The 144,179-nt window shown below is 37.2% G+C and overlaps 1 protein-coding gene and 1 long non-coding RNA gene across 3 annotated transcripts; both read left to right on the top strand.

The window, feature by feature from the left end:
• Window positions 1-26,255: 26,255 nt before the first annotated feature.
• Window positions 26,256-140,061, top strand: RERG (RAS like estrogen regulated growth inhibitor). 2 transcript variants are annotated; one of them, XM_070269978.1, is made up of 5 exons: window positions 26,256-26,415; window positions 29,895-30,061; window positions 128,172-128,228; window positions 136,676-136,749; window positions 138,319-140,061. In XM_070269978.1, the coding sequence occupies exons 2-5, from the start codon at window positions 30,001-30,003 to the stop codon at window positions 138,724-138,726; spliced, it is 600 nt and encodes a 199-aa protein (XP_070126079.1). In that variant the 5' UTR covers window positions 26,256-26,415; window positions 29,895-30,000; the 3' UTR covers window positions 138,727-140,061. The 2 variants fall into 2 exon arrangements, with proteins under 2 accessions (XP_070126079.1, XP_014596205.1); XM_014740719.3 differs by having other exon boundaries at window positions 26,265-26,415; window positions 29,887-30,061.
• On the top strand, window positions 54,183-57,349 carry LOC138924661 (uncharacterized). The gene is made up of 2 exons (XR_011439706.1): window positions 54,183-55,697; window positions 56,847-57,349. It is a non-coding gene; the product is annotated as an uncharacterized lncRNA (long non-coding RNA).
• Window positions 140,062-144,179: the final 4,118 nt, after the last annotated feature.

Below are 144,179 nucleotides of genomic sequence, written 5' to 3'. Positions count from 1 at the left end.
CTACAAAAGACTCCAAATAACCAAAGCAATCTTGAGAAAGAAGAATAAAGCTGGAGGCATCACATTCCCTGATTTCAAACTATACTACAAAGGTATCATAAATAAAACAGCATGGTACTGGCATAAAAACAGACACACAGATCAATGGAACAGAATATAGAGCCCAGAAAGAAACCCATGTATATATGATCCATTAATTTATGACAAAGGAGCCAGGAATATACAATGAGCAAAGGACAGTCTCTTTAATAATTGATGTTAAGTAAACAGGACAGCCACATATAAAAGAATGAAAGTAGACCACTATCTTATACCATACATATTAATTAAGTCAAAATGGATTCAAGACTTGAATGTAAGACGTAAAACCATAAAACTCCTAGAAGACAATACAGGCAGAAAGCTCCTTGACATCAGTCTTGGCAATGATTTTTTTGGACTTGACACCAAAAGCAAAGGCAAACAAAATAAAAAATAAGTGGAGCTACATCAAAATAAAAAGCTTCTGCACAACGAAGGAAACCATCAACAAAACAAAAAGACAACCTACTGAATGGGAGAAAATATTTGCAAATCATATATTCGCTAAAGGGTTAATATCCAAAATATATAAAGAGCTCATATAACTCAATAACAAAAAGCAATCCAATTAGAAAATGGGCAGAGGCTCTAAACAGATATTTTTTTTCAAAGAATACATACGGATGGCCAACAGGTACATGAAAAGATGCTCAACATCCCTAATCATCAGAGAAATGCAAATCAAAACCACAATGAGATATCATTTCACACCTGTTAGAATGGCTATTATCAAAAAGAGAAGCAATAACAAATGCTGGCGAGGATGTGGAGAAAAGGGAATCCTTGTGCCCTGCTGGTGGGAATGTAAATTGGCGCAACCACTATGGAAAACAGTGTGGAGTTTCCTCAAAAATATTAAAAATAGAACTACCATATGATCCAGCAACTTCACTTATGGGTATTTATACAAAGAAAATGAAAACATTAACTGAAAAAGATATATGCACCCCCACGTTCATTGCAACTTTGAAAATGAAAAAGACATTATAAAGAAGACATGGGAATAACCTAGGTGTCTACTGACTGATGAACGGATAAAGAAAATGTGGCATATATATATATACACAATGGAATATTATTCAGCCATAAAAAATGAAATCTTGCAATTTGTGACAACATGGATGGACCCTGACAGCATTATGATAAGTGCAATAAATCAGGCAGAGAGAGACAAATACCATATGACCTCACTTCTATGTGGAATCTTAAAAAAAACAGAAAAAGCCAAGATCATATATACAGAGAACAGATTGGCGGTTGCCAGAGGTGGAGGGTGGGGGATGCACCAAATGGGTGAAGGGAGTTAAAAGGCACAAATTTCTCCTTATAATATAAATACGTCCTGGGGATGTAATATATAGCTTGGTGGCTATAGTTAATAATACTACATTGCATATTTGAAAGTTGCTAAGAGAGTCGATCTTAAAAATTCTCATCACCAGAAACAAATTCTCTAAGTACGTACAGTGATGGATGTTAACGAGACTTATTGTGGCGATCATTCACAATATATACAAATATTGAATCATTATATTGTACATCTGAAACTAATGTAAGGTTGTATGTCAATTATACCTCAATTAAAAATATGTATGTAAAAAAAAAAGTGACTGAAAACTTAGAGAATCAGGCTGAGATACTGCCCAGGAAGATGCTACCTAGCAGCAAACAGTGGCTCAGAAACTATTGGAAAAAGAAAAACTTGCTTTATATTTATAATGTACAGGTTCAGACACCTTAATAATATGGTTACATGGCCAATCACTGTGGCCGCTTGTTGAAAGACTGAGAAAGGGCAATCATAGACGTGGAGAGACAAGTTAAGGCACTATTTCAGTGTGGTCTGCATGAAAGATGATTGTGCCCTGGACAAGATTATAACAATAGTTATGAATCGGTGGAATGAGTTTGTATATTTTGCAGATAGAATCGACAGGACTTGCTAAATACTAGATGGGCATGGAGAAGGGACGGGAGGGATCCCTCTTGGTTTTCCAGCTTGAGAAAGTGGGTGGATGATGCAGCCTTGTCAGGAGGTTGGAAAGGCTGAGGAAGAATCAGGTCAGCGTTGAGCGGGGCTGCAATCAAGTCTTGGACCTGCTAAGTTAGAGATACCAACAAAGTATCTAAACGTGGATGTCAAGTGTTCAGCTAGATATTAAATTCTAGAGCTCAGAGGTCTTCACCTGTGGGTATAACATAAAACTGCAACCTTATCTGGAAGGAACTGCAGGTAGTAGTTTGAAAGTAGAAAGCAGCTTTATACTTCCCCCAACGTGTCTTTTTAACTCCTTTCTGTTAAATTGTTCTTTTTCTCTCCCTGAATGGAGACATCTCATGTTTTTTCAGGTCAGCATCAGACAACATAAAAATCCATTATATTTTCAAACTATTGAAGCTCCAGATACTCATCCAATTTGAAATCTCTTCTCTCCCCTAGCTGTCCCATATTTGGACTCTGAGCCTCACAGCGGGGCATGCCTTCAACTCTCCAGTAGCCTATGATTGTTCTGGGTCTCTGTGGGATCCCAAGGGGCTTGGGGGACAGAGGAGAAATAACTGGTATGACTGAAATGTGGCATCGGTGCCCTCAGGGTGGGGCGGAAGTGAACAGCTGGTACACTCTGAGACAGTTCCTGCAAAGGTCACCTCACCCCTGGCAGGAAGACATCCTGAGAAGGATTTGTTTCAAGACAGCTCATAAAGTCCACATTTGACAACTGGAAAACATCAATCTTTATCCTGAGTCTATGAGCTTACAGCTCACCCTACCACAACCTTCTTTTCTCTGTCTCTGGAGCTCTTGTCCTTCAAGGGGGTCTCATACTAGTCTTTGCACGTTTCAAAACTTGTTTGCTGAACTCTAAATGGTCCTTACAAATCCTGACTCACGTATTTTAAATGACAGGGGAGTAGCCCCAACCTCAGGGCTGGGTGGAGAACATGGGGAGAAATGTATACACACTGACAATTTCCTCCAAAGAAATCCCTCCTATTGACCACTGCAAGCTCCCAGTGGATCTATGGATAGGTTCTGAAGGCCGACAACTGGCCAGTGCTGGTCGTGCTATTCCATAATCCCTCAGCTCAACCTCCCTGCATGGTTTAGCATCTTCTCTAGGAGGTGGAGGTCCTTGTATCATATTGTGTTGTTATCAGTCTTTGGGGCCCCTGCACAGCGATCACGGTGTCATGTAAATATAGGCATCATCTGCACAGAGATATCACTTAAACTATAGGACGGCCTGAAAAAATTTAGAAAGAGAGAGAAAAAATAGAGGGGCCCTTCTAAGGGCTCCAAGGAGCTCCAACATTCAGAGGTAAGTTAGAGTAGGAACTTGCAAGGAGTTTAGGAGAGAATGACTACAGAGATGAGGAGAAAAAGAGATGGTGCTATCCAACATGTTGAAGAGTAAAAGGCCAAGTGTTATTGCATAGATCCTTCTCTACCAGAGATGATGTTTGGTTTTGTTCCTGTTGTTCCTTGACAGACATAAGTCCATTAGTTAATGTTGAGAAGTACTGTAATTTATAACAAGATTAAAAGCATTGGCAAACCAAAATATCATGAAATGACCTTTTCAATAGAAGTAAATTGCTTTTAATTCGTTTGGTCAGTAACAAAGTCTAAACAATGGAAAGCACCAAGGAGCCCATTTCAGTTTTAAAGCTTTTTGGGGCAAGGAGGAGAATTTAAATAAAAAGCAAAAATAAAAACAAAAACAAAAAACCAACCAACCAAACAAAAAACTATTAGGAAAGCAGCAAGTATTCATTTTCACTCTCATCTCTAAATACTAGAACATAACCACTGGCTCTTTCATTTGGTTTAAATAGTTGACATTTGAGCTGAGACTTCCATTTCTAGGCTAAAGTAGAATAAGTATATTGTATACAGACATTTTTTACTGTCCAAATACAATTAAAATGAATAATCTTAAAAAATGTTTGGCATGAGTGAATACAGAAATGAATTAAAGAACATGTGTAATATGTACCATACCCCAAACAAAATGAAAAGTTTGAGAATGCATGGAGAGCCAAATTAATATTTCTCCATTTGCACTCCAAACAGGATTTCATGTTCTAAGGAATGTGGTATAAATTATCCTAATATAGCCTATGCTCTACAAAGCTTTTAATCATAAATTTTGTTTTGATTTTATAGTTCAAATTATTTGAGCTTATAGTGGAGACAACTATTGTATATATAATTTTAAAGGGAGATTTAGCTGTTAAGATTAAGGATTAATTTCTACATTTGTTTAGTTGCATTCTCTCTCTAAAATCATAGTCTCAAAACTAAGACAAAAGGACTTGAACAATATTTTATTCATCACTGGAACAACAATTATTGCCTGTGAAGCCATTTGGACTGAAAGATAGTTCTTAGCATTTTCTAAACTCTAGTAAACAAATTTAAACATTGGAATCTAGAAATTTTAACTAATGCATCAACTCTTTTTTAATGAATAGTCATAATTAGGATTTTGCCTAGTCGAATGAGGCTTTCTGGCGCAAAGATCTGCTTTCTTTACCATGTAAAGTAGTAATTATTTCCATTCGAGGTTATTTTTAAGTTGTTTGCACCTGCTTTCATGTTTGTGAAAATCAGTTTTGGCCACAGAAAAGCGTGACCTAACTAGATAGCTGGCATAAAAATCACTAATGATTTGTTCCGATAAACATGAACAGAAAAAAGTGATTCCTGTTTTCTTTAAAATCCCTAATTGTAGAAATTCACATTTAAAACTTCCTTATCCTTTGTTCTCAGATCACTCATTTGCCAACCATACATCATGGTTTATTTCTGCAGATTTTCTACATGTGTGCTGCACTGGGACCAATCATCCAGAAAGGTTGGCTAGACTTTCAGTCTCGGCAGAGTAGATCCAGGCACAAGTGGTAAATTTGAGGAGGGTTTGCTTGGTGCTGAGTCAACCTGGATGGTTCAATTGCCAGGAAATGGGGAAGCAAAACCACGTCAAAGAGTTATTTATTGGCAATGGGACCAGGGTCAATGTCCCCTAAAGTTGCCAGGAGACACTACAGTTTCAAGTCAAAGGGAGTCAGGAACAGTATATTGCAGGCTCCCATAGCAGCCAAAAGAGCGTGGGTGGAAGGTCAGCACTAAGGAGTTCTCTCCAGGAGAGCTCTCAAAGGAGTTCTCTTTGAGAAAGAGCAGTGATTCTCAAAGGGTTATGGTATCTTCTGTTTACTTTTGGTAGTTTTAGATAAAGTTTTAAATTTCCATAGGTAATTACATGGGCATAACAAAATACTCAAAAGGTATAAATGGGTATATCATGAAGGGTAATTACCTCTCCAAGCCTTCAGTTCCCTTCCCCCGAAGAAACCACTGTACAAGCAGCCTGTGTCCTCCTTTCAGAGAAAGTCTCTGTATGCATGAGTACACATGCATGTGCCTAAAGACAAATTTAAAATAGACAGATTGTATCATATTGGTTTGCTCTTTCTTTTCCATGTAACAACATGGGTTGGAAGTCATTCCTTATCAGTACATAAAGAGGTTATTCCTTTTAATGGCTTCTGCTGTCTTCTAATTCTAGTAGTTGGAGGCTGCCAGCTTAACTTTATTTCATCAAACTCATTTCTCTTAAAGAATCTTTGCCTTAAATCTAAGTTAAAATGTATGCATTAAGCATCTACAAAAGTGTCTGGCATGGTACAGGATCTTCCACTTCTCATTATGTGGCATTGAGGAAGTTACTCAATTTCTCTAAACCTCAGTTTTCTCAGCTACATGATGGGGATACTATCAACCTGGCTGATAAGGCCAGCATGGCTGGCTGTCTATCAAATGTGTGCTCTCTCTTTCAGAGTATAGATCTTCCTCACTTACTATGGGGTTACATCTCCATAAGCCCCATCGTAAGTTGAAAATATTGTAAGTTCAAAATGCGTTTAATACACTTAACCTGCCAAGCATCATAGTTTAGCCTAGGATAACTTAAACATGCTCAGAACACTTACATTAGCCTACAGTTGGGCAAAATCATCTAATACAAAACTTATTTTATAATAAGGTGTCGAATATCTCATGTAATTTATTGACTACTGTACTGAGAGTGAAAAACAGAATGTGTGGATGGGTACAGAACGGTTGTAAGGGTATTGGTTGTTTACCCTTGTTGATTATGGGGCTGGCAGGGAGCTGCCACTCACTGCTGCTGTCCAGCATCATGAGAGAGTATCGTACTGCATATCACTAGCCCAGGAAAAGATCAAAATTTAGAATTCGAAGTATAGTTTCTACTGAATGTGTATCACTTTTGGATTATCATAAAGTCTAAACATTGTGAGTCGAAGCTTCGGTAAGTTGGGACCGTCTGTAGAGAGCTATTTCTGAGAAGAGGTTGTCCAGCCAGGACTGCGTTTCCCAGCTTCCTTTATATCTAGTGTTACCATGGAACTGAATGTTGCCAGTACAAGTTGAGAAGAAATAGGAATATGTGTCAATTCAAGGCCAGGGCAATTAAAACTGTAACTATACACTAAATCATATCACTGGGGTAAAGATTAAATTAAATAACATTAGGAAAATATTTAAGGCATAGTAGTGTTAGGTAATAGCATCTATTATTATTAATATTGTAACCCATATATGGCTCTCCATGTTTTGCCTGTCCCAACTTTAATACTTGGTCATGTGCTCCAGAGTCAAATGCACTTCACAGAAGCATCACGAAGCAATGAAAATTTTAACTGAGGGAAATAAAAGAGCGAATTTACTTGCAGACCTCATAGTAAACAACTTAATAATAATCTTCATTAGATTTTTTTTCTCTGAGTGATTCCATAGACACCAGTCAATACATATCTTTCTGTCTTGATGTTTTATGCATAAATCTCTAAATTTTTCTCTATTATCCCAACAAATTCATATTCCACCCAGAACTTAAATACTCAGGATAACTGGACCTACCCTCCTTAAAAGGCAATTTATCAATAATCCGTTGTTACTCAACTTGCTTTTTGAGTTTCAGCTCTTAGCGGATCATATTACTAAAATATTCACCTAATAGAAGTGATTCTTTACCTAGAAGGGGATTTTTCTGCTAAGAAAAACAAGATCCCGGCCTCCCCCCAATTTCATTGGAATTACAAAGGGATTTCTCCTGTGACTCCTAGTTGTCTCCAGGAGATGTTTTCTATTAGGAAATACTCTCCTCTCTCAGACTAGAGAACATAGCCCCAGTGAAGGCTCTCAAGGGAAGCCTTGAGTTACCCCCTTAAAGGCAGCATCTGCCAGGCAGCCTAACTTCTGTGCCAATACGGTCCTTTTGATATTCACTCTGACCTTTGCTTGTGACTCTGTCTTGGCTACTTTTTACCTTCTTCTATGAATACAGCTTATGGACTCTTCCCCTGCATATGCTGAATTTGGTCCCAAGAACACATTCCTTTTGCCTTTCCTGCCTTAGGAGATTCCACCGATGTATTCTTCCTCATGTTCACCTCTCCAGACTTCCATACTAGAATTCAGCCTCAGAGCCTACCCATTTCACTGAACCTCTGGAATACTTGACTTCAATCCCTGCCCCTTGAACATCACCAGCCACCTTTATGTGTAGTTGATGAGTCTTGATTCTTTCAGCAAATTTACCACCCAACTAATAGCCAATGTATCTGGATCTATGTTGTGGAACACAAAAGGCAAGTGGAAAGATATACACTATATCTGTGACTCATCCAGTGCAAGTGTGAAGAAAACTCCTTGAAATTGTTTCATAAGAATCAAAACTTGTTTAATAACTGTCTTCCCAACATACTATAAATTCTATAGGAAATGAACTATGTCTGAATTATTCCTGGAAGAATCCTCAGAATACTTGGGTTATTAGGGCCTCAATAATGATTGCTAAATAAATAAATGATATAGATAACCTAGAAGTAAAAGATCAAATGCTCAAATATATAATTTACAAAACAAAACCCATATTCTGTATTTAAGAAAATATAACTAAGTAGTATCTGATAATTACTAACTGGAAATTTAGATAAGATATTCTTTGAACCTCACTTTCCTTATCGCAAAAATGAAGCTAATGGTAGAGTGAAAGAAATTAGAACATCATAAAAGTGCTGTCTGAATGTTAGAGATTTTTGTTTTTACTCATTTTGTCAATATGAGGTTACTAATCTTGTTGTTACAGTCTGATATGAATCACCTGGAAGTCTATTGCACTATAACAAAAGGAATGTGTTTCAGTGACAACTTTATAGGAGTTCATTTCCTGGCTTGCTGTCCTTGACTTGCTGGACACAAGAGGCAAATCACTTATATCCTTATTTTAATCTTTAAAATGACAATAATGTGTATCTCCCTCCCAGTTAGGTTGCATATATTAATTCAAGTGCTTCTAATTACTGTGTATCAGTTCACCTATTCTAAGATTTTTCTTGTCTGTGGAGCAAGAGAGTGTCCATGGTTAAAAGAAACAGGTTAATTATTTTGATGTAATTGTTATCTATGTTTCAGATTTTAAGCCTGCTGTTTTAGATCAAAATGTAGAAACAAACAACTGTTAAAAACTATAGTTTATCTGATGCAGAGATGAAAACTCAGAATTAAATAGTTTCATATTCTGTTCTTGTTTTTTTAGGATATGCTTTTTGGTGAGGTTGATTGGTCCTAAGCTAACATTTGTTGCCAATCTTCCTCTTTTTGTTTTTTTTCTCCCCAAAGCCCCAGTACATAGTTGTGTATGCTTTTGTAAGTCCTTCAAGTTAATCTATGTGGGATGCCACCACAGCATAGCTTGATGAGTGGTGTGTGGGTCCATACCTAGGATCTGAACCAGTGAACCCCAGGCCCTCGAAGAGGAGCGTGCAAACTTCACCACCATATCACTGGGCTGGCCCCCTGTGCTTTGTTCTTGCTGTTAACAAATCCTTGCTATTAATCCCACAAATAACTATTCCCTAATCTAAAAATAACATATGTATGTTGTCACAATATATTTAAAGCAGAATCTTGTAAAGCAGCAAGTCATGATTTTTATCTATATAAGGTATGCCTGAGGATACTTCCAGAATTTAATAAGCGGCTCTAAAGTGAAGGTCATCTCACTATAAAGTGAAGGTTTAGATCAGTAATGGGCAATGTCTTCCAGGAAGCACTCAAACCTCAGGCCCTTCTTATCCCAGCAAGGTTGCTAGAGAAGTTCACATCAGAGGAGCGCCTCCCTCTCCAGGACAGCGGCAGCTTTGTGGAAAAGGGACCCCCTAGTCTCCTGAGACTAAAGGTTGTTCCTTCCGGAATGCTTCTAGGTAATGGAGAATGATGAAAGCCAAATTCTCAGAAGTGTTTCTGGAAAGCTGGAGATCCAGAAACATAGCTATGTGAGAGCTGGAGGCAGAAAACTAGGCAGAAGCTTTGGACAAAGTCCAAGGGCATCGGAATCCCTGACTCCAACACAGGGGAGGAGGGTGGGCACCTCAACTCTGAGCTTATCTGCAGGACACGCAATTCTCATACTGTCCACAGACTTAATGATTATTTACTATGTGCGGAGATTTTCTTAAATATGTCAGTAATCCCATGTGAATAGTCCTTCCCCATAAAAAAGGGATGCTTAGTGAAATATGCCACAGAAGGTCACCAATTTTGAAATTGGCATCCCAGGCTTTATGCCATGGAGTGACCACAACAAGGCTCCTACTCATGCAAGCAGCACTGAGGTGTCCCATGGAAAACTGGGGAATAAGGGAAATAATTTTACCTTCTGGGAGTTAAACTAGTAAAATCTTCACTGGTAAAATAATGGATATGAGAAGAAATCAATAGATTTTCCATAATTGGATGATGGAAGGATTTTGAAAAGTATTTTATCTCCAAACTGGGTGTGGAATTTTGCTTGTAATTTAGTATCAAGCTGCCTAATCAAATTCATTGTATCCTCTCCAGGAAAAGGAAGAAAAGAGAGTAAAGAAGAGGAAAACAGAAGTCAGATCTTCTTTTCTGGGTATATGGTGGATTTTAGATATACAGAGAAATCCCTCCCATTGCATAGCACAACTGGTACATATTTCTCAATTTAATAACAAAATAATGTAAAAACATAACTACAAATTAAAAAGAATGAAGTACAATTTGCCATGACCTATTCCAGATGAAATGCTCTTTCGTGCCAATTTTATATTATTTAGAGTCCTAGAGAATATTACTTTGCTCTCCAGATATACAAGAAAGAGGGTGATCTGAATGGGGAACATAAAGTTTCTGGTCACAGGAAATAGATGTTTACCATGGAAATTTAATAGTTGTCTGATGTATGTACTTCAATCTCATTAAATTGGAGAAACGCAAGCCAGCTGAGCTCAAGCAATTCTAAGAACTGAAGCCTGAAAGTCAGACCATGGTTTACTATAAAGTCAGAAGGTATTGCTATCGTATCAGGCCTCTTTCTAAGCAGGTAACTAGAGTTCTTTTGGTAACACCCCCACCTCATTGCCCCTCCTCTTTTGTTTATTTTTTTATTTTTTTTATTATTTTTTTAAAAATTGGCACCTGGGCTAACAACTGTTGCCAATCTTTCTTTCTTTCTTTTTTTTTTCTGCTTTATCTCCCCAATGTATATCATTATAATTTGATTTCTTTGTAGATTACATCATGTTCACCACCCAAAGACTGATTACATCCATCACCACACACATGTGCCTGATCATCCTTTTCCCCCTCCTTTCTCCCCCCTTCCCCTCTGGTAACACCAATCCAACCTCTGTCTCTATGTGATTGTTTGTTGTTGTTTTTATCTTCTATTTATGAGTGAGATCATACAGTATTTGACTTTCTTCCTCTGACTTATCTCGCTTAGCATGATACTCTCAAGGTCCATCCATGTTGTCACAGATGGCAAGATTTCATCTTTTTTATGGCTGAGTAGTATTTCACTGTGTATATATACCAGATCTTCTTTATCCATTCACCCCTTGATTGGGCAATAGGTTGCTTCCAAGTCTTGGCTATTGTGAATAATGCTGCAATGAACATAGGAGTGCACGTATCTTTATGCATTCATGTTTTCATGTTCTTTGGATACATACCCAGCAGTGAAATAGCTGGATTGTATGGTAGTTCTATTATTAAGTTTTTGAAGAATTTCCATACTGTTTTCTACAGTGGCTGCACCAGTTTGCACTCCCACCATCAGTGTATGAGAGTTCCCTTTTCTCCATATCCTCTCCAACACTTGTTATTTCTTTTTTGTTAATATAGCCATTCTGATGGGGGCATGAGGTGATATCTCACTGTAGTTTTGATTTGCATTTCCCTAATAATTAGTGATGTTGAACAACTTTTCATGTGTCTGTATATCTTCCTGGGAGAAATGTCTGTTCAAATATTTTGCCCATTTTTTAACTTGGTTGCTAGTTTTTTTGCTGTTGAAATGTATGAGTTCTTTATATATTTTGGATATTAACCCCCTATCAGATTTATGCTTTGCAAATATCTTCTCCCAATTGTTAGGTTGTCTTTTCATTTTGTTGATGCATTCCTTTGCTGTGCAGAAGCTTTTTAGTTTGACGTAGTCCCATTTGTTTATTTTTTCTGTTGTCTCCCTTAGCTAGTCAACACATTATTTGAAAATATGCTGCTAAGACTGATGTCAAAGAGCATACTGCCTATGTTTTCTTCTAGAAGTTTTATGGTTTCAGGACTTACATTCAATTCTCTAATCCATTTTGAGTTAAATTCCTGTATGGTGTAAGATAATGGTCTACTTTCATTCTCTGCATGTGGCTGTGTGGTTTTCCCAACACCATCTATTGAAGAGACTTTTCTTTCTCTGTTGTATGTTTTTGCTCGCTTGTCAAGAATTAGCTGCACATATACGTGTGGGTTTATTTCTGGGATCTCAATTCTGTTCGATTGATTTATGTGTCTGTTTTTGTGCCAGTACCATGCTGTTTTGATTACTATAACTTTGTAGTATATTTTGAAATCAGGGAGTGTGACGCCTCCAGATTTATTCTTTTTTCTTAGGATTCCTTTGGCTATTCGGGGTCTCTTGTTGTTCCATATAAATTTTAGGATTCTTTGTTCCATTTCTTTGAAAAATGTCATTGGAACTTTGATAGGGATTGCATTGAATCTGTAGATTGCTTTAGGAAGTATGGACATTTTAACTTTCATTCTTCCAATCCAAGAGCATGAAATATCTTTCCACTTCTTTGTGTCTTTCTCTATTTCTTTCAACAGTGTTCTATAGTTTCAGTGTACAGGTCTTTCATTTCTTTGGTTAAATTTATTCCTGGGTATTTTATCCTTTTTGTTACAATTGTAAATGAGATTGTAGTCTTAATTTTTCTTTCTGCTACTTCATTGTTAGTGTATAGAAATGCAATTGAGTTTTCTATGTTGATTTTTATCCTGCAACTTTATTCATTTATTATTTCTAAAAGGAACCATTGGCCTTAAATGACCAGATGTACTTAGTAGATATATATAGAACATTCCATCCAAAAACCACAGAATACACATTCTTTTCTAATGCACATGAAACATTCTCCAGGATAGATCACATATTAGGCCACAAAACAAGTCTCAACAAATTTAAGGAGATTGAAATAATACCAAGCATCTTTTCTGACTACAACAGTATGAAACTAGAGATCAACTACAGGAAGAAAACTGGAAAAGCCACAAATACATGGAGGTTAAACAAAATGCCACTGAACAACTATTGCATCAAAGGAGAAATCAAAAAATACTTGGAGACCAATGAAAATGAAAATACAACATGCCCAAATTTATGGGATACAGCAAAAGTGGTTCTAAGAGGCAAGTTTATAGCAATACCTCAACAAACTAGAAAAATCTCAAATAAACAATATACACTGTACCTAAAGGAACTGGGGAAAAAAAAGAACAAACAAAGCCCAAAATCAGTAGAAGGAAGGAAATAATGAAAATCAGAGCAGAAATCAAGGAAATAGAGACTAAAAAAACAATAGAAAAAATCAATGAAACTAAAAGCTTGTTCTTTGAAAATATAAACAAAATTGAAAAACTTTTAGCTAGACTCACCAAGAAAAAAGAGAGAAGGCTCAAATAAATAAAATCAGAAATGAAAGAGGAGAAATCATAACAGACACCTCAGAAATGCAAAAGATTAGAATACTACAAAAAGCTGTACACCAACAAATTGGATAATCTAGAAGAAATGGATAAATTCTTAGAATCATACAACCTGCCAAAACTGAATCAAGAAGAAATAGAGAATTTGAATAGACCAATCACTAGTAAGGAGATCCAAACAGTAATCAAAAATCTCCCCCAAGATAAAAGTCCAGGACCAGATGGCTTCCCTAGCGAATTCTACCAAGCATTCAAAGAAGACTTAATACCTATCCTTCTCAAACTCTTCCAAAAAATTGAAGAGGAGGGGGAGCTTCCTAACTCAATCTACGAAGCTAACGTTATCCTGGTATCAAAACCAGACAAGGACAACACAAAAAAAGAAAATTATAGGCCAATATCACTGATGAACATCCACGCAAAAATCCTCAACAAAATACTAGCAAATAGAATGCAACAACACATTAAAATGATCATACACCATGATCAAGTGGGATTTATTCCAGGGATGAGGGAATGGTTCAACATTTGCAAATCAATCAATGTGATGCACCACATTAACAAAATGAAGAATAAAAATCATATGATCATCTCAATAGATGCAAAGAAAGCATTTGACAAGATACAGCATTCATTTATGATAAAAACTCTGAATAAAATGGGTATAGAAGGAAAATACATCAACAGAATAAAGGACCTGTATGACAAAACTTCAGCTAATATCATACTCAATAGAGAAAAGCTGAAAGCTATCCCTTGAAGCAAAGGAACTAGACAAGGATGCCCACTCACACCTCTCTTATTTAACATAGTATTGGAAGTCCTAGCCAGAGCAATCAGGCAAGAAAAAGAAATAAAACAGATTCAAATTGGAAAGGAAGAAGTGAAACTGTCACTATTTGCATATGACATGATTTTACATATAGAAAACCTTAAAGAATCTGCCAAAAAACTTTTAGAAATAATAAGGGAGTATGGTAAAGTTGCAGGATATAAAATCAACATACAAAAATCAGTTGTATTTCTATACACTAAGAACAAAACAGCTGAAAGAGAAATTAAGAATACAATCCCATTTATAATTTCAATGAAAATAATAAAATATCTAGGAGTAAATTTAACCAAAGAGCTGAAAGATCTGTACACTGAAACTATAGAACACTACTGAAAGAAAGTGAGAAATACACAAAGAAATGGAAAGATATTCTATACTCTTGGGTGGAAAGAACGAACATGGTTAAAATGTCCATACTTCCTAAAGCAATTTACAGATTCAAAGCAATCTCTTTCAAAGTTACAACGACATTTTTCACAGAAATAGAACAAAGAATCCTAAAATTTATATGGAACAACAAAAGACCATGAATAGGCAAAGGAATCCTGAGAAAAAAGAATAAATCTGGAGGCATCACACTCCCTGATTTCAAAATATATTGAACAAAGCTGTAGTAATCAAAACAGCATGGTAACTGGCACAAAAACAGACACAAAGATGAGTGGAACAGAATTGAGATCCCAGAAATAAACTCACACATCTAGAGATAATTTTTTACATCAGAAAGGTTTACCTGGGGGATGGCCCCGGGGCCGAGTGGTTAAGTTCGTGTGCTCCGCTTCGGAGGCCCAGGGTTTTGCAGGTTTGGATCCTAGGTGCAGACACGGCCCCAGTCGTGGGGCCATGCTGATGTGGCATCCCACATGCCACAACTGGAGGGACCCACAGCTAAAGATACACAACTACGTACCGGGGGGGCTTTGGGGAGAAAAAGGAAAAATAAAATCTTTCTTTTTTTAAAAAAAAGAGAGGTTTACCTGCATGGCAGGGCAAACATTTGTTTACCAAACATTTGCTCTTCCAATCTGCCAGTGAATTGTCTTCCTCCCCTTTGAAGGCCCAGACCCCTACCCCCTTCTCCTTAGCTCAGGATGGTATATAAGCCTCCATTTCCTGTCTGTCGGGCAGGCTCTAATGTCTTTGAGGGACTCCCATATGTACAAAATTAAATTTGTTTTTTTTCTCCTGTTAATCTGTCTTATTGCAATTCAATTATTAGAGCAACCGAAGAATCTAGAAGGGAAGAAGAGAAAAGTTTTCCTCCCCTTCAGGTCTCAACTTCTCTAGGGTTCATAAAGAGCTAGATGACAAGAAAAGGCTTCCAGTTTACATTCAAAATCTGCCCATGGAATATTGGATGACATAAAGCCACCTCTATTAATCCCTGCCTGATTCCATTGCTTTGCCCCCCTACTACCGGCTTATCAAGGTTGGGAACCTTGCTGTCATCGTTTGAGATTTCAATTCTAGTCCACTTCCCAATCTATTGGAATTTAGCACACTGTGCCCTTGAAGCAACTCCCCCATCTCACAACAGAGACACTGGTTTTAAGTTCGGGCAGTTAGTCCAGACTTTCTCATTCCTCATGGTGCTTCCTCTCAAGAGCCTGATTATCCTTACTAGCCTTTGCAGCTGGTAGCCTCAGTGAGGTCACTGCAACCCATCAGTCAGGCTTAATAACTTGGAACTTCAAAAAGAATGAGTCTACTTCATAATGCCATTCTTCCCTGAAGGCCCCATTTGCATCTATTTTCAATTCATGGATACAAAGAGCTATGCAGGAAGGAGGATCTTTTAGGTTCCCTCTTGACAGTAACTAAATCTCAGGCTGTTGATAAGCAAAAACAAACTTCACAACAAACAAATACATAAACCAACTCCTCCCCTTATAGTGTTTCCCTAAAACAATGCTTTGGTTTCTTGCTACATAATCCAAAAGGCCTCTCAAGTAATTCATCCTGGAACAGAGGGAATCTGCCCCACTGATGTCTCCACTCCTAGAAACAGAAAATGATGAGAAACTTTAAATGTTATCTCCAGCTTCTACCCCTCCAAAAAATAGTTGAGTTCTGATCGCCATCCAGAACCCTATTTCATAACTTACCTAATGCAATCCTCACAAGAACTATATAAAACAAGCGTTATTATCCTCATCGTATGGGTATAACAACCTACAGTTCAGACACACAGCTATTAAGTGGCAAAACCTGGATTCCAACCTAAGCTGTTCCTGATCTTCTCTATGATGCTGATGCCTCAATTAACCCCTGGTAGGAATTAATTTTTCAAAGTGCTTCTCTTACCCAGCCAGGAGCTAAGAGAATGAGACATCAGACAGGTACATTAGATAGAGGTACAAAGTGAGGGAAAGGGCACAAATGGAGATGAGTCATGCAGGTTTTCCACCTGAAGAACACAGACTCAAGGTGTCATTGTAGCTGAGAATATGGTGGGCTTGGGCATCTAGGAGGAGGTGCAAAAGAGGATGAAATTCCTAAATAAGCAACTGTCAGACAGATGTATTTATTTATTCAGCTCCTACCAGCTTTTTCTATTGCTTGTCTCCTGGTCCAAGATTCTTGCTTCTGTATTTTGACTTTAATAATACCTGCCTCTGTCCCACTTTCATTGGACCACTCCCTAGGCTTTACCATCTACATGTTTTCACCTTGGCTTGTCCCACCAGGTCTATGTAACCCCAATCCTTGCCAAGGTTCTCTGATTGGGGTAGGAAATCAGTTAACAACAGACACATATGTCCATAGCTCTTTGTAGAATGCTGTAAGGCTAAATTCATGCTATAATATAAGAGCTTCTCTTCAGGTGTCCATCCCTAGTCTCTCCCACAAGCCAGGATCAGCATACTCGAAACCCTCTAAATATCTAATTTGTCCTTTCTTGCTGTGCATTCATCAGACTACACAATACACAACAACACAAATTTTTTTATATGTTAAAAATGTTTTAAACTAGTTTTGATAACAGGTCTTCTTACTTGGTTTGCAGAATCTTTTTTCCCCCCAAATCCCCCCAGTACATAGTTGTATATTTTAGTTGTGGGTCCTTCTAGTTGTGTGTGTGTTTTTTTGTTATTTCTATTTATTTATTTATTTTTTTGCAGAATCTTAACCAGGGTCTACCTAGTCTAGATCTTCTGAAGAGGTTCTTTAATTCGAGCCTTTGTGATGAAAACAAAAATATATAATCTGAGAAAGACCATCCTTTGTTGTGAACTCAGGAATAACTACATACATTTGCACATATTGCACAATGGTATTTTGACACTACTTTCCAATTCATCCTTGGTAGGGAAATAACAAAACCCTTAGTTTTTGGCAGATTGGCTGTGAGAAGCAGCTCTCTGCTCCTCGGTTCCAGATTATTTTATTACAGAATCCAGATTCTGTTGATGTTTTTCTGTCAGTCTCAGGTGAGTCTTTCCTGTTCTCAGCTGTGACAATCACTTCTTTGCATCCGAATTAAAGAATTCTCAATTCCTGTATTAGTTACAAGTTTACTTCAATTATAGATCTTTAAGCTCCTAAAATGTAAAGGAAATTGCTTTCTTCCAAGGGTTTTGGCAAACACCTAGAAATAACTTTTTATTTATTTGTTTGTTTTTCCCACTTCTGAAATTCTGAGCTCTGTGTATATTAAAAAGCAAAGTTTAAATTTTGGTGTTTGCTTTTCAGTAAGCTCCAGCAGTAATATCTCCTGATAATTATCATTAGCTAAAGAAAAAAAGAGAGAAAGGCAAAGTATGTGTGAAATGTAGAAAAGAGTACCTTCAGCAAGGCAAGCTAAAGGTGACTGCGTTGGCATCAGGCTTTTATAAAAATGAGCCCCTTGTGCAGTCAGCCCTGTGGTAGCACTAATGTGTCAGGGCCCAGCAGGACTGACAGCAGCATGGCTCCTGTCCCCAGTCCCAGAGTTTGACATAAATGACAGCATCCTTCAATTTACTTTCACGCCTTTCTGTCATCACTCTTCATGAGCAAGCTGGCTAAAATATTATTCACAACCACTGGAGAAAAATGTATATCTTGGCCACATTCATGTAAGAGATATAACTTTGTAGAGTTCAACCATTTATTCAATTTTGCACTGCTAATTTTGTTGCAGATGGACCAATTTTCCTTGACAAGCTTTTCCAACCATCCCCAGAATACATGTATTAGCTTTATGTTTTATTTTTTAAAGGACAATATAATTTTTATTTTCTAATTAATGCAATACATATATCTTTATTATAAGATAAACTAAATAAACTAAAACAGCAGAAATAATTCTACCAGCCGCTTTATCTATCAACAGTAAAGCTAAATACCTCCCCAGATGTAACTGCTTTCATTTGTTTGCTTTATATCCTTCATACATCTCCTACAAAATCATGTGTATTTGTGTGTGTGTTCACATAGAAATTCTAGTGGTTGGCTTTTTACATAAATGATATCATATTTTGTGTATTGCACCTTATTTTTGTGTTGAAAATATTTTTATGTCAGTATACATGGATTTTTTGCAGTTTTAAAAGATGATGGATAATATTTCTTATTTTAAAATGTATTCTTTACATGGTCAAATAAATAAATTGTATTTGGTACATAGTTCCTTAATACCATGACACAGTTGGAATCACTGAGGCACATACACAGATAGTGACATGAAAAGATCTCTCAAGTATAGTGAGAAAAAGAACAATTTGTAGATTATAATTCAATGTAAAAAATTTTTCTTAAAAGATGTTTTTGGGTGTCTGTGTTCATGTTTGAATACATTAAAATGGTGGAAGAATATATCCTAAACTGTTAAAGTGGTTGGTTTTATGTAAGTGTTGACCTTAGCTTTTGGCATTAGTGTGAGCTTTCATCCTTATCAATGTCTTATATTAAGTATTTTAGATAGAATTTTGGAGATACCTAGCCATGGACAGGTACCAGATAAAATATTAAACCAGAAATTACTATATATTTATTTTATGCATAATTATCCACAGATTATACATACACTTTCTTCTATTCTACTTACTTTGTTCAACAAGAATGAAAATAGAGCTCCATCTCAATGCCAGGCACTGTGCTAAAAGCTATGGAAAATGGTGAATAAAATTGCAATATTTTTCACCTTCTGCAGTCTTCCCTGAGTGAGCTCCCTATGTGAACACGTTGGTGGCTGTTACTAAACTTTAGAATTTCTAGTGGCTGGTGAAATATTTTTACACCTTCAACCTCTACTCACCCACTTTCCTACTTCACTATTTTCTCATTCTAGTCCACAGTAATAATATCAACTGGATTCACACAATTACCATTTCGTTTAAGAATGGTTTCTTCTTTCAATCCTGTATAGGAGACAGAACAGCTAGGAAAATGACCCTGGTGAATATGGTTTCTTAACATTTTTTTAACCACAGATCATATGTCTGCTTATTATCCTAGTTTGTGAATTTTAAAAAATTTTCCAGTTAAGAACTGTTTTCATGAATCATTAAGGCAAAGTTAGAAAGTGAAAAACCATGTGGACTTTCCTACATAAATAAATTTAGCTTTTCACATTGACTCTGGTAGGGTGATTTTTATTATTAATGTGTTATATCAGGTCCCATAAATTGTCAGAATTTGTGAATGTGTTTCTAATTTCCTGCTGGTTTATTGGGTAAAGATCATCTGATATCATCTGAACAGTATTAACTTCCAATAAAGTCTTTCACTATTCCTTTTGAATTTATTAATTTCTTCAACAAGCTTATATAACTACAGAGGTTAATATATTGCATTCACTGTGAACAGATAGTGTGTCTCTCTGTCTTGCAAACTACTCCTTACTCAGAAATAAGTAAAGGCAAAAGCAATAAGAACTCAACAAGAATTCCAATTCTACTAAGACAATTTAATCTCCAGTGATCTGGAAAAATAGTTTAAATAGAGACAGACTCTCGAAAACTAAATTTAGTTCAGGGTTTATGGTTCAAAAATCCGCTCAATTAGAAACTTGCTTTTGTAGCCACATATGGACATTCACTATCTTCTCCTTTCCCTAATAAAGGGGGATGTAATTACAACAACCCTGCCCACCGTGGCAGAGAGGGGGATTCAGGGTGAGACTCCTATGCAAAAGAGATACAGAATACTAGCCATAGCTTACTTTTCTCTAAACATGCTCATTCCTGATATTCTTGTCATCATGCTCAGAATAACATCGGCTGTAGAACTGAGAATGGGAAAGAAGAATGGAGGGAATCAACCTGGGTTAAGGCAGGGAAATCTTACTAAGAGAGATGAACTGAGCTGTGTTATAAAAGCAGTGGAGCATAATAATTAAGAACATGGGCTTTGGCTGACTTCAGGTGTGTAACAGTATGAAATGACGCTCAACTGTAGAACTGCCCATTCCCTTTTATTAGTGTTTGCAAGGCATATCTTTTTCCATTTTCTTTATTCAGTCTATGTGTGTCTTTCTATTTAAGGTGTATTTTTTGTAACAAAAAAAATATAGTCATATCATTTTAATCCAAACTGACAAGTTTTGTCTTTTAATTGGAGTGTATAACACATTTACATTTAATGTAATTACTGAGATAGTTGGATTTAAGTCTGTTATCTCATTATTTGCTGCCAATTTGTACCATCTATTTGTTCCTTTATTCCTCCTTTCCTGCCTCCTTTTGTATTAATGAGGTGTTTCATTTAATTTTATCTTCTCTATTACTACACTTTTGGATTCTTTTAGTGTTTTCCTAGAAATTGCAAAAAGCATCCTTAAATTATTAGTCTATCTTAAATTAGTAATTTTACCATATCTCAAAGTATGGAAGAAACTTGTAACAGCCTAATTTCATTTATACTCTCCCATCTGTTTCTTATTATCATATATTTTACTTGCAGATATTTTCTATCCCCACAGGACATCTCAATGTTTTTAGTTTTTATTGGTCAATATTCATTTATTTTTACCTATATAGTTACCCTATCTGAAGTAGCTGATTGCTACTTGAATTTTTTTACTTCCACCTGGAATCATTTGCCTTTTTTAGAAAATTTTTCTGCTGGCAATGAACTCTCTTAAATTTTGTTTGTCCAAGAATCATTTATTTTGGTAAATACAGAATTCTAGTTTGGCACTTTAAAGATGTCATTCCATTGTCTTATGTTTTTGTTAGTTTATGTTCAAAGGTTACTGCTTATTCTTATTGTTTTTTTCCTTATGAATAATGTATCTTTTTTGTTTTCCTGGATGCTCTTAATATTCTCTCTGTACCTTGGTTTTCAGTGAATTGACTGTCATATGCCTAGGTGTAGTGTTCTTTTTATTTATCATGCTTAGGATTTATGGAGCTTCTTGATTTGGAGGATTACTATCTTTCATCAGATTTACAGAATTCTCAGCCATTATTTCTTCAGCTATTGCTTGTATCTCATTCTTCCTTTTTTTCTCTCTCTCTAGGACTCCAATTACATGTGTGTTAGACCATGTTCTACATTTCTCATGCTCTGTTTTGGTTTTTCCATTCTTTTTTTTTTCCTCTGTGATTCATTCTAGATATTTTCTAATGGTATATCTTCGAATCTTAATCCTGTCTTCTGATCTTTCCATCTGCTGTTAAACACATCAAATGAGTTCTTAATTTCAGGTATTATATTTTATAATTTTAAAGGGTTTTTTGATAATTTTCATAGGTTCTTTTTCTCTGTTAAAATACACAAGTAGATAAAAATCTGATAAATATTTTGTATTTTTATCTATTTTTGTCCATAATTTCCTCTACTGGTTTTAGCACAATAATCCTAGAAATTTTGAAGTCCTTGTCTACTTAATCCAATATCTGAGTCATCTGTTGGTCTACTTTCATCAACGTTTATCTCTTTATTATTGGTAGTTTTTTCAGGCTTCTTGTCTATCTAGTAATTTTTATTGTATATGTTATAAACTGAATGTTGTGCCCCTGCAAAAATCATATGTTGAAGCCTTAACTCCAAGGTGACTGTATTTGGAGATAGGGCCTTTACAGAAGTCATTAAGGTTAAATGAGGTCATAAGGGTGGGGCCCTGACCTCATAGGATTAGTGTCTTTGTACGAAGAGATACTAAAGAGCTCTTATCATCTCTCTGCAGGTGCAAAGAAGAGGTCATATGAATGAAATGACAGCCACCTACAAGCCAAGAGGAGAGCCCTCAGAATGAAACCTGCTTTGCCAGAACCCTGATCTTGGAATTCCCAGCTTTCAGAACTGTGAGAAATAAATTTCTGTTGTTTAAGTTACCCAGGCTGTGGTATTTCGTTATGGCAGCCCAAGCAGACTAATACAGTATGCTTGACATTATAGATGATAGTTATAGAGGCTCTGGATTATGTTATCTTTCTCAACATTGTTGAGTTTTATTTTGGCAGGCCGTTAATTTCCTGGTGGATTAGCCTGGCCCTGTCGAGGCCTCATTTTAGTCTCTGTTCAGGGGAGGAAGTGGATTTCAGATTTGCCGTTACTCCTTGATCATTGCCCTGTCTCCTAAAGCCTGGTCCTCACTCCTAGAATATGGCCTTTTGGAGGTCTCAGTCAAACGCCCAGGATGTCCACACAGTTCTTTGAACTCTGGCTGGGCTCAACTCCAGTGTCTCTCCGAGGATTCTGAGACTTCGAGGACTCTAGCTTGCAGACCCCGGGCAGCTGTTCTTTTACTAGGTCTCCCAGAGATGCACCAGAAAATATGCAGCCCAGGAAATGGCCAAGGTTCCAGGAGCATTTCTATGTAAATATCTGGAGTTTTCACTCTGTGGCTATCCTCTCATTTTAACTTCTGAACCCAGCTGCATTAGTAGCTCTGAACTCTCATCTCTTATTATTGTCTGGGCTCCACTTTCATGGACCAAGACCTTTAAAATGCCCCCAAGGAGAAAATTTGGGTGAATGTGGGGCTAAACCCAGTGCATTTCCTCTGTCGGGGATTGCTGCCCTGCCTTGGGTGTCTTGCAGGGCTTCCAAACAGCTATTTTGTATATTTGGCATATTTTGGCCAGCTTTTAGAGTTGTTCCTAGCCAGAGGGAAAGTCCAATCATGGCCAAAATCAGACTGCCTTTGCCTAATATCTAATTAAATAAACAATAAGAATAATAAAATATCCCCCCAGCTCCAAGTCAAAAAGTAATCATTAGCAGCCACACATCGAGAAATGGGGTATGATATCTTGCCAGTAAGAAGTCAAATGATATTGACTAAAATAAATATATGGTTAAATATAAATATATAAATAGCCATATAAATATAAATATATGGTTAAACATAATGAATTCAAATCTGAGTTTACGTAATAAATTTAACTTTAGAGAGACTATTGGATAAAATACCTTGTGAAGTGAGCAAACATCTAAAGTTTAGCCATCTTTTACAGTTCACTTTAATTTATTTATCTTCTGCTTGACTATTTTTTAATTAAAAATAGCATTTACTTATTTATTAAAAATGGTATGATAGCTTGCAGCCCAGCCCGGTGGTGCAGTGGTTAAGGTCGCAAGTTTCGCTTCGGCTTCCCAGGCTCGGATCTCGGGTGCAGACCTAGGCACTGCTTGTCAAGCCCTACTGTGGCAGGTGTCCCATATATAAAGTAGAGGAAGATGGGCACAGATGTTAGCTCAGGGCCAGTCTTCCTCAGCCAAAAGAGGAGGATTGGTGGCAAATGTTAGCTAAATCTTCCTCAAAAAATAATAAATAGATAAAAATAATATGATAGCACTTAGCATAATTATACACCATTTAACATACCTATTGATTCATCTATGTTCTACAACGTCTGGAATGATGGTTTTATTATAATAACAATGGTTATTTCCGGATAGCGTGATTTTGGGGTGATTTTCTACTTCTTTGTATTTTTTCTACTACTTGAATTATTTACAGTGAACACTATTAGCAACTACAGACACACACACACACAAAATTCCAGTTTTTAATGTGTTTGGGGTTATACTGATTCTTCATCTACTAGTTTTGTGTTAGAAGTTTTGGCTTAAGCCTGAAACCAGGCTAAGAGACTGGAGTATGACAGGATCTCTTTCCAGGAAAATTGATGCCCAGCAGGTAACTCGCGTGTCACTGTAAGTGCAAAGTGTCCTCTGTCCTTCCTACTGACCCATGAAGCAGGTGGCATAGGGCAGACTGGCTCCTTTTTGCTGCTCTTGGGACAAAGGAAACACTCCCATTGAATATAGGATGTATCCAGAAGCCCTAGCACAATGGGGGTGAGGCTCTGATATAGCTACTGCATCTCTCTCGGTATATAGCACGTCAAGAACTGCAGGTGTGCATGCAAATGCTTCCCTAGTTGAGAGAGGGGTGCCGGCCTAAATGGGCTAAGTAGGAAAACGGAGAGAAACAGATTCTGTAGACAAGATCCCAAATAACTGCCACAAAAGGGGACTGGCTTGGAAGTGGGCATTTCAACTTAGGTCTATGTAAATAGGATATATATATACACACACATATATACACACACACACATATATATATATATATATATATATATATATATACATATTCATAGATATTTTTATTCAAACCATCCATGAACACAGGATTTGCTAGGGAAAGGAGGTAACATGGGAGATCTGAACATCTTAATGCCCTAAAATTCAATAAAACTGGATTTCTCTAAAACTCTATATAATCAACCTTGGCAAGTCTTTCCACATCCCAGGCTTCAAAGACTTCTTGCATGTTGAGACACTAAATCTCTTCCCCAGACCTCTTTCCTGAGCTTCAGACCCATATGTTCAACTTCCTACTGGCTATTCTATCCCAAATTCAGCACATAAAAAAAATACCCTATCACAATTTGTTCTTTCTCTTCATTCATTCAATGACTGCGTTTTTTAATACCCACCATGTGTCAGGAATGATGGTAGAGGCTGGAAATACAGAGATACATATGCTATATCCCTACATTCAGGAAGTTCAGATTTAATAGAGAAGATTGAGAAATAAAAATGAGTACAAGGCAAACACGATGATAGATCAGGGTGCCATCCGACATAGAACCGAATCATGTAATCCAGGTGTATGTCGGGGAAAGGAGATAGATTAGCGATGAGGAAAGTCATAGAGGATAAAACGTTTGACCTTTCCCAAAGACTTAGCACAGCGATTCCTGCACAGCTGGGCATTTCCTACCTCTGCCACACATCTAGCTACTGCATTTAGCCTGGCCCACGACTGAGGCTGCAGTGGCTCCCCAGGTCAGCACTGGCCCTGGAAACTGCCTCCCTGGTTACATCTCGTCCATCAGGGACACACTCACTGCAGACTGTCACTCAGCCCTAGCCCCTGTCTGCTCTATATTGCAATGGTTTTCTGAAGGTCACCTGGTATCTTGGTGAGAAGCCCCTGGTTTTGAAAGAAAAAAAAATAGTATAGGTATTTCCCACTCCTTTGATCAGAAGTGTCATAATCTTTGGGAAATCATTTAACCTCTCTGAAACTCAGTTCCTCATCTGTGAAAGGCTAATCATTATAATAAGAGTGCTTACCTCAAGGGAGGGTGTAAATATAAAACGAGATGAGAGACGAAAGCAGGTCTCACACAGCACCAATGTTAAGCATCTTTGTTAGGTTTTGAGGATGATGGAGCATGACTTCGATTCAAATATTTAAATGCTGATCTTGTAGGGAGAATGTGAGGCTTTTGGAACTCTCTCAAATATCTAACTATAAATTTCAATTGAACTTAATGTTTATGTCTCTCCTAGCATCTCTCAGCTTCCAGTCCGACCTGGGTTTCATTCCAACCATTTATTAGCTTTGGACAACTTATCTTCTCTTTCAGTTTTCTCTTGAGTATTATGGGGATAATTAAACACACCTCAAAAGGCATGTTGTGAGGATCATCTGAAGTAAGGAGTAAAAAGCACCATGTAGTGATGCTTTCACATGCAAGGTTTTAACCAAGGAAAGAGGTCTTTATGCGAGAACGTAGAGGCCGGGAACAGAGCAAGAGAAAAGGGAAGCCTGTCTCTCGGGTGCGACACCGAGAAGGCACATATTCCAGGCTCTTCTGGAGGAGAGGCAACATCGCTGGAGGAGCCGGGCCCGGGCCCCAGTAGGGGGCGCCGTAGCGCCGCACTGCAGCATCCTGGCGGCGGAGCGCAGCCGCCAGGGCCGGGCTGAGCTCGCGTCCTGCGGCAGTCCCTCGGCCGCTAGTCGGAGCGAGCGTGAGCGAGGACACCCCCGCCGGGCCGCCCCCACTTGCTGCGGGCACTGCAGCTCCCACCGCGACTGCAGCCCAGCGACTCGGAAACGCAGCGTGCTCCCTGGGCTGCGCAGCGTGGGAGGGTTTAGCGGTCCCGGGGGACTGGTTCCGAACTTGCAGGGGACCGCGGCTCTCCCGGGCCTGGAGAGTGTGAACAGGTGAGTGTCACGCACGTGCCCAGGTGGCTCTTTCAGGATGACTTCCTGCAGAGCCTTCCGAGCCCCTGAACGCTCGGCCTCTGGGTCAGTCCTCCTGGTCCCTGGGTCCTCCCAGGGCAGCTTTGGGGTTCGCTGAGAGGGAAGTATGAGCGCCCGCGCCCGGAGCTTGACAGCGTCCTCGGAGCTGAGACCGAGAATGCCCTTTTGACTTAGGCTGCATCTGCTCCCTAGGTGGAGGGCAAGTGACCTGCAGTCCACAATGGACTTGTTTGTTTACCATTCCAGGATACCTGTTGCTTTCAGAGCAACGTACAGCCGGAGGTCTTGTACAGTTACCCTCGTCACTGGGGATGCTACGTTGTGATAAGATGAGGAAGAATTCCTGGTAATGAGACAAGGAAAACTTGATTTCAGAGCTAGAGAAGGGGCGGCCCAAAAAGAATCTCATTCCCACGACCAGACTAGATTCTTCACTTCCTAAACAGCTGCACTTTATTTTGATGAGACCATAAATACAGAAGTTAGAAAAAATATTCCCTTATAAAGATGCTTGCTACCCCCACCCAAGAGAAAGATTGAAAGCATGGACCTTGATAAGTATAATAGTGTTGGGGATGATTTATTATGAACAAAAGCTTTCTTTAAATAAATTGAAAAAATCAGGTTATTAGTGATCTAAATGTCATAAGACTAACAGATTGTAAACTCGAAGGTAGCCGCTTTTTTGTTTGTATATGCTTAGCATAAGTGTAGAATGAATCCAGGAATGCATTAACAGTAACGCAGGATTTGGAAGGTGTGTTCTTTGTTTCTTCTTCTTTCTTAGCTTTATTTTAGTTCCTTTATGTTTAGAAAAAATAAAAATCACTGCACCGTCAATCTCTTAAATTTCTAGGTGTGATTTTAGCTTTAGGAGTAATAGGAACTCAGAAGTTTTTGTCCTGATAAAGCACTGTCTATACAAAAAGTGAATGTCAGCTTCTAGACCCAGGCAGAATATTTCTGCACAACAACATTAAAACAAATGTTTTCTTAGATCCATCTTATGGAATGTCTCACATTATGAATTATTTTGAACATCAGAAATTTGGCAACAGGTCACTTATTAAGACAATTTACATATTTTTCTTTCTTTGTCAAATGTAACTTTGCACATTTTCATGTGAGAAATAAAATGTTGAAGGATATGTGTCAGTTTTGTGTCTTCCTTTAAGTGATTTTTCTAAATATAACATGAGATTGACAATAACTCACTGTATCATTAGGTTGTAAATGAAAAAACTAACCCACACAATTTTTCTTTCTTGTGTGAAATTCCTATGCCTCTGAGGCCATTTGGGAATTACTGAAATATTTGACTTAAATGTTTTTTAAAAATCACATTTGATAACTACTTTCATGAAGCATAAATCAGATACTAAATTACTTGGATTTTATGAGCATGGGAATGGACAGTTTTACATGAAATAACAAATTATTGTTTATATAAGCTCTAGACACCTGCATGTTCTATGTTTCAAAGAAATTCTTGCCATTCTAATTTAGAATTTATATAGTTAATATATTTTCATATATTATGCTTCTATGATGAAGCACTGAACCTTAAACAGAGGCCTTTTCTTAATGAATGCATATAAAATGACAAGTAAGGAAATCCTTTTATCTTCAGCCAAATTATGGGACTGAACAAATTGCAGATGTTAAAGCTTCTGGTTTTTGTACTATTAATGATTACTAAGAAGTTTTTTCATTATTGGAGATGAAGTAAACAATAGCTCATGTTAATGTTGACCTTTTCATCCTTCAGAGGAAGCTCTGGCACTTTGGAAATCAGCAAATACGAAATTGGTTAGGTACAGGTCCATGACTTAGGTGCATAATGAAAGAACAATGACATGCTAATGTCTTTGTAGAAATACTTTTTCAGAAAGATTTTTTAACTTTTCTTTCACTTGAGAGGCTCTTTTTGAAAATGTGTAGATGACAAAATGCTGGCAGGAGCAGTTTACACGTTTAGATCACAGCTTTGTGTTTCAAAAATATCTTTATAGACTGGAAAAATGGATGAAATGAAGACCGATGTGGTTTAGTTAGAGCAGGATAAAAGTCAAATCTTGTATTGAGGTTTCAAACGTTGATTGCAGAAGTGCAGAATGGAAGAGTCTGCAGTTCATGTGAAGCACATGAGCCGTAATAGGAGTGGCTGTGCTATAATGTGACCACAGTACCTGGGTAAAGAATAGGGAAAATCTCATTGAACTTTGGCTGGCTCAGTTCGTCAGGTCACAACTCAAGTGGTGAATGTAGTGGCTGCCATGTTTTTCGAGTGATTAAATTGGAAAGGGCCAGAGGAGAGAGCTGCATGTGGTGAAGAGAGAAGGTGAGGGTCAAAAATCATAAACAAGAACATACGTCCCATGAAGAACAAGGGAAGATGCTTGGCCTCGTTTTCCTAGAAAGTAGAGCCTAGGATGGGGCAAAGCTTCCTAAGAGCTGCTAGGTTACCGGAAGGCTTCTGAGTGAAAGAAAAGAAAAATCTGACTTAATGTCGTCGTCCCCGCCTCCCCCACTTTCCCCGCTGTACCTGGATGTGGTAAATTCAACACAGGATGATTGTTGGATGATTGTTTCATCATGAAGAAGGATTCTTGAGTTGGCTGGAGGATTCCATTGGTTAACCCCAAGGCTCTTTCCAGCTTCACATTTCCATGGTACTAAGAACTAGGTGTCATTCCTAAATAAATAAAATCTGCTTACGTTGTATGTAATATAATTTCCCAAATGTTAGGACAATGCTATAAACTAATTTACTCGAGCTTGTCCTAGAAAAGGGATCAAAAGTCATGGCATGGCATTTGACTTTTGTGTACCCGACCGTTGTGCCTAGAAAAATATAAAAATATATAATCTAGACCTTATATATCAATTCCTAGAACATGCGTATTTGTTGCATGACTTGATCATGTGATCTAGTGTGAGCTAAGATGAAATTTAACCTTGAAATGAAAATTCAATCGTGTTTCACTGGGGTTGATAAATATGAATGTGTATTATTCAGTTCAAAAGGAAATAAAGAGTTCTAAATTGACTCTCCCCATCACGTGTGTTTGTCTATTGAATGTTTACAGACACATGGTAAATACATGTTTTCACATACTATAAAGTATGTGTTATCAATTACTGACAAAAAAATGCCTTCATAAAAAATTCTTTGAGGAAGTACTTTATAAAATTCTATTGTATGTGAAAATGCCTATGTTTTAGAACAAAACAGATCTAAGTTTAAGTCCTGGATCTATCATTTGTTAGATGAATAGTTTACAGTAAATTGCTGTAGCTTTCTCACAAGATTGTGAAGATCAAAATGAAAAATAGTGATTAAGTAATGTTGGCTGGCATGTAAGAGATGCTGAATAAATATTAATTCTTTTCTCCAGTCACTGATGAATTCCCAAATCTCTTTTGTTTAAGGATTGCAGACTCTTCCAAGATTTACAATGATATGGTGAATTCGAAGGCTGGGGCCAAGATAATTTTCTCAGCTCTTTAGTTTGAACAACAGTGAGTTGTCTACCAACACCCGGCATGGCTAAAAGTGCAGAGGTCAAACTGGCAATATTTGGGAGAGCAGGTGTGGGCAAGTCAGGTAAGTGTTTTGTTGTAGTTGTGTGTGTATGTGTGCGCGTGCACGCGTGTGTATCTTTGTTGTTGCCTCCTGGGATTGGGCGGGTGGGTAATTGGCATTTCTCATATTCTCATGTGTTGCTCTTTTAGGTGGTCTCTTTCTCTTTATCTAGAACTTTCGTTTTGCATAACTAAGTTTTATAGACTCTTTTGCTTATTTATGATAAAGGAGCTCTGCTGATAATACACAAGGCAATAGATAGATCATAGGTCTTGGTATTCTGAGAAAGGATATTAAACAAACCTCCAAAGAAATCGGAATGTAGAAATTAAAAAATATATTTGCTCTTTTTTTCTATATGAGATCCTGAGGGGTCAATTTTATGTCTCATTCATCTTGATATTCTCAATAATCTGCCCAATGTCAAGCATGTGTTGGGTGCTTATTGAATGAACATGTCTTTATAAGAAACAGAATTGCATTATTGCCCAACACTTCTAAAATTGAGGAGTGAAAACTTAGTGTGCAAGACCTCAAGCAAGACAGCTGTTGCCAATACCTCTGGGGTGAATTTAAATGGTTAAATTGTGGCTCACATAAGTAATTCAGAGGCTGTTTTTCCCCCGCACCTGAGAAAATCTTTGCAGACCTTTAAGATTAAGGGTGAGATGTTGGAAGTGAAAATGTATCTAATCCAATTTGAAAATATATCTTAGGTTTTATAATTAAAGAATGCTAAAGTAGATGTTGGTAAAATGTCAGAGCCACATGGTTTCAGATAATGTTGCTTTGATCTCTTGGTGGAGGAAAGACCTATAATTGACTTTGTACACTGAGCTTTGGGTTCTCAGGAAAGGACTCAAATAGATATCTAGGAGGTGTATGTTTGTAGAGTGAAACCCATGGAGATCATCCAATACAACGAGTAATCCACATAATCTTAAACAAGCACGCATGAGCAGCTTTTAATTCTGTGACCAACCTCTCTCTCCTAATCTGCTCTGTGGTTTAATTTCAGGAGTAAGTCTTCCCTATTCTAAGTCTTTTTTTTTTTCTTTTAATTTTCTCAAGAGTCCTCTTTTTCACTGTCACCTTTTCCTTCTCTTTGCTGTTTGTTCTTGCCTCTGGCAGAAACCAAGCCTAGAAAACAGATAGTTGGCAAGGCTAAGAAACTGCCCGCCTTCACAAGATTGAAGATTTAAACTCCTCCCCATTAATGTCCTCAGTGTTTCCTGATGGCGTGAGAACCTAATTTCTGTAGCTGGTGGAAAGATCTGGAGAATGAGGAAACTGTTCCAGTGAGTGGAGGATGAAGGCAAGGGAGTGTGTGGGAAAGCCGGTGCTGGCAACAATAGCCTGTCTAAGTCCCTCGTGAATGAAGGGTCTAGGCCTGGGGCTGGCTGTTTAGTATTCATTCATTCAAAACTTACCACAGGCAATAAAGGAAGGGGATTTTTTTAACCTTATATCATTTACTAAAATAAACTCCACATGGTTTGAAAAGTTAAACATAAAATTAAAAATTCAGTTGGGAGAACCACTTAGCTGTATGTATATCCATACCTTTCTCCCCTGTGCTATCTCAGAGCAGGCTGTGTGCCTCCTCCTCTCAAGGCTGATCCATCAGCTTGAGCTTAGACCCCAGTTCCCTTTGTCTCCCCCCAAATTGTTTCAATTATTCCTCTCATTCTCTACTGACAGTTTTCCCTTAAGCCTTTCTTTGTCCACTGCTCTTTTTCTTTTTTCCAAGTTTAGTGAATATGAGCTCTGCTGTACTATCTTAATTTTTTTTTTTTTAACTCCCATTCATTGCTTCAAACATGGCAATTTTCCATTGTAATCATGCTCCTGACACTACTTTTGCTATCAATAACCAACAAACTGAATGAACATTTCCCAGTTCAGGCCTTCTTAGAACTCTTTTTATCATTCAACACGACCACTTATTCTTTCCTGAAGCTCCTTCCTTCCCAGGCTCCTGTGATATCACACTTCTTGGCTTGCCTGCTATCTCTCCATTGCTCCCAACCAGCTACCTTCATGGGCTACTCTAGATCAGCCAACTTCTCAAAACCTGGGGCTCCCAGGGTTCTACATACCATCCTCTGTCTTCTCACTCCGTACACTCTCCCTGGGGGTGATTCTTCACATCCAGAGCTGAAGATAACACCTGCACATGGAGTCCAAATTCTGCTGACCTTGGTTTTGTTTCGTGTAAAATGCAGACATTGAACCTGTTTACTAAGGTGCTTTCCAACTCTAAAATCTTATGATTTTTGATTAATGAATCCTCTTTGAACTGGTTTCTCTATCTACCTTACGTACATTCTACCATTTGTGTTTGTTTTCATTTAGGTGAAAATGACAATGATAAACTACATGCCTTTAAACAATTGCCTTTTTGTCTGTCATCCATACACAGACAATGTTTTCCTATTTCAACATTAGACTGTTTTCCTAAGACCTTGTAACCACACCTCACATTTAAAAAGTAGTACTAGTTTGCCTTTTGCGTGGGAGACAATTCAGAGACCTTTTCCCACTTTCAGGGGGAAATGTTTTCCATGAAAATAACCACAGAGTACTTCACATCCCCCAACTTTGAAGCCAGACTGTAGCAATATCAAATTCATGTTTATTCTAATTCTTTGTTAACATGGATATATGATGTCTCTGCCTAGTCATTGTGCTGTATGTTCACCTTCCTATTCTACAGATTGTATCAGTCTTATAAGTAACTTTTGTTTTTGAAAATCTACAAGAAATTATACCTACTGGAATGCAACTGCAGCTCTTTGCTTATTCATATGCCTCCCGAAAATGGTCATGATCTTGCCATGGGCTCAAACACCCAGCAGGGCAAGCGTTCCTAGAGGAGCCAGTCTGAGATCTAGGAGTGGTGGAAACAGAGCATCGCTGATTTGCCTGTGAAGCAATTGAACAGAAGCAATTCAAATCTTACTTGTCCCACTGACTTTTCCCAACAGTAAATACCAAATTGGGATTTGGGGTGAAAAAGACCATATTGTCTGTTTGCTAATAGAGAGCAGTAAAGCCTGGGGGTAAGGGCACGAGCTCTGGATTTGCACAGTTAGGTTTGACTCCCAATTCTACACTTTGTTAGCTGTCTGAACTTGGCAACTTATAAGTTACTTATCTTCTCAACTTCCTCAATTATAAAAAAGGCTATAATAGTGCCTATCTCAAAGAGTTGTGGTTGAGATTGAATGATTTATTAATGTAAGTTTTTAGAGCAGCACCTGACACATAGTAGGTGTGCAAGTATTAACTTATGTTATTATAACTTTTCAAGGTATGCTCATTTCGATTTGAGTGCTCTAGTGAAAACATACATTCAAAGATATATTTACATTCAATTGAGTATTTTGGTTTTCGGAATGCTTGTAAGACAAAAATTCTGTGTCGCTACTCTGCACACCCTGAACACACAAACACACACTTTCTATCTCTCTCTCTTTCTCTTAAATCCAAAGTCTGGTTAATATCAATTACAGCTTGACAAGTAATGATCATAACAATACTTCTCATGGCTTATATCTTGGAAATCTTGGAAAAACGGCCAGAAATATGTTAGTGTCATCAATAAATTAACACCCTTAAATTTGAAAGTGCTTCTGGTATGTGGTAGATGGCTCCCTAAGCCCAGGTAAAAGATAGGCTCTCTATGTTAAAAACAGAATTTAACATTAACCAGAACTTTCTGGTTGACAGGTTGACCATAGAAGTGTCAGCACAGGCAAAGTTTAATAACGTGCTAGTTACTGAAGAGCACTGATAAAACATGTGAGGTGTTTGTGTGTATATATATATATAGCAGTATTTACATGGTCTTTGAAATTCAGAGGATTCTTCTTCCTTCTGTCTAATTTTACCTTGCGGTTCTGTCTTCAAGCAAGCTTGCTTGCTGGCTTAGGAAGCTTGCTGGCTCAGCATGGTTAGCACTGTGGTGATGCTGTGAGGTGTAGAGCCAGGATTTCCCAGCTCATTCCATCATCTCCTGCCCCAGCAGGGTAAACATTTACCGTCACTGGCTGATGTAGAGCATTAATAACATGGCATGTAGGTCATAAATTTCCTTACTTGTGTGCATCAGCCTGTAATTTGACAGGCTCCAAGTAATTAAAGCAATAAGACCTGCCATAAAACCCAGAATGCACACCATATTTATTTAAATATTTCCTGAATTCATATTACTCAAACTTGTAGTAAGCGTGGGAGGGGCTGAGAGAACAACAACTGAAATTTTAGATTTAGTTTCACAGTTGACATTCTCATTTTAGAATGGAAATATTGTGTGCCATAGTGAAATGTGTTTCTTGAAACTTAATTGAATAATGCTATCCTCTGATTCAAAAGCCAATTGATGCATTCATCCGTGACGGCTTAAGTTCATAGACTCAGATTGTTGGGCCATAAATTGGGTGCCAAATACAAACAAGCTTTGATATTTTTCACCTTGGTGCAAAGAGCAGTGATGTATTTCTTCTCCTTTTTCTTGTTCTTCTTTGCTTCCTTGCCCCCCCCAATATAAAAAGTTTTGAAAAGCTTTTTTCATTTTATTTTCAAGTGGGACAGGGACAATTCTGATTTTAAATGTGACTTTTCCAATGAGCTCAAATACTGCTTTAACATAGACATGTACTTTATCACTGGAATATGTTTGTGAGACCTCATATACATTAAATAAAAACAACATTTATCAATAGCATCTTGGGTAGGTCAGTTTCCTTATGCTGTGGAACTAACCTTTATGTTTTAGAGTTTTTTCTCTACTTTAGTAACTGTGCATCAGTTTGTTGCCTTCACTTATGCTTAATGACGTAGTATGATGCTGCTTGAACATTCTTTTCAAAGTACTTCTAAAAGAAGAGGAGAAAGATTAGGGGATTTGCGGCTTGAAAGCATCTCATTGTAATCACGTAATTATTTTTGCATGCTTTATTAATAATGTAAAGTATATGCAAATTTTAATATAAATCTATGATATATCTATGTTTGTTTGAATATAAAAATGACTTCCCCCAAAAATCAGTGACTAAAACGGAATTTTCAGGGAGATACAGCAAGTTGATCTGTGGCTTCAGTAAGTTTTCACCTAGGCTTCAGGTCCAGTTTCAGGACCACACGTATGGGAAAGAGCCTCGGCTGTGCACATCACATGACTCTGAGCACTGACAACAGTTGTCCACCTCACTCACTTTTTACCAACTTATGGTCTCAATCAGCTCTTCAAATTCTTGGTCATTTTTTTCCTAAGATTATATAAATCTTAGTGGTAAATTTTCTTTAAAAAGTTGTCCAGGTAAGTAGAGGAACATATTGTGTTTCAGGTGGGTGCAGAATTTCCACACTTCCCAGAAACAAGTGTGTGTGTGTGTGTGTGCGCGCACGCGCGTGTGTGCATGTGCATATGTGTTTCAGAAGAAGCCTTTCCTAGATGGTTGTTGTTATTGACGAATTACCAGAAATGAGGCCCATTGGTTCTTTGTGTAGTTGGTGGTTAGAGGAATAATTGCTTTTTAAAGAATTGGGCCAAAGGGAGGAAGGTGGCATTGAGACAAGTTTGGATGGGGCTAGAAAAATAGCTGTTCTGTTGTCATAAAATATGGTGATATAGTTACCTGTGGCTTCCAAGCATTTATACCTTCCTTTATCTACAAAGATGGAAAAGCAAAATGAGGCAAGCAGCCCAGCTGAGTTGCTTTTCATTTGTTTCTTCCACCCCAAGAGGAATAAAAGGGTGTTTTCAAATTGCAGGTGTATACCTATGGGTATGTATAAAAGTCAGACCTCTGTGCAAGGCATACGTCATGATGACCTTTTTGCATGCCCAGGAAGTAAAGCAAAGATGAGGAATGATGCTTATGAGGGCTTAGAAAAAGAAAAGAAAATGAAAGAAAGGAAAGGAAAGGAAAAATTAAAATAATCAAAATCAGTTGTTTATTGGTGGATAGTTAAACATTTTGTAGGTTGGCAATGACCAATTCTTAGCTTTTCTCTTAAGAAAAATATAATTAGGGAGGAAACAATACTGGAAAATAAAACAAAATAAAATCAAGAACTGTATTTCAAGGCCAAAAGAACATATCTTTGTCCCTCCTTTTTTCTATTGGAATATATTATTAAAATTCAATTGCCCTTTATTTTTAACTGACGGCTAATTTATTCATTGAAATATTTTCCTGTAGTTAATTATCAGTCATCAATCAGTCTCATTTTGATCTTGACATGTTTTCTTGGCAGCTGACAAGGACTGTTTGAGGGAAGGGAGTGAAGAAAATTGCAAATAGTCCTTATAATTCCCCTTTTTATTCCTGGTATTTCTCCAACTTATGGGTTTGGGGAAATCAGCCAAATTTTCAAGGTGGTACCAGCCTTGAAGCCAAAATTCCATTGCAAACGCATCTCTGTTGCCACAGCTGCCTTTGAAAATTGCTGTGGTTTCAGAAAAACAGCCATAATTTCTTCCCTCCCATTAAAAATGAAAGTAGTTATATTATAAAGAAAAGACCATCTGAAACAGGTAATTTCAGCATGGAATTAGCAAATATGTTAAGTTCATATATATATGTTAGAGAGATATATAAGAGAGATCCTTCTGTAGATGACCTAGGTTATTGGTTCCACAGCCAAGTCTAGAATCCCTGTTTATGACTCTGTGAAGGCTTTTGCAACTTTGCTACTAAACGTTTTCATTTTGTTATCACTCTGTTCTTTTCCACATCCTTTCAAACACCTTATATTAGGAAATGAGATGATTATTAGAATTTTATGCTATGAACCTTGTAAAACTGATTGAGTTTTGTTTTTATAAAAAATTTTCGGTAACGATAAATAACCAGTACATAGCAAAGCTCCCAAACCTGGAACACTGGGTGTGTTGTCAATCAATACAGCCAAGATTCTCGGCAACCTGTGTATAAAGAAAGTTCCCCCGTAACACACTATTACATTTTTTGTAGCTTTGGATCAGGTGTAAAGCTTTGGATCATCTTCTGCTAAAGAATAAATTTCGCATTGTTGTCAAAAGACTATATGTTGTGCTATGTCCTGTCACTATGATCTAATAAAGAAAAAAGCACCCAACTGAACTGAATGAAAGGATTGGGGTTAGAACTCCAGCTTCATCCCATCCATGTGTCTTTTTGTTCATCTGTGAAATGATACATTCATTTGCTTTTTTTTCTTTTACAGTGATGCGGGTATGATAGGCTTTCACGGAACTTTGAAAAATTGCAAGTGTGATACAAATATGGTCTTAATACTGTTGTGCTCTTATAATTGAAATCTACGCAGTTCTTCTCCTGTGTTCCTTAACGTTTGTGCTTGGAGAAGCAGTGTGGTGAGTTCTCTTGCTGCCCATCACTGGAGGCTAGAGGAACACACTCAGCCCAGCAGTCGGCTAGTAGTGGTCCTCCACTGAGTACATAACGTTACAGAATATCCAAAGGTCGTAGATTCTATGTTGTAGGAATTTGCACTTTCAAATACGTGAAATGAATAGACATTGAGTCAGAATTTTTTCGTGATAACTGTGTAAGGGGGTCAAGAGAGGAGCATAGTTTAGGAAAATGATTTAGTCTTATGCCATATTGGAGAAGAAAGCATGGCATCTTGTAGAATTTATTGATAATCAACTCTTATCCTTATTAAAAATTAAAGCTTTAAAACATTTAAATATTTTGATAGGTTTCACAAATAATATATATGTATCTATATATTTCCCTATAACCTTAAAATATGTTTTTATTCATTCTTTCAGTTATTCATTTAACAGGTATCTAATGAGCACCAGCTTTGTGTTCTAGAATAGCTAGCCTGGTACCTTGTACATAGTACAGGATTCATGTACATTCCAAAAGGCAGAACAGTAGCTATTTCTGCTCATCGCTATATCCCCAGAGCCTGACATAGTATTTTATGCAGACTAGAATCTCAGTAAAATGAATAAACTGAGTTAAACTGTGTGGTGTGTACATACTTTATAATTTTATTAAGGGCATATATTTTAAATGCTCTCCTTATTATGACCAAAGTGATCTCCTTGCTTGCACTTGAATATCTCCTGTGACAAGAACTCAACATGGCTGGAAGTAGACCATTCCATCCTTGGACAACTGTATCAGTCACAGTCCTCCAGAGAAACAGAACCAATAGGACACAGACACACACAGACACACACACACACATTTTTTTGTTTACTTATTTATTTTGAGGAATTTTCTTCCTTGATTGTGGGGGCCTGGCAAGACTGAAATCTATAAAGCAAGCTGGCAGGCTGGAAACTCGGGCAGGATTTAATATTTCAATCTTTAGGCAGAATTTCTTTAACTCTGGGAAACATCAGTTTTTTCACTAAAGGCGTTTTAGTAATTGGGTGAGATCCACCCGAGTTATTAAAGCTAATCTCCCTTTCTTAAGATCAACTGATCGTAGATGTTAACCCTATTTGCAAATACCTTCTCTGAAACCCCTACGTTAAGGTCTGGTTAAATAACTAGGTACTGTAGCCCAGCCAAATTGACAGATACAGCTCTCACAGCAATGCTTCCTGTTTGTTTCTTGACCCTCATTGGAACCAAAGGCTGTTCATGAGCTTCTACTCATTGACTTTAAATTTAACCCCTTAGAGTTTCATAGAGTACCTTAAATCCTCTTCCTTGTGAGAGCCCTTAACATGTCTGAAGATAGCTGGCATGCCTTGACCCACGCCTGAGTTTTCTCTTCCATAGTCTAGTTACTCATAGTTGCTTCATTTACCCCACACAGGTCATGGTTTCTAGTCACAGCACCGTCCTCACTGTTCTACTTCACCCAGGCGCTACATAAAATGTGGCAAATTGATGCAGACATTGCAGATGTGGGATGCGCAGGCCGGATCAGAGCACAACTATGGTTTTGCTTCTTGGTACTTTGCTTCTGCTAAGGCTTCCTAAGGTCACTGTTGTTTTCAGGTGACAGTTTTGGGTCATGGGGAGTTTACAGCCAATGAAGTCCTTTTTTTTTTTTTAAATATATGCTCTTGCTGAGTCATATCTTTCCAAACCTATACCTGAGTGTGTGTATGTTTAACCAAGGTGTGGAAGTTTATTTTTATCCTCTTAAATACTGTTTTGTTAGGTTTAATCTATTCCTCTGGCCTGTCAGGAGCCTTTTGGATCCAGAATATTTATCATTCCTCCCACTTTCTGTCATTTAGAAATATGTTGGTTTTGGAACATTATAGGGCCTTGATGCTCCTATTGAATCACAGAATTTTCCACTTTGCTATTATTTAGCTCATTGAAATGACGAAGAATCCCAGTGAGTTTTTTGGGTAATTTACAGCTAGTAAAGAAAAGCAAAGGTCTTTGGCTCTTGGTGTGGAGACATTAACACCATATCACGTTACTTCCATGTTCATTAAATAAGTTCTGTTTAGATTTGCCATAAAAAGGGTGATCTGGGAGGAAGCCTTACAGTTATAATCTCTTGTTTAATATTTTATTTAACATTTCTTGTTTCTATCTCACATTCTTGTCTTAGGACTCAAGGTACATTGCTATATAAAGTGCATAACAGTGATCAAATTTTATTGGTCCAAATATTTATTCTGTACAAAAAGTCATTTTCCAGAGACTCATTCCAATATATGTTATGTATACTTCTGTACTAAAATGGCTGAATTTATGTGATTTGGAACTGCTACTGCAAATCAGAGCTGAATGAGGGAATCGGTTTCCTTCAATGTGTTATATTGACAATATCAACCTTAGCATGCCTCAGAATCACTTGGAGAGCTTGTTAAAATATGCTTCAGGACCCCCTTCCGAGAGGTTCTGATTCAGTAGGGCTGTAGTAGGGCCAGAGAATTTGTATTTCTAACAGGTTCCCAGTTGATGCTGATGCTGCTAGTTTGGGTACTGCATTTTATGTTAAGTGTGGCGAATACTCAATTTCCATTTGAAATAGGTGTTTTCAGCTTTGAGAAAGCATGTAGCTTTTTGTGAGCTGCATGTAGTAAACCTTGACTTGCCAGGCACTGTCATGAGTACTGGGGATACAGTGGTAAATAAAACAGGCAAGCTCTCTGCCTTCATGAAGCTAACATTCTAGTGGGAGTAGACTAATGAGCCAAAAAGTACTCTATTGAGCAGATCAAATGTGAGACTTTTCTGTGGTTCCTTAAGACTAGAATTTTGCATTCGCATCATAGTAGGGTAAGTTTTGTTTAAAAAAAAAAATGTAAGCCTCAGCAACTGTGACATGCTGAGCTTTGGTTTTAAGATGATAACTTGAGCTGTTTGGCAATCGTGGGGGTGGTTGGAGTAAATTGTTCTGTTAAGTGTTTGAGAGTTAAACACAGTTTAGGACCATGGTACCAAATTTTCTACTGAGAGAAGCTAAGTAGACCACAGAGGAATTAAAACCATAAGCTTGAGCATATTAACATCATGCTTCATCAAGTTAAGGTTAATGTAGAATCAAATTAAGGTAAGACAGTTGTTCTTTTCCCGTCATTTGGAAAAAATGATTTTAAATTGCTCTTTGACAGTGGCATTTGTGAAACTTACGCAATGGTTGTGTAGACAGAATAGTATTGGGAAAAATTCATAAATTTCACTGTTTTGGGGAGAAAGATAGCATCTTTTTCTCAATGATACATTTCCTGGTTGGGTTTTTTTAGTATTTTAAAAGGTTTTCTTTTGTTTTATGCCATTGGGCAGTAATTTAAGAGGTGAAGTCAAAAAATAAAAAAATAAAGATAAAAAATTGTGAATATTTATTGTCTGAAAAGTATTTGACTTCTTTTTGCATTAAGAACCCCATAAATTACAACTGAACCTAACAACTGAGCCAGCTTCCCAGTCATTTGGCAACAAATGTTGAGTTAGAAGTTTTAAAGGAAGACTCAACTGTGCACAGTAGGATGAGTAATGGTTATCTGTTCCAATGCCTGGGACTATTTTTCCATTCAAATATTTCATATCTTGAATCTATTTTTCTAGCAGTGTTCCAAAAGAGGTGAAATTAGGAGCACGGTAACTATACATGTAAATCTTTGAGTCCCAAAATTTAACCCATGATTTCTTATGTCTCCCACTTATCAGTTTACAAATATTTATGAAATTCCTCCTGTGTTCCCAACTCTTCCACCCTCTCCATCCTCCCACCATTTGCTAAATAAAATGTCAGTATTTTTGGAGGAAATCAGGAGAACTATATGATTGTCCTCGTCTTCAGAGGTCTTCGTGTTTTGTTGGGCGTGTGTGACTTCCAGTTAGAAATCAGCTAGTGATAGTTTGTGTTCCAGCAGAATGATTAATTTTTTTCAAATTTTTATTTTGAAATATTTTTTAAAAATTGTCAGAGCTGCAAAAACAGTACAGAGTTCTTGCGTAGCCCTCGCCTAGCTTCCCCCAATGCTAACATCTTACATAACCACAATATATTATCAAAACCAGGAAGTTGACATGGATACAGTGCCAATTGTATGTCATGGATACAACTAAGCTATATAACGTACAATGATTTTTGACTCAATTCAGACTCAAGGCATATTTGAAGAGACATTTGGGGAGGGAAACAGAAGGAGAGTCTTCAAGAAAGGATAGAGCTCATCATGAGTTTTCAAAATGTGAAATGTGATAAGCTACTTATTGTCAGAAATTTATATGTGGAGGCATGTGCAATGCAGCATTTTAGATCATACATAAGACAATGTTCTAACAGTTTAGTTCAGACCATAAATGCCACAGGAATCAATGAGAGGAAGAGAAATCAGTGGGAAATACTTGGGGAGGCCTTGAGGGAGGCAGCAAGACTAAAATACTGTAAGTTCAGTGGGATTTTTATTTGAGGAGTAGAACAACTTTCCCTCTTGTTTCTTATCTTTCAAAATCATGGTGCTTTCTCTACCAATTCACATATGTCATTAATGTTGGAATTAAAAGGCAGAAAAGGACAACCAAGTGATAAAAGAAAGAGATAGGAACTAAATGATGGCTAGGAAGGAAGAAGAGCTTTGGGGATGTTGCTGATTCAGCCACAGAAAAGGTCCTTTTAAAGCTTCCCAGGGCTAGATCATCAGTCCTCATTTCCCTTCAGTGGCAGGAGTGTGGGTTTGAAGTCCAGTCCAATAGACCGTTTATTAATTGTGCGCGTGGTCGGCTTATGTAACTTTCATACACCCAACTTTCCTCTTCAGTAAACTGCGGGTGATAATAACCGTCTTATATTAGGGCTGTCGTGTACCAAAACCAAATGAGATATAATAATAATTAGCAATCATAATAATTAGCTAATGCTCATAGCATTTCCTATAAGCCAACCACTGATATAGGACTTGACACGTGTGAACTCGTGTAATCATCACAGCTACTCTATGAACTTGGCGCTATTGTTATGCCTTCTGTATAGATGAGGAGCTTGAGGTCCAGAGGAGTAAGGAAGTCACTTGCCCAGGGTCTTATAGATAGTGGCTGGATTCCGGGTGGAGCTGGAATTCAAACCCAGCCAGTTTGTCTCCTGTGCCTGTGCTTTTATTCACAATACTCTGAAAATTTCTAACAAAATGCCATGTGCAATTGTAGGTGCTCAACAAATGTTTTTTTCCCCTCTGCCTCTCTTGTTTTCTCTCCATTGTTATTTAGGAAAATTCATTTAGATTAATCCATATTTATGAAAAGTACTTTCTTCCCTTGAACCATTATTTGAGAAAAATGAGGACCCAGAACAGAGAAAACTGTAATTAAGCTCCTAAGAGATCTTATAGCCTTTTATTACATTTTTATTCAACTCAGTTTTAAAATAGTATTTCTATTACAAACTCTGCCTATGATTTCATGCGGAAACCTCTTATTTGGCTTTTGAGGCCTAGCAGTATGCGAAGACGGTAAGGGAGGAGGTTGAAAATTGTAAAAGAAAGAGGGCAGAGCTTAGCGTTTAATCTGTGAAAAATGCGAAGTGTGTTAAATATCTTTAGTGGAAAGGGAGGATACATTAATAATTTGACCTGGAAGAGCCCCAAAAGCAAAACTCAGAAGCTTTGTAAAAACGTAAAAGTCCTAGCATGTCAACATTAAGGAAAATAAATAGTCAAGTCAAAAATTTTAAGTGATTGTATGTGTTAACAGATATTGGATTGCAGAGATTTTCTTCATTATTTATCACAATAGGAGGGTATTTTTTTCCTCGCTAAAAGACAAGATGTTCTTGTGAACCAAGTGTCTGGAAGAATCAGGCTCCTACACAGGGCAAAATGCCAGAAGGCTTCAAACATTTTATGAGGGCAGATTGGGTAGGATTGGATCCCATCAGATAACTAGAGATCTTTTAACTGCTATGAATAATTCATGATTAATTATTGCTGGAGACTTCTAGGTCAATAAATATTTTTAAAGATTATGATACTTCTTATAAATGCAAGGGACCACTATCATCATTGTTGATGATTGGTTTTGATGCCATAATTTGTTATTCAGAATTACATTATGGTGGTGCTATTTTGGATGAATAATTGGCATAAACAACCTTGATGGAAAAATGGAGGCTTTACATATAGTGTCCCCAGGTCATTTTTTCAGATTCCGTAAAAAGGAGGTTTTGTTCAGCACAAATTAAGAAACCCCTCAAACCAACCATCACAAGAAACATGAGCTTTTGTAAATGTGTTTTATTTAAGGTATCACGAAACAAGACTATTTATTATCTTTTATTTATGCAGCGTGGCATTGCCATAGTTAGTAAGTAAACACTTTTATCTTACTTGGTCACCTACAGCATATTCATTATAGTCTACCAATGCCTTTGTCTGCCTGCTCCGCCAACTGTATTGTAAGTCCTGTGCACCTTGCGCCAAGTTCCAGTATCATTCACAATATTGATAGGATTTATTTCTAACATGTTCTGGTTTGAATGACCCAAAATATACTGTAGAATCATTTTGTTATAGTGAAAAGGTTTCACTTTATTGAGGAAGAAATGCAAACAAAAAGAAAGAAATTGCCAAGGAATATCAAGTTCTTTTTTTTTTTTCACTGAGGAAGATTTGCCCTAAGCTAATATCTGTGCCAATCTTCCTCTGTTTTGTATGCGGGTCACTGCCACAACATGGCCACCAATGAGTGGTGTAGGTCCACAGCTGGGAACCGAACCCAGGCTGCCAAAGCAGAGCACACTGAACTTAACCATTAGGCCATGGGGCCAGCCCCAAGTTCACTTTAATCTTCGAATACTTTTTCTGTAAAGATGCCTCAATAAAGGTAGAAACAAAACAATTTCTTAAACCCCACATTTTAAAGATACTGGATTAGCAGTTAGATTAAGTTGGATAATTTTCAAACTTCCACTTGTATTTGATGAATGCATATATGTGAGAGTCTGTGTGCGTGTGTATGTGGTATATGTGTCGACTGAGTGCTGCTTCAGAAAATCAGAACCTAAGTCCAGTATAAATAGTAGTATTTTCTATATTTTAGACATGTGGAAAATTTTAAGATACTCATAAGCTTAATATTTAGTCTCTATTTAGTCTCACGTTTAGCTTTTTTCTCCATATGTGACAAACACTAGTCTAGAATATAGGAATATAAGAAAAACATATGACTGGCTCCTACCCCAGGAGTGGATAGTTGCAGTCAGAATGGGAAGATTAAAATGGCACACAGTAGACATATGGGACATGCAGAAAAAACACAAAACATTCATGGTCTTTTCAGTAAAAATGCCTCAGAATACCATCGCCAAATGGAAACATTTGATAAAATGTGTAAACTATAGAAAAAACAACAATTGAATTATTTCAAAACATTTGCATTGGGAAAAGGCCACCTCATGTTGCCAGCCAGAGCCTCACCCATACCTGATTTATGTGAGGTAGATAATGACATTTGGGACTTTTGAGCTGATGAGATTTAGATGAGATTTTGGACTTTGAGGAGATACTGTAATGGGTTGAAGAGTGTTGAGGACTTTAAGATGGCGTGGATATATTTGCAAGTGGAATTCCCTTTAAGGGCCAGAGAGAGGAATGTGATGGACAGAATAATGACCCCAAAGATATCCATGTCCTGATCTCCAGAACCTGCAAATATGTTACCTTACATGGCAAAAGAGACTTTGCAGATGTGAGTGAAGTTATGAACCTTGAGATGAGGAGATTCTTCTAGATTACCCAAGTGAGACCAGCCAAATCACATGATTTCCTAACATTGAAGAACATTTCCAGGCTGAGGTCAGAGGCAAAGGTCAGAGGCTGAGGTCAGAGGCAAAGGTCAGAGGCTGAGGTCAGGAAAAATGTGACTAAGAAGCAATGGTCATAGAGACATAATGTTGCTGGCTTTGAGGATAGAGGAGGGAGACCATTAGCCAAGAATCGTGGGTGGACTCTGGAAGGTGGAGGAAGCAGGGAAATGGATTCTCCCCTGGAACCTCCAGGGAGGCCCTGAGGACCTGTGTCAGACTTCTATCCTACAGCAATGTAATAGGCTAAATTTGTGTTGTTTCAGGGCACTAAATTTGTGATAATTTGAATTCTTCTGCGTGAAACTTGAGTGTGGCTCTCAGAAACTTTGATTTCATACAGTAAGAGATTGCTGAGAGTCAATATGCTCTTCAGAGAATAAGTCTCTGAATCTGTGCATACATTTGCCCCCTTACCCTGAAGTTCAAGACAGCCTAAGAAAACTCAGGAATGGAGTCCAAATAAGAATTAGGGGAGACCAAATGGATGGAGATTACCAATATCCTGAAGGATGATGGCTTGTCAATTTCAAAGTTTAGGGGATCACACTGAGTGATCCCTTGAGAGAGGTGTGGTCTGAGTGGACTTGAGTCCTGCACTTCTCTTGTTAAAGAAGGTGGGGTGCCTTTGAGAACTGTCTGCACAGGAGAGGAGGCTACTAACAGTAGGTCAGACCATATGGATTTATCAGTGGAAGCATCCTCACCAAGAGAGAAGATGGGAAAATAGTCATTAAAGAAAATGGAACCGGAGGTTATGAACTAAAGAGAATTGAGACATCAGACGTGAAGTGGCCAAGCCAAGTGACATCCTCGTGGACAAAGCAGTTTGTGATCTTTAGGCATCTTTGCTTACTATGGGCCCTGGATAACCTGGCCATTCTGAAGGCAGAGATCTAAAGGAAGCAAGCTGGTGACATAGGATAAAAGACCGAGGCTCCTTGATAAAGGGAGCTCCGTATCTGAGTCCGGCTAAATGGTGCCCCCAGGTAATGCAGGGCAGTCTGCCCTTCTTTCTTTCTGCCCTCCCTGCCCCCATGCACACATATACTGAAGACAGGTGGGCTGCAGGCCTCTGTTCTGCCTCAGTCTGTATAGTCAGGAATTTATAAGGTTCAGGGCTCACATTCCTAAAATGACTTAAATTAGCTTCTTGGTTTAAGAGCCCATAAACAGCACATAGTAAAAATAGTTTACATAACATCAGGCACTTTACAAAGTATTTTATTTATAATATTTCATTTAATAGCTCACCACAACACAGTGAATTAGATCTTGATATAATTTCTATCTTACCGATGAGGAAATTGAGGCTGAGAGAGGTTTAACAACTTGCTGAAAACATACATGCAATAAATGGCAGAGCTAGAACTTGAACCCAGGTGTGCTGATTCCAAATGCTAGCTCTTTTCAGTTTTAGGCCCTGTTCAAACTGTTCCACTTGAGAATAGTCCAGTCTCAGCAATTCAGGAGTTATCAGTCACGGACTGCAAATATCTCTCAATTGTTTCACATTTAACTATTTGTGATTTATGAGATTCTCACTGGTCTCCCAAAGAGGCTGCATTTTATGATACCTGCTAATGATAATAATTTTACAGACCAGAAGCCAGACTTCTTGGATTCAAATCCTGGCTGCACTGCTTCCTGACTGCTCTAGAAATGTATGTTACAGAATGCAGGCATTTTTGTGTGTTTCAATCGGTGCAATAGCCCCAGCACCCAGACTAGTGTTTGACACATTGTAGGTGCTCGATAAATATTTGGAGAATAAAAGCCTGCCTCAGTTTTCATTGTAAGTATTAAGTGGAATAATCCATGAACATACTTAGAACAGTGCCTCACAATTAGTAAATACTCAGACAGTGCTAGCAATTGTTATGATACATGAGACTGACACCTTTGATCTGTGATTGAACAGGCCTGTGGTCCCTTGAGATGCCAGCCATGAGGAGGTTTGGTTCTTTTATGATTAGAACCTTTCTCCCTGGTTCCTGTACTTTCTCTCTTCTCTTCTCTTTCTCACCTAGGACTGTTTTGTTTCAGTGGCAGCAATGATGAAGGATTAGACAGTATTTTTTAAATATAAACTGTGCTATGAATGCTTAAGAACAGCCTCTCCTCTCCAGTATAATTATGTATAAAATACTTTTCTCTGAATGAATTACTGACAGTAATTGGGGAATCGCCACTTCTAAAGGTCTTTAAAAACAATTTCTCATTCCAGAGAGGTGGTACGAGTTTTGTTTTTAGTGTAAACTAAATGCTCACCAATCATCCAAAGCTTTCCCTTCACTCGTGTGTTGACTTGAGTTGACTCTCAGCATATTGTTGGTGCAAGGTCCACAGTCTTGGAAGCAGAGGAGACCTCACTGACCTTTACACCAGGCTTTAAACTTGAACACAGTTGCTAAGATGAAGCCCAAGCTTGGGGTTGCATCTGTTTGGGAAATACTTCCTCAGGGGAAAAGAACAATGAAGACAAGTTGTCATTTTCTAGCATGTTTATGCCAGCCTTGTAATGAGCTGATAATGTTAATTATCTCTGTCCAGGAAGCCAGGGTCATCGCTTCAGTCAGAAAAGCTCTGTCTGGGTAGAATGAAATGTTCTTCTTTTTTCCATAAATAAACAAAAGCTCTACATCCACACCATTTTGCTGGGATGGGCGGTGTGCTCATTCCCACATATCTCTATGCCTGGGCTGCTTTTTCATTTAACTTAAGATGCATTCTGTTCAACAAATCATTGACTAGACATCACTCATGCAGAGTTTAGTAAAGAAGTCGGGGGTGTGCCTTTGAGAATTGTCTGCGTAGGAGAGAATGCTACTAACAGTAGGTCAAACCATATGGATTTATCAGTGGAAGCATCCTCACTAAGAAAGAAGATGGGATAATGGGGATCAAAGAAAATAGAACCAGAGGTTATGAACTAAAGAGAACTGAGGCACCAGAGGTGGAGTGGCCAGGCCAAGTGACCTTGTGGACAAAGCAGTTTGTAACCTTAAGCATCATTGGTTACTGTGGGCCCTGGATGACCTGGGCCATCTAGGTCACTCATGGAAACTTGTAGAGGAATAACTATCCCTTTCTCAGATTTTAAATGTCCTGAAAGGAGGAGGGAAGTAGGTAGTCAAAGATCATACACTCAGCTTTGGGGGTGTTGCTTTGGGCCACGCATGCAGCCCATGGAGCATTATGGGTAGGTGGCTATGTCCCTTCCACTTGCTTGTCCATTCAGCTTGTAAATATCTCAAGAGACACAAAACACAAAACTATCCAGCTGAGTGACTCTTCACCTTAAGTTACATCCAATTTAAACCGTGATTTTGGGACAGTAGCATAGGATGAGAATTGAAGCTAGGAGCCTTCTGGGGAGGAGGATGACGTATTAATAGTGTGTTTATCATCAGTGATGCAACTTCTAGGTATTTGCTTGCCTCCATTTGGAGCCATATGGCAGCCAACACTGATTTCCTGCCACCTCCCTGAACTGATTTTCTATTGACCTCAGTTCAATATGAGAAAAATAAATGCTGGCAGATATGGGTAATTGACTAAACCAACATTTAAAAAACAAACAGACAAACCAACCCACAGCCAAGCTTGCTAAGCATTAACAAGGTCAGTGGAGAGTTTTCGTGGCATTTGGGGCAGTGCCACTTGTGTACAATGTGGGAAGGAGAGGTGAGGTGGTCCTATAGAGTTTGCATCTCCTTCCATTTCTGCCCACCTCAGGCTCATTCTCAGCCATGTTGGACCTTCCCCAAAGCAACACTCCTGAGGCAGTGAGGGAACCTCCTCAATTCTGCCACCATCTCTAGGTGGGTAATTAGAATCTTTCCATTGCAGCCATTATTTGTTCCTTAGCCGTGACTATAATTATGTTCAGAATGGCTTTACTGGAGTCACTTTGCAAGCATTAATATGGTAAGCGCTCTAGCTTTCTAGGTATTACCTTAAACTTTTCCACAAGGGGTATGCTGGAAGATAATATATGTAGATGTTTTAAAAACAAAACAAAAACTCTCTCAACTTCTGATGGATGTAAAGGGGTGAATCCTTGACATAAGTTACCACATGCCATCTGGCAACCTGGAAATTGGTCTCACAGAGGTAATGGATATTGAGATGGTTGTGGAAATCATACCTAGAGAACCCAACACCATCAATTAGATTTTCTCTGTGGGTTTCATCAAATTCTCAGCAGTCAGACCATCAAGCCAGTATCCTGCAGCAACCAGAGGGTGAATAATGGACATAGCAAGAGATCGTGCTGTTGTTAACAGAATTGCTTTTTAACCGATAAAGCAAAATGGAACTCCTTTCTTGGCAACTGTGAACTGGACATCAATGTTAAGCATTCCTGGAAGAGATGGGCTCCAGGCTTTTAAACAACACCAAGACTATATATACAGTGCATGAATCTGAGATAATGGAATGCAAGTAAACGAGTGAGGCATTCCTAGTACAGATTTCACTGCATACCAGCCTTTTCCGGAAATCAAGCTGCTGCTTCTTTTTTTTTCTTAATTAAAAACATTCTGTCTAATAAAACCTATTTCAAAAGCATGGGTTCTGAGGGGAGAATGTAGGCATTTGGGACCTGGGAAGCAGCAGATAATATGTGAGAGAGTAAGAAAAGACTGTTTCAAGAGATCAGTTTCTCGTGACTTCTGAATGATCGTTTATTATCATACGTAAATGTCTTTTGCCTTTCTCCCTTAGCAGCAGGCCTGGAATGTGCTGCTGAAGGAAGTCAGTGTTTGTTATTTAGAGTTCAGCCTGGATCCTGTGAATGCGTGTCATGCAAGCGTAGATGTCCTCCAGCTGCACACTCTCTCCTTTCACCCTTCAGCATATGATTTAGCATAATCCCCTGAAGGTTCTCAAAACAGGGAAATAATCTTAAATCCTTGAACAGAGTTTGTGAGTCATTGTTTTGATTGTTCTTGTAAAGGTACTTACTTTTTATCCTGCTGGCAAAGTGAAATCTCAGACTCAAATCCTTTTTGGGGGAGGGGTGGGAAAGTAGAGAATAAGAAGCAAGCCTCCTTTTTGTAGTATAATAATGACCTGAATCATTTGCCTACCACTAAAATTTGGGAACATGAGAATGCATGCAGGAGAAATAATAGCCAAGTCTTCTTAGGCAGATTTGTCTCATTTGCAATGATATTTATCATTTCCCTTACTTACAAATATCTTTCCATCCAAACCAGACCAGAGTCAAATGTCAGATGATCAGGATTGTCTCCCAGCTCTAAATTCAGCACTCTCTCCACTATATGGTATTGTTATGTGTCCATTATTATGTCATGGACCCATATGGGTTTCTAAGACTGTGATTTTAAGTTTGTCTTTCTTTGAGGGAAACAGGAGAGAGGACTCCAGTATGGGGAGCACGAGAATGGGCGTAGAGTTAAGACCATCACAGTGTTCAGAGAGGCAGGTATAATTCTCCAAAAGAAGGAACCAGAATTCCTTGGGGAAGTGATTGAGTGCAGGGCTGGGGCAGGCAAATGAAAGATGAGCATGGAACATCTTCTGGTGCCAGAAAGTAAAGAAGTACTGAAAAATAAGAGAGGATGGAGGTGTGGCTACCAACCTGAAAGGGCTCCCTATGGCCCAAGTTGGAACGATGTGAGCAAAATAAATGATGTAAATCCAATAACTGTATTGATTATAACCCAAGGGAGAAAATGAATATCCTTGAGTCCCTACTGATATAAAAAATAAGGGAAGAAATAAACAGGAAGAAATGACAAGTATTTCTTATAGAACAATTCCAATTTATAAATATAGAATGAATGAGGGAAATAGAACATCAGAACTCCTTAGTAATAAATGCCACAGGCAGCCATTGATGGAGTTAATGGGTAAAATGCAGGATATTTGTATAATATCAAAGTATCTCTCCAAAAATAAACATTTATTAATTACAGAGGGAAAAATAGTAACTTTACAGGGAAGAAATCCGGCAGATACCACCTTACCCAAGTACTAAAGTTTAGCATCACTAGGAATAAAGCATATTGACGTGGTGATGTGATGCACTGAGAAGGACTCATGACCTCTGTGGCATTCTTTCCATAAGGCACCACATCAGTCTAATCATGAATTAACATCAGACAATCCCAAATCGAAGGACATTCTACAAGATAGCTGGCCAATGTTCTTTAAAAGTGTCAAGGTCAAAAAAGATGAGGAAAGAAAACTGTCACAGATTGGAAGAGACTAAGGAGACATGACAATCAAATACAACACGGGGATCCTGGATTGTATCCTGGAAGTGGAAAAAAAAGGATGCTACTGGAAAAACTAGTGAAATACAAATAAAATCTGTAGTTTAGTTAATAGCATTATATCCACTTTTATTTCTTAGTTTTGATCATTGCGTTGTGGTTATATAAGATATTAACATTAAATGAAAGTGATTGAAGGGTATATGGAACTCTCTTTACTATTTTTACAACTATTTTGTAAGTCTAAAATTATCTCAAAATAAGAAGTTACTGCATAGGTGATATTTAGTTATCTCTCTCTGCTTTTCAGCACTGGAAAATGAATGAGCGTAAGACATCTGGGACAGTGGCAAGATAGTTGCTTACAATAAAGCTTGGCATTTGTTCCTCCAACAGCTATTCAGCAGCCACAAGGTTGAACGCTGTGTTAGTTTCAGGGATTTAGCAGCTAACAAGCCAGACAGAGCCTGACAAAGCAATAAGTGCCAGGGAAAAGGAAATGCATGGTTCTATGGAAAAACATAGAAGCAACACTTAACTTAGGCTTAGGGGATCAGACATCATAGAGCTGAAGATGAGTATGGATTGGATTAGCCAAGTCAGGACTGGGTGCAGTGGTGGTGGGGGGGAGGCGTGTTCAGGATTGGGTGGAAGTAGGGATATGTTTCAGGAATAAGAAACTGCATAGCAAGAGTGGAGACAAGAGAAAACATGGAAAAACAAGGAAATAGTTAACTTGGCTGCATCATGGAGTTCCAGGGGAGTAAGAAAGGTAAGAGAAACCAGATCATGTTAAAAAGTTTGTAACTTAACCTGTGAAGGGCAGCTAGTAAAGAGCTCTAATCAGGGAGTGATGCTATCAGATTTATATTTGAGAAAAATTACTGGGGCTTCCCTGTGAGGAATAGATTATACAGGGGGAGGGAGAGGAGGGAGAGGAAGAGGAAGACCAATTAGGATAGTCCCCCTCAAGGGATGGCAATGGCCTTGACACAATGGCAAGTGCTTTAAAGAGAAAGGGGACAGGTTTAAGAGGTTTTAGGATGTTAGTGCTTGATGGTATAAGGGTGGTGAGGGAGAGAGAGTATTTACTGTTAAGAATGTTCAGTTCTACATCTAGAATCTGTGAGTCATTTCTTAGTCTATGCGTAGATCCATGCTGTCATGTATGGCAGTGGCCTGTGACTCAAACCTGATTGTCTGGAGAGGTATGATGATGCTTATGTGGGTATGACAGATGCAACTTAAGTGGACCCCTAATGAGTTACATCCCTTTCTCCTGAGTTTAGGCAGAAACTGTAATTTGCTTCTAATGAATAGAAAATGGCAAGGGTGATGGAATGTCACTTTTGTGAGTAAGTTACATTATATAAGACTCTATCTTAGCAGAGTGGAGCAAGGCCCTTGCTGGCCTTGAATGAGTAAGGTGCCATGTTGTGAGAAGGCTACATGGCAAGGAATTATGAGTAACCTCTAGGAGCTGAGGGTGGCCTGTGGCCGACAACCAGCAAAAGAGTGAACCTTAGTCCTACAATGTGAGCAAGTGAGTTCTACCAACAACCTGAAGAGGCTTGGAAGTTGACCTTTCCCAAGACAAGCCTCTGATGAGACCTCAGTTCCAACTGACACCTTATTTACAGCCTAGAGAGATCCTGAGAAGCATGATGAGACACCTGACACAAGAAACTATAAGATAATAAAGGGTGTTTTGAGCCACTAAGTTTGTGGTGATTTGTTATGCAGCCACAGAAAATGAATATGCTTGCTCCAGATGCCTTTGTTCCTTTTATGCATTTCCTTTCTTTAGCCCTGTCCATTATCTGGTCTTAAATCAGGGATCTTTCTTCTTGCTTTTATCTATCCTTATGTTTTCAGCTATTTAACCTGGTTGTTCCAAATATCAAAAACTCTCTTTGGCTTTAGTACCAGAACTGGATTAACTTACAAATTAAGGGACATCTTACAACCTGTGAACAACCTTAGAACTTTGATGTGTCCAATACCCGTTACCAGTGACATTTGCTTTGAGGTATTAGAGCACCCCAAAGGTCCTCTCACTGTTTAAACCCTGAGGACCCACTGTAGATCCAGGCTGGCTTCCCATGTTCTCCTATGCCCCTTACCAGAGGCCCTGTGGACCTAAGGTGCTTTCAGGCTTTACTTAAACTACCATCAACTGCTTTAATTCTTGTAGTTCTTTGAACCTCTCTAAGCTCATCCCTAACCTGGACTCTATATGGTGTACCCTCAACTCCTCCCTGTCTTACTGTTACTGAGAAAAGTGACATTTTAAATTACTCCTAGGAAATAGATAGATGATTATAAAAATAGCATGTTTGGGGATGTACAGAGTCTAAGAAACCATACAGATGTCTTAATGTCAAGTTCCCTGGTTTATTTCTTTGCTGAGATAGGTGATAACTAGGAGATTATGGCTTCCTACCTTTTCCATGAAGTTTTGAGGATGGGATTCACCAAGCTCTCCACTTCTTAGCCCTCACTTGTAGTGACGGTCATGCAAATTCCTCTCCCAGAAATCCCTTCTTCCTAACACTCTAGCTGTAGAACCGTTTATTCACCACCTACTGTATGCCAGTCACTGTCTCAGGCTCTGGGACTGTAGTAATAAAGAAAATAGTTAAAAACAATGGAATTTGTATTTTAAGGTGAAGGGCTATAACAAGAAAACAAATATTTACCAGGCACATTATGTCAGATGAGGATAGCTGTAATGGTAAAACATAAAGATGGGAATAGAGACAGAGTGTTGAGGTTCCAGTTTTAAACAGAGTAGTCAAAGAAGATTTCAATGAGAAGAGTGCATCTAAGCAAAGACCTGAAGAAAGTGAGGGGGTGGGTCATGCGGTTATCTGAATAAAGAGCCTTCTAAGGGAAGGGAACAGCAAGTACAAAGGTCTTATGTCTGCAAGGACACCAAGGAAGAAGGCCAGTCTAGGTGGAGAGGAGAGAGTAGAGTGCAGTGGAGTGGAGTGGAGGAAAGGAAAGAGGTCAGAGAGATTCTTGGGGGAAAACATATAGGTTCTTAGAGGTCACTGTAAAGACTTTGACTTTTAGTGGAATGAGATGAAAAGCAATGGGAATATTTTAAGCAGGGGCGTGACATAATATGGCTTACATTTTAATGGTACTACTTTTCTATACTAGGAATACAAGATGCTATGTGTTTGGGGAGGAGAGATTGAAAACAAAGGTAGGAACAGAGAGACCAGTTAGGAGGCTATTTCCATAATCTAGGTAGAACAGGGCAAATATAGAACATTTCCATCACCACAGAAAGTCCTGCTTGACTTATTGGGAAGAGGGACAATGTGGGGTACCTTAGCTTCCTTTGATGACTGATGTCAAGAGATCAAGGGATCTCTCTCTTTACTCTGAGAGAACATGGGAGTCTGGGGTGTTCTCTTAACTCCTGCCAATGGAGAATGGAAAGCCATGGAAGCGATAATAGTTTCCACCTTCTCTCAAGTAGAACATTATTTCTGTCTAAGAATTATAATTTTGGCTGGAAAAGCCCTTTTAAGGAAGAGCAAATAAAATCTTATTATTAAGCACGAATTTTAATATGGTATTGGTATAAGCACATATTATGTGCACCCATTATGTACTAAATAGAATTTAAATGATATCTCATTTTTATTTTCACACTAAGTCTGTAAAATATATTGTATCTCCATTTTTTTTGGTAAAGCCAAAGTTCAGAGAAGATGAATGATATGCTCAGAGTTAGTGTTGGAGCAAGAACTAATCCCAAAAATGATACCTCTTTCATTGATACACTTTCTATTGCCTCCTTTTGGGCATTTCTTCATGCGTGATGATCAAAGAAGACTGTTAATAGATTAGAAATCTTTGTATATGTGTTTCTGAAACTTCCTTAATGTATCTGTAGAGACACTGTGACCTTCTCCAAGTAACAGTGGTTACCCACGCTTGGATCTTTGAGCAGAGTGTGCTTTCTTATCCTTTGTCAAAAGCCTATTCTATTAACCATGAAAGATAAACATCTCTTCACCAAGAAGGCATTCAAGCTGACCATGTGAGAGAAAGAAAACACTGGTGGGAATGCATGAACATTGGATTGGGTGAGAGTGAGGGACAGAAGTTACGTTCTTGACTTTGCCACTAATTAACCTTGTGACCTTGTGCAAGTAAGTAATTCATCTTTCTGGGTATTTATTCCTCATCCTTAAAATAAGACTACTGCCTGTCTAAGAACCCATGCTAGCTCTGGGGCTCTATAACCCGGCTTGATGTCCTCTCTCCTTATTTACTCTGGTGGGAAGAAATTTTCTAGGTGTTTGTATCTTCGGTGTTTATTTCTTATTATAATAAAGTCCTACTTCAATGTAATTCTCCTAGTGCAACTCAAAAAAAGTTCTCAAAGTATTTAGTTTTGCTATTAAAAATAGCCAAAAATTGGGAGGTAAACATGATGTAATCCACACAGAAATCGAAATATAATGATGTACACCTGAAGTTTATATCATGTTATAAACCAATGTTACCTCAATTTAAAAAAACTAAAAACCTGAGTTCAAAAGTAGGCCAATTTTAATATGTGATATAATGAATTCTTATAAAATGAGAAAAATAGATAATTATGAAAACCGTGTAACAACATGGAAAATGTTAAGAAAAAATAAGACAAACACTAATTGAATCTAATTTATATTTACAGCTATATAAAAATTATGTGCTCAAATGAAAATAAATCAGAAGATTACAAATAAAAACGAAACCATTTAAAAAAAATAGCCAAATGACCAAGAAGCAGCAGTAAATGTGTATGGCCTTAATTCCCATTTGTACCTAATGTTGTCAAACTTAAGAGCTATCAGTGTTATGGTTTGTCACTGAAGCAGGAGAAAATTAGTGCTAAGACCTCAGACCTAAAGAACTTTCTGGCTGCCAGTCAAATTGTATGTAAATTTTGTATTAATATATTAATATTTAGCATTTAGTTGTGCTAAATACTGCATTTGTTCTCAGGTACACTGTAAGCTTTGCTCTCTGAAAAGATTATGAATCATCATTGTACCTGAATCCTATTTGTTGACTTGAATGCTGGTTCTACCTCCTCTTGAAAGCTCAATCTTTATGAAATCTATTCTTCCTCCCTTCCCACCTCCTCAAAAATTATCTTGGTCGTAACTCCCAGTTTAGCCTGGGGTAGTGGAAAAGTTTTATCCATAGTTAAGAGACTTGAATAGTGAGGGATGAACTAGACAGTCTAATTATCTCTGTAGGAATCTTAATTGAAACCAAACTATCCCCTGTGTTAATTTTTCTTTTAATAGGAAGAAAAAGAAGAAAGCAAACCAAACACCCAAGCCCTCCTCTGTTGTCTGCTTAATAGTGAAGTTAACAAGAGGCTTTTCCTGGGTATTATTCATTGACTGGGATCATTTTGGCTGTCCCCAGGGCCATCAACTCCTCCCAGCTGCTCCATTAATCTCTGGGAAATCCCCAGTGCTGAAACTGTCACTGTATAATTAAATGCTTTGTTATTTTCTGCATGGTCCTGGACTTTGGCAGCTTATTTTCATTAACAGCTGAGGCTGTTCTTTGTCACTTATTCCATATGGCTGTGAAGAAGTAGCCTTCAAATCTTTCCTCCTTTTTATTTCTTCGTCTTCTGCATCAAGCGTTTTCCTCCTCCTCCTCTTCTTTTTTCTCCTCCTCCTTCCTCTCTCCTTCTTCTTTCTCATTTCTTTGACTCAAAGGCAGATTATCTAAATAATGTATCAGATTGATATCAACTATTTGTTATTTTTCCTTTTTTTTTTTTGCTGAGGAAGATTCACCCTGAGCTAACATCTGTGCCAATCTTCCTCTATTTTGTATGTGAGTTGTTGCCACAGCACGGCCACGAACAAGTGGTGTAGGTCCATGCCCAGGATGCTGAACCCAGGCCTCTGAAGCAAAGTGCACTGAACTTAACCACTAGGCAATGGGGCCAGCCCCTAGTTTTACTTCTAACCTCTTCCTACTCAGAAGAAGATTTAAAACTTTAGAATGAAATGTGCATTGCTTTTTAATTTTTTCCTCAAAAGTTAATCATTGGCTTGAGCCCGTGATCCAGCAAACATCCAGAAAATATGGATTGCTATAAAAGCTGACTAGGGAAAAATTAATCACATTTCTTGATGTTGTCATCATGCTGGTAATTTCTTAATTGTAGTCTCAAGGACCATACCCTGATAATACAGGAAGGTATTTTAAAATCATTATTTTTCCCCAGAAAGTTCAACCTCAGAATTTTCCCTTGAGATTCCCTATTTTTGCTCAAAAATGCTGCGATTGCTTCATACAGGTTGGAGAGGTTTCTTGACACTAAGTGACGTGTCTTCCCCTGGGGAAGGTAGTGGCAGCCCAGAAGAGGTAGGGCAGTGAGGGGCACTAAGAGCAGGTGGTCACTGAATGGGATTGTAGTTGAAGTCCCTAAGGGGCTTCCCTACCCATTTCTTCATCCCGTGTCCGTTGGTTCACAGCCTTTGGGTGCACAGTAGAATGAGGTGGGGAAGCTTTAAAAATCTTGATTTCTAGGCCACACCCAAGACCCATGTGAGAGGCAATTGTTATGGGGAAAGAGCATTAATTTAGTAACTCCAAAGAAGAAATTGCTGAGAAGTGGCTAAGAGTTCCACAGGTATAAGTTTGGCAGCTGCCTAGCGATCTCATTTTCTCCTAGAAGGGAGGCAGTATAGCGGAGCAGGTAATGCGTGGGCTCTGGAGTATGACCTACATAAGAACTGATGCTGCTGCCTACAAACCTGGAGCAAGACTCTTGACCTCCCTGAGCCTCAGTTCTCTCATTGGTAAATGGGAATAATTATACCTAGTCTATATGTTTGCCATGAAGTTTAATAAGAAAACACTTATAAAGTGTGCAGAGAATGTGCAGCACTTCTTAAGCCCCCAGAAATTCATTCAGGTGTTGTTTAGTATGATGACTCTCCTCCACATGTCACTTCTGCTCCATGCTCTCTTTTCTCCCATAACCTCACAGGATGTGGTCCGTTATTCACAGTTCTCTTTCACGCCTCTGTAGTTTTCTACACGTTTTTCATTCTAACCACAAGAAGCTATCCCCTTTGACAGTTTACTTGCCAAACTAATACTTATACTTCAAGGCTTAGCTCGGTTTCTACCTGTGAAACTTAAGTTCTAATCAGACTTAGTACTCCTTTCATAACTTTCCTCCTGAACTTTGTACTTGCCTTGAAAAGGGCAAAAAGTATGATGATGGTTTGAAGTCCCATCTGTCTTCTCACTAGATTCTAGTTATTAAGGGCAGGAGTTCAATTCTTTTGTGTCCCAATGCCTAGCACAATAACCAGCACAGAGTAAGTGTTCAATATATATTTTTCAAATAAATGAACAAAGGGTTCTTTTAATATATTTTTCAAAAAAAGGTTGGAGTTGCCCAGAACACTATCAGGAGTCAGAAAGGAGAGGAAGGCACTGAGAACTAGTCTTCCAAAGGTGGAGATTACCTAGTAGTCAGAAAAAAGAAGCTTGGGAGATGAAAAGAGGACGGTCGAATGCCATTAGCCTGTCAAGGAAAAGTGTTTTGATTGCTTATGGAGAGTTCAAATTTAATTAATTAAACTGAATTGAATTCAAAGTTCCTAAGGAGCTTCCATACCCATGTTGCTTCCCTTGTTCCCTGACTCTCAACCTGTGGGTGCACATAGGAATTACTTGTGCTTTTAAAAAACCTTAGGCAACATCCTAGACCAAGCATGAGCATTTTTTAAAGTTCTGCTAGTGACTTCAGTGAGAAGCCAAGGTTGAGAGCCATTGCCCAGCACAGAACCTAGCTTAGTTCCTTGCTCACATTAGAGGCTCAAAATCTGTTTTCTAATTGCATAACTGAACCTTTCACTCATTACCCGACTCCCTCTTCATAGCCAAGAATGAGAGCAAATAGCAGTGTTTTCCAAATACTGAATTAATCAGCTCTACAAGTCTTCAAAACAGACAGGAGCAACTAATTTGTAGCTTTAGGGAATGAGTCTTTGTTCTGACTATTTTTTGTATGCTCATCTTTGCTGTCAAACTAATATATTATGTTCTTTGAGTGGTAACACAACTCTGAAACTATTGTGCATAAAATGGCATTTCAGGGAGGAAAACAGAGTAATGGGGCCTCTATTTCTGCCAATTGATCATTCAGGTATCTTGTCACCCTTACCAAAGCAAACAGATGATTCGCCCGTGTAGACACTGACTGTTCAGCACGTAAAGGCTGCTAAGCATTCCCCAAAACTGTTGCTCTGAACTTAATTGCTGGTGTCAGTGTAGAATTGCACAGCATCATATGGTAAAGGGAAGAATCCATGAGGATCAAGATAACCTTCGCTCCTAGAAGCCAGAGAATGTTTATTGCACATTTGAGGATAGGAGGTGAAAGAAGAAAGGAGATGCGGGGGAGAACCATTTTTAATTCTGACTTGCCTTACCATTTCAGAAGTCAAGGAATACTAACTTCCAACTAAATTTCAGAGCCTATGGATTCATGTTGAAACATGAAATGCCAATATGCTGCTGATTGCTTCTGGAACACTTGCATGCCATAGAGAGAAACATTTAAAAGCTCCTCTTTCATCAGTATTCTTTGAGGGGGTGGAAAGGATGGTCCTTATAGATTGGCAAAGATGAATATTATTAGGCTGATTGACTTTTCATTGTTCAGAAGTGCATTACGGTAGAAGAAGCAGTTTAACTCTTTAATCTCCAAAGATATTTAAGGTAATATCTTGAACCTTTTGTGGCTAAGACCCAATATTATAAAGATTGATGATGCTTGTATTAGTTTTCTGTTGCTGCATAGCAAATTACCACGCATTTAGTGACTTAACACAATACCTACTTATTATCTCACAGTTTTCATGGGCCAGTAGCCCGGGATCATCTTAGGTGGGTCTCAGCTAAGGGTCTCAATGCAAGTGTCAGCTGGGGTGCATTCTCATCTAGAGAATTGACCAGGGAAAAATCTGCTTCCAAGCTCATTTAGGATTTTGACAGAATTCATTTCTTTGCAGCTGTATGCCTGAGGTCCCTGTTTTCTTGTTGACTGTCAAACAGGGACCTCTCTCAGCTCTGAAGGTGTCAGTTCTTTGCCACGTGGCCTTCTCATAACATGGCAGCTTGCCTCTTCAAAGAAGTAAGGGAATCCCTCTCATTCCAGTCTGATGTAACATAACATAATTACGGGAGTGACATCTCATCACTTTGCCATATTCTATTGGTTAAAAGCCAGGTATAGGTTCCACACTCAAGAAGAGTTGTGAGGGGAGGCGTGTACACAAAGTTGTGATGAATTGCTGTGACCCTAGGGTATGTGTTCACCACAGTATTCTAAATAGGCATTTTGCTAAAGTTGTTAATTTATTAGAACCAACTCTGTAAAGGTGGCATCGTGTGGAGTAAAAGAAAGAGCATTGGGATTAATGTGCTCTGCAATTATATGGCTCCATGGCCTTAGACTAGTTACTTAAGCTTTGACACTCAGCTTATCTCCAGTAAAATGGGAACAACTAACATTACTATAAAGAGTTGTAAATATAAAATTACATATGTATTTGAAAGTTCTTGTAAGTTGTTTAATAAATCTTAGTTTCCATTAACTAGAGTGATCAATAGAGATTGTTTTAATATGTCTTGCCCTTAAAAACCCAAGATCAAGTCACCAAGACTAAAGCCTTCTTTATTTAACTCAATTTCTGGAATTTTATCTGTAACTTAGCTGGAAATAGTACTTTATTTTCTCTGGCAAATATGAACTCCTTTACACAAGATCAGCCTCCAGTTAAATCTCCCGGGGCCAGATCATATAGAGGGAAAATAATCAGACAGAGGTACCTTAATTATCATAGGCTTTTTCCCTGCCTACAAAAAAAGATGAAAGAGGCACATTTTTTAACATGAAGAGATAATGAAGATCTTAGAATATCAAGCTGTAGGTCACAGAATTTCATCCCATCCTGTTCCTTTTGGAGAAGTTGATTGAGGTTTGGGTTGCTAAAGGACACTATTTTAGGAATGTAGACCATCTCTCAAGAGCAAAGAAACTAAATAGTTTGTCTTCTATATTCCGGTTATATATTGAAACATTGAAGCATTTGGGTTCAATTTATGTGTATCTGGCAATTGTGGCAATCCACATAAGATCTAATGTTTTGGGGAAAAAATATTATATAAACTTAGCCATCAGAAAAAAAATCATGGGCATACACTCTTCACTGAGACCTTGTCCACTTAGCAATGAAGGAAACTTTGGGGGAATCACAGGGAGGCTGTTATTGCAGGGTTTAATCTGTGTTTGACAAATTACTGGAACTGCTTTTCTGTCACTTTCCATCAGAGCCTTATATAAGGTTAAGGGAAAATAAAATTACATGTTAAACAGAGTGTCTTTTTTTGTGCCTGCACCCTCTCTTTCTTGTGGTACTTCGAGTCATGCCGTCTAAGAGAGACGTTATAAGTACCTCAGTTCATATTCTGAAAGAACTCTTGAGAGTTGGCCCTCTTAAGAAGTAAGAAGTACAGGAAAATCCCGCATTTGCCCCCAAACTGACTTGGTGAGATGCATTTTTCACAATTCACCTCTGACTGCTTTTATGACACATCTTCTGTCATTATGATTTGCTGTCACTGGATGCTATTAAATTCATCAGTTCAAACGCATTCTGTTCCCCGGTTTATGGCTTGTAATAATGATCTGGATCTCGGCACATTCCTGATAAATTAGGTCCGGATGATCACGTAGCATGCATGGGGAAGAAGGTTTAGTGGATTAAAAAATTTCAGACATTCTGGTTTATTGTATCTTCTCTATAAAAAATTTACATCTGTGATATTCCTTTTTTTTTTTTAAAAGCAAGTGAGAGTTTAGAAAAGCAAATGACATCCATTTGAGGGTCAATAAGACCATCTTCCTGGAAAACTAGTCCTATTGGCAAAGGAACGCCTTTCCCTTTTGTTTGCAATTGGCTCATTTGTATTAACTACCTGTCACTATTGTACTACTATGTTATTCACATTGTAGAAAATATATAAAAGTAGAAATTTTTAAAAGATGAAATTAAAATTAATAGAAACAGAAGTTTGAATATTTGCTTCCTGCATCCCTTTGGAGACTACGGGCATGGATGAGGAAATGGACTAAAAGGCATTATGTTATCACTCATTTCTTCCCTTCTCCCTTTTGTGCTCACTATCAGGTTCTGACTCATGAGTGTCATTGAGTTTGATGTGTGTCTGTTGGTTGCAGGAACTGGAGAGTGATAGCAGTGTAGAGTGGGTTTCCATAAATTCACTTCACACATTTTACTTTTAGAAAAGTTACTTGGCTTCCTACAAAAATTTAATCAGGAAACAGAGACATTAAGTGTTTGCTTCCAGGCTCCTCATTATACTCTTCATAGAAGATGAAGAGATACATAGTTCTGATAAAAGTGGGCGTTGTTCCCATCTGGGTTCCTGGCAGGCTAACGCTAAAATGTGGGAGCTTAGGGTGAATCAGCTGAGCTTCTGCTTTCTACACTATTCATGGGCCTGTTGTAAGAGCTGTGCTTTTTATGGATTTAGAATAAACTGTCATAACATCGGTTTTCATAAATAATATATGAAGGCCAGTTATTTAAAGAAAAGAAAATATCTTAATAGCTTTCTAATTTTTTAACACCTCAGAATGACAGATTGTAGAATAAACATGCTATAGGCCTAAAACTGTACATAACATCAGGAAAATATTCTTCCTGGGTTAGAAATTATACACCTGAACTAGAAGTTTGGATCGAATGCCATAATTTATGCCTTCACTGGTTTTCTTTCACTAAAAATTGAGATCGATGCCTATATTTCTTGACTGCCAAAAAGACTTTTCTTTATCGGTATGTATTTAAGAAAGATGATGCAAATTACTGAGTTGCAAAAATGGCATAGAATGAGTATGCCATTACATATATAAACTTGTATATGAAATTATTTTTATTAAGCACTGACTTTTTAAAATTCTATGCTAAATAGATTAATCAGTTTTAATACTCTAGTGCTTTCTTGATCAAAGATTATGTTATGTTCTCCTGCCTGTCTCACAGGTTTATGTTAAAATTTAAATGATATCATGGCTGAAAAGACATTTCCTAAGCCATTAAAGATATGATAATGAATTATTATGATTACATTCTGTATGATTACATATTTTTATATTATTCTTAGATTTCATCTTATTATTATTACACTCATTGCAATTTAGGTCTTCTGTTCCACATATCATCTTCCATCCCACTTTTTCATAATGTTTGGACAGGAATCTCCCATTAATACCTTCTTAATGAGATAATGTCTGCAAAAATATTTTGAGATCATCAGGAAGTGAAAGATCATTATTGTTAAGTCAGAATGTAAAGATGAACAGTTTATATCACTTGATGTCATTCTAGAATCAACATGTATATGTAGAAAGCACATGTTTTGCAATGTAGCAGTTGGCTCATCTTTCCTATAACTGTGTATTTTTAATGCCTTTAGATGAAGAAAGAAGAACGTGCCCTTTATGATGTGATCTTATATCTCTGAGTCAATATTTGTTTATTTTTTAACCTCTGAAACTCTTATTAGCCAACAGTTATCCTTTGGTCTCCTTATGTTGAAGACTGGGAAGGAATTACTTGGTGTGGATAGATAGTTCTTTTAGCAAGAAGCCAGGAGACCCCTTTCAAGCTTAATCTGCCAGTTATTTTCTTCTTCTGAGATAAAATTGTCTCATGAACTGTAATTTAATTCTTCAAAGTACAAAAGGCAAAATGATTGAATTTCCTGATAGCTCCTGCCAGTGGTCATAATGACCACTCTGGTTCCAGAGTTTACTTTGCGAATAGCAAAGCCGTTCGGCCACACCTTTGAGATGACCTCACAGGGCATTTTCCACCTGCCTGTCTGTGTGACATCACTTGTCACCTTTTCTCCATTCTCTGCTCTCTCGTCACTGACATAAGCTTAGATGGCCACCCCAGCAGGCTTTATCATTTCCTTTCTTCCGATATGGGGTGGAGAGTAGGTTCATCCAGACATAATAATAAAATCTAACATTTATTGAGCTCTTCTGATATTCAAGGAATTGTTCTAAACACTTTGTGTATATGAATTAGTTTCTTAACAACCCCGTGAAATAGCCAACATTATCCCTGCTTACAGATGGGGAAATTGAGGAGAAGAGGTTAAGTGAGTGGCCAGGATTTGAAGCCTAGCAGCCCTGGCTGCCAACACCCTACACTGTGTCCTTATAATAACTCATTGCTTACTCTTTAAGTCTGGAAAGCCCAGCTATTAGCAATCTTGATGAATGGGGTATCTGTGAACACAAACAAGGAAGCAAACCTCATGCCAGCTTTTGAATTGGATGTGGAATTTCATAAAAGTATTCCAGCTTAATATTTCACATATTGTTTGGATTATTAAGATTTTTCAGGATGAAGAAGATTAGCTTGCTGGCTGTTGGGTTCCTGGGTTAAATCCACATGACTCAGGCATTATGGGACTCGCTCAGGGCCTCCTCTGTCCTGGGAGGGTTGAGGGTTTTATTTGGACTGCTACATGTGTGCTGGTTCTAAATGAAACCAGAGTCTCAGATGCAGAAGGTGAACCAAAAACAGATTTTCAAAGCTATTGATGTCTGTGTTCAGTTTCTTCCTGGCTAAAGGACGTTTCCCAAAGGGAAGAGAAAAAGTGGAAAAAATGAGTGTCTGGATGCAATAGAATTGTCACTATTCATCATTTGTACATGTTAGAAGAATTGAGACTGAGAACATGTGAAATATCTTTATAACTCATGGTCTGCCTAACATCTAGAAGCAACCTGGCTGTGTGGTCTTATTCCTCAGTTTGGATAAAGAATACTGGAAAATTCTGCTTTCCGCTCACAAAGCTGGGAGCCCCTCCATCTGCCCCTTACCACCTCAGAAGGGGAAGATACATCCCCATGGAGTCAGGAGTGAGGTTTCCATCCTGAGTGAGGCTGACAGATCCGCCTCAGAGATTTCGTAGTCAGGAGTGCAAGGGACAGATCGGGGTTCAGAATCCCCGAGTTCCTAGCAGATAGGAGGGCTCCACATCATTCCTATTGACTTGAACCGTTGTGAGTTCAGGCTCAAAGCCTGTGCCTCCAGTTAGAGGGTGCCATGGATGATTTATTAGGTTTTCCTGAAGGCCGTAGATTTTGCATTTGAACATTCTTGGCCCCAGTCTTCAGAGCTACTGCTTGCAGGAAGCTCGGCTCTCGGGCCTGTGCAGAGAGGCAGGGCCTCTCCTTATGCCAGAGCCAGAGCCAGTAGCTCAGGCCTCTCCACTCAGGGCTCCAGCTCTTCCACTTCTTAATCCATGACAAGAAGGAGTGGTTTGAAGGCTCTTGAGGGACTGAATGGCCCAGGGCAGGGGCTCCCAGGACCCACAATGGATGAACCTTGTGGTTTCTTTCCACCCTGGAAATAGGGCTCCATCTTTTCTTGTTTTTTTTTTTTTTTTAATATTGTCATATTCTTTTTTTTTTTTTTGAAGGTATACAGTTTTTCGTGAGGAAGATTGGCCCTGAGCTAACATCTGTTGCCAATCTTCCTCTCTTTTTTTTTCTCTCCTCAAAGCCCCAGTACATAGTTATATATCCTAGTTGTAAGTCATTCTAGTTCTTCTATGTGGGATGCCACCACAGCGTGGCTTGATGAGCCATGTGTAGGTCCATGCCTAGGATCCGGACCAGTGAACCCTGGACCAATGAAACGGGAGCACACAAACCTAACCACTTGGCCGCAGGGCCGGCCCCAGGGCTCCATCTTTATTTTTGGTTTTATAATTCAAACCTTTGTTCACTTCCTGTGTGAGCCCTTTGCAGTAAAATTCCAAGGTCTCAAGTGCTTGTGGAATAATATTCCTCTCTGTTTGAAAAGACAATATTACGTTATATTTCTCGACTTTCCCGTTTAGGAAAAGCTAAACTTCTAGCTAAGGAATTCTGTTATCCTATCTTTTTTTCTTTCATTTTCTTCCACTGGAAACCTCTCCAAATCGGTTCATATGTGTGAATGTCATCTCTTCTTCCTCTGTCTTCTCAAAACCACTAAACTCAACCCACCTGCTTTTCATTATGACTTTGGCCTGGCCACTGACCCTGATGATCTGGGTCCAAGCTTATGAAGTGCTGTTCTATGTGCTTCATGCAAAGTCCAGACACAAACTTTTGGAGCTCCCACTGTGCAGTGGATAAGCTGCAATAAAGCATGACTATAACTGGAGCTGCCCACACTATATCCCCTAGTGTCTCATTTTGCTTTCTCTGTTGATTGGTAATTTTCTCCATGAAAAGCAGTGAATCACTCTGTTGTGGCTTTCAGGGATGGCAATTGGAATAAGAAAACCCATAGACATTTTCTCACGTCTCTTAATGCCTTGATATTTTTGGATGTTACGTGGCAGCAAGCAAATGTTTCCAAACAATTTTTTGGAGAAAGATGCAACCTAATGTGGAAGATAATGCATTCAGGGGAATAAGCCAGATACTTCAAAAAATTTTAGTGGAAATTCAGAAAATTTATACATTTAATTGCAGCACTGTGGGCAGAAGACTGCTTTTGAGCAGGTATAGAACTCTCATTTGGACTTGAACAGTGATTGACGGCAGAGATCTAAATGCAGTTCTACAGTTCAATTTCGATAGATGAAAGCAGTGCAGAGTCCTAGCTTTTAGCCTTTCTCCAAACTGCATTGGCTTTTGAGACCTTTTGTTCCAAATTGCCTTTGAGATTGCAAAAAGTTATGGCTGATCACGTAAAGAGAAAATCACTGCTGTCTTTTAAAGCAATTGTATTAATTAAAGGACAATAGAGGGGTTTAACTTGGTCCCAGGATAGCTAAGAAGTAGCCACTCTGCACCCGCCCAACACACACATACACATACATTCCTAACACCCATTCTTCCCCACCCCCCATAAGCACACACTCTCTCTTGCTCTCTCCCTTCCCTTCCTTCTTTCTTTTACTTCTACATTTCTGATGTCCAAAGTCTTCACATAACTGGGCCACAGGGAAACAACTGTGTTTTAGGCAATACATCAGCAAGAGAAGTAATATTATAATTTCAACTCAAATTCTTAGTAATTAATTAAGTTTTACTGTACACATTCACTTCTTATAACTGAGATAAAAGAGTTGACCTCATTTTTAACACAGCTATCACTCCAGAAAAGAAAGCAGCTATTTGTTGATAGGGCTAACATTTTCAGGAAAGCATATTTTTTTCACAGTTCTAATGGGATGGTCCCTTTATGGAATCTCCATGTAAACTTGAGGAACTTGGAGAATGTTGCTGTGCACATGTCCAGGATGAATGTCTTGGAGGTTTGTAGGAGTCAAACTTTCCTTTCAATACAGTCCTTTAATTTATGTTTATGATTTGGTCCTCACGACAGGTATCATTATCCGTATTTTACAGATGAGGAAATTGAGGGTCAAATGTAATAACTAACTTGTATAAAGTCACACAGTTAGTTAGTAAAAGATGAACCTGGAACTTGAATCTAGGCCTCTATGAATCCAAAGCACATTCTCTCCCCAAATAAAACACTAGTCTATAAAATTAATGAAACAAACAAACAGACAGACATTGTGTTGAGTGTCTTTCTTGATACTGTATTGATCATTTCTGATACTTTAATTTTGCAGAGTATAGATCAAGTCCATTCATTAGTGCCAAGGTCCCAGTCTTTATATTTTTACTAGAGATCCAAAGAAATATACAAAAGAAATATTGCAGAAAACCTAATGATGTCAGTTTAAGTGGAGTGAGAAGTCAGGATGTTTCAGTTAGAAGAATGATTGAAATGAATAAGAAGAATGTAGTTAGCCATTTCTAGAGAGCTGCTCTTGGATTTATTTCGTTATAGAATCAAGTTCGTAATACGTAGTCAAAAGGAGAGAACTGCAGGGTATTCCTCCATTATACCATTTAGCTTCCGCCTTTCCTACTCCACTTCAGCAGTGAAAACATGAAATCTGTTCCTTCACTCATCCAGGGAAGGATTTTAACCTATTTGGGAAAAAAGCTAAAAAGGGCAGATCTGGGGATTATAGCATTTAAATATCTAAATTATGCTTCCAAATCCCTTGTTCTATGTGCTCTGTGCTTCTGGTTAATACTACAAACAGCAAGGTGTAATATCATGGTTATAAGCAGCAAAAATAATTTAATAAATGATACAAGTTGAAAAGAAAGAGATGGAATGAGAGAGAACACAATTTTAGTCTTTCACTTTGTCTCTTCTTCATTCCTGATGTCCTTCATAGGCTCTATCTCTCCAAATATTTTCTTGGGCTTCGCTCTAGATTTTAATGTGTAACCTAGGTGTTTATAAGATAGAAGCTTGATAACAAATGTTTCTTTAAGCTCACAGCATAGGTTTCTTCAATTCTAAAATATACTGTGATCATTTTTGCTGCCTTTCATGTTCAAACATGGAGCCATTGCACTTAGAAATATTCTTTGAAGTATTCTGTTAAGCAGTGCTATGAATTTCAGAAAAAACTCATAAATAAATTACTAACTTATAGAGGGAGAATTTTTACGTATGAGTTTTAAAGTTTTTAAGAAATTAGAAGTTACCATGCCAACATATATTCTTAAATTTATTTGAAAGTAAACAAAGGATTATGCACACCTGTATATCATTTAGATATAGAAAATTGAGTGAGGATATTTTCAATAAAATCAACCATTTTCATACATTATGATAACATTTTAATAAGATGTCAGAAAGGTTTAGTGGCCAAATAAATTTGTTTACCCTTTTTGCATTCTTGGTATTTAGGGGGTGTATGTGTATGTTTGTGTGTGTGTGTGTGTGTGTGTGTGTGTGTGGTTAGTTAATGGTAATGAGTTCTTTTATTGAAAGATCAAATATTAGAAAGGTATTCTAAGGTAATGCATTTCCCAATGGAAGAAGAAATCTTAACATTAATCTAGTTTCTTTTGAAAAAATTAAGATATCTTTAAAGAATAATAAAATAACAGGTTAAATTTTGTGTGTGCTGGTAATTAAATCTTTATAATCATGAAAGATAGATGGATTTTTTTTCTTTTTTCATTGTTTTCTAAAGTCTTCACAGACATTGTGGTGTGCAGTTGGGAAAATGTTTTTCAGCAGACCAGTCTTCTGGTCATTTTAAAATTCCAATGTACCCAAGTACCTGACCTCCAATAGAGAAAAACTAACATTTCGGCATTTATTTTTACAATTTTCATTATCCAGTGTCCTACTTTAATCTGATATGAATCTGTGTAGATTCACATACTCAAACAGGTTTGTACACTGATAAACAACAGCAATATAAGCATAATACCTATTACAGGGGAGATGGAAAAGCCTTCCTATGTTCTGCAAAGGTCTGATCACATAGGACTATTGTGTTCTGTTCTGGGTACCAATGGTAAAAAAGGCGTAACCAAAATAGGGAGAAATAAAGGAGATAGAATCTCTTTTATAATATGAGGAACTATGTGATATGAGGAAGGGGCTGGAAAAAAGTAGGAAAATTTAGGTTTCTGCCACATGTCATAAATTCATGAATGTTGAACTAAAATATATAATCACTTAAGTAAATTAAATGACAATAAAGATCAAGAATCATTGCTAATATATGAAAAATTTCAATCAAATTCCATTTCCCTTTAAGAATAAATAATGGTCAGGGACTTCTGGAATGGCAGAATGAGAACCTCTGTAAATTCACTCCTCCATAGTAATAATGAAAACACTGGCAAAATCATCAAAATCAACTTTTTAAAACTCTAGAAATTAACCAAAGTTTTATAACAATCTGAAAGGAGTTTATTCAGGAAAAACTACTGAACTTCATTAAGAACTATAGAGTTTGTGGCATTTTGACTTGATCTACTGTTAGCACTCTTTTCCCAGCTCTCTGGTAGCCTTGAAAACCAGCAGCCTCACAACCATGGTAGCTATAGAAAATGGCAGCCTTGCAATCCTGGAGGGGCAGGCAGATCAGGTGTGGAGCTCCACAAAAAGTTCTACCTGCACAGCATTGTCACTATTTGACTTATCTCACAGCCTCTGGAAAAAAACCCATTTAGGGTGTTGTTGTTATTTGATCTGACACAGAACACCTGCTGGAGGAAAAGCCCTATCCCCAGGGCATTTGTCAAAAAAATTAGTGGTGATTATTTAATATCACAGACAAATACGAGCCTGACCAGAAACTTAAAAGTAAGACAAGGGAAATGTGATGTCCATAGAGGGTTTTGAAACTGTAACATATGCCTGGGGATCTAGAAGGCTGTGCTTATGTACAAGCCTGTATGCCTACCCAGGAAAGACCTGAGGGGGACCCAGTCTCTCATCTTTGGCTGATCTTGAAGCTCTGCAAGCAGAAAATAAAGTATAAGGCGGAGTTGTAAACTGCCTGAGCATTGAAATCATGCCCCAACACTCACACAGAGTCTGACAGCAAAGGTTGGAAGTCTTTTTTTTTTCCCAAGATATTTAAAGAAAATTCTGACCAATCATAGCTCATTAATACCTTAACTCAACAGAGACTTCAGCAGTTACACACTACAGAGAATACAAACTTTACAAGATTGATTCAGGAAAGTTACAAAACAAACAAGCAGCAGCAGCAGCAATAGCAAGAAAATAGCAACAACAACAACAGCAAACTTGGTTGGGAAAGGGTGATTTAATTCCAGAGTTTCCACATTATATTATTTAAAATGTCCGGTTTTCAACAAAAAATTATGAGACGTACAAAGTAATAAAGTATCATCCATTCACAGGAAAAAAAGCAGTCAATAGAAACTATCCCTGTGGGATCCCAGGTCATGGATTTGCTAGACAAAGATGACTTGGCATCAACTTTTAAAAATATGTTCCATGAACTAAAGGAAAATATTAGAATTAAGGGGAAAGAATTAAAGAAAAGTATGACAATGATGTCTCACCAAATAGAGAATATGAGTAAAGAGATAGACATTATAGGTGAAGAACCAAATAGAAATTCTGGTTGTTAAGTTATAAAAACTAAAATGAAAAATCACTAGCAGGTTCCAACAGCAGAGTTTAGCTGGCAGAAGAAACAATCAGTGAACTTGAATATAGATCAATTGAGATTATCTGGTGTAAGGAACAGAAAGGAAAAAGAAAGAAGAAAAATAAACAGAGCTTTAGAGACCTATGGGACACCATTAAGAATACTAATATATATATAATGGGAATCCCAGAGTAGAAGAGAGAAAGAAGCTGAAAGATTATTTGGAGAAATAATGGCCAAAGTCTCCCCAAATTTGATTTTTTTAAAAAAGTCATTAATCTACATATCCAAGAAGCTCAGAACTCCAAGTAGGAAAAACTCAAGGAGATCCACACCTATGCATATCATAGCCAAACTTTAAAAAGACAAAGACAAAGAGAGAATCTTGAAGGCAGCAAGAGAAAAATTATCCATCATATAGAATGACTCCTCAATAAGAGTAACAACTGACTTTTCATCAGAAACCAGGGAGGCCAGAAGACAGTGGAAAGACAACCAAAGTGTTGAAAGAAAAAACTGTCAACTGAGAATTCAATATTCAGCAAAACTATGCTTTCAAAATGAAGAGGTTAAGACACTCTCCAAAAAACAGAAGCTGAGAGAATTTGTCTCTAATGTATCTGCCTTACAAGACATACTAAAGGAACTCCTTCAGGCAGAATTGAAAAGACACAAGGCAGTACTTGACTCTACATGAAGAAATAAAGAGCATCAATAAAGGTAACTGCATAGATAAATATAAAAGGAAATATAAAAGTATCTTTTTAATAAAAGGCATCCAGCTTTGAAAGGAAGGAGCAAAACAATCTCTATTTACATACAGCATTATCATGTATATAGAAAATCCTAGGGAATTCACTAAAAAACTATTAGAAATAATAACTTCATCAAGGTTTCAGAATACAAAATCAATTTACAAAAATTTGTTATATTTCTATACACTAACAATTAACAATTCAAAAATGAAATAAAGAAAATTCCATTTACAATAGCATAAAAAGAATAAAATGCTTAGTTTTAAATTTCACAAAATAAGTGCCATACTGTACTCTGAAAACTATGAAACATTACTGAAAGAACTTAAAGCATACTGAAGTAAGTGGAAATTCAACCCAGGTTTGTATGTTGGAAGAATTACTATTGCTAAGATGTCAAGATGTCAGTGTTCTCCAAATTGTTCTACAGATTCAGTGCAATGCCTATTAAAATTCATCTGGTGTTTTTGCTGAAATTCATAAGTTGATCCTAAAATTAATATGGAAATTCAATGGATCTAGAGTAGCTAAACAATCTTGATAAAGAAGAATAAAGTTGGAGACTTATACCCCCTGATTTCAAAACTTACTACAAAACTACAATAATCAAGACAGTGGGCTACTGGAATAAGCATAGAAATACAGATCAATGGAATAGAATTGACAGCCCAAAAATAAACTCATATTTATGACCAGTTGATTTTTGAAAGAAGTACCAAGACAATTCAATGGAGAAAGAACAGTCTTTCCAACAAATGGTTCTGGGAGAACTGAATATCCAGATATTAAAAGAATGAATTTGGTCCTGTACCACACACTATATAAAAAATTTAACTCAAAATGGATCAAAAATCTAAATATAAGAGCTAAAACTTATAATTCTTAGAAGAGAAAAGAAAAACTAGGAGTAAGTATGACTTTGGATTAAGCAGTTGTTTGTTAGATATGATATGTAAACCAAGTGACAAAAGAAAAAATATATAAATTTGACTTCATAAAAATTAAAAACTTTTTGTGCATCAAAGCACATTATTAAGAAAATGAAAGAACAACTCACAGAATGTAAGAAATTACATTCAAATCAAATATCTGATAAGGGATTTGTATTCAGAATTTATAAAGAAAATTTACCCTAAATGATAAAAAGATGAATACCCCAGTTTTATAAATGGACAAAGGGTTTGAATGGACATTTTTCCATAGAAGCTATACAATGAACAATAAACACATAAAGAGATGCTCATCATTAGCCATTAGAGAAATGCAAATCAAAACCCCAATGAGATATCACTTTGTAGCCACTAGGATGGCTATAATGACAAATATAGACAATGATATAGACAAAGACAATGTTGACAAGGATGTAGAAAAATTCAGACTCTCAAACAATGCTGATAGGAATGGAAAATGATGTCGCCATTTTGGGAAAAAAAAGTGGCAGTTCCTCAAAATGTTAAACCTAGAATTACTATATGTCCAAGCACTTCTCCTTCTAGATAAATACCCATCCAAGAGAAAGAAAAGTTATGTCTACGCAGAATCTTGTACATGGATATTTATAGCAGCATTATTCATAATAGCCCCAAAATGAAAGCAACCCAAATGTCCATAACTGTTGAATGGATAAACAAAATGAAATATCCATATAGTGGAATATTTTCAGCAATAAAAAGGAATGAGTACTCATACATGCTGTAACATGGATGAACCTTGAAAACGTTATGTTAAGTGAAAGAAACCAGGTACAAAAGATCACATAATGCATCATACCATTTATATGAAATTTCGACAATAGGCAAATCTGTAGATACAGAAAGATTAATGGTTGCCTAGGGCTGGGAGTGGGTGAGATGGGATGGAGAGTGACTGCTAATGGGTATGAGGTTTCTCTTTGGGTGATTAAAATATTCCAAAATTAGACTGTGTTGATGCTTGTCCAACTCTGTGAATGCACTAAAAATCATTGTATACTTCAGGTGGGTGAATTTTGTGGTAGGTTAATTATATCTCTTGGGTAAAGCTGTTTTTAAAAAGCTATTATGTAGCTTAAAAAAGAATAAACAAAAAGTATTAGGTCTTCAACATGTTAAAATACTTTATTTCATGAAAATAAGACTACATATCATAATTATATTAATTATTAGCATAATTTTAATTATTAGGATGTTTAACGAATAACCCCTATTATTTTAGGTGGGTTGCGCTCTTTGAATGCATTACTGTTCTTTTCCGTGGAACTACATCACTTACAAAATACTCATTTAGATAAGCTCAAGGAAACTGAATAATTTAACTTTATTGAAATTCTAAGACCTTTTCAGGTTAATTTAAAACTCGTTTCAAAATAATTCAATAACAATATAAAATTAAAAGAGAGAACAATTGCTCTGTAAGTTTGAGTATTAGATATTTACTAGGACTCATCACTCTTAAACACATTCTCACTAAAGTGTGCCTTTACTGTGTTCCTGCCCCACTGAGAATCCTTCAATGCTCCTCTTCTCCCCTGTGCTTCTCTGCTGGCCATGCTGGATCTTCCACAGTCTAACTGCAGTCCACAGGCCAGCTGCTGTTCTTACGTAAACCCTGTAAATCCTTTGAATTATTTGGTCTCTAAACCCACTGGGCATTCATTAATCATTTATTCCATTAGTCTTTCAATTAAAATGTTTGTTCAATGTCTACTATGTTTCATAAGTACTCTAAGCTCAAAGTCTTGATATATGGGGAGAAATCAGAAGACCACAAGATAGAGTAAAAATTAATGGTATTAATTAATTCCTACATATGCAGCAAGGAGGGTAAAAGTCAGCTCCAATCACCAGCGCTGACTACAGCTTCCCAGACAGGTGGATGCACGCATCCCAAAGCAAGATGGTGGATCACACTGCAGCGATCCAGTGCTAAACCAGAGAGACCCGAAAATCATCATTCATGTTACTGCAGTGATAAAGCCAATAACTACATCAATTAAAGTCTCTGTGTTGGTAAATCAAAGAGAATAATAACCTATGAATATAGCTGAGATTTTCTAAAGCTTTCTTAAATTGTCTGCAGAGCTTTATGCTCCTAGTTAGGTAGTAAGAAAGAAAGATAATTTCTACTTCCCCTGGTTGTTAGGAAAGTGATTTAGATTTTTAAAAAGTGGTTGTTTAGAATCATTTTCTCCTTGGGAAGCTAAATAGTTAGGAGCCAGAATGTAAGGGAAAGCGATGGTATCTTCAGTAAGAGCTGAAAATGTCATCTCGACCCAGGGTACCTTAACACTGCAGAATTCTGCAGGCTCCCTCATAATGTGGCTGCCCATCATATGTTCTACAAAATATGTTTGCTCAGAACAAAGGTCTGTGACTAAAAGTGGAACCAGAGTCTAGCCTTCAGACCACCATATTGTACTCAGAGATTGGAAGCCGTTGGCCCCTGCATGTCTGTAAAATGCACTTGATAGCAATGATCCTGAAGACTGCAACCCCAGAAAACGTGCCTTAAAAAATTATGAATATTTCTTTTTTAAAATAGACTTTATTTTTTAGAGCAGTTTTAGGTTCACAGCTAAATTGAGTGGATAGTACAGAGTTCCCATATAAACTCCTGCCCCACTACGGCCTCCCCAATTCTCAAAATCCCCCACCAGATTGGTACATTTGTTACAATCGATGAACCTGCATTGACACATCATTGTCAGCTAAGACCGTAGTTTACATTAGGGTTCACTCTTTTAATATTTGTTTTTAAGTAATTTAGAATATTAATTTTGTTTAAATAAAATTGCATTTTTATGTTAATGTGGTCCTAAATCTTATCATCATTTGAGTAGTTCAGCTATGAGTGCCCTTTCTATGTATGTATTTCTCATTTACTTTAAATTTGGTGAGATTTGCAACAATTAAAAATACAAAACACTTTGCAAGCTGGGCCTTAACATCTGGTCTCCCCAGAATTCCTGCATTGTAGATCCTGATACACACACTCTCACACACACATTTAAGTGGATGAGGTGTTGATGGGTCCTTGTTTCATTGCCTGTGTGGTGTCCGGCTTCTGTTAATGTTCCCATCTCCTGCTCTCCATAAGAACTGTGGGTTAATCATTGAAAGGCAAAGTTTAGTACAGGCCAGGAATTAATGTCACATGAATGCCTGGCTAGAAACTCATAAAAATAAGACTCTGTGTACATTTGAGAGGGAGCCCTTTATAGCTAGAAGGAACACTACAGATCTGTCTTTATAGGTTGGTTCTTATAGAACCTGTCTTGAGGTGAAACCGTTTAACCCTCACCACTTCAAACCTTGTAGGCTTAAGTTTGGGTTTATGGCTCATTTCACTGGCAAACCAGAGGTAACTCCCATTCTCTTGTTTTGTTTCCCTGCCTTGGGATTTGTAAATCAAAACAAACCTTTTGTTTGTAAATCACATCAAACCTTTTATTCCCCAAAGTCATTAAAATATGTTATTCTTATATGAAGAAGAAAGTTTTAGGATATCAGCAGAACACATCCTTTGGTTGGCCATCTGTCTGTCCATCTGAATGTCCATCCATCATCTATCCATCTATCTATCCATCTGTCAACCTACCAACTATCTGCCTACCTGTATGTTTATTTATTTAAGGCTGGTTTCCCAGAAAAGAAGCTTCTTGGAGATGGAAAGACTGTGAACTTTGTGAGAGTGCTCGGTTCTTCCTCTTACTGTGTGCTTGGGAAGACCATAACAATTTGCCTCGTTGTTTCCTCATCTGTAAATTGTGGGAAATTTGGTTTTAAAGATTAAGAGAGCTCATGTATTTGGAAGTGACTTGATCACCTACACTGCAGCAGAGAAATGATAGCATTGTGGTGGAGGTGCATGGGTGTAGAGCCATCATCATGAGTCTCCAAGTGGAGCTAGCAGCACATATTTGAGAAACTGCTCCCTGGGAGCAGTAGCGCAGCCTGTGGATGCAGAGTACGGTGAACTAACAATCCATCACTGAGAAGACACTGTGCCCACAACACGACAGCAAGAAGGAGAGCTTGCCTTTTTAAAGCTTAACAGTTTCCAAAGTGTTCTCACTCATGTTATCTCATTTTTATTTTGATCATCAAAACAACCCTCTGAAGTAGTCCAGGCACAGATTATTGGCCCCATTTTACAATTGAAAATGTCTGGGGAGTCAAGGGCTTCCTGGAGGTTCTGGAACCAGTGAGCCTTAAAACTGGTTGGAGGTTGAGTCCATTCAGGAGCATCAGAACAGCACGCTCTCACTGCCTGATTGCTCAGTTGCTTACAGGGCAAGCAGAGTGAGCAAGGGCAGAGGCTGGACCGTGCTTACACGTCACTTCTGGTTTGTGATGGATGATTGAAGCTACAGGGCACACATTGACCTCGTTAATATCAAACATGAAATAGCACATAAGTCAGGAAAATGTAATCTTTTTAGGAAAGTATGGAACTGTCCATGTTTCTGTGATGATGGGACGTACAATTAAAGTGGAGCCTTTGGAGCTCCGAGTGTGACAACAGAGAGACTAAGAACTTAATTGGTTTATTCGATGAGAAGCGATATTAAGTCAGACTTGCAGGTATAATGAAGGGAAAAACTGAGGGCTAAAATGGGCTGTACCTTCTCTTGGGCCATAATTTCTAATTATTATTCAACTTTCAAAGGACAAGTTGTAAATCTGTGTTGCCCATCTGAGAGCCTTTGCCTTGACTTGGGCAAAGAACCAATTAAAACTTTATTCACTTTTATAGCCAGAAGGGGGAAAAAAAGGTTAAACAAATAAAAAGATATCAGTTGATTTTGTATCTTTATAAAAATGTTAAACAGAAAAGTCTACGCAAAAAGAATGTTTATTTGGATGTAATTTATATAACAAGATGATCTATTTTTAAAGTTTTTACCCATTACCCACCTTTTTTTTCTTTTGGTAAGGAAGATTGGCCCTGAGTTAACATCTGTGCCAGTCTTCCTCCATTTTATGTGGGATGCCGCCACAGTGTGGCCTGACAAGTGGTGCTAGGTCTACGCCCGGGATCTGAACCCGTGAACCCCAGGCCACCAAACCTGAGTGCACAAATTTAACCACTGCACCACCAGGCTGGCCCCCCATTACCCATCTTTTTAAAAGCATGTTTTTCTATTCCAGTTTCCATCAGGTCGAACTCATGAAATTGCTTGCTTTTGAGCCTCATTTAAAGAGTTATTTCAGATACTAACATACACAATGGCTCCTGCAGAACAGTGATTCTCAGTGTATGGTCCTCAGACCACCAGTGTCACATCATCTTGGAAATGCAAGTCCTCAGGCCCCACCCCTGACCTAACAAATCAAAAACTCTGGAGTTGGGGTACAGGGATCTCTGTGTTATGAGCCCTCCAGGTGAATCTGATGATTCTGAACTTTGAAAATGACTGCCCCAGAAGAGTCAGGTGTTGTTGTGGGGATGGGGTGGGTTTCTTCCACTGCAGATCCTGAATCCCCTCTGATTTCACTATGGAACAATCAGGAAGGGTGACTATAGAGACTGGACTCCTCTCAGGGCAACCCAGCAGAGAGATGCATTCAATCCAAGCTAGGTCTAGTCTGTGAAAAATTCTGGTGTGCTTAGGCCTCCAGGCAGGCTCGGTTGAGAAAGCCAAGTCAGGCTAATCCTCAGGAATCTTTACACATGCCCCACACTAGGTAAGAAAATGTATCTGCTGCACTTGCCAGAGGGCAAATCCAATTCTTGCTTATGCATTGTCTCCTTAATAAGACTTACCTTACTTGCAAGACGTTATATTTTCATTAGCGTTTTGACCTTAGATGGTGAGAGAATGTGAACACGTAGGATAATAGAATCTTAGGATCAAGAGCATTCTTAAAGGTCATCTAGTCCAGCCCTTTGTTAGGCAGCATAGTGGTTAATTACAAAATTATGAATAATAATAATAATAATACTTACAAAGTACTATATCTTCTATAATTTCATATATGTTAATATGATTTTCAAATAACTTGTATATTAGGGAAGGTGAGTATCATCATCATCATCGCCATGATAAGGAGAATGAAGCTCAGAGAGGGTGAGTGACTTATCCAGAGTGCCACAGTGAAATGGGAGACAAGACTGAAATTCACATTTTCCCATCCTCTTTGCTTCACACCTGTATAGATTAAGGAATTAGATTAAATTGGATAGATTGTATGAATATGATGTTTTATTTCTAAAAATTCTTGCAAGCCCGTGAGAGTGGATATTCTTTTCAGTATTTTTCAGCCTATAAGAAATGCTGGGATCACTAGCTCTGTCTCTAATCCTCTGCCCTTGGCAGCCACTTTCCCTCATTGCCTCCACCACACATCCTTGCCCAGGCAGACAGCAGGGCAATCTCATGCTTTTAAGAGGTTGACAACAATGGAAATGTCTGTGGGATTCTTGCCCAATTTAGAAATGATGGGTTCTCATGGAACGAAGTCCTTCTTCACTCTGTGCATACAGAAATGAGTGTTTTCAATTATCTCCAGTAGTGGTAATGATTCTACACCACCTACATAGCCTCTCCCAGTTCTCCTGTAACTAATGACCTACACCTGGGAAATGATCAGGGTGCTCAATATAGTCATGGGGCAGACTAGGATCCAAACACCTCCTTGCCTTTGTCCATCTTCTGTCTCTAAAACATTGAGAAGGAGAGTTGGAGAGGAGAAGGTTCTAAGATTAGCAAATTGCAGAGAAATCCTGGGGCATTGCAGTGAGTGGGTTAGGTGATCTTTGAGAGCAGAGTTAACTTTCAGGGAATCTAAAAATGTACTGTGCTGGGAGGGTTACAGTTATTATTATTATTTTTTAATCTTGGATCTCCCTGGTCTGAACCCCAGGGCACCACAACCCCAGTTTAAAAAAAAATTCTGCTCTGGAAAGCCTGCCCAAAACATCTTGGTAGGGCTGTTATTTAAAGCCTCTTCAGTCACTGCATGCTGCAAAAGGAGGTAACGTGTACATGGTAGCTCTTACCACCACACATGACAGTGAAATCGTTTGCCCAAGAGCTGGCACTTTATGAAATGAAGGAGCCCAGAATCCCACATCATCCATTCTGTGAGGTCCCTTAGGGAAGCACAGAGTGTATATTTTCTGGAAGTACAGTTTATTATGTTGTTTGAAAATGTTACTCTGAGCAACAGATGTTATTTTTGGAGCCCGAGCAACTTTATTTTAGTGCAAAAAGCCTTGGCAGAAGTTAAAAGACTATTGGCTAGAAGTAGTTGGTATATGGGGTTCCAATCTAGCTTCTTAGTTGTGCTGTGACAGTTTACATGCAGAGGCAGAGGTCCATAATTTATAGTCTTCGAGTGGCCACCTCATGTCACTAATGCCCTGCTGTGTGACTAATGCCACCAGGACTCAGCAGGGAGGCAAGGAGCCTTCCCCTCACCTTCAGCTTTAAAGTACCATAGGAGGAAGGAAAATGGCCAAGCAGCTGATTGTGTCCTCAGAATCCATTGCGGTTTTGGTACACTTCGTTCCTCTCTATTTAGCTTGGAGTCTGCTCTAGAGGAGCGGTTTGAAGCCGTGAAGAGAGAGCACAGTCCTCAGTGCCAAGAGGATTATTTACAATTTGCTCTTACATTTAGATTTTCTGAGTGGCACTCTGGCTTAATGAAGAGAGTACTTCAATGGAAAACTCCAATAACACCCTATGGGATTCTCTCCAGGGGCAAAAGATCAAGTTTCCAAAGGAAATTTAGTTTTATTTCTACGTTATTCTCATACACCTTTAACTATTTTGTGCTAATTAACATCTCTCATGGATGGCAAATTATCAAAGGAAAGATAAAGAAGGAAAACTCAATTCAGCTGCTTTACTGACCGGGGTGATCCAGACTGCTTTCCTGACCATGGGCAGGAAACTAAACAGTGCTCTGTTGCCCCCAAGGCTGATAGCTCTATGATGGAGGCATAGTGCCACATGGGCAATTCTGCTGTTGACCATATCAAGGAGGTTCAATCTGGTGGATGGGGACACAGGGCCTGGGGACACTCTCTGTCAGTGATGGAGGACATGACATAGGTGGCAACACCAAGGTGACAGATGATCAATCTGTTGGGATCAGTATCCTGGTCCAAATTTGAGGCTTCAGGCCTTACTTGTGTCCCTTGGGAGAGGGAATTCATAAGAGCTGCTTAGGCTGTCAGAGTCTCAGAAAAATGCAGCAGGTTCAGAGTAGACTCTTCTGGTGAGCTGTAGGTTAACTTTATGATGGTCCAAACACTTTGGTTGCTTAGGGAAACTCTAAAGTTTGGCAAGTGGACAATGAGTGTGGAGCTTACTTCAGACTCCCTAGAGAGGAAGATGGGCAAGTTCAGACCTCATGGTAATGGACACCCTAGTGGAAAACTTGCCTTGGTCAGAATTGGCTCTGAGATCAATGGAAGAGGGTCTGCTGGGGTCAGACTTCATTAGCTGTGCCATGTGCTGGTCAAATACCTGAGTAATTTCAGATTCATTTCCGCCCTTTTCCTGCTCTTCTCTGTTTCAAATGGAACTGCGTTTCTTAGGCTGGCTTCTCCTTTGCCTGCCTAGTATGTTTGGCCAACGTGAGGTAGTGGCAGATTAAAGGTTGGGAAGGAGGAAAATCCATGATATTTATCCATTTTTCTCTCTCTGCTTCTTATTGTGTCTCCTGCAGTAACTACATTTCCTCCAGAGTTCTAATTACCTCAAAAAAGTCCCTCCCTCCGTGATCCCATCTCCCACAAGGCAGTCTCCACTGATGTCAGACCCTTCTGGAAGGCTCCAGATGTTAGGCCCTGGACATCCACTTGCTCCTCTTCTCCCATCAGCTTTAATCCTGATTTTAGCTTTCTGTAGTTGCCTCCCTGTCTCCTAACTGGCTTCTCAGTTCTTCCATCATTTTAGATAACAATTTTCCTCTATTAAGTGCCCTCTGTTTGAAGGACCTAGAGTGGTTTCTGTTTTCCTGGCTACACCCTGTAATAACAGTCCTACTGAACAGATCTGGAATTGCATCAGAGACCATCTGACTATTAAATTACTTCTTTTCCCTTATTCCAGATTTGTGTCCTATCCTCTGCTGGAAACATTTTCCCTTTCTAGCCCGATTCTTCACATCCATGTTGAGTTTTAGTTCTTTTGGATCATTGTCCCTTTTGTCTCAAATCTGTGTATTCATCTTAAAATTAACTGGCACCATTTGAAATATAATCTAGGAAAAATGGCTCTGTGAGTCACAAAATGAAATTATAAATGTCATTTCTTATCCCTTCCTCTTGCCTCCAGCCCAAGTCATCCACTTTTCCTGGTACGTTATTCCTTTCTCATTTTTAAATATCTGGCCACCTGGCGGGGTGCTGTCTGCTCGGGTGTGTGTAGTGCTTCTGGCATTTTGGCTTACAGCAAAAGGAAAGTGCTCATGATCTCCACCTACATCTCTCATATTTCAACAAAAGGCAGAAATGCCTTGTCACCATGAAGCTAGGGATCCTCATTAACACAGCCAGAGGCTGAAGAGCAAACAATACTGGTATTGCTTCAGAAAGTTTATCAAAATTCTTACCAAAAATTTAGGCTTAACATGAATATCTCTCCATAAAGCTACTACTAATAGTAGGAATTTAAATTGTTCACAATGCAAACGTGTATGATAGGATTCCAAGATCTGTACTACAGTGTAAAGAGCTGGGTTCCATTCTTCACTATGCTAGTAATTAGCTGTGTGGCCAGATACAAGACTTTTCTTTCTGGGTTCATTTTCACATTTGCAAAAAAAGGGAGTTGGACTCGATAATCTCTAAGGGCACAGAAATATAAGGTTATAACTATACAGCAAATTTGCTTGTATTTATTTTTATTCTTAATGCTTTGTTTTCCCTCCTTGAGAAAAAAGAGATCCTCATGAGCGTAGAAGGAAAAACTTTTCTCTGTTCTCTTTTCCCACTGCAATACTAACTGGATTCCTAATTATCCCTTTGCTCCAGAAGGAGTTGGCTCTAAGAATTGGAGAAAAGACTCATGGGGTTTTTGATTCTGGATTTTCATTTGTGTAGTTAATACTCATATACCCAAGCTCTCTCTCCCACTTCTCTTAGCCAGAGGATGAATTTGCTATATTCAAACACTTGCTCTCCTGATGTTTTTCTTTATTCTGATTGACCTACCCCATGCTTTCTCCTGGTGGCAATGCCCTGTCAGGGCACAGTATCGACCTTGGTCCACTTCGGGCATAATCAAAGAGGGAGCCATTTCAACAATGAGATTTTGGTTCTTCTGCCCTCAAATATTCCTCTTCGCATTACCCCACCCTTGTCCTATGCAAGGACCCCAAAAGCTTCATGAGAGACTATTATGATTAACTTAGCATTTCGTTTTTCAAGTCTCAGCTTAGACAACACTTCCTCAGGAAAGATTTTCATTTCTACCCTTAGTCTTGGTTAGAGTATATTTCTACAATACCCTCAACTTTCCTTACCATAGAGTACAGATACTTGAGCCAGACTGGGTTTAAATTCTTCTCTGCCATGTCATAACTGTGTGAAAGCTATTTCAGCCTCACAAGACTTAATTTTTTAAATTGTGAAATGAGAATAATAACAGCATATAGGTCCACGTTTTGGGGGAGGATTTTTCATGTAAAACACTTTGAACAGTGCCTGGCAATTAGTAAGTGCTCAAGAATGTGATTTGTTATTATTATGATTGTTAATCACATTATTGTTTAATTGTTTGTCTCCACTACCAGACTGTAACTGCATGAGAGCAGAGACTGTGTGTCTCTTGTGCATGGTTAGAGTTCAAACTCCTAACATAGTGCCTAATACAGGATTGGTGCTTGATAATTGTCAAATGAATGAATGAATGATTGAATGAATGAATCTCTAAAATCTCTTCCTAAAATGCACGTACTTCTAGGAGAGTTAACTGAGTACACTAGCCATTCACACTGAGTGAAGGGAATCTTGCTAGTCCCTGAACAGGCAAAATATAAATGGGAAGAAGCTGGAAGGGAGGTCCAGAGCATATGGAGAGCAAGTCTGTGCACTGTATAAGGGGCTTTCAGTAACTAGCTTACCCCTGAGACAGGAGAGCGCTTAAAGGGAAGAGGAATGGGCTCCAACAGATACACTTTCATCGACTCTGAGGTTTTAACCTTAGGCTGGTCCGTACATGGAGTTTTGCTGTGTGATGCAGTGGCATACTTTATTTATACCAGATCAACCTGAACATTCAGTGATGCCTCTGCTTGTAGAAAGCATTATTCCCTAAGGCATTAATGCTTGTTGAGCATCCCAAGATGTATTTTTCCAACCCAGTTCTTAAATTTCCATCTCTACTATGCTCCCATCCATGTGATGGGGGGAAACAAATTCTTAATTTCCAGCACTCAATGTAATGCCTTCAAAGGTCTTTGGACAAAGTGTGATTATAATTAATATGACTCATAGTCACATACAAAGCATCTTATTGTGCAAATTTCTCCTTTGATTATTATGATACCCTGTGGGATAGATAAGGTACACATTATGATTGCCCTGTTTTAGAGATGATGAAATTGCAATTAAAAGGGTAAATAACATATCTGCGGTCATACTGCACATTCTGCATACCTTCTACTGTATGATTCTTTTATGTTTCCTTTATGGATGGAACTCTTAGAAAAGTTTTCCAGAATATGGGCCTTAAAAAGCCATATTTCAGCAGCATCTGCACATCTCTTGCATTTGCTTCCATCCCTGTGTCCTTCGTTCTTGCTCCTGAGGTGGCCTGGGCCAGACAGGGTTACTGTGCTGCCCAAAAAGGGTCACCATGCTTTGTACTGAGAATCGGTAAAATCAACACGATCTAACAACTGCTTTTTTCAGTACTGTACCGAGAAAAGAATTTAAAACAAAAATGATCTAAATGTGCTGCTATATATATAGAACTCCACAAATAAAAACGGTTAACTACAGAAAAAGTGTGTCAGCCATTATAATGAAACATACCCACAGTTTTATACAAAGAAAAATTTGTCATAAATGCTAAGTAGTTATGGTCATTTTTCTCTCTCTTTTCCAAAATTAAAGGTAATCTCTGTTCTTTTCCTTCTTCTATGAACTATGGAATATCACAATTTTCCACCATTGTCTTAGGTCAAGGTCCACCAAGTCTCTTTTTCCGTTCTCAGGAAGATAAACTTAGAATTTTTTGTTGTTTGTTTTGTTTTAAGTCTCATTTATTCTTGTATCAATAAATATAAAGAAGTATCTGAAATCAATAACTGACATAAAGAAAACTAAAAATCCAGAAAAGCCAAATACAAATTTAAAAATATATATAGTTAGATCAATCATTATTCTCCTTCCTGTAAAACTTAATTGAATATTTCTGTAAGAATTAAAGATTTATTTCTGTACTAGCAAAGCAGCAAATTAAGCAAAAGAGGGAAATAGTGTCATAGTTGTGCTCAACAAATGATGGGAGGCTGTCAAAAGGACACGGAAGCTAGCTTGAAATGACTCTCAGTGGCCAATTCTGAGACAAAATAAATAGTGATAGTAATGGATTACAATCCATTGAATAAAATAAGATATGTGAGTCCATGTCAATATAAACAACTTATATTAGCATACCAACTAATAAGTGTAGAAAGAAGGACAAATGTAGAAAATGTAGAAATGTAGAAAACTACTATTTGGTAACCATCATAGTACTAATTGATTCAGGTGAGAGTCATCAATGGATGCTGAAACCAACAGGTGAAAGTTTGATGAGGATCAGGATATTTACATAGTCTCAGAGTATCTCCCACAAATTATTAGTTACAAATGGAAAAATAGCAACTTTGGAGTGGGGAAACCTGAAAAATGCCACCTTAATCAAGTGAATAAAGCTAACATCACCAGTGATGGGCCAAACCAAGAACGTATGCCTTCTGATATGATTTGCTGAAAAGGACACGATATCTCTTCCATGGCATTTCTGCCCCCAAATGCATAAGCTGAATCTAATCATGAGGAAATATTAGACAAACTCAATTGAGGGACATTTTAGTCTGTCCCTCTTCAAAAAGTGTTTACTCTTCAAGATGCCCTTTACCCTTCAAAAATGTCAAAGACTTGAAATATTTTTTTAAAAAAAGACTGAGGAAATATTCTAATTTAAAAGAAAGTAAGGAGATATAACAACGAAATGCAATGTTTGCTGCTGGATTAGATCCTGGACCAGGATATGGACCAGGGCATTATGGCGACAATTGAAGAAATTTGAATATGGACTGTGGATTAGGTAATATTATTGTATCAATGTTAAATTTTCTGATATCGATAATTGTATGTTGTTATATTATAAAACATCTTTATTACAAAGTGTACATATTGAAATATTTAGAGGTAAGGATGCACAATGTCTCCAATTTACTCTCAAAAGGTACAGAAAAATGAAGAGAGAGAGAGAGAAGAGAGTGAATGATAAAACAAATGAAGCAAAATGTAAACAATGGGTAGATCTGGAGAAAAAGTATATTAGAGTTATTTATTCTATTTTCATAGCTTTTTTTCTAAGTTTGAAAATACACTCCAAAAGAGTGACAAGAAAATATTAGAAAGCAAAATTTGCCTGTCAGTGGATGCAATCATTGTATTTCACTGGGATGAGAAAGAAAAGCCCAGTTTCCTAAAATCAGCAGTGAAAGCTCTCATTTCTTAGTCATCAGTTATCTTTATGTCTCTGTGTGTTTTGAAGTTAGAGTTCCGTTTTATTTTCTTGTTTGTTTTGTTTTTATTATCTGCATCTTTAAGTATACAGTGGGTGCCAAAAAGAGTAGAAACAAGATGCTCCTGGTACGTTTAACCCTACCACTTTAGCAACAGGAAGCAGCTTATCAGTATTAGCACCATATTTTCATGAAACAGGAATATGGTTATTTCCCAAGAATGGCCATAAATTACATCCTTCAAGTCAGTTCCAACTGATGGGAATTCATATGAAAAATTACTTGTTAGTTCTCAAGCTTCTTGCACGTCCCTCATGACATTTTGGCAAAGCATAACTGGGGGTGGCTGGATTGTAAAATATTTTGCAAAATTACAAAATGTTTTAGAGCTGATACCAGACCTACAGTCTTATCTGCTCACTACAAATAGTTTTAAGCTATTCTGGTATGCCTGAGCATCTGCCTTTTATGCAATCTAAGTGGCCTCCTCTATTTTCTCCTGCTTTCTTGAACTGAAGAGACCTAGAGTCCAGAAAGAAAAAAAGAACTCTTCCACTAAAGGAGAGAATCTAGAGCAGGTCCAAGGAAAGAAACTGAAAGAGAAGACAGGCCGAGAGATGTCTAACAGGTCTGAAGCCCATCCTCATCTTCTCATTTCATAGCGATCAAGGGATACTTTATGACAGCCACCGATTTAGCACTGTATCATGCGTTATCTCATTTCATCTCTTCATATTTCTGAGATGGGCGTTATTTTCATCTCCACCTGGCAGCTCAGATAACTCAAGTTTAGAGAAGTAAAATGACTTGCCAAATCTGAGCAGCAGGGTTGAGATTTAAATGAAATTCTGCCTGACTTCAGAGTCTCATTAAGCTTTACCTTTCCTGTTTTATTAACTATATTAATCACCCCACTCAATTTTTTTTCTCTGAGGATTCATGGTGCAATGATAATGCCATCCACTCTTGCCTAATTTGTTGCATATCCTGGTCTAGAAAGAAAATACCCACAACTCTTATGGGTCTTTTGAACCCAGCAATTTCATTAACAAGCCTTCCTCCTATCTATAGGCCAGTAGTATTTGATGCTCACAACATGACCTCTTGGCAAACTGTAAGATTTTGAAGTGACTTCTGAATCATCAGAGATAAGAATAAATTAACACTTTTTTGAAGTGGGTAATCATAATACAATTACTTAAACACTGATGTGGTATTTGTGGTAAACTTCTGTATCAGGAAGGGGAAACCTCTATGGCAGAGTTCTTAACCTGAGGTCCAGACCCACCCAGCAGTCTGTGGGTAGGTTCAGAAGGTCTGTGAACTTGGATGGGAATACATTTCACCTTCGTTTTCACTAACCTTTTAATTCCATTTAAGTGAATTTTAGCACTGCCTTCCATTATGAATGTAAATACAAATCATAGTGTTACTATCAATATTTCTGACTTTGTCACCAATAGAAATCACAAATATTTTCAATCATATCAGTTGTTGCTGATATATCAAAATGTCATTTATACCATAATTAACTTGAAATTATGATAATTACTAGATAATTATTAAGCTCATGATCTTATTTAAAATGTTAACAAAGAAGCATGCAATTGCTATATCACAAATTTGGCTTTTTAATATTTTTATAACAGTACATCAATATTTTTAAATATGTTAATAGTGGTATTTCAACCTAGTTGGTTTTATTTGTAATTATGTATTTTTTGTATTGTGTATTTTAAAATACTGTTCTGAGAATTGGTTTACAGCCTATGCCAAAATGGCCTACAGCACAAAAATGGTTAAAAATTCTCCTCTGGAGCATTAACCCCACCATAGGCTTAGTGGAGAATACCCTGGCTTAACAACTGGCTGTTTTAAGAGTCCACTGGGATATTGCAGTGACTCCAGGAATGGGGAAAGGCTCTAAATGCTAGGACGAGATAATTGTTAGGTACTACCGAGCACGTCCTACCCGGTGCTTCCGAGTCAGAAGAGAGAAAGCAACCCTCCCCCACCTCCAGCTTCAACCCCTCCCAGGTCCCAGAAAGTCAGGCAGTTATTCTGCCCAGCCCCACTGCTTGTTCTTCTTCCTACTCAATCTTAATGAAAGCAGCTCTTCTGGCAACAACTCCAGGGTGACCCCGGTACTCTGGGGAGTTGGGCCTGTGTTAGCAGGCCACAGGGGTGGATTGGAGCCAAGACTTTTGTGATTCTCTCCACCCTCATTTTCCTGTGAAAACACAGCCTGGGAGGACTATGCTGGAGGGTTGATCAACTTAGCTATATATATGTTTTGCAGGAAACTTAAGTTGTCCTTTTATGTGTCATTTTCTCTAATTTCATTTTTTTAATCTTTTATTTTCCGACAGATTCTGGTCACACCTACACAGGTGGCACCAGGTGTGTGCATATTTTTCTGATAGTTAAATGCATCATAGGCACTGGAAAATGAAAGAGGAAAAACTTAGTGGTGTTGGATTACTTTATATATTCTAACACTGCGCCTACTTTTTTCCTGTATTTTTAATTGCTTGCTTTATGTTCTTTATCTAGCTTTCCTTGTTTGATCTTTCTTTTTTTTCAGTCTGAATATCTCCTAGCTGAGTTTCTGATCATAACTGATGATTTTATACATATGCTATTCAGTTTCTTTTCCAAGTCTCTTTGTGGAGCAAGGATCAAGACAGTGTGGCGTCAGTGTCTACAGCCCTAAGCATGTGTAACTTACATTTCAAAAACTGAGAATGTGTGACACTATAATCTCATTTAAATTAGCTTCTCTAAAGCTCCTTCATCAAATATCAGGACAGGCTCGTTCTGAAGTTTAATATATTTAAAAAAATTGTAATTGTAAAAATTCTGTTTGCATGATGGTTTTTAAGTCTTCTTCTTACCTAAATAATACACAGAGATAATGTTTATAAACATGATTGCTGAGTGTGATTGATGCAAGTTTAACCTACATTGATTGCCCTGTTGGTCAGGGCACCAATGAGCTGCCGTGTAATGGAAGCACCAGAAGACTTGACATCAATGGATGTCCATGGTCACTTCTTGTAATACCAGTGTTTTTTACATTCTGCAAAATTCTCATTAATCAGACTACTCTAGCTATTTGGCCGAATTTTCCTGGAAGAAAATGAAATACAATCAGCCCTTGATTCTTTTCTGATTATTGGGGCTGCTGTTTCCTTCAGGAGGAGCAATAATCAAAATAGAATTTGTTTGGCTTCAGAATGCAATATGTGAGTTTTTATAACTTCATCATTGCTTTGGTCTGGCAAATTTTAAAAGAGATTTGCCTTATGTGGATGGCAGTGTGAGATGGTTCAGAACCAGATCAGGTGGTTGAATCTAAAGGCAATCCGGACACAACTTCTGTGCTCTGTTGATTGCCAGGGAGACTCAGTGGCTAAAGGGCAAGCCAAAAGACGGAGATTAGGAATACATATCTGTATTTGTTTCCTGGGGCAGCCATAACTCATACCACAAACTGGGTGGTTCTAACAACAGAAATTTATTACCTGACGGTTCTGGAGCCTAGAAGTCTAAAATCAAGGTGTCAGCAGCACAGTTGGTTCCTTCTGAGGAAACAACTCCTCGTGAGGGTGAATCAGTTCCAGACCTCTCTCCCAGCTTCTGGTAGCCTCAGGCATTCCTGGGTTTAGAGATAGTGTTCTCCCTGTGTCTTCACATCATCTTTCCTCTTTACGTGTCTGTCTCTGTGTCCAAATTTCCCCTTTTTATATGAACACAGTCATATTAATAGGAGGAGGGCCCACCCTAATAGCCTCTGCTTGACTTGATCATCTGCAAAGACCCTATTTCCAAGTAAGGTCACGTTCAAAGGCACTGGGGATTAGGACTTCAATATCAATATCAATTCAATCCATAACAATATCTATCTTGAAAAATCACCAGAGAGGATAATATGTAACCTTTAGTAAAATTTACGTGAATCATGTAATTTGCCTTCAGTGAATTTATTTATTCTAGTCATTTTATTTAGATGAAAGGATGCCAAAAGTAATGCACTGCGAATGGTTTTTTTCCTATAAATTATAAATGCTATTCAATTATTTTCCAGGGACTGTGGTTCTGTTATTTCCTCATAGACCTTGTTGGCGTACTTCTGAATTTCATTGCTTCCTCTTCATTTATAAACACTGGACTCTCCTTCTTTTATGCTAGATGAGCAAGTGCCTAAAGATTGGAGTAGAGGATCTCTTTTATAAGCAAAGTCCATGTCTGGGCCCTACTATTTCAGAAATTTAATTTAATTTCATTCATATCAGACATCCAAAGTTTATACCACTGGTTCGTATTTTTCTCTATCCAGAACAGTAGGCTTCACAGTGTTAGCTGTGTTCTCTTAAAGTACCAGGCAATTCTAATCAAGTTTAAAATTAAGCGCCCATCACAACTCCGCCCATTCTTCCTTTCAAAAAACCTTACGGAAACTTTGGGTGACAATAGGGCTCTGTGGAATGGCTGGAAAAACACTGACCCAGAAAATAAATGTGTAACAAGTCACATTTTCTCCATTACTTAAGGGAAATTGTGGTGTTAATCTTTTTCTTAATCTCTGGGCTAAGTGTAAATATGTGACTCACCAAAACTACCTCATTCTTAGACCATAAATATAAGGAGTGATGACTTATAAGGAGGTCATGTTGATGTGTGGAGAGTAAATGCTTGTCTGCACATATTAATTTAACAAGAAAATAGCATTTTCCTAAGTAGCAAAAATTAGGAAACAGTAGAGAATTCAATATATGTAAAAAGCAGTGTTATTTTTGAAGAAAAATTATTATGACAAAAGAATTCTGTTTTTCAAATAAAAATGTAATTGTATTAGGCTTTAATACCTAAGAACATGTTTGCCAGATCTGGTTCCAATCAAAAACGTTCTATAACGTTTCAAATACTATGTGAAAATTAACTTTTAAAAAATTTCTTCACAGCAAATTTCTATTCTCAGGACATGGAAAACCACATGGAGGTGTTTCAGCTGGATTCGTTTCCTCAATTCAAGTTGTCAGTGCTAAACTTTACTCCTAGGGCTCTGTTACTTGACTTGAATTTTCAGTGGCACAAGTGGATGGTGCCATGTGTTCTCTGTTCTTAGATAAAACCCCTACTATGTTCAGTATCAGGCAGGACAAGGTGAGGAACTCAGTTTCTAAGAGGTGGCTTGCTTCAGAGTCTACTCTGTTAGGGAAAAAAAGGAAACACCCACTATGGATAACAACTTCAGAAAATATGAAAAGCTTACCTATTACAGAAGGTGGGACAGAAATATCACTCAGTCTCTAAAGCAGATGAATTGGTGCATTTCAAAGTTTTCCTAATCAATGCAGATAGTCAGAAATATGAAATGAAAGGCGTTAGTGTTCCTTAGTAATGAAATTTCTACTTCTATGACTTTTCTAATGGCGGTTTTTGCTTTCTTCCTACCTGCTCTACTCCCACATCCGTCTGTGCCTTCCTCGGGTGACTTTCCAAAGTGACTGTGGCCAGTATTCCCCTCACTGAACAACAGTAGTTAGCAGTGCAAAACAAGACAACATTGACCTTCTGTATTTTATAGTTTCCGGATTATTCCATGTGCCTTGTAGTTATTTCAGAAGCTATTTATCTCCAACCTGCAGGCAAGAAGGAGGTCTTGCAGTTAATTTATACCATCATGGTGACAGGCTCTGTACTTAACACATGGGAAACACTCAACATTTATTGTAAAATAACCTTTTTACAATCAAATGATTACGGGAATTTAAGAGTCATAACAGTAAGGGTAGTTCATCGTCCATTGATCCCTTTATAAGGAGGAAAGATCTTACCTGATTTATCCAGGAAAAGCATGAAAAATAAAAGTAGGATTCTCTTGACCTAATCACATTAGCTTTTTCTGCTTGGAATTGGGGGGTAAGAGGGGTATTCCACTTTTCCTGAGGAAGCTTTGTATATACTGGTAGCGCCCTCTGGTGGATGGTAACAATTCTCTTGCACCGCTCAATTCCTGGACATTCCATTTCACCTGAAGGATTTGTACCTTTGGCTATCACTTTTTTCCCCATCTCAGCATTAATAGGATTTTCTTTCAAAGTGACTTGGGATGCTACAGTCTACAACAAATGTCACTGGTGTGTGGTTTGTAAGAAATATCTAAGGTGCATTCAACTGAGGCGAATATCAGTTTTTACCACTGCCCTTTGAAGTCATTCAGTTGCCAATAGGGGTGCAATTTAACTGTTGCGTGCAAACAGTTGGCTTGGGTGAACTTATGTAAGTGGTTCAAAGATGTGGATTGGGTGTCTGGTAAGTTGCTTCTAAGAACCAAACAAGAAGTAAGCATGTTTTCCATTTAAAAGACATGTGGTTCTTATTGCCTTACAGAGATGGATTTTTGTTTTCTCTTTATTTTATTTTTAAAGTTAGTTTTCCATGGTGAAATAAAGTTTGCTCATTATAGAAAATGTTGAAAATACAGAGGAAAAAAATCACCCATAGTTCTACCAAATCCAAGACTGATTTTAGATATAGCCTACCAAGCTAGATGGTTTCTTTGGAGTTTATTATAAGGGAGCAGGCTCTAATGGACTAAGGGTGAACACATCATTAACCTTCCACACAGCTGTTTTCTCTCTTTATAAAGTGCAACGATAATATTGCATTGTGTACTTTCACTTTCTGTGTCAAATTAAGTGTGGTAATTGCATAATAGTAATAGCAGCCACTTCTTTAGCACAGAATTTCAAAGCCTAACCCCACAGTTGCCATTTGTCTCCTGGAGAATGGCAATTTAGCCCACACTGGATTCTTCCCTATAACCTCCCACATCCCTGCCGAGATTTGTTCTTGTAATAGTAATAACTGCGATTTATTAGGTCCTTGTTACACAGGAAAATGCAGTGGTTAAGTATGTAGCCTGATTGAATTTCAGTTCTGGCTTTTCCTCCTGATAGCTGTGTGATCTTGGGTGAGTAATTTAAAATCTGTGCTGCAGTTTCTTCCTTTGACAAATAAAAGCCCTGCCCCACAGGGTTTTTAGGAAAAATATAAGTCCCTAGAACAGAGCTGTGGACGTGGGAAGCACTCTATAAATATCAGCTGTTATTATTAATATATTACAATGACATCGTAGACATTATACTAAGTTCTTTATATTCATTATGCCATTTAACCCTCTTCTGAGTTATTAATCCTACTAGGAGGATTTAACAATCCTGTGAGTTAGATATTCTCATCCCTGTTTCGGGTAAGGAGAACAAAACAGAGAACGCCAGTGCCCTGTCCAAGTCATATGGCAAGTTACCCCATAGAACCTAAATCCTACCCCAGATCTGACGGCCTATAAAGCTTGAGCTCACCACCTTCTTTTGGATGTGATGGGTTAACTGTTAGTTTATTTCTTTAATTTTTATCGAAGTGTAAGATACATATAGAAAAGTGCACAAGTCATAACTTTAAAGCTGTGAAACTTTCACAAGTGAGAAGTACCTAAGAAATCAGCAGTGCAACTTTACTAGACCCTTGAACATTCCCCTGTGCCTGCATCCAGTCACGAATGCCTCTAGTGGGAATCAGTAAGTTCACTTCCAACACATAGATTGACTTGCCTGCTTTTGAACTTTACATACATGGAAGTAGACAGTATAACCCTTTTTCTGTCTGACTCCTTTCACTCAGTTTTATGTTTGCAAGATTTATCCCAGTGGTTCATTCATTTTCATTACTATATAGTGTTCTATTGACTGACATATCACAATGCATCCATTCTATTCCTGGACATTTGGGAGACTTCCAGTTTGGGGCTATGATGAATATCGCTGCTGTGATGATGTTGGACGTGACTTGCGGTCATCATGTGGATGACCTTCCATTGGGTAAACATTTAGGAGCAGATTGCTGGGTCATAGGATAAGCATACTTTTAGCTTTAGTATTTATTGCTATATAATTTTCCAAAATAGTTGTATGAATTTACACTCTGTAGAGAGTTAACTTTTAACCTATATGAGAGAATTAGAGGCCACTTTCTATTTTTAAAACAGCTTAGAACAAAAGTAGTTTTATCTAAATAGGTTTTGGATTTTAAAAATAAAATCAGTTAATTATTTGCTCCTGCAAAGCACTTGAATTTAAATTTACTTACATGGTAGAAATGACTCATTTTAACATAGTTCAATACTATAATGTGAACGAAATATCAAGAAATTTGAATTTAAAAGGATAAAATCAAGAGGAAGCTGGGATGTGGTACTTATGGCAGAGTAGTTCATGAGCAGCGTAGTGTGCTTTTGTGCTTGGTAGTGGATTGTGTATTGATTATTATATAGTCATCCACAAACTACATGTCCACACAGAACAAGCTGTTCAATATCAGGAATCTTGTCCTTATTAGGGAGATTATAGAAAAACAGAAAGGGCCCATGTTAGAAAGTCTTAATGGTTTTCAAATTCTTAGTAGCAAATCTATTGCCCCAAAGAAATCTTATTCTGATGTGCAAAATGTTAACCAGAGGAGCTGCTGTAGTAGAACAAGAGTGAGAAACCTCAGATTTCTCCTGACTCTGCTTGCTCCTAGCAGGCCCCAAGGGCTATCACAGATCCAAAAAGCCCAGTATGCAATGAGTGCCTCCATCCTGGGTAGTAAAATGCACTCATCTTGTGTCAGCTCAATCAGTTGGGAGCAACTCTTAGGAAGAGTTGTGTCAAGAAGGAAGGATTCTAAGGCCACAGTGAGAGCACAAAGGAAAGTGTGCCATGATGAATTAGTAAGGTCTGTCACAGGCACAAAAGGGGATAGTGAGAGTCTGTGGGCTGGCATTAGATATCATTTTATATATAGGCACTTTAAGTATTTTGTTTTCTGTTTCTCCAATCCAGTATCAGAGTGATTGGCGTGTTGGCCCAATCAAACAGATGGCTAATTGTTCAGTACAGATAGGCTAAATATTGACAGAGGAATCATCCAGGTACATCCATCTTTCTGCATTTGTCTAGTAGACATTTTGGGATAAATTACTAAAAGTGGAATTCGCTGTTTAGAGTTAAAGCTTCCAAACTCCTCTATAGAGTAGCACTCTGCTCCTCCGATGTGTAACACAGGGCACATTCTGCCGTGTGCCATTGTTATTAGTGAACATCTGTCTCCCCATCAGAACCCTCAAGCCCTGGAGGATGACTTCTGTCTTGTGCTTCTATATGTCATCCCCCTCCCCAGCCAACAGCGCCTAGCATGGTGTTTTCTTTTTTCATAGTAGGTATGGATACATATTTCTTGCTTTAAATATAATGATACATACATTTTAATATTTTTTTAAGTGCTAAGAATAAAGCATCAAAATTCAGCTTACATTGGGGAAACTTGAGATGAAGTAATCAAGTAATAGGTGAAAATTTTCTTGATTTTAAGAAAGAATCAACACATGCAGCCCTGTTTTTCTCAGTCACTATTAGAGACACCATTGACAGTTAAGGACTGCTAATAAATTTGATTGACCTATTGTCCAAAGGATTGATGTTCATGTGGAGACCAAAATTTTACTATTGAATAGACACATTAATATTGGAGTTGGAATATATGAGTATAAAAAAAATCTCTAAATGCCTATAGAATGGGTAGTTTTAATGAATGTGATGCTCTCTAATTCACTTCGTGTTCTCTCAGTGCCTCTGCCCTTGATAGCAATGGCTGATTTCTCAAGTCATCTCACAGAAAGTTTATTCCTTGACATTTAATTACAATAATTTAAGAATTATTTGGTAAATAAATAAAATAATTAAAATAGTTAATAAAATAATTGAAGTTGCTTGTGCTGACGTGTTTAGAAATATTTTTCCCTTGTCTTTAAGTTTGTTCTCGTGGCACTCAGCTCCACATTCTGTTAGAAACAGGAGCCTCACTAGAGCAGACCAGGACTGGCATTCTCCTTCGTTTGCTATTTGTATTTAGGTTTTTTTTTTTTTCCATCTCTACATTCTTTATTCACTTCTTCTCGTTTTATTCCAATTAGCATTTCCAACAGTGCTTCTTGAAAATCCCTCAAAGTCCCCACCATGGCCTAGTCTTCGGGGTGTCTTTTGACTATTACTTACAATTCACTTATAATTTGCTTTAAATGCACCTGCAGCCTTCTTCTGGAAAACTTCTTCCTCTGGCTTTTTTCTCAGTTCACATTATCTAAGAAAGTGTTGTGCTCATTCCCTGGGCTGTAAGTCTGCTTTCACCTTTTGCCTTATTTTTGTGGATCTAACGAACCACTCTCTCTGTAAGTGGAGATCCCAGATCCAGACACTACTTCATGTTATTCTGAGGGAATATGATATAGTTTACATATGTTTACATGTTTTATGTGCACCGATTCCTATGCTCCATCAAAACTTGTAGACGTCCAATTCCTGAGATGCATTTTTGATCCTATAGAAATGGTAGAAGGATTGGCCCCAACTTTATAAACATACATTTTCTCAAGGAGGAAACAATTCAGTGGTCTCTGTTTTTTTGTTCAGCATCTTAATACATGTGTTTCTCACAATCTACCTTATGATACATTCAGATCTTATCTTCAGTTAATCATTCTGGGATAACACTTTGTTTGATATTGAATGTTCCTAAACAGTTCAACACATTTTGATAGAGGTGTTCTGGCTCAGTGGGCATAATTTCAGATACAGGTTCTACAGGTACAGGTATTTTAAAACAAAGTTTGTTTCTCCCACCTTTTGTCAGTATAAGAGGATTATAATTTATGCCCTCACTATTCTGAAAAATAAATATATCTGAACAATTACAGTTATAAAATGATTGTACTTTTCTTCCATCTTTATTCAGATTATTTCAGCCTGATTTAACGAAAGACCATTCCCCCAAATATCCATCTCATTTGGCTTGTAAAGACACAGTTTTAGCTAAAGAATGTTACAAAATGCTTTGTTGCTTAGAGCAAATTTTACAATAGGAATGATATTCATTTTCAGACCCAGATTTTAATCTTTTTGATTTATAAAATTAACTTAAGGTCACGTAATTCTGTAAACCAAAGCCAGAGAGTATTTCTGGTCACCAGTATAATTATAACTTTCATCCACTGTTTACCAGAGGATAGTGAATTCATTTTGTTAAAATGAGATCTGGCTTAAACCTTTACTCCAGGCTTAACTGAAGCAAACATAGCCTTTTTTTTTTTTTTTATGGTGGGGTTTCACTAAATTAGATTTAGAAGCAAGGCACAATTAAAAGCTTTAGAATGCCAAGGAAAAGGCAGATTTGAGGGAGCTGTAGATTTTTCTTCTAAGAATATTTGGCTAAAACCCAAATAAAAATAAAATAAAACTGGGAGAGGGGATGTTCGTGTGCTACTTCTAAGTTGATTTACTTAGAGCTAATCTGCATGCTTTTGAACTGTTTGCCAATCCACTGCAAAAGGCCAAATCACTAAAGGCAAACAGGATTTGGGAGGCTGCCTGCTCAGGAATTCAAGGACCAGCCTTCACTCTGCTCTTGACTTGCTGCTGTCAATCTAAATGGTTCCCCTCCTCTGTGCCTCAGAGAAAGTGCTTCCACTGACACACACATGGTTCTAATGCAAATCAAAAGATTAATCTTGTACCTTACATGACGGTGTAGTAGCTAGAACGGCCTGACCTTTCAAGATGGCAGACTTAGGTTTGATTTCCAATAAAGCAACATAATGAGCTGTGAGAGGTAGGTAAATAACTCAGCCACTTAAACTTTAGGTCCCTCACCTATGAAAAGAAAATAAAAATACCTACTTTATCTTGCAAGGATATTTTATGGAAAGTATATATACAGTGACTATGTAATTTATTGAGTACACCAAAAATACTTATGAGGGCGAAAGGGGCATTGTTAAAAATGATGCCAAGACAATCGCAGTAAAATAAGGCTATCCCAGGCAAACCAGGAATATGACATGACATAACATAAAGTGACATAACACAGTTACTGCATATTATATATTAAATATAAAAATATAAAATATGTATAATATTTACCATAATACACGGACATTTCAGCACCTAGTGTCAGTTTCTTTATCTTTTGTTTTGGAACATTTAGAGTTTATAAAATATTTTTACAAATATTATGGCATTGGATAATCATGACACAATTGTAAGATATATTTACTTGTCTTCGTTTTACAAATAAGGGCACTAGAGTTCAGAGAGCATAATTACCTTGCTTGAGATTCTAGAGAAAGTAACAGAGCTGGGATTCAAGTCCAGTTTTTATCATTCCAAGTACAGTGGGTTGTTTTTTTCCTGTACCACAATTTCTCCCGAAGAACTTGTAAACACATTTCCTGTGCAATTGTGGGCTCATGGAACTGGTGTAAATTTCTCTAAAACAACCTAATTTCAATGTCAAGTCTTATTCTGTGTTCTGACATGAAACTTAAAATAGTTTTAGTGAGTTTAGTCTGAAACTTCCGATTTTTCTTGGTGAATTTATGATCAGTTCAGCCACTGTATGGCTTTGCTGCCATCTCTTTACTCCCTGGTGTGAGATATAAAATACATGGGCTTACATAGAGCATTGGAAGTTCTTCACCGTTTGTCCCCGCAGGTGTCTGCTGACATTGGTATTCAGGCACGGCCATCCCTCTGTCCTGCCACCCACTGATGAACTTGAGCGCATCTGCTGTTGAAATCCCCTTGTCAGACTATAGCACATGCTCAGGTCCACTGGCTTTTGACGGCACATCTGTGGCACCTTATGAGCCATGGAGCAAGTTTTTGGATGTGCCCTGGGTCCTATTTGGACAGTGGCTTGTGGCCCTGTTTGAGGTCCATCTGCCTGGTCATCCCAAGAGCTGCCCCTACTGTTCCTCCTTAGCCAAAGCGGATTTGGTAAGGCCTCTCAGGACTGAGACAGACTGTGGAGGAGAGGTTCCCCCTTAGTCTAAGTCCTCTAAACATAACTAGGGATACCCCTGCCCCTTTCTTCTTCTCCAACTTCTCAGCCCTGGTTCAGCCTAAGAAGGAGAGGAGAGGATATAGGTCCACTTCAAAATCTCTCTCACTTGCCTTTCTCTCTGTTCTCTCTCTTCCTAGTCTAGAGTCTTTTATCTCAGGCAGCTGGGGATGAGGGCATTTGGGAGTTAGGGGTAAACAGGGGTTGTAGCTAGAACCTAATTGTTAATGCCAATATCTTGGCCTCTGGAATGCTAAAATCCAGGAATAAATATCTGGTTTCTCTTTGTATTTGTGCTCTTGCTTACCTTCTCTGTGAGGAGTGGAGGTCAAGGTCTAGTTAAAAAGGAAAAGAAAATGGGAAAAAATCCGAGAAATATCCTGCTAGAAAAAAACACAAGTAAATACATTATCCCCATTCTCATTTTACAACTTTCTGTCATTTTGTTTTAGTCTTATTCTGTAGCATTGCCCATTTAAACTGTACTTGATACACTACTAAATAGTAGCTGAATATATCGTTAAATTTGTGATTCACAATGGTATTTTCAAACAAAATGATGACTGATAAATGTGTGAAATGAGTACATTGCCATGAATTATGTGACACAGAATCATTTGATAATAGCTTAAAAGCCTAGATTTTTGGGGCTGGCCAGGTGGCGCAGCGGTTAAGTGCGCATGTTCTGCTTCGGCGGCCCGGGGTTTGCCGGTTCGGATCCTGGGTGCGGACATGGCACTGCTTGGCAAGCCATGCTGTGGTAGGCATCCCACATATAAAGCAGAGGAAGATGGGCATGGAGGTTAGCTCAGGGCCAGTCTTCCTCAGCAAAAAGAAGAGGATTGGCAGCAGTTAGCTCAGGGCTAATCTTCCTCAAAAAAAAGCCTAGATTCACTTCTCGATTTCCTCTCCTCCATATTCTCTGGAGCCCACTCCAGTCAAGCTGTTATCCATACCACTCCATCGCCAGTGATTTCACACAGCTAAATCCACTTCTCAGTCCTCCTCTTACTTATGTGCAACATTTGAAACAACTGATCAATCTCTTCTCCATGAAAAACTATCTTTACATAGCTTCCAGGATTATAAGCTCTCCTAGTTTTCCTCCTACTTCACTTCCCCAGTCACCTTCACTGACTGTTACCTCATCAATCCAGCTGCTAAAAGTTGGAGGTGCCCCAGAGTTCAGGGTGCTCCTAGATCTTTACTGTCTTCAGGTGACCTCGTCCAGTGTTGTGTCTTTGAATACCATCTTTACACTGACATATATACAGATTTACATCTCTAGCCTGGATCTCCGCCCTCAACTCCAGACTCTGGCATCCCACTATCTCTTAATATCTCCATTGCATGTCTAAAAGTTATCACGAACTTATCTTGTTCAAAACTGACTCCTGATCTTTCCTCTAAAATCTTCTCTACCTACAGTCTTTCCTCATCTCAGGAAATGCCACTTCATCTTTCCAATTTCTTAGGCCATAAACCTTGGAGTCATCCTTCACCCCTCTTTTCCTCTCACATTCCACAGCCAGTCCAAAAGCAAATCTATTTGCCACCACCTCCACTGCTCCTCCCTGGTCTGAGCTGCTATGATCTCCGTTACCACAATAACCTCATAGTTGCTCTCCTTACTTCTTCCTTTGCCTTACACCTGTTAGTCCATTATCCACAGAGCGATCAGATCACATAGCTCCTTTTCTAATAATGGTCTGATGTTTCTCTGCCTCGAATCAACATTCTTACACTCACATACATGACTGCATGACCTCCTCCCCACCCTTCACTTCACTTTGCTCCTCTCCTTCCACTCTTCTCTTTGTTCTCTCTACTCTAGCCACATTGGCTGCCTCCTGTTGCTTAAACATGCCAAGAGCATTTCTGCCTCAGGGCCTGTGTACTTGCTCTTCCTTCCGCCTGAAATATTCTTTCCCCAGATATTTAGATGGCTCAGTCCATTACCCACTTTGGGTCTCTGTCAAGATGACATCTTATGAGTGAAGCCTTCCTTAATCACTCTCTTTAAAAGAGAACACAATTCCAACTCCTGCATTCCTCTTTCTTTTCTCTGCTTTACTTTGCTCCATAGCACTTATCACTACATAATACACTACTTGTATTTTATTTAATATCTGTCTTTCTGTACCGGAATCTGAGGACAATAAAGCTTGAAGGATGAGTTTCTTTATCTCTCTAAGTTCTAAAGGAACATGGCACATTATAATTGCTCAATACATGTTAAATGAATGAATGAACAAACTCAGGGGCAGTCCTTTTATTCAGCAACCAGCTCAGTGCCGTGCATATGTTATTAGTAATGATTTGTTGCATGCATGAATGAAATGAGTTAAACCTATGAGCGTTTGTCTTAAACTTAAAACTCATAGGGAAAAAATTTTTTCGTTTATCTTTTCTATAGTTTTTGTCTTTGTTATGAGATTTTCTATGGAAGGAACCATTAATAACTGTTGAATTATTCGTTAGTGGTGTCAAGAATAGCCTGATACTTATATAGGGTAAATGCATTGGTAATAGCTACCTACATGACCTACCACTGTAATGTACCGTCCCCCCCCCCATCCCCAGCAGAGCTTTAGACAGCAGGTACTAAAGAAGATCATTGAGCAAAATCTCTCAGATTCAAAATCAGAGTTCTATTCTTCCTGTATCCAAATGTGCTCCCCACTATGGTGCAGATTGCTTTTCTACCCCACACTACAAAGAATGGGTTTAGAATCACTAGAAGGGAGTTGGTTAAGTTGTGTGCTTTTGCCAATATATACCTCATTTTTTGGTGCCAGTTATTTCAAAATGAAAACACAATAGACGATTATATACTTTTAGAAAGTGTGTAGAAAGATATCCTGGTGAATTTTTAGGTGTTTTAACTTTATCTAATGAGAAGGACTGGAATTAAATTTTTTATTTCTTCTCTCCTATCCTTCCTCTCTTCTCTGCCCCTGGAGACTCAAATATTATTATTATCCAGAAAAAAATGCTGGAAAACCAAAATAAAAAAGAGACCAATTAATAAATCACCACCAAATAATTCATAATTTACACTCAAATCACACCATTTGAGCCTTGTCAGCCATACATCCATATTAGGATCATGTATATAATAAATGAACATAACAGTTATTCAATCAGCTTTTAAAATTAATTTATTTCAGAGAAAAGGGAACAAAACAAATGAAGTATAGTGAAATCTTCTTATAAAATACTCTAGTGAACTACATGGAAACATTGTTCTGTGTCCATAAATTTCTAGCTGTTAGATCTTGATTTTGTCTGACAATTTACTCTAAGAGAAATTGCTAGCAAGAGAACATGCTTGTGTCATTTGTGTTGAAAAGAAAATAAGATTAGCAAAGTGAATCTGAAGTGTAACTTTCTAATTTGACTAAAGCAATGGCTCTGAAATTATTAAGGCTAAAAGATAACACATGTAAGTTTATGAATCTATGGAAAAATTTTAACACATTTTTATTCATTAATAGAGGATAATCAAGAGTTTGTGATTTTATAGATATATATGTACATATATATATTATATATATATATTTACCAACTATATATTCTTGCACAATCTGTCAAGTTTGTGTATATAAGTAACTTGAAAAAGTTAGAAACAAACTAAATAAAACTAATGGTGAAGTTTAAATACTTGTCTGCTAAGTTCTGTTTCTAGCCCTTTGGTGGCAATGCAGGTCAGGGAAATCTGTCTGCATTGCACACTTAAAAAATGCTAGAAAAAAATCTCAGCATCATGGCAGACGGAGCTCTTCCCTTAGTCTCTCCCCATTAAGACACAATGAAAATGATATTCATAAACCAACAGAGGACATTCACACAACACAATAGACATCTGAGAGAGCTACACAGCCATACATCTGAAGGTGTGGGTGCTGGTCACCCCCAGGACCAAAGGAAGGAGGTAAGGAGATTGTCTCTCCCTCCCGAATGGCAGTGTATGGGACCTCCCGTGGCAGCCAGTGCATGACACTGAGGGAAAGTAAAAAGGCAGCCCTCCATGGGAATGCTTTTCCTCTCAGAGTTGCCTCCCAACCTATGGGAACACCCCACAGTGAGGCAGCTAAGCAATCAAGGGGGCATCCACATCAAGCCGAGCAGCCCAGGTGGGATGAGTACAGAGGGGGCCCATGCAGGATAGCAGATGTGAAAGAAAGCCCCCCTCCCCAGCCTGGTGCACCAGCTCAGCCAGTTGGCTGGAGCAGGGGATCTCAACCAGAGCACTTTTGTGTACATGTGTAAAGCAGCATCAGCCAGTGGGCAAAGGCATATAGGCCCTGTCGGCACAGCTTCCAACAGACAAGCACATCTGCCAGGGGTCACAGAGGGCTCAGAAAACACAGCTCCTGCCCTACTCCCCAAGTGATGGCAAGTGAAATCTGTGACCAGATACTACTACTATGAAACAGCACAAATCCACCCCATCAAATAGGATGAGGAAGTATATTAACACTCCAGACCAAAAGGAAAATGACAAGTACCCAGAAATCAATCCTGAAGTCACAGGAATTTACAATCTAAATGACAGAGAATTCAAAATAGTTATCATAAACAAGCTCAACAAATTACAAGAAAACTTGGAAAGACAGTTTAATGATCTCAGGAATAAAATTAATGAACAGAGGGAATTCTTCACAGAAAAGATTGAAACTAGTAAAAAAAAATCAGAAATGTTGGGGATGAAAAACCCAATGAATGAGATAAAGAAAAATCTGGAGTCCTTAAAAAAGAGAGCTGATATTATGGAGGACAGAATCAGAAATTTAGAGGACAGAAATATAGAAATGCTGCAGATGGAGGAGAGAGAACTAAGACTAAAAAGAAATGAAGAAATTCTCCAAGAAATATCTGACTCAATTAGGAATGCAAGAGGAGGATTATACATATTCCAGAGGGAGAAGAGATGGAGAAAGAGCGAAGAGCTTTTTCAAAGAAATAATAGCTGAGAACTTCCCAAACCTGAGGAAGGAGCTGGAATTACATGTAACCAAGCTAACAGAACTGTTAATTACCTCAATGTAAAAAGACCTCCAAGGCATATATTAGTAAAACTGGCAAAAATCAATGGCAAAGAAAAAATATTAAAAGCAGCAATGCAGAAGAAAATAAACTACAGGGGCTGGCCCAGTGGCATAGTGGTTACAGTTTGCATGCAGTGCTTTGACTGCCTGGGGTTTGTGGGTTCAAATCCCGTGTGCAGACTTGCACACCTCTTGTCAAGCTGTGCTGTGGATGCATCCCACATATAAAGTCAAGGAAGATTGGCATGGATGTTAGCTCAAGGACAATCTTCCTCAAGTGAAAAAAGGAAGATTGGGAACAGATCTTATCTCAGGGTCAATCTTCCTCACCAAAAAAAAAGAAAAGAACATATAAAGGAACATATAGATCAGGCTTTCAGCAGATTTCTGAGCATAAACCTTAGAGGTTAGGAGAGAGTGGAATGATGTATTTGAAAGTCTGAAAGGTAAAATCTTTCAGCCATGAATATTCTATCCAGTGAAACTATCTTTCAGATATGATGGAGAAATGAAAACTTTCCCAGATAAGCAAAAGCTGACAGAGTTCATTGCCACAAGAAATCCCCTACAAAAAAAATGTCAAGAAGGCCCTCATACCTGAAAAAAAAGAAAAGGAAGAAAGAGTTTACAAAGCCTAGAGCAAGGAGATAAACAGACAGAAAAATTCAGAAATATGCAGCTTTCTATCAGAACAGGTTAGCAAACACTTAATTATAAGATTAAAGATAAAGGGAAGGATAGCATCAAAAAATAGCTCTAATCACAAACTCACAACACAAAAGGGAATAAGTTTTGACAATAATAACTTAGGGAAGAGGAAAGGGCTGGAACCTACTCAGAGTAAAGAAATAAGAGGTTATCAGAAAATGCACTATCTCCTCTACAAGAACATTTATACAAACCTCACAGTAACAACTAAACAAAAAATCAAAACAGAGACACAAATGATAAATATCGAAAAAACCATCATAGAGAAACAGCAAACTGAATGAGCAGTTAGAAATACACAGGATAAGAAACAAGGGAAATACAGACTAACTGGAAAACAAGTGATAAAACGGCAGTATTAAGCCCTCATGTATCAATAATCACTCTAAATGTAAGTGGATTGAATTCTCCAATCAAAAGACATAGAGTGGCTGCATGCATTAAAAAAATGACTCAACTATATGCTGCCTCCGAGAAACATATCTCAGCTCTAAAGACAAACACAGGCTCAGAATGAAGGGATGAAAGATGATACTCCAAGCAAATGACAAACAAAGGGAAGTAGGTATTGCCATACTTATATCAGACAAAGTAGACTTCAAGAGAAAAAAGGCAATGAGAGACAAAGAGGGGCAGTATATAATGATAAAAAGGACATTCCCCAGATAGGACATAACATTTATGAATAACACAGGAGCACCAAAGTATATAAAGCAACTATTAACAAACTTAAAAGAAGAAATTAATAGTGACACAATTATAATAGGGGATCTCAGTACCCCTCTTACATCAATGGATAGTTCATCCAGACAGAAAGTCAACAAGGAAATAATGGAATTAAATGAAAAACTAGAGCAGATGGACTTAATGGATATATATAGAACACTATATCCAAAATAGCAGAATACACATTCTTCTCAAGTGAACATGGAACATTCTCAAAGATAGACCATATGTTGGGAAACAAGCCAGGCATAAATAAATTTAAGAAGATTGAAAGCATATCAAGCATTTTTTCTGACCATAATGCTATGAAACTAGAAATCAACTACAAGAAAAAAGGTGGAAAAGTGACAAATATGTGGAGACTAAATAACATGCTACTGAACAACAGTGGATCAATGAAGAAATTAAAGAAGAAATCAAAAAATATCTGAAGACAAATGAAAATGAAAATACACCATACCAACTCATCTGGGATGCAGCAAAAGCAGTCCTAAGAGGGAAATTCATAGCAATAAAGGCCCACCTTAAGAAACAAGAAAACTCTCAGATAAATAACCTTAAACTACACCTAAAAGATGTAGAAAAAGAAGAACAAACAAAGCCCCAAGTCAGCAGAAGGAGGGAAATAATAAAAATTAGAGCAGAAATAAATGGAATGGAAACCAAAAATACAGTAGAAAGGATCAATGAAACTAAGATCTGATTCTTTGTGAAGATAAACAAAATTGACTAACTCTTAGCCAGACTCACTAAGAAAAAAAGAGAGAAATCTCAAACAAATAAAATTAGAAATGAAAGAGGAAAAAGTAGAATGGATACCACAGAAATACAAAGGATTATAAGAGAACAGTATCAAAAACTATATACCAACAAATTGGACATCTAGAAGAAATGGATAAATTCTTAGACTTGTACAACATCCAAAAACAGAATCAAAAAGAACTAGAGAATCTAAATAGACCAATCACAAGTAAAGAGATTGAAATAGTAATCACAAACCTCCCAAAAAATAAAAGCTCAGGACCAGATGGCTTCTCAGGAGAATTCTACCCAACATGTAAAGAATGTTTAATACCTATCCTTCTCAAACTATATTCCAAAAAGTTGTAGAAGATGAAACACTTCCTAACTCATTCTATGAGGCCAACATCACCCTAATCCCCAAGCCAGACAAGGACAACACAAAGAAGGAAAATTATGGCCAATCTCACTGATGAGCATAGATACAAAAATCTTCAAATAAATATTGGCAAACCAAATACACCAATACATTGAAAGGATCATACATCATGATCAAGTGGGATTTATACCAGGGATGCAGGGGTGGTTCAGCATCTACAAATCAATCAATGTGATACACCAAATTAACAAAATGAGGAAAAGTGAAAAATGTAAAAACCCACATAGTCATCTCAATAGATGCAGAGAAAGCATTTTACAAGATCCAATATCCATTCGTGACAAAAACTCTTAGTAAAATGGGTATAAAAGGAAAGTATCTCAACATAATAAAGGCTATATATGAGAAACCAACAGCCATCATCATACTCACCAGGGAAGAACTGAAAGCCATTCCTCAGAGAATAGAAACAAGAGGAGGGTGCCCACTCTCCCCGCTCTTATTCAGCATAGTACTGGAGGTTTTGGCCAGAACAATTAGGCAAGAAAAAGAAACAAAAAGAATCCAAATTGGCAAGGAAGAAGTGAAACTCTCACTGTTCGCATATAACTTGATTTTATACATAGAAAACCCTGAAGAATCCATTGGAAAACTACTAGAAATAATCAACAACTACCGCAAAGTTGCAGAGTACAAAATCAACTTAAAAAATCAGTTGCATTTCTACACTCTAATAATGAACTAACAGAAAGAGAACTCAGGTACAATTGATTTACAATTGCAACAAAAAGAGTAAAATATCTAGGAATAAACTTAATCAAGGAGGTGAAAGACCTATGCAATGAAAACTGTAAGAGATTATTGAAAAAAAATCAATGATGACATAAAGAATTGGAAAGATATTTCATGCACATGGATTGGAAGAATAAACATAGTTAAAATGTCCATATTACCTAAAGAAATCTACAGATTCAGTGCAATCCCAATCAGAATTCCAATGACATTTCTTCATGGAAATAGATCAAAGAATCCTAAAATTCATATGGGGCAATAAAAGACCCCAAATAGCTAAAGCAATCCTGATAAAAAAGAACAAAGCTGGAGGCATCACGATCCCTGACTTCAAAGTGTACTACAATGCTGTAGTAATCAAAACAGCATGGTACTGGTACAAAAACAGACACACAGATCAATGGAATTGAATTGAAAGTCCAGAAATGAAACCACACATCTGTGGACAGCTAATCTTTGTCAAAGGAGCTGAGAACATACAATGAAGAAAGGAAAGTCTCTTCAATAAATCGTGTTAAGAAACCTGGATAGCTACATAGAAAGGAATAAAATAGACCATTATCTTTCACCATACACAAAGTAACTTAAAAGGGATTAAAAACTTGAAGACAAGACGTGAAACCATAAAACTCCTAGAAGAAAATTTAGGCAGTATGCTCTTTGACATCAGTCTTAGAAGGATCTTTTTGAATACCATGTCTACTCAGGCAAAGGAAACAAAAGAAAAAATAAACAAATGGGACTTCATTAGACAAAGAACTTCTGCAAGTCAAAGGAAACCAGGAGCAAAATGAAAAGACAACCCACAAACTGGGAGAAAATATTTGTAAATCGTATATCCAACAAGGCATTTATTTCCAAAATATTTAAAGAACACATACAACTCAACAACAGAAAAACTAACAACCCGATCAAAAAATGGGCAGAGGATATGAACAGACATTTTTCCAAAGAAGATATATAGATGGCCAATAGGCACATGAAAAGATGTTCAACATCACTAATCATTAGGGAAATGGAAATCAAAACTACAATGAGATATCATCTTACACTCGTCAGATGGCTGTAATTACTAAGACAAAAAATAAGTAATGTTAGAAAGGATGTGGAGAAAAGGGAACCCACTGCTGGTGGGAATGCAAACTGGTGCAGTCACTATGGAAAACAGTATGGAGATTTCTCAAAAAATTAAAAACAGAAATACCATATGACCCAGCTATCCCACTACTGGATATCTATCCAAAGAACTTGAAATCAACAATTCAAAGAGACTTGTGCACCCCTATGTTCATTGCTGTATTATTCACGATAGCTAAGATGTGGAAGCAACTCAAGTGTCCATCAACTGATAAAGGGATAAAGAAGATGTGGTATGTATATGCAATGGAATACTACTCAGCCCTAAAAAGGGACAAAATCATCCCATTTGCCCCAACATGGATGCCCCTGGAGGGTATCGTGTTCAGTGAAATAAGCCAGATAGAGAAAGACAAACACCTTATGATTTCACTCATATGTGTAAAATAAACAAACACGTGGACAAAGAGAACAGATTAGTAGTTACCAGAGAGGAAGGGCATTGGGGGGTGGGGCATAAGGGGTAAAGGGGTACATATATATGATGACTGACAAATAATAATATACAACTGAAGCTTCACAAGTTATAAACTATTATGACCTCAATAAAATAAAGTTAAATTAAAATGATGTATTATATATAATACATGGCTGAGTTGAAAGAAGAATGAGAGAATATTGAGGAGGCAGAAATAACAGAGTGAGGGAGTTCTGGAACCTACTTGTCTTGTAAAAAAGCTGGACAACCTTCCAATTTCAGCCCTGAAATGTAAATAGCTTCTAAATCATCAGTCCTATCCTTGCTGCTAGAAAAAGGTGAACAAACAAAAATCATTACTTTTCTTGGACCAGTCAAAAAATTGAAGTTTCTGGGCAATCCATCATATCCTGAAATCTGGTGAGACTAGAGAATACAGAAAATCATAGCCAAGATTAGCTTACCTAGACAGAAGCTAATGGAACTGTGAACTGATTGAAAAAGGAGACAACGTGCAAGAATAGATAGGTAATGTAAGCAGAGAGATGGGAACTTTATGAAAGAATCAAAAGGATATGCTAGGAATTAAAAACATTGTAGCAGAAATGAAGAATGCTTTTGATGAGCTCATCTATATACTGAACACAGCTAAGGAAAGAATCAGCAAGCTTTAAAATATGTCAATAGAAACTTCCCAAACTGAAATGTGAACAGAAAAAAGAATTAAAAATAAAAACATAGGGGGCTGGCCCCATGGTCTGGTGGTTTAGTTCAGTGCACTCTGCTTTGGCAGCCTGAGTTCAGGTCCCAGGTGTGGACCACACCACTTGTCAGTGGTCATGTTGTGGCAGCAACCCACATACAAAATAGAGGAAGATTGGCAACAGATGTTAGCTCAGGGCTCATCTTCATCAAGCAAAAAGAGGAAGATTGGGTACAGATATTAGTTCAGGGTGAATATTCCTAAGCAAAAAAAAAAAAAAATGAAAACATAAAAAGAAATAAAAACACAGAATGTCCAAGAAATGTGGGATAGTTCCAAAAGATATAAAATGCACGTGGTTGTAATGCCATAAGGAAAAGAAAGAGAATGGAGTAGAAGAAACATTTGAGATAATAATGACTAAGATTATTCCAGAACTAATGACAGACAACAAAACCATAGTTCCAAAAAGCTCAGAGAACACTGACCATGATTAATACCAAAAGATCTACACATAGGTGTATCGTCTTCAAAGTGCAAAAAACCAGACAAAGAATATCTTGGGTGTGTGGTTTGGTCATCTTACCTATAGAGGAACAAGGATAAGAATTATACAGTGGACTTCTCATCAGCAACCAACCAAAAAGAGAGTGTAGGGAAATATTTAAAGTGTTGAAAGAAAAAATCACCAACCTAGAATTTTATATCAGTGAAATTATCCTTCAAAAAAGATTTTCTCAAAGAAAAACTGACAGAATTCATCACTAGCAGAACTGCCCTGCTAGAAATGTTCAAAGCAGTTTTTCATGAAGAAAAAAAATGATATAGGTCAGAAACTCAGATTTACTTAAAAAAAGTAAAGACATTAGGAGCCATCCCAGTGGCATAGCAGCTAAGTTCACACACTCCGCTTCAGCGGCCCGGGGTTTGCCAGTCTGGATCCCAGGCATGGACCTACATACCACCTACCAAGCCATGCTGTGGTGGCAACCCACATATAAAATAGAGGAGGATGGGCACAGATGTTAGCTCAGGGCTAATCTTCCTCAGCAAAAAGTTGAGGTTGGGCAGTGGAAGTAATCTCAGGGCTGAGCTTACTCAAAGAAAAAGTAAATAAAACCATTAGAGAAGGAATAAATGAAAGTAAAGTACATTTTTTTCTGTTGGTTATTCTTAATTGATCTAATAGATAACTATTGTTTAAAGTAATAATATTAACCATGTATTGGGTGATTATGCCATATAGTTAAGTGAAATGAATGACAATAATGTTATAAAAGATTGGAGAGAGGAATTGGGAATATCCTATTATAAAGTAACTTGCACTAGCTGTGAAACAGTATAGTATTATTTTAAAGTGGACTTAGTTGTAAATTTATATCGCAAACTCTAGAACAATCACTAAAATTTTCTTAAAAAGAAGTGTAATTGATATGTTAAGAGAGGAGCAAAAATGAAGTAATATAAAATGCTCAATAACATCCAGAGAAGCCACAGAAAGAGGGAAGGAGAAAAAGGAAACAATAATTGTAACAGATAGAAAATTATTAGAAATATGGTAGATATTAATTCAACTATATCAATAATCACTTTAGATGTGAATATCTCCTACACCAGTTAAGAGAAATTATCAGAATGGATAAAAAGAACAAGAATCAATTATATGTTGTCTCCCAAAAAACCCCAACAACTTTAATGACACAGGTTAAAAGTAATATTAGCAAACCAAATCCAAACTAAGTGTTGTATGTTTCCATACAACAATGTATAGAAATAATTATATACCACAACCAAGTGGGATTTATCCCAAGTATGCAAGGCTAGTTCAACATTCAAAAATCAATTAATGTATTCATTCTATCACATGAACAAGCAAGAGAAGAAAAATCACATATCCTAATAATAGATGCAAGTAAAAGCATTTGACAAAATCCAACATCCATTCATAATGAAAACTCTCAGCAAACTAAGAATAGAGACGAGCTTCCTCAATTTGATAAAAAATATCAACAAAAACCTACAGTTAACATTATAATTAGCAATAAGAAACTAGAAGTTTCCTTACTAAGATCAGGAACAAGGAAAGGATGACCCTTTAACCACTCCTTTTCAACATTGCACTGATGTCTGACCTAAGGCAGTAAGACAAAACAAGAAAATAAAAGTTATACAGATTAGAAATAAATGAATAAAACTGTCTTTGTTCACAATGGCATCATCACCTATGTAGAACATCCAGAAGAATAGATAAAAACACTCTGGACCTAATCAATAATTATAGCAAGGTTGCAGGATACAAGGTTGGTATACAAAAATCATTTGCTTTCCTATATATCAGCAATGAACAAGTGGAATTCGAAACTACAAACACAATAGCATTTTTACTAGCACCCAAAAAATGAAATAATGAGTATAAACTAAGAAAATATGTATAAGATGTATATAAGGAAAACTACAAAACTCTGCTAAAATAAATCACAGAACTAAATAAATTCCATGTTTATGGGTAGGAAGACTCAATGTTATCAAGATAACAGTTCTTCCCAACTTGGTGTATAGATTCAATGCAATCCCAATCCGAATCTCAGCAAGTTATTTTGTGGATATAGACAAACTGACCTAAAGTTTATATGGAGAGGCAAAAGACCCAGAATAGCCAACACAATATTGAAAGAGAAGAATGAAAGTGGAGGACTGAAGTACTTGACTTCGAGATTTACTATAAGCTACAGTAATCAAGACAGTGTGGTATTGGCAAAAGAACAGAGAAATAGATCAATGGAACAATGTAGAGAGGCCCAAAATAGACCCACATAAATAATGTCAACTATTTTTGACAAAGAAGCAAAAGCACTACAATGGAGCAAAGACAGTCTTTTCAACAAGTGGTGCTGAAACAACTGGACATCCACATGTAAAAAAGTGAATCTAGATATAGACCGTATACCCTTCATGAAAATTGTCAAAATAGATCATAGACCTAAATATAAAATACAAAATTATAAAACTAGAGGATAATATAGGAGAAAATCTAGGTGACCTTGCGTATGATAATGATTTTTTATATACAACACCAAAGGCAGGACCCATGAAAGAAATAATTGAGAAAGTGAACTTCTTCAAAATTAAAAACTTCTGCTCTATTGAAGACACTGTCAAGAGAATGAGAAGACAAGCCATAAAATAGGAGAAAATATTTTCAAAAGACATTTTGATAAAGGACTGCTATCCAAAATATGCAAAAAACACTTAAAACTCAAAAATAAGAAAACAAACAATCCAGTTTAAAAATGGGCAAAAGATCTGAACATATACTTCAAAGAGTATATGTAGATGATGCCAAGTAAGTATATAAAGAGATGCTACACATCATATATCATTATGGAATTAAAAATGAAAACAACGATGAGATACCATTACATGTCTATTAGAATGGCCAAATCAAAACACTGACAACATCAAGTGCTGACAAGGATGTGGAGCAACAGGAACCCTCATTCATTGCTAGTGGGAATAAAAAATCGCATAGCCACTTTGGAAGACAGTTGATGGTTTCTTAGAAAACTAAACCTACTCTTACAATACAACCCAGCAATCATGCTCCTTGGTATTTACCCATATGAGTTGAAAAGTTATGGCCATACAAAAGCTGGACATGGATGTTTATAGCAGCTTTACTAGTAATTGCCAAAACTTGTAAGCAATCAAGATGTCCTTAAGTACTGAATAGATAAATAAACTGTGATATATCCAGACAATGGAATATTATTCAGTACTGAAAAGAAATGATCCCTAAAGCCATTAAAAGACATGGTAGAACCTTAAATGCGTTTGCTAAGTGAAAAACGTCATCTGAGAAGGCTACATACTATGTATATGATTTGAACTATATGACCTTCTGGAAAAAGGCAAAACTGTGGAAACAGTAAAAAGAACAGTGGTTGCCAGGAGTTATGAGGGAGGGAGGGAGGAATAGGCAGAACACCTAAAATGACTCTAAAAAATAAAGTGTATTTTTAAAAAATGGGCAAAAGATCTAAACAGACACCTCACCAAAAAAGATATATGGACGGTAAATAATCATATGAATAGATTCCCAACATCATATGTCATTAAAAAATTATAAGAAAACAATGAGATAATACACACCTAGTAGAATAGCAAACAAATAAAAAAAAATCAAAACAAAATTGAGAGTACTAAATTCTGACAAGGATACAGAGCCACAGAAACTCTCATTCATTAATGGTGGAAATGCAAAAAGGTACAGTCAATTTGGAAAACAGTTTTGCAGTTTCTTATAAAGCTAAACATAATCTTACTATAATCCAGCAATTGTGCTCCTAAATATTTACCCAATCTATCTGATAACTTAAGTCTACATAAATACCTTCATGCAAATGTTTGTAGCTAAAACATAATTGCCAAAAATTGGAAGCATCCAAAATGTTCTTCAATTGGTGACTGGATAAACAACCTGTGGTATATCCATACAATGGAATATTCAGCAATAAATAGAAATAAGGTCTCAAACCAAGACATAACATGGAAGAACCTTAAATCCATACTGCTAAGTGAAAGAAGTCAGGCTGAAAAGGCCACATAATGTATAATTCCAGTTATGACTTGACACATTTACTGGAGGATAGGAGTGAAGGAACAGCCATTCTATCTTTTTGGGCTTTCTTCCTTCAGTAGTACTGGAATAGCTCCTTAATTATTCCTCCTGTCTCCAGCCTTCCCTGCTTCCCCCTAATTCATCTTGGCACTGAAATAGAAGTGACCTTTATAAAACGAAAAGATGGTCATGTCATCTTTGTGTTTAAAATACTTTAATGGCTTCCTGTCATCTTAAGCATAATTAGAAATTTCTTAGCTTGGCTTATAAGCTCTTTATAATGTGGGTCCTTTTCCAGCCCAATTTCCCACAACTTCTCTCACTTAACACTCTTATTTTGCCAGACTCTAGTTCTCCATACACACTGTGACCTTTAAAGTCTCCATTGTTTTTAAATATAAAAGATGGCTAAACATAGCAGTAGGAGTGATGATGGGGCCGCAAATGGAGAAGCTCTATTTCTAGAGGTAACCTCCCTGGACTAGAGTCATAGCTACAGCCTGTTAAATCTGTATGTGCCCATATAGTCAGGAAGCAAAAGGAGTCTGGAGCAGAGGGCATGCATGAGGAGAGTAACTTGTAAGATTCTTGGCTGTTTATAAAAGAATGCATTCAATGGGGCAATACAAGATATTCCTCTGCTTCTCTGGGATACTCAGTCACTCTGAATCACTTTTATGCTCCAACAAAGTCCAAGTGTTTCCAGTTTCCAATTTCCTATTTGCTCTAGTAATATAAGCATAGGAAAAAAAATCAGATGTCAACACCATATGTATTTCCTCTCCTAGAAAAAGAAGTACAAATTAAAAATCCAAATTTTATACCCAAATCCTTGAAAATTTAAAAACATATTTAGTACAATACAGATAATTATATTTAAAGATGATGCCTTGGTATGAAATATTATTTTTAATAAAAATTATAAATTATAAATTATTAAATTTAAAACTTGTTTAGGAAATTTAGTAATTTATCTCTTAAGCATCACTCATAATTAAAGTGAATAATTTCCAATTTATATAGAAGTGGTTTCAGTTTTTAGGCACAGAACCATAGCTTTTGATGTATTAATCTTAAAAATGCAAACAAAAATGCAAAATTAAATCAATTGATTACATATTCCAAGTTTAATTCTTCTTGTTTCTACTTTCAATTTAAATTCAGGAAGAATTTATTGTTATTCAATCATACAAGTTAATTTTTTAGTCTAACCTCTACTCTCTATCAGACATGTTAGGAAATACAAGTCATGCTTCCACCATTTTCCCCATTCTCATTTGTCACCCTAAAATCCAGTTGTCCGTTTCAAATTAACCCTTACCTTACCAACTTTCAAGACTTGGAATGCACTGAAGCTAGGCTAGGTTTTCAGAGATGAAAGAGTTTTCCTAATAATTCTTAGAGATTACACCATTTATCCTGAAGAAATTCTTTGTGCAGATAACTTACATTTACTCTGTAACTCTTTCTCAGAGTTTTTTGTCATAATGCAGAACAAGTCAAAATTTTAAGGCCCAAACAAACGCAATAATTTAAAAGCAATCCCTTGACCTCCACCTGGAACTAATTTACTTCTCATTTTAAGTTCTGGTATTATAAAGCCTTCACTTTTATATTGCATTAATTTTAAATCTCCATTAAATTGCTCAATTTCTATGTTTTTGTAGGGCTTAAGGGTTTTTTATGTTAGTTTGTGTGGCCCTTTCATAGGGAGTAGAGCAAGGGGGGAGGTGTTGTAGGAGTTGGGGTATGGAGCTGCTTCAGAAACTACAACTTTATGAACAAATTTCTGTCCCCTGGTTTGATATGTTCACTTTTTTAGTTCAGCTAAAAATTTTGAGGAATTGAGTTGAGGGAGAATATAGGAAGCAAGAAAGTTCACATGAGATGAGGCTGAAAATAAAATTCTGTGCTAAGTCCTCTTCTCTTACTTTAAACTGTCTACCTGAGACATCTTTATCACATCTATTGCATTTACCAGTCACCAGAAAGTGTCACTCTGACAATGATCACTCCTTCCAGCTTCAGGCTGTGGTGTCAGCTGCCTATGGGGCAGTGCTTAGCAGTGCCTGTGGCATGATAGATGTTTAACAAATATATGTTGAATCTATAATGGATGGATGAATGGAAGGATAGAGGACAGATGGATAGATGGATGGATAGATGGATAGATGGTACTTCTCTACCTGGATGTTTTTATTAATGTCTCATGTTCATCATGTTCAAGTCCAGCCTCACTTGCTCATAACTCATTTCCCCATTATATTCTACCTCAGAGAATAATGCTACCCCAAGACTTTTATTCCATATAGACTAATCCCTCTCCCTCACTCTATCTAATCAATGAACAATTTCTATAGATAACCAGATCAAACTGAGTCATCCCCCTACTCGGAACTGCTCTGTGCCCATAGGCTTCAGAGTCTAAAATCCATGCTCCTCAATGTGACATATAAGCCCCTTCCTAGTATGGGCTCCAGAGAACCTCACAACCTACACCTGACATAGCTCCTCCCACGCACCACTCAACCTACCCTGAACCACATGTGATTCCCAACTGAACCAGGCTCTTCCATGTCTTCCATGCCCTTGAACATGATGCTCTTTTCTTGGAATGCTCCTCCTAAATTAGCAAGCTTCAACTCATCCAAGACTCAGGTCTCAGTTCAGCTCTAGTATGAAGTCATTTCTAATATCTTGCTTAAGGAATCCTCTCAGTCTTGCTTTCTTTGGTGCCTAGCACAATGCTCAATAAATATTTATTGATTAAATGAATGTGTGTGAAACTCATTTGTGTGGGGAGGAGAGAAAGAGAGAACCAAATGGATAAGCATTTAAAACTTATTAAATTTAGTTATCAGTAAATCTATCTGAATCTGATTTCTCTGCACACATCTTTGTTCTGAGCCCCTCTCCTTAAGATCTGACATTTCAAATCATACAGTTTGCTGGGGGTTGGGGGGTGACGTCTCATTTCCAGTCCAGGCTATTTCTATCCCCTTTCTTTCCAGCTCCTCAGTTCAGAAAGGGCTTTTAGCCCTCTTCGAGTGGGAGTCCTGAGATTCCAAACTGGCACATTCTTGGTTTCAGTAATCACAGCTGTTAAGCCAAAACTTTAAAGAGCTGTCCTGGCACCCACACGACCTACTAAAGCAGGGCTCAGGGCTGAGATCTCCATAATTCACTCTTTGATTTGAGGCACAATGGCCCATGCTCCTTGGAGGAGGCTAGAGTAGTCACAGAAGGAAAGCACTGCTAAAAGGCAGAACATGAACGTGGGGGTTGATGGTTGAGGAAAGACCCAGGAATAAGGTACGCAGGACAAGCAGTGTTAGACCAGGTGTGGGAGGATAGGGAAATTTGGAGGCTGCATTTGACAGGAGGATAATAGAGGTCCAGGAAAGGGAAAGAAGAAGATATTATATTATGTTTATATATTTCCTCATATTTTATATTACAATATTCTATTTTAGGTAAACTGTCTGGTTTGCTGTCTCTAAGATGAAACAGAAGCAATCATAAGATTGACAGTTTATACCTCTTGCTCTGATTTTTGTCTATTACATTTTCTCTTCCAGAAAACAAGTTTTTCTGCCTCTGAGGTACTAACGTCAGTTAGACTCACCTCAGTCCAGCCTTCCTTCTTTTGCGCAGGCATCATAACAGAACTTATGTTGGATAATATCCTAAATTATCTGCATATCTTTTTATTTTTTCCAGAACATGCAAAGGTTCAAACTCTCAACTCCTCAAGAATAGGAACTGTATCTTATTTTCTTTGCTGTCTTCCTCATTGCCTAAAATGGTTCCCGACGTTCTATTTTTTTGTTGTTTGAAGGAAATGGTTGCTTATCACGTACTACTTTATGTCTGCATCATTATATACTTGTTTTCCTCCTTGGCTGCATTCTTAAAGACCTTTTCAAGAGAAAAACAAAAATCTTATTTATATCAAAGTTTCCTTCTTGCTTCTTGAAATTCATATTCTCTTTCTGTGTTGCCATGGTTTCTGGTCATGGATATTCCCTCCACTAGGGATGAAGAAATCTAGTCATGAGCAAAAAATGCACTTTTCAAAATGTGCCTCTCTGTAAGATGTATGCTCATGTGGAAAAGAATTTCAACCATTCAGAGTTAAATTGTATTCATGGAAATGTTAAAATATAGTGGTAAGTATTAAATATTGGAAAAAGCATCAGTTTGAAATAAACATACCTGGGTTCAATCTCAGTTCTGTCACTTACCTGCTCTGTAAAATAGACAAGTTTATTTTCTTTTCAGTTTAAATTTCTTACATGTAAAATAGGAACATTTATTCCTACTTTTAAGAGTGTTTATCAGAACCAAGCTTGTAGTAAGTATTCAGTACACTCCCTTTTTGATATTTAGCATTCTAGAAGTCACATTAGTGTTTTTATTTAAAACATGACTAAAACCTACCCAATGGTATTTCTAAGAATATTTACACTTTAATCCAATGGCTAATATGATTACTAAATTGCATGAAATAAGTTTATTCAGCAATAAACTATCTCCACAGATCTAGGGTACGATTCCCTCTATATTTGTCAGTATGCTCATTTTCACTTCTCTGAAACTTTTTGACCACTGAAGGGTTAGAGTTAAACTTAGGGTTGATAGTAATGTGAGGTCAGAGGTAGTAGTTCCCCTCGGGCCTAAGAGAAATGGCGTGGTGTGTCCTTCCCTACACAGTCCATCCGGTTTGCAATGTAGGTTGACCCATCAGGTTTTCAGTGGACATATGAACTAGGCATTGACTCTGAGAAGTGGTGATAACATATTCAATGGAAGTTCCACTTTAAAGGACATATTTTTCAAATAATAAAAATACACTAGAGTACAGAGCTGAGTATGATAGTAATATGGAAGCCAAGTAATTTATCCAAATTTTAATTGCTTCCTCATTCATTACTCAAATATTTATTGAGCATATATCATGTATCAGGGGGTATGCCAGCCTCTGGAGATAAAGAGGAAAAAGGCTTGATCTATGACCTCAGATCATTCACAGTTTGTAAGACATCGAGGAATATAAATGAACATTTACTAGGCAGTTGTACACGTTCTTTAATAGAGAAGATACAAATGACAATTTCATGTCACTCTGGGAGTAATTAATGGTTTGGGAAGGCAGAGAAGACTTTGAAGAGGAGATGATCCTTCACTAGTTACCACAGGTAGAAATGCTATCTGGAGAATAGTAACATTATCCATGAGTCTGTTGCATTCTAAATATGTCCTTCTTTTCTCCTTTCTTTGATTTAGTTTCATTCTGGGTTAATTCCATCCAACTTAATATACTAACTAGTTTTTAGCTTGTTTGGACTTTCAAGGGTGCGAAGTTAAAAAAGAAATCAGCCTGAAAATATTTATGGAGCACCCAAAATAAGAAGGATCTCTGCATTATATCTAAAATAATAATAAACCCTGAAAGAAAGCTTAAAGAAACATACAAGCAATTACATTAAGAAGATGAAGCAAAACTGTGTCATGAGGATGATTCCATTGTCTGTATATGGGTCGGTACACCACAGATTACAGAATGAAAGCAGCAGTGTTTGTGCTCTGCACTGAGACAATAAAAGAAGCTTATGAATATTCAGAAGCTTATGTCTAGAAAGTCAGTTTTTTTCTAGAGACATTTCGGGCTTTATTTTCACCAGGGTTTCAGTTCTTTTCTTTTGTGATGAAAGCACTGTTGAGTAACTAGACAATATGTTTTCTTCAAAATGGACTCTATCTGTAAAATACGTACAACATTCTCCCCAAATTTTTCAAATTAAGAGTTAGTAACAATAGAAGAGTACACCGTAAGACTCTTAAGCTCTCTGGTGGCAAATTCCTCAGCTGTAAAAAGAGGGGATTCCACGAAATGAGTCAGGTTCCTGGGGTTGGACAAGAGTGGGCACATATTTCAGAAAGAAATGTAAGTAATCTGAGCTTCAATTTCTTCATTGATGTATACACACACATATATATATGTATACGCATATGTTCCTTACTACAGGGCAGTGAGGAGTAAAGATATATATGTAAAGATCTGGCACAGTGCCTGACCTAATAGTGCACACTCCATAAATGAAGTTGGAAAACAATACTAACAATGTTGCATTATTTTTAAACCTTTTTCCCATTATAATTTTTATGATGTTGTTTTAAATTGATGTTGTGCTTAGTGAAGTGAGAAAAAAATTCCCAAGTGGTATTAAATTTGTCCTTCTCTTTTTTCATTATTTTTCAAATATGTACTATATTTATTGTGGTATTTTAACTATAGATCATTAAATTCAAACTGAAACCCATTTAGTGTTGATTTTGCCACTCATGTAGGCTTGCTGATACACACCATTGCACCATGCATTTTTCTGGCCAAGTAAAGACATTGTAGGTACATTGAAGGGGAAAGAGAGGAAGGGAGAGAGACTCTATCTCTTAGCTGTGTCCTGATTTTGAGAAGTTTCACACTTGAGATACTGTGTAAGTTTATTATAATATCTTCATTATAGTTTTTAAGCTTTAAAATTTCTATTAAACATTGAAAAATTTGTTGTAAAAGAAATAGGGAAAATAATTCAGATAACAAGTGTTGAATATACATACAACACAGAGTGGACTATAATTGTGCTAGTATTATCCACATTTGCCTTATTTGCCTTTAATAAATATTTTTCTTTGTTTTTAACAGAATGCTTAAAACCCTTTGTGACATAATTGTCATAAACTTAGTAAACTCTTGTGAAAGACCATTAAGAAATATTTCAAAGTTAACCTAGTCCTATCATTTTAAAGTAATTGTATATATTTTTATGACAGTCCTGCAGGCCAAATTAAAACCATGTAAATTACGTAATACATATTCACAATAACTTTTCATTATGATATGTATGCAGGAGGTAATAAGCTCCATGGAATCAAGGGTTTTCATTGAGTGTGTTACAGGCAAAATTCAAAAGGTTTTCATAATGTGCAGGTAAAGAATAGTGTTCCTTGAAGTACTCTTAATTGAAGCAGAAATTCTTTCCCTAGCCTAAAACATCTGACCTGTCCATTTGAAACACTTTTAGCTGGATTTTTCCAAAACAATCAATTGGCCACAGTTCTATTAGCACATGATCATTTTTCCATGATAAATGCTTATGATTGTATGCTACTGAGTTTTAGGATACATTTGTTACACAGCAATAGCTAACTAATACAGAAAAATAAGAAAAGTTTCACAAAGGAGGTTATATTTTAACTAGATTTTGAAGGATGATTAGGATTTTATTCGTTGGATAAGGACTTTCAAGGCAGCAGTAACAACATGATTAGAAGCACTAAGAGATGAATGTGCATGATGTTATTAATAGGATAGTCAGTCTGGTGGGCTGATGTAAGCATAAGGAGTGATTAAAACTGAGGTTGCAAAGGTATTTGAGGATCCTGGGGAAGCAAAGGAATGAACTCTGAGCTGCAGGGTGAAATTGCTATCCAGATATTATAGATGAAAAAGCCAAAATTTGAAAAGGAGAGGTGACTGGAAACTGCTTTAACTGATAGAGAATTCAGTACATGTCAGTGAAGAGATGAAAATTTCTTTCAGACAATAGGACTAGATTTTTATATTAAGGATAATTCTTTAAAAGACCTACAGAGATGAACAATAATCACAAATGTTTAGGGGGTCATATATGCTGAAGTATCTTACAAAACAATTGTATTAAATATACATTGTTAAGCACATTATTTCATGAATTGTATAAGTGAAAAACAATGACATAACAGGATTTTTTTAAGAATATGAACCTAAAAAGTAATATTCGAAAGCTCTGTCTGAATCTCTCCTGAGTATATCTCTTAATTTTTTTTAGAGTATAAGAATATCATGTATGATAATCATTTACCTTGAAAATTCATTTACCTTCATTTCTTTCTAAAAGTTGATTTATTGTACAGCTCATATCCAGTCAGTTTTCATGTGAAAATATTATTCTGATCGTTAAAGTTAGTACTTCTGATGTCTGCCTCATCTTAGTAATGATGTCAGGAATTATTTTGAATAACTAGCCCAGATGCATTAATCTTTGGAAATAGCCTGACTATTTTAATGTAGAAATTTTGCCTTTTAGCCTTTGCTTATAAATGGAATACTATCCTATTGAATTATTACATTGGTGTCACTTTAAATAATATTTCCTTGGATTAAATTCTACTTAGTGAATTTTCCATTTTGTTAGAAACCAATTTTCATTCATAATAATGAAATTCAGTGCTAGTAATATGAAAAATAAACCACATGTGATGAAGAATTATTCAAGTAGCTTATAAATTAGGCAAAATGAGGAGAATGTTCTTCTCTAGATTATCCATTAGACACGTTTGGCTTAGTTAGTGGAAAAGTTTGGGTTTTCAAGGCAATGAGAAGAAAATAAGATATTTCAGAATACAGAAGCTTAACTGTAACTAATCAAATATGTCAAACCTTAACACTTCTGGAAAAATAAAACCTTATATCAGACTCCTAGTGGAAGCAAAGGTGATCAATACCACCATTTTATTTCAAAAGACTCTTTTGCTCAGAATAGTTGGGATGAAAAGGACAGGGTATTCAAAATAAAATTAGATCAACTTTATAGGAACCATTTTAATAAACTACAGAAGTATAGTTTGCGTCAGGATCATAAAATAGTCATTCTAAGGCAATTCAGATTGTATAATTATATAATCTTTTAAGAAAAAGCTATAAAAGATGGCAAGGTTCTGTTGTGAATTCTCTTGAGTTAATTTTTCTGCTTATTCTCTACATGCCTGGGTATTATTTAACTGTAAAGAAGGGTGAGCTATGACATGGATTGATATATCTTTTTCGTCTATTCAGCAAGTATTTTTTAGTCTACAGTGTGCCAGACACTGTTCCAGACACTAGAAAACAGTGTTGGATAAAACAAATTACATGCTCTCATGGAATATACATGCTAAAGAAGGAGTCAAGTAACATAATAATAATAATGAGCATTTCAGTAGCTGTTATTGTTACTATTATTACTTGTAGTGGTGGTAGTAGTAGTAGTAGGTGATTTATGGAACACGTGACTAGGAGACTGGCAGGTGATGACCTCATCTCCTACTCCACCCACTCTTGCTCATTCTGCTTAGCTGCACTGGTCTGCTTAATGTTCCTTGAGCATGTCGAGCCAGCATTCCTACTTTAGGGCCTTCACACTGACTGTTCCTTCTTTCTGGAACACTATTTGTTCCAGATAGCTTCCCCCATCTCTTTCTTACATCACCTTCTCAATGGGGATTACCCTGGTCACCCCATCTTAACAACTCTCATGCCCTCATCTCTGAATGCTGAATCCCCCTTACCTTCCTCTGCTTCTTTTATCCCATAATACTTATCACCTCTAACATACTATGTAATTTATTTATTATTTTTATTTTTCATCTGTCTCCTCCTGGTGGAATATAAGCTCTGTAAGTTCAGAGATCTTTGTCTGAATTGTTTACGGGATTATTCCAAACACCTAGAATGCAACCTGGTACAGAGTAGGCGCTCAGTAAATATTTATTCAATGAGATGAGGTCAGGGAGCGTTTGAGAAAAAGATGCGACATAAGAGGGTTTACATTTTAGCAGAATCACTGGCTGAGGGTGGAGAGTAGTTTAAGGAGGTTCTGGGGATACAGATGAAGTAGAGACATCACTGAGGAAGTAACTGTATTATCATTAACAGGTGAAACCTTGTTATGAGAGGTAGTGGTGCAAGAGGTGAGAAGTGGTAAGATATATCACATATGAAAATTACATTCTATTATGAAGCTATAATAAAATTTGGGGCTAAATAATACTAATGAAGTTTTATAATTATGTCAGTGAATGGTGAATGTCACCTAAGCATCTCAGACATGATTTAAATAACAATAGAGCCTTTAGCAGGTATGACTTCCACAGATATAAAATTATTTTCATTCTTTAGACTAGAAATTTTAAATTAAAATATTATCAAAAAGTTAAAAATATGGAAAATTAATTTGTCTTTTCCCTGAAGAATCTATGAGAGAGAGAGATGAAAACACGTCTTCAAAGGATGAACATATGACATGTCAATTTTTAAAGCAGTTTTTGATGTTTTTTACTACATTTGAAGTAGATTGAATTCTTAAATTTATGATTCTATTGTTAAAATAACTGTCAAATAATGATGTGTGTCTCTTTAAAAAGTGAACATAAAGAAGTTGAGATTGATTTCTTTGATTAAGCCCAGCAACACTGCCCTGTTGGAAGGAGGGTAGCTGAAACTGAGCCAGTAACCCAGAAGTCAGCAGGAATCACTCATCAACAACAAACACCGTGTCTCAGACAGGCACAGGAACCATGTCTATAGTAATAGAATAGGTTCCTTATAAATGAACCCCAGAGGTAATTTACTCCAGTATTAGACAAAATTCTAACAAGCCTGTTCATATGGCTTATCAGTCTTTAGAATGAGAAAGGTAACAAAGTAGACATACAGATGCATAATAAAGGTAGTCTCAGTGACTGTGGCCAAAACAAAGCCCTGGTATTTGAGGGAAGAAGAAATTATATATGTGTGTATGAATACATGTATTCATACTAAAAATACTCAAAAGCCCTGGCATTCTAGAGTTGTTTTGACTCAACTACTCTGCAGCTTCTAAAAGTATTGCCACGTAACTGCACAGGGCACAAATCAAGGTTCTTAATGAAGATCCAAACATTTAAACATGATTCCGTTATGTTTAGTGTACATGGTTTTGAAAGGCAATGGAATGTCTAATACATTTTAGAAAGATTTCTTCGAGAAATGACTAAAGTTTAAATGGTCTTGGAATTGGAGTACTTCAAATTTTCCTTATGTAAAAAATTTCTTTAATAGGTCATTGCTTGAAGATGCCAGATAAATGAATTTTTCTAGGTTGTAAACTTTAGAGTTAAAACTATTTATTCTAACAAAAGATGAAACTCTTTGAATAATGCAGGCAATTATGTTTACTAATACTGCTGATTTAAAAATGGAAAAATATCTGTCTAGTGCTTACTACTTCTTGCATGCAACAAAAAGCCTTGATCTCAAGAGAGTGAACAGTGACAGACTGAAAATTGCAGATAAAACCACAAGTTCGCTCACTGTGGGAAGTATTATAGGGTCAGTGGCCTTGCTACTTTAGGCACTGCAAATATTTTGGCTGAAAGCCAGCCTCACACTCTGTAATTAGAAAGAACATTGCTACTTTCAGTCTCCAGCCAAGCCACATATGCTTGTGGTCTGTTTTATGAGGTTCTCATTGCAATTTGCACCGCGATCTCTCATACAAGATGCTACGGTAGGGGGTATATACCTCTGTTGATCCTAACAGAGGCAATGGACAAATGAGATAATGACAGTAACTTTCAACTAACTAGTCTTATTTTTTCAAGGAGTATCTTTAGACTACTACAGCCACAGCATTTCAGAAAAAATAGAAATACCCTAATAATAGATATTTTTAAACTATAAAATATGATAGACATTGATTCTTTAGTTAGATCCAGTGGGATCTCAGAAGGACCATCAAGGGTCTTCAGAGGGCTCATGAGTCAACTGAAATTATATGCCAAATTGTGTGTATATACATTCTCCCAGGGAAAGGATCCAAAGCTTTCATTCCATTTTTGAAGTGTCTGTGACACTACCAAAAAAACTTTTTTGAAGAGATTAAAAACCATTCTTTTAGGGGCCAGCCCCATGGCCGAGTAGTTAAGCTCGTGCACTCCACTTTGGCAGCTTGGGGTTCGGATCCTGGGCGTGGACCTAGCACTGTTCATCAGGCCATACTGAGGCGGCATCCCACATAGCAGAGCCAGAAGGACCTACAACTAGAATATACAACTGTGTAGTGGGGGGCTTCAGGGAGAAGAAGAAGGAAAAATAGAAAATTAACAACAGATGTTAGATCAGGTGCCAACCTTTTAAAAAAACCCACTCTTTTCAACTATAATACAAGTATAAGAAGTGGTGAGTATGTCTTCCACCAGTTTTAAGGACAAGAGTCCACATACCTCAGCACTTCTCTTTCTCCGACCCATCTTCTAGTTAAATATTATCCAGATGGCCTAGGCCTTAAATTCAGTTTAGGACAATGGATAAATTATAGACTTTAGAAACAGACTTCTTGGATTCAAATCCTGACTCAGCCACTAACTAGCTAGGTGAGCTCAGTTAAATTAGTTACCATCTCAGAGCCTCAGTTTCCTCATCTGAACAATGGGACCAATCCTAGTACCTGCCTCATAGGGATGAAGTGAGGGTTGAGGAGATCATGCACACGGACGGTATGCTTAGCACAGGTCCGGGTCCTGACGCTGACTGTGAGTATTTCATCAACATCACTTTTGATGAGCTTTAATGAATTACTAATAAAATCCTTAATTTTGAATATTTTTTATAATACAAATTGCCAGCTGTCAATCTGTAAAAATTAACACATTTTAACTCACCATTATCAATCATTACCAATATTCAAACTTCAGAGACCTGTATTGTGATACTTTATGTCTGAATTCATGGTTTTGCTAAAAATTTTGTATGTGAACATTTTCACATTGTGATATTGTTTGTTTTTAATTCTATGACTAAAGGAACAAATCTAAACTATTGATTAATGCACAATAAATTCATTAAAACCTTACACCAGTTTTTAAGCCACAATATGAAATTGAGAAAGTATTTGAATAAACATAAATAAATGTATTGGGTTTATATGCCAAGAAATATTAAACACATATAATAGTCTGAGATATTTCTCTTTCCTTACAGCAAGGACTATAAGAGAATTAATATATTTGTTTGAAATGTTGCTCTTTTTTCCCACAGCTCTTGTAGTGAGATTTCTGACCAAACGGTTCATCTGGGAATACGATCCAACCCTCGGTAGGTCGAATTTTCTTTCCTTCTCCTTTTGCATCAAAGTTTATGACCCAAAAGAAAAATGACATTTTCTGTTGCAACATTTTTAAGCACCTTGCAGCTGCTTTATTGAAGCATGCAAAGAAGACCTCTAGGAAGCTAGATGTTGTTGCATGCTGTCTTTGCTCAGAACCATGCAATTTTAATGCATAGATGAAGAAATCAAGTCAAACTGGAGACAAGAAGGAAGTGGATACAATGTGATGTTCTTCCATCAGGAAATGTAGCATCATTCTAATGAGAGAAAGAGGATACAGTGGACATGGCTAATCTGGTGTGGGAGAGAATGGCATGCTGGGGAGAGTGTAACAGTAAAATAAAACTTGTGAATACTGATTTTGGAAAAATGTATAAACTATGTTGTCTCCCTCTTCTCTCCGATGAATCTGATTTAAGCCTATTTAAAAAATAAAAAAAGAAGCAAAAATTGATGTCTGTGGATCTTGAAAGTGGCAATAATGTTGATGTATGAAGTGTTCATTACATGTATTTTTCATAGTCCATAACGGAGTACTTACTAGAAATCTATTTATTTATCAACTTCAAAATAATATTGAAAATCCATGGGTTCTAAATTAAGCTTAACATTTTACTCTGAATTAAGCCTTTGAATTCTTGTTTGTTATGCTTCAGGACCCCAGGTGGTTTTGTAAAGGGCAACAACTTTGAAATCCAGCCACAGAGGGAAAGACATACATCATTTTATTACCAGGCATGGGGTGCCCCAGGCTGAGTGGGCCTTACTCAGAATGGTGAAATGGGCAACGATTATTCCTGGGTTTGTTTATTTGTTTGTTTTTAGATTATCACTCCAAGGTTACATAGGTTGAGTTTAAAAGGGAGCTTTCTTTCCCCTGTGCCTCATTTCATTGCTTTTACTTATTCATTCAGCAAATGTGTATTAAATGCCTCCTATATGTCAGATTATTCTAGGTTCTGAAGACAAATCGATAGGCAGAAAGAGAAAGCCTCTGCTTTTCTTGAGCTTACCATCTAGTAAAGAGAGAAGAGTCAACAAATAAATATATGTCAAATAATGATAAGTTCTATGAAGGAAAACTGAACAGGGAAGGGGACAAAGAGTGGTCTTATAGTTTATTTATTTAATTTTTAATATTTTACTCTGTCCAGAACTTATTTTAGTGAGAAGTACAAGGTGAAGACCCAACGTTTTTTCCACACAATTGACCCAATTGTCCCTCTAGTATTTATCAAACAGTCCCCACCTTTCCCCACCACTCCCCATGTTGCATTTTTTTGCATTTTGGACCATTTACACTAGGATGCAGTTCTAGACTTGCTCTTCATATCTAACCTGGACTTTTGATAATTGTACGCTTTTTAGAACTTGTTGATACTCAGTAGAGAAAGGCTTCCTTCTTTCCTTTTTTTTTTTTTTTTTTACAAAATTATCTTGGCTACTATCTCCAGTTTATTCTTCCAGGTCAATTTTAAAAACTGTATCATAACATGCCATGATTTTGATTGGAATTGCATTAAGACTATAAATTACTTTGAGAAGAATCACATCCTGATGATGTGGAATCTTTTAATTTAAAAGTATAACATGTTTTTACATTTATTAATCTTTACTTCTCTTTTTTTGCTTTTAAATAAATTATTTCTTAACATCAATAATTTTAACATGTTTTTCATATAGCCAAAATCTAATCTTAAAATGATATATTTGGATCTAAAAATGCACTTGGTTTAAGAAAAAACCATTCATCATCTATTGTCTGTAAATACTTTTCTGTTTTTTTATTTTTCTTAGGATTGGCTCTGAGCTAACATCTGTTGCCAATCTTTTTTTTTTTCTTTATTCCTCTCCCCAAAGCCCCCCAGTACATAGCTGTGTATTCTAGTTGTAGGTCCTTCTAGTTCTATTGTGTGTGACGCTCCCCAGCATGGCCTGATGAGCAGTACTAGGTCCGCGCCCAGGATCCAAACCAGCGAAACCCCAGGCTGCAGAAGTGGAGCACGGGAACTTAACCACTCGTCCATGAGGCCAGCCTCATCTTCTCTTATACTTTTATTACTTACATAAGCTTCACAAAGATTATAGTTCCTGAGAATCTTAAGGATTTATTGTTATTTATTATAGTTCAGTAGAAAAGTATTAATTTTATTAAGTTATAATAATACATCTCAACAAAAGATGAAGCTTATAAAAAATGGTCTCATAAAACTTTTTAACTCTCTCTGAATATGTTCTAGTAACTAACATTACTATTTTTAATTAGTCTTAAGTGAACCATTTTCCCTTTTGTTTTTTTCATTCTGAAAAACAACTGCTATTAATAGAGATCTGCCTGCATCGGTAATGTATAATGCAGGCTTCCTTCAGTAAGAATAATGAAACTTTACTCAGTGACCTTGTACTGTACTGTTCAAAGAGGACTGCAGCTGCTAAGCAACAAGAGCATTGATCAGACTTCAGGAGTATCAGATACATGACTCTCTCCCAGGGGAGGGCTTCATTAACTCATCCTGGAAACTGGATTTGTGTGTGTGTGTGTGTGTGTATACACGTGTGTGTGTACACGTGTGTGTGTGCTAGAAGTTGCTAATGTTCTAGCCTACAGGAGTTCCCAATTTGTTTGATTCAAGAGCAGTCAGCATTTCCTGGGCTTAACTTCCTACCATCATAGAGTTTCAAATCCACCACTCAAAGGGAAAGCTACATTTAAAAAAAGTGGAATATTTTCACAAAACAGTCTTTAATTCTAAATTCAGTGCCTTCCTTAGAAACATGAGGCAGTTTTTCAACCTGTAACAGAATTGTTGCTCCATGAGAAGCTGAACACCATGAACAGCATTCAACATATTAACAAAATTGGAATATTTACTGCTCTGAAATGATTCTAGGAAGGAAATGCTTTCTACTATAATAGCAAGTGATTTCCAAACTCTTAAATTTCAAGACCCAATGTTTTAGTTTTGGGGTTTTTTTTTTTTTTTTTTTTTTTTGTGGAGAGGAACTATCATCGGAATTCCAGTTAGGGATGTTAGCAAGGGCGTAAGGTGAGGCAGAACTAAATATACGTGCTACTGGCACTCGCATTTTATAAGAGAAGGAAATATTTTTAACTTCTAAGTGTTTTGAAGGATATAATCTAAGATAAAAGATCTATCCTTTACATTGAACAATTTTGGTTTTTCTTAAATTTTTCTCATTTCAATGTGGACCAGTGAAATCTTTGTCAGAGGCCAGAGCTGGTCTGTGAATAACGTTTGAAAACCAGCACTGAAGCCTATAAGATTTGGGACTTGGACTGTCTAACCAGGAAAACCTGCTGCTGCTGCTGATGGCAGCCATGTTCTGGTTGGAGAACAACAGGATCCATGTTCTGATTAGATTCTAAAAAAGAATTTATACTTCCAAGAGTCATATTACCTTCTGGAAATGCTGATCGTGGCAGAGAATATAGTCAAAAGCTTAGATCATGAGCAATTGTGTGTGTGTGTGTGTGTGTGTGTGTGTTGGGGGCATTTGGAGAGAAAAAGAGAGACTATATTCTAGCACCTTCCACTACTACTGCTGTATAGGAGGCACTCTACTCTGTTTGAATGGATTATGGTGTCTCTATCCGGTGGGACAGGAGTGAGGGTAGGAAATGGAAGACATACTGGACCCACTGGTGCTTTGATTTTGCGATTGGTTCTTCCTGCCTGCGTTACAGTTCCCTCTGTACAAACTTGGGAAGTCTTGTACAGAGAGAGACACATTCAGAACAAATTCTCTCAGCTGGATGCTAAAGCAGAAGTGCTTGGCCAACTCATAGAACTATTTAATATTGACACAGCAAGGAAATTTGAGATTGTCATTTGACAAATAAGGAAACAAGTCCAACAAAGTAAATTTATCCAAGATTACGTGGATAGTTTGTGGTTAGACCAGCAATAGAACTCAAGTCGCTACAATTTCCATTCTAGCATAAATCAGCATTACTAGCTGCTGTTGTTACTGTACTGGCCAAATGTCTGTATTAATATGTTGAAATTTGCAAATAAAATTAAATTAGGATTAACCATATACAATATCCCTTTGAGCATCAACTTCTCTTAAAGTAAAAATATATACTTCTATTTATAAAAATGTTACTGAATGCAGATTTAAATCACATATCTCTCATATATAGTGACATTCAGATATAATTTTTAATATGCCTATTCCATCTTGAAACTAATATTGGTCTTACAGTATACAACATTTTGGTTCATTTAGAAGCATCTCTTAAACAATCATCCCCCTATCTTTAAAAAAAAAAGACTCAAATGATCATGTTGTGTTAGGATGAACAAAATGAAAAATGTGTCCACCCTCTAAACACATACATATTTTCCCTTATCTTTTAAAATTAATACAGTTTAATTCCAAGGAGTACTTAAATACATTTTTTAGAATTATCTTTAGAAAGGCTAGCACATGGATATACAACATTTTGCCTTTGTAGGCAATACTTCCACTGCCTCACATGTAGTTTGGGTTTCTCATGAGAGAGAGAGAAGAGGCTTTAAGAAAAAAAAAAGCTCGAAATGGTGTGAAACCAGTACTCAGCTTCGATGACATCACTGCTGCCACCCACTGCTACGTCTGTGGCGGACATTCCCTCATTTCCTGCATTTTATCATTTTCATTTCAGTTAACACACAACTTCATACAATTTTCATTATATTCTGTTTCCCCCCTACTGTGGCCTTCTGTGGTTGAAATACATATCCTATTTATCATGGAAGCAACAGAGAAAAATATCCCTGTCTGTCAGACAACTTTTGGTGCAAAGAGATGAAATAGAGCCCAGAACTCTGTTTTCCAGGCTCCAGGGCTGATGCCAGTCCTTTTTAAAAAGGAAAGGGTACAAAGGCTACTACAGAACAGTGGAGGGAGGAAGAAAAAGGGCATGGATCTAGCATGTGTGCTGCCGTCTGGGCCTGTCCTCCTCAAGCTGGAGCACTGAAGATGAAAAAGGAAGTTGAGAGAACACTCATAGATAAGCAGTTGCTATAAATGGTATTTTAGAGCTTTAAATCATGTAAAACAATAATCTATTTAACATAAAAAAGTAGGGGGATGGAACATTCTAGAATTGGCAAGCATTACACACACCACCTATGGGTTACATATTCTAGGGGAATGACAATAATGGAAAATACACTTATTAAAGTACATTGAATTAATATACTCTCATTAATCAAATAATGAGATTAATATAATCTCATTTTCTAATTTCATTTTTCAGAAAGTACTTCAGCAATGTGCCATGCATGTGGCAATGGCCATTACACGGGGCTGATGGCAGGTAGAAGGCGAGGTTACACTACTCAGTTAACCTCCTTTCTGCAGTTTGTATTGTGAGTAGGAGATTATATTTACAGCAAAGTAACATAAAACTGTGGTCGAAAAAGACCTGTAAGGTAGTTTATGAGATGAAGAAATGAAAATCAGAAACATGAGATAGACAGAAAAAAAATAAGTAGAAGCGCTGGCTTATTCCCTACCCTGATGGGAGAGAAATGTCTAGGTTTACTTGCTCAGGCGGTCGATTGGTTAGTTGGTTGCTTGGTTGGTAATTTGTGTAGTTTAGGTGTAAATAATTGAGTCAATCATACTGCTCTACCCATGGCACCATGTCGTGTGCATGCAAAGCCTTTATATTATTTGTATTATATTTATATTGTTTATATTATTATTTTATTTTATTATTTATAATATTTATATTATTTCAATTTATTTTTCCCTCATCCCTATTCTGACATTATTGCCCTCCTCTTTCCCTTAGATGTATAATCTAATGTGTTTGATACTTAGCAGAGTAGTTAGAATTCCTAAAGCCAGTCTTCCTGAGTTCCAATCTCAACCCTACAACTTACCACTTAACCTGTGTGACCTTTGGCAAGTTATTATATGTTGTTGTGCCTCAGTTTCCTCATGTGAAATGGAGCTCATAGTAATAATTACTATGTGAGGTATTTGTGAAGATCAATGAGTTAATATGAGTAAAGCATTTAGAGCAATTCTTATTCAAATGGTAAGCAATATGTGCTAGCTATTACATATTTTTTGAAAAAATATTTTTTCTGTGCTTGCATATAATTTAAATTTATATAAATTTATCATGCTATAGGTCTATCTATAGAGGTAATCCTATGATTTTTTTTCCTTTAGTCCTTAATGTGTTAAATTGCATCAATAGATTTTAAACACTCTGCATTCCTGAAATAAAGTCTATTTGATCATGATGTACTTTCCTTATTAGACTGTTTGATTCAACTGGGTAATATTTTGTTTAGAATTTTTGAATCTATGTTCAAGGATGAAATGAGCCTGCAATTTTCTTTTCTTTTTTCTCTTATTACTCTTATAATACTTCTCATAAGAGTTAGCATAATGCCCCATAAAATGAATTGGGTAGCTACCCTTTTTCTATTTTCTAGAGCAACTTGTTTAATGTTTAATAGAAATCTCCTATAAAGCCAATTGGATGCAGTTGCTTTTTATGATTAGGAGAAATCTACAACTAGCATTTAAGTTTATTTACTGGCGATTGATCAAGTTAAGTGTTCTATTTCTCATTGCGCCAATCTGTACATTTTTTTCTCCCAGAATTTATCAGGGTTTGAAATTTGTTGGTATATAATTCCTAATATTATTTTATTTTTATTTCATCAGAATGTGTAGTTATTTTCTTTTTATGTCAAATTTCATTTGATTGCACATTCTCTCTTAAATTACTGGTCGATATTGCCAGATTTTTACCTCGCCCTGCCACCTCTTTTTTCTTAAATCTTTTCAAGCACCATGCGTGGGTTTTGTTAATCTTATCTAATTTTTTTCTGCTATTTTCTCTTTTACTTCTTTCCTCATTTCTTCTTGGATTTATTCTGTTTTCCTTTTCTCATTTGATGAGTTGACTACTTAGCTGTCTTTTCCCTATTCTTTCTTTTCACCTTCTGGAATAAGACAAGAACATTAGCTCACTCAAACCTGCCTCTGGCCTCTTCTCCCACCTCTGCCCTGATATATTAGGATCACCTAGAATTGTAATTCTGGATTGCTTTTGATGTAGTTTCATTGCTTTGTTTTACTCCCTTGGGATTTTGAGTTCAGTTTTGTTGGTGAGAAGTCCATTGTCAATCTGAGTCGGGAGTCGTGTCCTTTTGTAGGTGCTTTTTTTCTCTAGATCCTTTAAAATTTTTCTCTTTGTCATTGATATCCTTAAACTTTGCTGTAATGGGTTGAGATATGGGACTTTTTTTTCTTCACGTGTCTTGTTAGCCCTTTTGATCTGAAGTCTTTCAATGCCTCTCCTCCTGGGAAATTCTCAGTCATTACAACCTCAAATGTTTTCATCCCTCTATGTATTTTATTCTCTCTGTGATGTTCATTTTACAAGAGATAGGAACATGTCTATTTCTAATATCCATGTCTCTTATATTTTACTCTTACATTTTCCTTCTTATTTACTGATACCTTCTGGAAGAGTTCCTCAACCTGACCTTCATCAGCTCAATCATTTATTGAGTTCTTTATTTCACTTGTTCTAGTTTTCATTTAAGGCAGTACCAGTTGGTATTTATTTTAACCTCTGGTTTCCATTTCATGCTGGAGGGGCATACTCAGAGCCACCTAGTGCTCTTGCACCTGCAATCTTCTGCTGACCACAGCAGAGCTAGGAAGCTCCTCTCATGTTAACCTACCAGCCTCCAGTGGTCACTGAGCTGCTATCATTTTTCTACCTTGAAGAGGCAAAAATGAACAAGCAAACTCTGCTTTGTTCCATCTCCCCTCCCTGCTGCCTATCCCTCCTCTACTTTGGGTAGCTGTTCCTCACCAACCCCTAAACTCTGACGTCCAACAACCTTCTACTGCCCCAAGGTTTTCTCAGAGCTTTACCTGGTCATTTTTTACATGAATGGCTGTCCACTTCCCTCTAGTGTTTCTTACATTTCTAGGGTTGAGATCTGGAAAGAAATGAGTAGCTCCTGCTTGTATGTCATCTTCTCAGGAACATGAATTAACAGCAATGTCCAGAAATGGAATTTTTAGGAGTATCAAAGTAGAATGCATTTTTTGGGAACCACTTTCTCACTTTAGGATGCGGAGGCCTCATTTTAAAAGGCAGAGAGCATCAAGAAGCTGGTCTCACAGGAGAATAAAATGAGCAGAGGCAAAGAGACTCTCCCATGCTGTATCCTGAATGCCTCTGGCTCCCACATTAGCACCTGTTACTTCCAGGAGCTCTAAGAGATGGCACATTCCTGCACGTTCATCCTTTCCTTCCTAGGATGCACATTCCCTTATTCTATAAAAACAGACATACTCCTGTGACTAATTTGTAATTTTAAGGATCAAATTAAATTATGCACTTATTTACCTTTTTACCTTCTTTTTTTGTTCATTCCCTCAGAATCAACTTACCGACACCAAGCAACCATTGATGATGAAGTTGTCACCATGGAGATACTAGATACGGCTGGTCAGGTGAATAAAGAGTTCAGCTAAAATATTGTCTGGGTCAAATAAAAATCAGACATGCATAATATGAACAAAATTAAGACACTTTCCTACAATTAAGTAATAACACCTTCAGTCTTTTTTCTTTAATTATCCAGTTATTTTATACATTAACATATTTGCAACAGCCTGTGTATACATCCTTATGTAAATTACCCAGTACTTCAAGGTGGTTTTGAAAATACCATATCGTTCACATGATATTATCTAGAATAGAATTACCCACCTATATATGTTTGGAATCACAAGTTATTATTAATAGTTTTTTCATGGATAAATGTGTTTTGAAATGCTCTGATAAAGTTAAACTGATATGTTTACTGGAGAAGTTCTCAGAGCCTTTAATATGCTTATGTATAAGGTGAATCTTTAAGGAATTTAGTATATATTATTCTTCAAACTTTTATGACCTCAGAATCTTTTTTCAGAATACTTCATTTTAGGAATCTCTCCTGTAATATTCTTTCCAAACCTCACCACATCCTATAGAAAATTTGAGCCACATCATTGAACAACAACAACTTTAAAAAGGAAACTAACATAAGTTTACTGTGAGGTCAGTCACTTCCGAGATTACAAACAGGTGCATGGATAGATTTAGTTCCCAAGGATAGGAGTGAACACTAGAAATGAGAGTTAGGAAGCTGAAGGATTCCATAATGTTTTTCAGTCACCAAGGACCCAGGAATACTTGAATTAAAGTATTTAATCCAAGCAATATTCTTGCGATTAATTATACCCTTGGCCTTCTCATCCCACTTCCTTCCTGTGTACACTCTCACCTTCCCCCCAGCACTGATTCTAAGAGGGGCGACCAGGAAGTAGATGCCTGTAGAAGTCATCTGACCCTAGGAAGGCAGTGCATTTTCAAATCATACATGTTAGCTTCCTACGAAGGAGTGACTACCTCCTAAGAGAATCACTTTCAATGCGCTTCTATTGTAATATTTTGGGGCGTATTGGTATAGGGAAAAACAACCAAAACTCCTGATCTTGAGTTTAACTCTCACAATTTTTCACTGTTTTTCTGCCCCTGGTGGACAATTGTCTATAATCTAAAGAGAGAGGAGATTAAAGCAAAAAACAAACAAAAAAAAAAGAAAACAAAACCATTTCACTAAACCATGCCTCTAATTCTGATCTCTGAATGGTGTAGGAAGGGCTACTTGTCTGTTACCTATTCACCAATTCTTTAACTGTGATGAAAACTCTCCGAGGCAATGTGCTCAACTAAGATGATAATTTCTTTAAAGTTCTTGTAATTATAGATTTAATGATGTGGCAAGAAAAAATTAGAAGCAGAAAGTAAAGTTTATTCACTTAGAACATTTTTAGTTCCCTGAAACATCATGCTATGAGTAATGTTTCTATTCCAAACTGATTGAAAAGGTAAGCTTGAATAGGCAGACTGTCAAGAAATTTTAATGACACTGAATATAAAGAAGAGTAATTAAGGGATTACTGTTAGCATTAGCAGCATCTATGTGTTGCAGTTACTTCCAGGACTCCTGACTGCCATCTTTTCCTTGCCCACAGGAAGACACCATTCAGAGGGAAGGACACATGCGATGGGGGGAAGGCTTTGTGCTGGTTTATGACATTACTGACCGAGGAAGTTTTGAGGAAGTGCTGCCACTTAAGAACATCCTGGATGAGATCAAAAAGCCCAAGAATGTGACTCTCATCTTGGTTGGAAACAAAGCTGACTTGGACCACTCCAGACAGGTTAGTACAGAAGAAGGGGAGAAGCTGGCCACAGAATTGGCATGTGCTTTTTATGAGTGTTCTGCCTGCACCGGAGAAGGGAACATCACCGAGATATTCTACGAGCTTTGTCGAGAGGTGCGTCGCCGGAGAATGGTCCAGGGCAAGACGAGGCGACGCAGTTCCACCACGCATGTCAAGCAAGCCATTAACAAGATGCTCACCAAAATCAGTAGTTAAGCAGCTCTCTTCTTGCAAAATCCCCTCTGAGACGGGCCGGGTAATTGGAAATTCTCTCTTGCCCTTTCCCTCCCTTTTTTTTTTACTTCCAAAAATAAAACAAAATAGTCCATTTCTTGTTCTGACTCTGGGAAATGTCTGGGCTTCCCATTATTCCCAGGTTCTCATACGTTGAGAAGTTAGAGTGTTTTATACAGCGTCAGTGCGGACGATTTCTCCCTTTGCTGCTTGAATAGGGTACACTCTATATGAACATGTAATCACCAGAGATTCTGAAATGGCTAGGTTCATATTAAGCTATTTTTAGGCATCTTCACCTTGCTTAAATAGGTTAAAGTCTTTTCAAAGTCATTTTTTCAGTTCTATTCCTTGTCAAAGACTGCAAATGATCATCTTAAAAGTCTGAGATAATACAAAATATCTGAAAAGCCCAAGAGGAGTAGCTTGAGATATTGGAGCAGGGCTTAGAACCCGAGTTCTTATTTGAAGTAAGAGTTTTCAGAATTATCTTAAATCACCTAGTTTTTCTTGAACCTTATTCTGCTCTTCAAGTCAAACATGTTCTCACAAAGTTTTCCATTGTCACAGAGAGTTCCATTTCATTTTGAGTTGGTTCTCTCAATGATCTATTGAACATTGCACCCTAATTCTTCCTCTGTGGCTCCAACAAGATTTAATTATAACAGAGGCAACAGGACCCCTCAATTCAGATCCTGCTAGGCCATTTCTCATCAAGCCTAGGGTGATGCAGACATTAGGAAGCTTTTGACCAAACCCTGACTTTACTGAATGATAATAGAGGATTTAGAATTAGAGATTCTGATTGATTTTTCTCCCTGCTTGTCATCTTAGCAGAAAGACAGCAGTCCAAAACACAGGGAAATTAAGAATGCAGCTTAACTGTCCCTTCCATTGGGGAGCCAAGGCTCTGTTCCAAGCTCATTAAGAACAACTAGTCTCTGATTCATTGTTGGCTACGTGGCTTCTAGTATTTTGGATAAATTAATTCACTTAGGAGAATTCAGAAAAGAGTGGGTGATTAAAGTTCACTATACCTGAATAAATGTGTATAAAACAGATTCTTATGTTGTGAAAGTACAGTCTATAACTGATAAAACTTTATGATTTTTTCCCCCTCTTATGCCCCCATATATCAAGATTTGGGCACTTTATTTTAGAATAAAATATATATCTTTTACATATGTGTGTATTTATAAATGCATAGATATATGTATAAAAATTTGTAAGAGTTGGAGGCTTTAATTCACCAATGCATTTGAACAACTTGGTGTAACTGACTATTTTATGTGAATATAATAAAAAGCATACTTTTGACATTCTGTCACATTCAGGCAGTCTTTCTTGTGATACCATGAACAGTTTGTAATTTTAGGAAGGCTTGGGACAATCAAATTGTAGCATTGATGAATCAGTGGACATGATATTAAACATAATTTCCTTGTTCATAATAATAGCTACTATTTGAGGCGTAATTAGGTACTATTTTAGGTCCTTTATGTATTTCTCATCAAATCTTCACAATAACCCTAGGCAAGAGGTAGTACTATGACACAATTATGGGGATGAAGATACTAAACCACACGGGAAAACAAGTTTGCATAGCTAATTAGTAGGTAGAGCCAGGATTGAATTCACAGTCAGAAAGTCACTCTGGAGCCTATACTATGATCCACTAGAGTGTATTAGCAGAGTGAGACATGGCTCTTCTTGAGCTGTGGGGATGAAAACACAGGATCCAGAAAATTTAGGGAAGACTTGCTTCATTCATGCTTTCATTCATTCATTAACACATATTTATATATAAGTTGGATGTATAAATTGACATAAGTTAGTCCATTTGATGGTGTCTGTGCTAAACCTTGAAGAATATATACAAGTTATCCAGGAAAGAAAGATGGTTAAAATATTCTAGGCAAAAGGAATATGGACACAAAAGAGGTGATGGTGAGTGTAGTAATTAAAAGCAATTTAGAGAACCATAGATATCATTCTTCAGGGAAAGAAAGGGATACCAGAGGGAATGAATTAAAAGAAGAAAAAGAATAATGGGGGTAGAAAATAAGAAAAAATGTCAAAAATTTATATAACTGCAAGTTTAGGTAACTACATGTTATTAAAGGACTAAGTAGGTAAACTTAGCTGTGATTCATTTTCAGTTATGTCCGTTTAGACAGTGTATGGAAAATGAAAGTAGAGTAAAATTATTTTTTAAATGTTGCCATTTAGTATCACAGTGTTTTTCATTCTCTCATGTCTTTACTTGGGGAGGAAACTCAGCTAGTTCCTATTAAGAGCGTGCTCCTAAGGAGACATAATGAAATACCTGAGTGCCATCTTGGGTCAAAGACTAAGGAAGTGAAATTCACAGTCACCAACACCACAACTTCCCTCAACACATTCATACAAATCCAGACCTGTTAAAAAATCATAGAACCACTGGCATAAGTCCCAACTTGTAATTACAGAAGAACATGAGATTGCACAAATATAAATTAGTTATTTCTCTCATGCCCCAGGCTTGTTCACAAATGAAGGTTATAAACAAGTTGGTTTTTTTAAGTAGTATTTTAATGATGGAAACCTGTATGTTCTTGAATAATGATGGGTTGTTATCACCGCACTACCGTTTCCAACATTTGCTGTTTGTAGTTGCTTTTCTTTTAAGATTCAAAAGACTTCACTATTTCTGAGTACTGTGTTTGTACTCATATGTCTCACAGCACTGAGAGGAGGAACCCATAATTTAGGACCTTCCTTTTAAATAGCATGTGTAATACTTACATATACGTAGATAAACACAACATCTTGGGTTCTAAGTATGGTACCAACCAAGCTTTCTTATTGAAACAGCCTCTGCCCACTTTGAGGATAATAAGAAGGTAACCAGTTCATTGGTCCAAATTTAATCAAAGTAAAGTGGAATTCAATTGTCCTGAGTTAATAACTTATTGAGAGATTCTGAGGAAAAAGAAAATGACATCAAAATCTTTATTCCATAGGTTTGAAATGCTACATTTTGCGAATTCTGTATTCCCATGTATATGAGTCTATTTTTGGACTGTCTGTACTGTTCCCCCATTGGTCTCTTTGTCTATTCATGCTCTAGAACCATAGTATTTTAAGAATTGAGACTGATAATATGTTATAATAGCTGATATTATAACATGGTGTCTTTTTTTTTTTCAGAGAATATTTGCTGTTTATTTTCACAAAAATTTTATGTCCACCCTGCATTACCATATAGCAACAGTGGTAAACTTGCTTCTTTGTGACTAAAACAGTGATACTCACCGTGTTGATCAAAATTAAAAATAAATTTTTTGGTTCGGGTATTACTGTGCTCTGGTACTATACAATTGTTTGGTCTAAAAGTGGAATTAGAAGGAAGATTTCCTGTTTGTGCTTGGAAACTAGTGCCCATTTTTTCCCCAGCTTTATTGAGATACAATTGACATATAATGTGGTGTAAGATTAAGGTGTACAACGTGATGATTTGATATATGTATATTGCAAAATGATTACCACAATAAGGTTTAACACATCCGTCACCTCATATAATTACCTCGTCTTTTTTGCAGTGAAAGTATTTAAGATTTACTCTCTTAGCAACTTTCAAGTATATAATACAGTATTGTTAACTACAGTCACCATGCTGAAGATTAGATCCTCAGAACTTCATCTTATAACCAGAAGTTTGTACACTTTGATTAACATCTCCCCATTTCCCCCACTCTCCACCTTTGCCAACCTCCATTCTACAGTTTGTTTCCATGAGTTTGGCCTTTTTAAATAGTCACATATGAGTGAGATCATATAATATTTGTGTTTCTTTATCTGACATTTCTCTTAGCCTAATACCCCTCAAAGTCGATCCATGTTGTCACAAATGGCAGAATTTCCTTCTTTTTTCTGGCTGAATAATATTCAATTGTGTGTGTGTGTGTTTGTATTATATATCATAATTTCTTTATCCATTCATCTGTCAGTGGAACCTTAGGTTATTTCCATGTCTTAACTACTGTGAATACCACAATGATGAATATGGGGGTGCAGCTGTCTCTTCCAGATAGTCATTTCAATTTCTTCAAATACATATCCAGAAGTGGGATTGCTGGATCATATGGTAGCTCTATTTTTAATTTATTGGGGAAGCTCCATACTGTTTTCTATATTGGTTGTATTTATTTGCATTCCCACCAACAGTGTATCAGGGTTTTTTTTTTTTTCCTCCACATCTTCACCAACGTGTTCTCTCTTGTCTTTTTAATAATAGCCGTTCTAACAGGTGTGAGGTGATATCTCATTTTGGCTTTCATTTGTATTTTCCTGATGATTAATGATGCTGAGCATCTTTTCATGTACCTGTTGGTCATTTGTATGTCTTCTGTAGAATAATGTCTATTCAGGTCCTTTTTTTATTTTTTTAATTGTATTTTTTTCTTTGCTGTTGAGTTATATGAGTTCCTTGCATATTTTGGATGTTATCCCCTTGTCAGATATATAGTTTGCAAATATTTCATTCTATTTCATAGGTTGCTCCTCCATTCTGTTGTTTCTTTTGCTGTGCAGAAGCTTTTTAGTTTGCTGTAGTTCCACTTGTTTATTTTTGCTTTTCTTGCTTGTGCTTTTGGTGTTATATCCAAAAATTTGTTGTCAAGATCAATGTCGAGGAGATTTTCCCTATATTTTTTTCAAGGAGTTTAATGATTTCAGATCTTACATTTAAGTCTTTAGTCCATTTCAAGTTAATTTTATGAGTGGTGTAAAATAGGGGTCCAATTTCATTCTTTTGCATGTGAATGTCCAGTTTTCCCAACACCATTTATTGAAAAGACTGTCTTTTCCCCATGGAGTATTCTTGGCTCCCTTGTCAAATATTAGTTGTGTATATATGCATGGGTTTACTTCTGCTCTGTATTCTATTCCATTTGTCTATGTGTCTGTTTTTATGCCAGTACCACACTGTTTTGATTATGATAGCTTTGCAATATGTTTGAAATCAGGAAGTGTGATACCTCTAATTTTGTTCTTCTTTCTCAAGATTACTTTGGCCATTTGGGGTCTTTTTGGTTCCATACCAATTTTAGCAATTTTTTTCTGTCTTTCTGAAAAATGCTATTGGAATTTTGATAGAGTTTACATTGAATCTATAAGTGGCTTTGGGTAATATGGTCATTTTAACAATATTAATGCTTCCAATCCATAAACATGGGGTATCTTTCCATTTATTTGTGTCTTCAACTTCTTTCATTGATGTCTTATAGTTTTCAGTGTATAGATCTTTCACCTCCTTGATTAAATTTATTCCTAAGTATTTTATTGTTTTTAATACTGTTACAACGGGGGTCATCTTCTTTGTCTTTCAGATATTTCATTGTTAGTCTATAGAAACACAGCTGATTTTTGTATATTGATTTTGTATCCTGCAACTT

This window comes from Equus caballus, chromosome 6, assembly GCF_041296265.1.
Source record: "Equus caballus isolate H_3958 breed thoroughbred chromosome 6, TB-T2T, whole genome shotgun sequence".
In the NCBI taxonomy this organism is placed as follows: domain Eukaryota; kingdom Metazoa; phylum Chordata; class Mammalia; order Perissodactyla; family Equidae; genus Equus; species Equus caballus.
The sequence above is the reverse complement of the archived record's forward strand: the minus strand, read 5'-3'. Positions and strand labels throughout refer to the sequence as shown.

Excerpts from the sequence above, each read along its gene's own strand:
- RERG (XM_070269978.1), top strand. The coding sequence starts at position 30,001 with ATGGCTAAAAGTGCAGAGGTCAAACTGGCAATATTTGGGAGAGCAGGT. Across the intron at positions 128,229-136,675 it reads GGAATACGATCCAACCCTCG|AATCAACTTACCGACACCAA; the intron begins GTAGGTCGAATT and ends TCATTCCCTCAG. Across the intron at positions 136,750-138,318 it reads TACTAGATACGGCTGGTCAG|GAAGACACCATTCAGAGGGA; the intron begins GTGAATAAAGAG and ends CCTTGCCCACAG.